The following is a 141,464-nucleotide window of genomic DNA, read 5'->3' on the forward strand; positions in this document are numbered from 1 at the left end:
GAAGTTGGTGGTTTTGTGAAGCTGCCTGGGGAGGAAAACAGAATAATTCAACAGGAAAACAACTGGAAGTGGGTTTTTAAATGAACAGGTATAATCAGTACAAGGCAACGGTTTGACAGTTTTGTGTGACATGCAAAATATTTCAAATACAATCATCTGGTGGTGAAGGTTTCAGTGATGATGAGCTTTTCTTTGCCTGAAATGGGAGACTGAAATGATCACAAGCAGATTGAGCGTCACAGTGGGCACACTGATGAAAACAGCAGAAACACAAGCGGGCTCCTTGACATTTTTGGCTTCCTGCACGACGTGTTGTAGAGCTGTGGAAAGCAGAGTTCTTCTACGTCATACACCTCCATCGCGAAAGACCCTAAAAGACCAGTGTCTCTCTGAACACAGCTGTTTTCTGCATCCTTTTTAATCTCTGTACGCCACACACACACCCACCCACACACACACACACACACACACACACAGCAACTCGCTCTGCCCTCTTCACACATCTCAACTCACACTTAGCAACTACTCTTGTTTTTCACTCAAGTCTCCTTTCGTTTTCCGGTCAAAACTCAATGTTCATTTTCATCTTATTAAGAGCTGAAAAATATTCAGGAAATGTGTCCCTGATTTATACAAACTGCTTTTTTGTGCAAATTTACATGTAAAACTAACTCCAGCTGACTGTCATCCAGGTCCAGCAGTGGAGTCTCTAAAGTACCTGGGAACTGAAGTGAACAGACACACAGACTGCGCCTATAAAAAAGCTCATTATCTCTATCAGCCCAGAAAACTGAGATGTTTTAGTGGTAAGGAGATTTTAACTCTGGGTTACAAACCATTAGGGCTATAAAATCAATCATTAACAATATATATCTCAATGGACATGAGATCAATATGAATAACACATCTGATGGTATGTTCAATACATAGACTATCCACTGATCTCTAGAACTGCACAGCATTCTGGGGGATGCAGCCAGAGGAAAGACTGAAGCTGCTCAACCTCTCGCAACTAGAGAAATAGGTGCTGACCTCGACTGGTCCTCTGTCTTGATACACCGGATAGTGGACAGGATCACGCAGAAGCCATGTGGAAGTCTTTCTCCATGGCCTCTCTGAACTCCTCTCATGCCTGAGTTTCTTCTTCCGCCGCCCATCAGCTGCTTCTGGGGTCCTACAAGCCAAGAAAACCCAATAGAACTCAGAACTCCTCCTTCACTCTGACAGTATCCCTCACCAAAGGAGTCCACCAACGTTTTTGAGGGTTGCTGCCACAATAGGCACAGACAACCTTGCAGCCACAGCTCTGATACTCTGCTTCGACAATGGAGGTGCGGAACACGGTCCTCTCAGGCTCAACGTTCTCCACCTCCCCCAGGATGTGTTTATTTAAAGTTCTCCCGGAAATCAAGCTCTGTCTCACTGGAGAGGCGTCCTGGTGCCAAGTGCACATATGGACACGCTTATCCATGAACGTGGGGTTTGCTATGGACAATCCATGATGAGCACAGAAGTCCAGCAACAGAACATCGCTCAAGCTCAGATGGGGAAGCGGGGCCCGTTACGCCCAACCACAACTCTCAAGGTCTCACTCTCATTGCCCATGTGAGCATTGAACTTCCCCAGCAGAGCAAGGGAGTGTCCAGGAGGGGCACTCTCCAGTACCCCCTCCAAGGAGTCCAAAAAGGGTGGACAATCTGAACTGTTGCTTGGTGCGTAAGCACGGACAGCAGTCAGAACCCGTCCCCTCACTAGTAGATAGAGGGAGACGACTCTCTTCTTATTCGATTGCACCAGCTGGTTGTGTTGTTCACTTTGGCATTTTAAATTTTGTTAAACGTGTGAGATATTGTTATTTTTTTTCTTCTCTTTCCTAGTGCTCATTTTTGCATCTAATGGAACGGTAGTGTAACAGGCACATGTTCACCCATTTGTTATGTTGTTTGTTTTGTGTTTTTGGACAGACTGTACTGAAATGTCACCATCCGCTCTTTAGTAGCCCCCCTCCAGGGTAACACCAGTAACAGTGATAGTAAAGTATTGACAACAAGCAACTTTTGAGCTTTTGAGTCTTCCTGGGAATTTTGCAACAGGCTTTTCACACCTAGATTTTGGGGTCCTCTGCTGTTCTTCCTTCAGATTCTCTCCAGTTTCATCAGGTTGGTGGAGCCATTTTCAGGTCTCTCCGGAGATGCTCAATTGGGTTTCGGTCAGGGCTTTGGCTGGGCCGGTCAAAGCCCTGAAACAACTCATTTGTAATTTCAGCCATGTGCTTCGACTCATTCTCCTGGCTGAAGTTGAACCTTGGACCAAATCCGAGGTCCTGAGCACTCTGGCAAACGTTTTCTTCCAGAATATCTCTGTAGTTGGCCGGATTACTCTTTCCTTCAATTGCCATCAGTCGCCCTGCACCTGCAACCCCACAGCATGATGCTGCCATCACTATGTTTCACTGTTGGGATTGTATTGCGTAGGTAATTAGCAGAGCCTGATGTTCTGCATGCAAACCACTTAGAATTAATGCCAAAAAGTTACATCTTCGTCTCATCAGAGGGTCTGAATGAACTATTACTATTTGTATTCATTCACAACAAACAGTTTGAACATTTTTGGATCATAACAAATGGCTCCAATGACATAAAAAGTGAAAAATTGAAGAAAAAGTTCTGAAAACGTTCCATACCCAGCAAGTTTTCTGGGGGAAGCCATGCAGTAAAATTGGTCAACAAGAATAACAAGAAGAGCCAAAGAAAAACAACAAACACTGTTGACGTGACGTTGACAAGGGGAAGTTGCTATGGATGAGGTCGGCAGGGAGGAGCTGTTTGCTACAAAGGAGTAAAGTGGCATAAAGAGGAGTTACAAAGCTTTCTCAGCTCTGATCTTTCATGGTCTCTGATGATGGAGCTTCACGATGAAGAACTTTGCTTCCCACAACTCAACACCTCCTGCAGAAAGCCAGCAGTTCCATGGTTCAGCGCCGTAGTTCTGCAGTTTCTGGTCTCCTTCAACTGTGTGGTTACTGTTGCTCTAAATCTGCTTGTTATCATTTCAGTCTCCCATTTCAGGCAAGGAAAACTTGTGGTGAAACACTGTCACTATTTCTGCAATGTTGATGACGTTATCAGCAGGAAATGTTCGCAGTAATTTTAACTCAAATTTTACACTGCAGCTACATGCTTGATCTGTGACGTTTCTGTGTTCCAGTTTATTTTTGTTCTGTTTTCCTCCCCAGGCAGCTTCACAAAACCACCAACTTCCTGCTTCTGTCTCTGGCCGTATCAGATTTCATGGTGGGCCTTGTGTTCTTTCCAGGTGCAGCATCCAGATTAATCTATTGCTGGTTCCTCGGTGAAATCATGTGTCTATTTTACACGTACATCGTCAGTCTGATAGTCTGTGCCTCAATCTATAATGTCGTACTGATATCTGTTGACCGCTACGTGGCTATATGTTACCCTCTGCATTATCACAGGAGAGTCACTGTGACAAGGATACGACTGTGTATCAGTGTGTGCTGGCTTTCTTCAGCTTTGTACAGTATTACATTTGTGAAGGATGGTGTGAGTGGAAAGAACATTCCATGCCAAGGAACATGTGTGGTTCTTGACTATGACGCTTTTGTTATCGATCTTATTTTGACCTTTACGGTTCCCGTTACGGTCATCATAGTTCTCTACAGCAGAGTGTTCGTAGTGGCCGTTTTTCAGGCCCGAGCCATCCGCTCCTCTGTTACAGCCGTGTCTCTGCAGCGTTCAGCAAAAGTCCAAAGATCTGAGCTGAAAGCAGCCAGGACTCTCGGCATTTTAGTCGTCGTGTTTCTAATATGTTTCTGTCCGTTTTACTGTGGTGCTCTAGGAGGCGACGTATCGTTTAACACGTCTGCTGCCGTGCTGTGTCTTTTCTGCATTAACTCTTCCCTGAACCCTTTAATCTACACCATATTTTATCCCTGGTTTAGAAAAACCATTAAGCACATTGTGACTCTGAAGATATTCCAGCCTGGCTCCAGTAAGGCTAACATACTGTAGACAAAAAGAAAAGTAATTCCAAGTACAGCTTTTCTTCGCCTGGAATTTTTCAGTGAGCTCCTTGTCTTTAAATAATATTATTAAGGTTTCTTTTTTGTTTAATATGTCAGAAATGATACATTCCTGATGTTAGTCCATGATTCGTAACTGAACCTGAACAATGAATTCATGTGGTGTCAAAATTTGCAAGTTATCCACAGTAAACTGTAACATGACCCAGGTTTTAAATGCCAAGCTTGGAACACAGTGACAAAGCATTTAATATTGCTCACGCACACACACACACACACACACACACACACACACACACACACACACACACACACACACACACGTAACTGACTCAAACTGAGATATTGGAACCACCAGAAAAGTAAGCTGCCAGCGAATCACCACCACATCAGTTCTGCTCTGTATATTATGCATTAATTTTAGCTGTGTGTGATGGAAGACTCCTGTTTAAAAAATGGGCCAAACTCTGTTTGGGTTTAATGATTGTAAAATTAAAACAATTAAAACCTCTTCCTGTAAATGTGCCTGTCGCTTTATTTTCTTCATTAAAACCCACTGAGCACATCAAAATGGTTACATAGCTGAAAGATAATAAGACCATTGAAACAAATTTAAAAGAAAGAATATACAATATATATATATATATATATATATATATATATATATATATATATATATATATATATATATATATATATATATATATATATATCATCAATCTCAGAAATCTGATGTGATTTGAGTCGATCAAAAATATAACATTTTTGTGTGCTGGCTAGCCAAACTAATTCACATACAAAATTTGTCAGTCAACATAGTAATACCTTCTCAATAAAAAAGTTTAGGACCAAACATTAAAACGCATAAAACAAAACAACAACAGAAACTTGGCTTTCTAGGCACGTTAGAACGGCCCAACTTACAAAATCCCTGGAACCTACGACAAACGCCACATAAGGCTGCCTTTGATTAAGGTTGCACCAATATTCGTCAATGCTATAAATTTGCAATATTTAATCAAAATCATCTGAACAAGGGGAAAAGAGTATTTGTGTTCAACCTCCTTCGGAGTCCTATTGAGAGCCGTGTTTGAAAATCACATGTCAAAAATGAGCTAAATGTATCTCAAAAACTGAATTTTACTGGCGTAGCAGTAAATGCAACATTTCAGAGAATATTTCTGACCTGCAGACCTGAGTGTGTTTGCGTATGTTTGTCAGGTGGAATGAGTCAGAGAGCTGCCATCCTAATATGAGAAGCTTGTGGATGGAAACCTAAAAGGTTTGACCCAAGTCAAAAATCACATGTGAATAAGCTTGCCCACGCTATGGGCCTTTAGAAATCAATGAAGCAGTGGACGTCATCTGTTGCATGACATATATTCATATTTCAAACGTCAGAGCTCATCATCTATCAGCTATCAGAGGAGATGTTGTCGGAGTAACAAGCTGCTTGTATGGATACGGCTACGTATGTGGAGTTTTGGGGAAATTGGAGTCGGGGATTTACAGAAGATGTTACTGGTCCCTTACCCAGCAGCCCCAGCCTGTTACTTAGCAACCCCAGCAGAGGTTGAGCATGACTGTTTGTTGTTGACTTAGCCTCCTGAGCCACTTACTGCATTGTTGTCGGCTGTGCCAGAGGCTCATTTTGTGCTCACAAACGCATGCTATGCTAAATCTAGCTCACTTCTTCTGAGGCAGCCGGCAATGCTAAGGCTAGTTAGCATTGCCACCGATGACAATGGAGAAACGGTTTTCCTGTAACGATACGTTGTTTCAGCACATACATGAGGTTAAGTGACCGCGCAAAGCCCCTCCTCCTGGCTCTGATTGGTTGGTTTTGACTGCATGCATTTCTGCCAATGGCAGTAGGACCACATGTAGGAGGGAGAGGAGATCAATCTTTTCACAGATTATCTACATTCTGTCCTTGCGGTTTTAACAAATATGGAACAAAACAACAAAAAAGCATATTTTTGTAAAAGTTACAAGGCCTAAGATCCATTCATCCATTTTCTGTACACCTTTATCCCTACTGGGGTAAAGGCCTAAAATCCTTTGTGAATAATTTTTTTCTTAGTATGGTACAATGTTGGTAAACAATAGAGGAATTCCAGAAATGTTTAAATGACATCATTCGTCTGAGGATTCAGAATAGTTTTCTTCCCAGTAGATGTTTTTTTTTTTTGTCCCTGTATGGTGACCCGATCTTTCCTTTAATGAACACAGATAACATAAAACAGACTAATTCTTGGCTCCTTTCAGGTTGTTGTTTTTTTCAGTTCACTGCAGTAAGACCAGCTTTAATTTGACAGTTTGTAGTTGTGACAGTAAATTCATCTAGAAAACACATGAATGTTTAGAGGTTGCTCCAAATAAAATATAAAAGATGTGTGTTATAAAGAGCATCGCTGTTTTTTCACCAGACTATACAGACTTTATTATATCAGGCAAAGAAATCTGCAATTTATCTGGAGTATTATATATATTTTTTATTCTAAAGGTTCATCAGAGCACTGACATACTAAAAGTGGACAGACATATTTGATAAACTGAAATGCATTGCCAAGATATATGATATGTCAAATTGTTTAAGATTACTCCAGTGTGAAAAAAAACCTTAAATAATTATGTGCTGCATGAAATAAAAAAACAAGGGTACTTCCATTCTTCTGAGCCGGGGGATTATAGAAATCTCACACTGTATTACAAGACGTCTTCGCAGGAGCCGGGCTGCAGTATCTGCAGCGTGACGATATGTCTGATGGCTTTACGGAACCAGGGGTAAAACAGGGCGTAGATCACAGGGTTCAGACAAGAGTTAAAATAGAACAGAAAGACGACAAACGTCGCGTGTGTGCTGGTAAAATTCACCTCGACGAGCGAGTAACAGTAGTACGGGCAGAAACAGACGAGATACGCAACAATGAGGACGCCAAGAGTCCTGGCAGCTTTCAAGTCAGATCTTCTCGTTAAAAATACGGACTGCTGGAGCGAGGCGGCTGTCACGTGAGAGCGCACGGCACGGGCCTGAGACACGGCCACCACGAACACTCTCACGTACAGGACGACGATGACGGTCACCGGAAACACAAAGTTCAAGACGAGGTCGAGAGTTCCGACACCGTAGTCAATGAGAAGCGAGCATTCTCCAGTGCAGGAGTTACTTCTTCCCGGTTGGATCATGTCGTCCTTCATAAAGAACATGCCGTAGAGGCCATTCCACAGCCAGCACACACACACGCAGCATTTGGCTTTCGCCGTGGAGATTCTGGTGGGGTAGTGCAGAGGGTCGCAAATGGCGACGTAGCGGTCGACTGAAATGAGAACAATGTTTCCAATTGAAGCACAGACTATGTGAACGACTAGGTAGCAGTACAAGACACAGACGACGTCACCAAGAAACCAGCAGGCTGTGCTTCTGTAGACCTCGAAGGGAATTAGCAGGAGACCAACAAGAAAGTCTGACACGGCCAGAGAGAGGAGGAGGATGTTAGTGGGTGTGTGAAGCTGCCTGGAAGAAAACACACAAAACATCAACGATCCGTTTACTATGTCATTAAATCTGTCAGAAATGATCACAGAGGTCAAAAACTGAAATATAGGTCTATGCCAGGAAGTTAATATGTGCCTGAAATGGGAGACTGAGATGATGATGAGCAGGTTGAACGCTACGGTGACCAGTGAGATTAAAGACATTACAGAGTTCAGGAGAACGGCTTCAGACCAGTGAAGTGTGGGCTTCTTGCAGGAGCAGTTGAGGAGATGTGGGAAACAGAGATCACTTCTGTCTTGGATCTCCATCCTGAGAGAGATCAAGTGTTGGCCACAGTCCCTGTTATCCACTGATATCTGTTCATTAAGTCCACGTTGTGCATTAGTCTCAGGAGGGGATCTGTTGTCTCTCCACCCTCCTTCTTTGCTCAGAGCATTGCAAACATGTTCACCCCTTGTCGCGGCAAAAACACAAACGTCACTGTTTTTTTATTTGAATTAGTTTGAGACAGAATAACATTGATATGTGTTTGTCTCCAAGCTCCACAGATTTAAGCCAAGCTGTACCAAACTCACTATGATCCATCCTAATCCATCTCCTTAAGGGATTCCAGTTCAATATTTGGTCAATGTGGCCTGATTTCTCCACAGCGCCCCCTAGAATCAAATATATATATATATATATATATATATATATATATATATATATATATATATAGATAGATAGATAGATAGATAGATAGATAGATAGATAGATAGATAGATAGATAGATAGATAGATAGATAGATAGATAGCAGCCTCAAGCCATCCTTTGACTCACATTCTTAGAATTCTTATATATATTATATAAATTATAAAGATGTACAAAAAAGTTTCTTGGATTCATTGTCCAAAACCAACATTTTGGATCAAAGTCAACATTTTGTCTGCCCTAAAGGAGGTGTGCAGGAATGGAGTTATTATTTTTTAGCAAAAGTAATTTGGCTATTTGAAGGCCTAAATATATTCTGAAAGTCACTAAATGTGGCAGAATGGTGAATTCCAAGCCCTGGCTGTTTGAACACGCTCTAAGTCACATATACATAATCCAAATTGCACCAAACTGGATATAAATGACCTTTGTTCATCTCTAGAGAGCCCAATATGTTTATGTTGAATTTTAACTCCAACAGCTAAAAGTCCCTGATACATAAACTGATCAGCGCCAGAGTTTTTGTGGTGCTGATCGGTCATCAGGAAGCACAGCTGCACATGTTGGTGTTTCATAACGTCTCGTAAGCCCCGCCCACTCAAGCAAGAGAGCGAGAAATATTGTACGGCTCTTCCAGCTTTTCCGTGTGTATGATAAAAATTGAAGGCTGTTTGAAAGTTTTACTTATTTCGCCCCCTGGTGGTTGGGTGCATGAACGGTGTGAGACTAATAGGGCGGCGGTGCCAGAGCAACAGGGCCGAGGGCAGCGCAAAGCTGCTGATGGCTTTACATTTTTACTTGTGGTGCTTTTTCTTCTTCTAACTTGTTAAAAGTTTCGTTCTTCTCATTTATTCTCAGCCCACCTTTTAAAAAACATCTGACTCAGTGAAAGTTAGTCTCTCCGTGTTTTTAAAATACACAGTCGCCTTAAATCAGTTTAGCTAAAGCGATTGCTTTCTCATTATGTTAAGGTTTTAGTGACTTCTATATTTGAAAATAAATTATGTTCATCAAAGTTTCTCCAAAATAAAATATGAATAACTATCAGCAGAAACATTTCTTCTCAATACTGCTCACAACTTTGAAATAAAGTCAAAGACCAAAAGTTGCCTGTAGTTTTTTCCCTTAGAGACATTGTAAATTTAATAAAACACACTAATCTGATTAATAGACAAACTCACCAGTAATAAAACTGCCAATGTGACGAAATACATTGAAGCTTCTCATCCATTTGCATTTGAAAAACCTTGATGTGTTTTAATGTATCTATTAAAAGCTGTAGTTTAAAGTGATTTTAAATTTTAATATCAATCTCAAAGTCAGAACAAAGAATTAAAGATACAAAATAATAAATATATAATCAAATGTATGACAATGCTGTGTACAGTTTAGTCATTGAATATTCAAAAAAATATTCAATAAATGAATATTTATTGAATATTCATTTATTGAATATAAATAAATATTTATATTTATTTATATAATATAATAAATAAATAGTTATATTTATTTATTATACTATATAAATAAATATAAATATATATTTATTATATTTTAATAAATAAATATTATAATATCTTTCTTCATTGATCAGAAGAAAGATCAAAGATAATATTTTGTATATTTGCTCCCCTAAGCAACATCTACTTTGTGTTGATTTATGACACAAAACAGTTCATTTAAATGTGCAGACCATTCATTCTAAATGTTTAATGACGAATCTCTCTTGTTCTGATTTCAGTCAGTCAGCAGAGTGTTCACAGTAGCTTGGCCTCATGTGATCCAGGCTGCAGTATCTGGAGAGTAACAATGACTTTAACAGCTTTTCTGAACCAGGGATAGAACAGGGCGTAAATCACAGGGTTCAGACAAGAGTTGGCATAAAAGAGGAAACACAAAATCGATGCATCTAAGGCACTAGTTAGATTAATATCAACTAATGAGTAGCAGTAATACGGACAGAAACACGCTAGATATACAACAACTAGAACCCCCAGAGTCCTGGCTGCTTTTAACTCTGATTTCTTTGTTGCTGATGTCGCCGAATGAAAGATGACGACTGTGATGTGAGAGCGCATGGCACGAGCCTGAGACACAGCCACCACAAACACTCTCAGATACAGAACTATGATGGTCGTCACTGGAAGAATGAAATTAAAAATGAGGTCAAATGTTCCTAGAAAGTTGCTGATGATAAATTTACATTCTCCAATGCAGGATTTACCAGAATGAATCATCACATCCTTTGAATAGAAAAGGCTGCAGGAAGAAGCACAGAACCAACACAGACAAACACAATATTTGACTCTCGTCGAGGAGATTCTGGTGGGGTAATGCAGAGGGTAACATATAGCAATATAGCGGTCAACTGATATCAAAACAATGTTCCAAATTGAAGCACTGATGAGGTTAGAAATCAAAAAACAAAAGAAAACACACATAACATCCCCAAGACCCCAGCAGAATGTAATTTTGTAGATTTCTAAAGGCATCAGCAGCAGACCAACAAAAAAGTCTGAAACACCCAGAGAGAGGAGGATGTTTGTAGGAGTGTGGAGCTGCCTGGAAGGAGACAAAATATCAATTATGCATCAATTATCAAATAAATATGGCCTAGCATTCTTAAAACTTAATCTGTAGATTCAGCTGAGAAGCTGCTGTTTGCCTGAAGTGAGAGACTGAGATGATGATGAGGAGGTTGAGCACTACAGTGATCAGTGAGATGAAGAGCAGCACAGAGTTCAGGAGAACGGCTTCAGACCAGTGAAGTGTGGGCTTCCTGCAGGAGCTGTTGAGGAGATGTGGGAAACAGAGATCACTTGTGTCTTGGATCTCCATCCTCAGACGGCTGCAGCTCTCTGACCTGATCCTGTCCTGCTGCACATGTTTATCTGTCCTCCCTCCTCTCTGCTGCTTTGTCTCTCTGGGGAGTTTCTGCTTCCTCCTCCTCTTTAGACTTTTTTTAGGATTCGTTTTAACTTTGGGACTCAGTGACATTGCATTTTGTTTCATTCCCAGTCACTCACTGTTGGCCTCTGCTTTTGATTTCACTATGGCTGTGTGAAGGCTTATTGTAATCACGTTCCCATGTCTTTACTTGGGAATGTAAAATTCCCCGAAATTTACCAAAATGTACCCCAAATTTTTCCTCGTAGGAAATGTTTAAATTTCAATAAAAATAAAATTTCATCCATCCATCTTCTGCTGCTTATCCGAGGTCGGGTTGCGGGGGTAGCAGCCTAAGAAGGGAGACCCAGACTTCCCTCTCCCCAGCCACTTCCTCCAGCTCCTCCGGGGGAATCCCGAGGCGTTCCCTGGCCAGCCGAGAGACGTAGTCTCTCCAGCGTTTCCTGGGTCTTCCCCGGGGCCTCCTCCCGGTGGGACGTGCCCGAAACACCTCTCCAGTGAGGTGTCCAGGGGGCACCCTGACCAGATGCCTGAGCCACCTCAACTGGCTCCTCTTGATGTGGAGGAGCAGCAGCTCTACTCTGAGTCCCTCCCGGATGACCGAGCTTCTCACCCTATCTCTAAGGGAGAGCCCAGCCGCCCTACGGAGAAAACTCATTTCGGCCGCTTGTATCCGAGATCTCATTCTTTCGGTCGTGACCCAAAGCTCATGACCATAGATGAGGGAAGGAACGTAGATCGACTGGTAAATAGAGAGCTTTGCTTCTTGACTCAGCTCTCTCTTCACCACGATGGACCGGTACAACGCCCGCTTCACGGCGGATGCCGCACCAATCCGCCTGTTGACCTCCCGCTCCCTTCTTCCCTCATTTGTGAACAAGATCCCGAGATACTTAAACTCCTCCACTTGAGGCAGGACATCCCCTTCGACCCAGAGGAGGCACTCTACCTTTTTCTGGCTCAAGACCATGGTCTCGGACTTGGATCCATGGTGCAAACCCAACAGGAAGTCGGTTATTTTGGATTAAAATGAACATTTTTTCCGCCCTACTGGAGGTTTGCAGGAATGAAGTTATTTTGAGCAAAAATAAAATTGGCTGTTCAGAGCAGTAAATATATTGTAAAAGTCACCAAACTTTGCACATACATCAGTGGTTCATAAAGTGACCCACAGAGTCAGAATAAAAGCGTCGGCCCAAAACTATCAGTCCACACATTAACTGTCTACGGCTCACAACTTTAAAATGATGTCACTGAAGTTGCCTGTAGTTTGTTCCCCTGCAAACAAACTACAGAAGCACAGATGATGGTACTAATCAAATAAAAAGCAAAACACACATAACATCTGCGAGAAAGCCAGCAGAATGTAATTCTGTAGATTTCAAAAGGCATCAGCAGCAGACCGTCAAGACTTTGTGAATTAATTTAATAAAAAATATGTGTATCAGATGGAAAACAGCAAATAAATTGAAGTTTCTCCTTATCATTCATTTTAAAAAAACCTTAATATGTTTCCGTATCAATTTAAAACTGTAGCTTAAAGTGATTTTAAATGTTAGCATCAATCTCAAAGTCAGAATGAACAATTACATAACATAATAAATGTACAGTGAGATGTATCATAATGCTATGTACAGTTTAAAGAGTCATTTATTGAATATTTTAAATAATCTTAAAACAGAAGAAAGATCAAAGATAATATTTTGTGCATTTGTTCCCCTAAGCAACATCTACTTTGTGTTGATTTATGACACAAAACAGTTCATTTAAATGTGCAGACCATTCATTCTAAATGTTTAATGACGAATCTCTCTTGTTCTGATTTCAGTCAGTCAGCAGAGTGTTCACAGTAGCTTGGCCTCATGTGATCCAGGCTGCAGTATCTGGAGAGTAACAATGACTTTAACAGCTTTTCTGAACCAGGGATAGAACAGGGCGTAAATCACAGGGTTCAGACAAGAGTTGGCATAAAAGAGGAAAAACAAAATCGATGCATATGAGGTACTAATTAGATTAATATCAATTAACGAGTAGCAGTAATACGGACAGTAACACGTTAGATATACAACAACTAGAACCCCCAGAGTCCTGGCTGCTTTTAACTCTGATTTCTTTGTTGCTGATGTCGCCGAATGAAAGATGACGACTGTGATGTGAGAGCGCATGGCACGAGCCTGAGACACAGCCACCACAAACACTCTCAGATACAGAACTATGATGGTCGTCACTGGAAGAATGAAATTAAAAATGAGGTCAAATATTCCTGGAAAGTAGCTGATGATAAATCTACATTCTCCAATGCAGGATTTACCAGAATGAACCATCACATCCTTTGAATAGAAAAAGCTGCAGAAAGAAGCACAGAACCAACACAGACAAACACAATATTTGACTCTCGTCGAGGAGATTCTGGTGGGGTAATGCAGAGGGTAACATATAGCAATATAGCGGTCAACTGATATCAAAACAATGTTCCAAATTGAAGCACTGATGAGGTTAGACATCAAAAAACAAAAGAAAACACAAATAACATCTCCAAGAAACCAGCAGAATGTAATTTTGTAGATTTCTAAAGGCATCAGCAGCAGACCAACAAAAAAGTCTGAAACACCCAGAGAGAGGAGGAGGATGTTTGTAGGAGTGTGGAGCTGCCTGGAAGGAGACAAAATATCAATTATGCATCAATTATCAAATAAATATGGCCTAGCATTCTTAAAACTTAATCTGTAGATTCAGCTGAGAAGCTGCTGTTTGCCTGAAGTGAGAGACTGAGATGATGATGAGGAGGTTGAGCACTACAGTGATCAGTGAGATGAAGAGCAGCACAGAGTTCAGGAGAACGGCTTCAGACCAGTGAAGTGTGGGCTTCCTGCAGGAGCTGTTGAGGAGATGTGGGAAACAGAGATCACTTGTGTCTTGGATCTCCATCCTCAGATGGCTGCAGCTCTCTGACCTGATCCTGTCCTGCTGCACATGTTTATCTGTCCTCCCTCCTCTCTGCTGCTTTGTCTCTCTGGGGAGTTTCTGCTTCCTCCTCCTCCTCTTTAGACTTTTTTTAGGATTCATCTTAACTTTAGGACTCAGTGACATTGCATTTTGTTTCATTCCCAGTCACTCACTGTTGGCCTCTGCTTTTGATTTCACTATGGCTGAGTAAAGGCTTATTGTAATCACGTCCCCATGTCTTTACTTCCCATGTCCAGACTTCCCTCTCCCCAGCCACTTCCTCCAGCTCCTCTGGGGGAATCCCGAGGCGTTCCCTGGCCAGCCGAGAGACGTAGTCTCTCCAGCGTTTCCTGGGTCTTCCCCGGGGCCTCCTCCCTGTGGGACGTGCCCGAAACACCTCACCAGGGAGGTGTCCAGGAGGCATCTTAACCAGATCCCCGAGCCACCTCAACTGGCACCTCTCGATGTGGGGGAGCAGCGGCTCTACTCTGAGTCCCTCCCGGATGACCGAGCTTCTCACCCTATCTCTAAGGGAGAGCCCAGCCGCCCTACGGAGAAAACTCATTTCAGCCGCTTGTATCCGAGATCTCGTTCTTTCGGTCATGACCCAAAGCTCATGACCATAGATGAGGGAAGGAACGTAGATCGACTGGTAAATAGAGAGCTTCGCTTCTTGACTCAGCTGTCTCTTCACCACGATGGACCGGTACAACGCCCGCTTCACGGCGGATGCCGCACCGATCCGCCTGTTGATATCCCGCTCCCTTCTTCCCTCATTTGTGAACAAGATCCCGAGATACTTAAACTCCTCCTGTTAGAGATTTTTTGATATTATCATTTTGTTAAAGTGTTCTCTTCCTTACGTGTGTATGGGCTGACCTGGAGGTTACGATTGTCTTCATGCGAGATAGTAAAGCTTTATGGTTCTCAGACCTTCTTTGGTGTTTATCTAGTCTTAGGTGACAGTTTGACCTAGAGCTGAACTGGGCTCAGATTGTAAATTAGATATCACACCTGGAACTGAGTTGTTGGTCTGTTTGTGTTAAATGTTTTACGACCTGCACCATGTGACTGTTTTCTTTGACAATAAAGAGGGAGCTCAAGTGAAAGCAGATCAGAACTCTCTATTGAACAGCTTGGAGGAGCTGTTGATTGGAGATTTCTCCTTCTGCAGAAGCCTGACCATATTTAATTCATATACGTTGTCTGTGGTTATTTTATTGTAGGTTCGAGGAAAATACCTAACACCTCCACTTGAGGCAGGACATCCCCTTCGACCGGGAGGAGGCACCCTACCCTTTTCTGGCCCAAGACCATGGTCTCGGACTTGGATCCATGGTGCAAACCCAACAGGAAGTCGGTTATTTTGGATTGAAATGAACATTTTTTTCCGCCCTAGTGGAGGTTTGCAGGAATAAAGTTATTTTGAGCAAAAATAAAATTGGCTGTTCAGAGCAGTAAATATATTGTAAAAGTCACCAAACTTTGCACATACATCAGTGGTTCATAAAGTGACCCACAGAGTCAGAATAAAAGCGTCGGCCCAAAACTATCAGTCCACACATTAACTGTCTACTGCTCACAACTTTAAAATGATGTCACTGAAGTTGCCTGTAGTTTGTTCCCCTGCAAACAAACTACAGAAGCACAGATGATGGTACTAATCAAATAAAAAAGCAAAACACACATAACATCTGCGAGAAAGCCAGCAGAATGTAATTCTGTAGATTTCAAAAGGCATCAGCAGCAGACCGTCAAGACTTTGTGAATTAATTTAATAAAAAAATACGTGTATCAGATGGAAAACAGCGAATAAATTGAAGTTTCTCATTATCATTCATTTAAAAAAAAAATTTATATGTTTTAATGTAACAGTTAAAAGCTGTAACTTAAAGTGATTTTAAATGTTAGCATCAATCTCAAAGTCAGAATGAACAATTACATAAAATAATAAATGTACAGTGAGATGTATCATAATGCTGTGTACAGTTTAAAGAGTCATTTATTGAATATTTTAAATAATCTTAAAACAGAAGAAAGATCAAAGATAATATTTTGTGCATTTGCTCCCCTAAGCAACATCTACTTTGTGTTGATTTATGACACAAAACAGTTCATTTAAATGTGCAGACCATTCATTCTAAATGTTTAATGACGAATCTCTCTTGTTCTGATTTCAGTCAGTCAGCAGAGTGTTCACAGTAGCTTGGCCTCATGTGATCCAGGCTGCAGTATCTGGAGAGTAACAATGACTTTAACAGCTTTTCTGAACCAGGGATAGAACAGAGCGTAAATCACAGGGTTCAGACAAGAGTTGGCATAAAAGAGGAAAAACAAAATCGATGCATATGAGGTACTAATTAGATTAATATCAACTAATGAGTAGCAGTAATAAGGACAGTAACACGTTAGATATACAACAACTAGAACCCCCAGAGTCCTGGCTGCTTTTAACTCTGATTTCTTTGTTGCTGATGTCGCCGAATGAAACGTGGCGACTGTGATGTGAGAGCGCATGGCACGAGCCTGAGACACAGCCACCACAGACACTCTCAGATACAGAACTATGATGGTCGTCACTGGAAGAATGAAATTAAAAATGAGGTCAAATATTCCTAGAAAGTAGCTGATGATAAATTTACATTCTCCAATGCAGGATCTACCAGAATGAATCATCACATCCTTTGAATAGAAAAAGCTGCAGAAAGAAGCACAGAACCAACACAGACAAACACAATATTTGACTCTCGTCGAGGAGATTCTGGTGGGGTAATGCAGAGGGTAACATATAGCAATATAGCGGTCAACTGATATCAAAACAATGTTCCAAATTGAAGCACTGATAATGTTAGAAATCAAAAAACAAAAGAAAACACAAACAACATCTCCAAGAAACCAGCAGAATGTGAATCTGTAGATTTCAAAAGGCATCAGCAGCAGACCAACAAAAAAGTCTGAAACACCCAGAGAGAGGAGGAGGATGTTTGTAGGAGTGTGGAGCTGCCTGGAAGGAGACAAAATAACAATTATGCATCAATTATCAAATAAATATGGCCTAGCATTCTTAAAACTTAATCTGTAGATTCAGCTGAGAAGCTGCTGTTTGCCTGAAGTGAGAGACTGAGATGATGATGAGGAGGTTGAGCACTACAGTGATCAGTGAGATGAAGAGCAGCACAGAGTTCAGGAGAACGGCTTCAGACCAGTGAAGTGTGGGCTTCCTGCAGGAGCTGTTGAGGAGATGTGGGAAACAGAGATCACTTGTGTCTTGGATCTCCATCCTCAGACGGCTGCAGCTCTCTGACCTGATCCTGTCCTGCTGCACATGTTTATCTGTCCTCCCTCCTCTCTGCTGCTTTGTCTCTCTGGGGTTTCTGCTTCCTTCTCCTCCTCTTTAGACTTTTTTTAGGATTCATTTTAACGTTAGGACTCAGTGACATTGCATTTGTTTCATTCCCAGTCACTCACTATTGGTCTCTGCTTTTGATTTCACTATGGCTGTGTGAAGGCTTATTGTAATCACGTCCCCATGTCTTTACTAGGGAATGTAAAATTCCCCGAAATTCACCAAAATTTACCCCAAATTTTTCCTCGCAGGAAATTTTTAAATTTCAATAAAATTTCATTTCATTTCATTTCAATTTCAATGTGACAAAATTTCCCTACAGTTCTCCTAACATGAGATAGGCTAAACTGCACGTTGTAGACATTTAAAACCTGGTACTTAGGTAGATACGACCTAAATCACGGAAAAAAGTCTTTTGGATGTCTGTCCTAAAAAGTACAGGAATGCAGCCATTTTGGGTCAAAAGGCAAATTTGGCCATTTTTGATGTTTATCCTCCTTGATCTTTAACAAACTCCTCTTTGGGATTTAGAACAATCAGCTTCATTTTTGCTCAGTATTCAGGTAAGAGATGGGTAATTAAAAGTTATCAAAATCTTGAGCTTTGAAACAAGTTTAAGGGGTATGACCAAGTGACAAACTTGGCATTATGACGTTTTTAGTTTTTTTTTTGTGAAAGCGCTAATAAAAACGTCAATTGGCACCAAACATTGTGTTAGTCACCAAGGTCAGATTCCCCAATATTGAATGTGGTCGATTGCTAACATTATCTAAAGTTATTTTTTCTGTGTGAAGTTCCATTTCGGACTCCCTTCATCCAATCAAAATGTTTATGTTTCAGAAGACAGACAACAAGTTAGTCTCACTTGTTTTAGAGCACAATGAGCTGTCATTGGAAGGCATGGCCATGACAGCGTGACGAAATCAGACGTCACGGTGCTGACACACGTTCGGCTCTGACTTCCACAGATTAAAGCTGAGCTCAACCAAAGTCACTATGATCTGTCCTAGTACAGCTCCCTGCAGGACTCCAGACCAATATTTTGTCGACATCTAGAGTTTTAAAAGAAATTCTAACGTAAAAACTAAAATCTATAATAAACATCACTATCCTTTATATTGATTATGTATTTCAGTAAAGCAAAATATTAACTGCTCATGAAAACAACTGATTTCCATCCACAAGTAGATGGAAATTATGGATCCAAGAGACATAAAAGTCTCTTGGATCCATGGTGCAAACCCAACAGGAAGTCAGTTATTTTGGATTGAAATGAACATTTTTTCCGCCCTACTGGAGGTTTGCAGGAATGAAGTTATTTTGAGCAAAAATAAAATTGGCTGTTCAGAGCAGTAAATATATTGTAAAAACTTTGCACATACATCAGTGGTTCATAAAGTGACCCACAGAGACAGAATAAAAGCATCGGCCCAAAACTATCAGTCCACACATTAACTGTCTACTGCTCACAACTTTAAAATGATGTCACTGAAGTTGCCTGTAGTTTGTTCCCCTGCAAACAAACTACAGAAGCACAGATGATGGTACTAATCAAATAAAAAAGCAAAACACACATAACATCTGCGAGAAAGCCAGCAGAATGTAATTCTGTAGATTTCAAAAGGCATCAACAGCAGACCGTCAAGACTCTGTGAATTAATTTAATAAAAAATACGTGTATCAGATGGAAAACAGCAAATAAATTGAAGTTTCTCCTTATCATTCATTTAAAAAAAAACCTTAATATGTTTTACCGTATCAATTTAAAACTGTAGCTTAAAGTGATTTTAAATGTTAGCATCAATCTCAAAGTCAGAATGAACAATTACATAACATAATAAATGTACAATCAAATGTATTATAATGCTGTGTAAAGTTTAAAGAATCATTTTTGAATATTTTAAATAATCTTAAAACAGAAGAAAGATCAAAGATAATATTTTGTACATTTGTTCCCCTAAGCAACATCTACTTTGTGTTGATTTATGACACAAAACAGTTCATTTAAATGTGCAGACCATTCATTCTAAATGTTTAATGACGAATCTCTCTTGTTCTGATTTCAGTCAGTCAGCAGAGTGTTCACAGTAGCTTGGCCTCATGTGATCCAGGCTGCAGTATCTGGAGAGTAACAATGACTTTAACAGCTTTTCTGAACCAGGGATAGAACAGAGCGTAAATCACAGGGTTCAGACAAGAGTTGGCATAAAAGAGGAAAAACAAAGAAAATGAATAAGGGGTATTAGTTAAACTAATCCCAACTAATGAGTAGCAGTAATACGGACAGAAACACGCTAGATATACAACAACTAGAACCCCCAGAGTCCTGGCTGCTTTTAACTCTGATTTCTTTGTTGCTGATGTCGCCGAATGAAACGTGGCGACTGTGATGTGAGAGCGCATGGCACGAGCCTGAGACACAGCCACCACAAACACTCTCAGATACAGAACTATGATGGTCGTCACTGGAAGAATGAAATTAAAAATGAGGTCAAATGTTCCTAGATTGTAGCTTATAAAAAATGTGCATTCTCCAATGCAGGTATTCTTCCAGCCAGGCTGAATCAGTTCATCCTTTGAATACAAAAGGCTGCAGGAAGAAACACAGAACCAACACAGAGAAACACAATATTTAACTCTCGTCAAAGAGATTCTGGTGGGGTAATGCAGAGGGTAACAAATGGCTACGTAGCGATCGATAGATATCAGCACAATGTTCCAGATCGAAGTGCCAAGGATGGTATTTATCAAAAAATAAAAGAAAATACACATAACATCCCCAAGACCCCAGCAGAATGTAAATCTGTAGATTTCTAAAGGCATCAGCAGCAGACCAACAAAAAAGTCTGAAACACCCAGAGAGAGGAGGAGGATGTTTGTAGGAGTGTGGAGCTGCCTGGAAGGAGACAAAATAACAATTATGCATCAATTTTAGAAGAAATATCTAAATTTCAATTCCTTTTCCTTTTAGCATGGCATTTCCAAATGCTAAATTTGGAAGTAGATTCAGCTGAGAAGCTGCTGTTTGCCTGAAGTGAGAGACTGAGATGATGATGAGGAGGTTGAGCACTACAGTGATCAGTGAGATGAAGAGCAGCACAGAGTTCAGGAGAACGGCTTCAGACCAGTGAAGTGTGGGCTTCCTGCAGGAGCTGTTGAGGAGATGTGGGAAACAGAGATCACTTGTGTCTTGGATCTCCATCCTCAGACGGCTGCAGCTCTCTGACCTGATCCTGTCCTGCTGCACATGTTTATCTGTCCTCCCTCCTCTCTGCTGCTTTGTCTCTCTGGGGAGTTTCTGCTTCCTCCTCCCCCTGTGATTACATGCATTTCTTTTTTTTTATTAGGTCATTATTTACATCTTTTGTTCATGCTACAATTTTAAAAAGTCATAAGGCTGGTGAAAGATTAGGTGGAATTGTCCTTAAGCCATTTCCTGAATCTCCAATCAGAAGTCAAACAGAGCAGGAGCTTCTTGACCAGATGGTTCATGTATTTCCAAATGTATTTTTATTGATTATTAGCAATATGTTGATAAATATTATACAAAGAGATTCATAGAAATACAATTATAAAAGGTTTTAAGCCACAAAAAGATGCCTGAACAGCAGACATTCCCAGACTAATGTAAAATAAATAGCATTTGCACAAAGTATAATGAAGACACCACAAATAAGAAAAAATAACCTTTGAGATAACCCTGACAGTGAAATACAATATCCACAAATAACAAGTGAATAAAGATAAATAAATGAAACAAAATAAAGGCAGTGTAGTTGGTGGTACTCAGACCAAGAGCAGAAAGACTTCTCCTAGACTTTTAAAAATGTTTCTTTTCAGAGCCTCAGGGTGTAAACGTCCTCCTTTCAAAGTCAAGAACAAAAAAGAAAAAGTTACGTTTTTGTTGAAGTCTTCGTGACATTACATTATCAGATCATGCATGAAACTAAGTAAATAATCCTAATTCCTATGCCTTCTCCTAGTGCTCTAGAAACAACCAATCACAGTCATTTTACATTTTACATTTACATTTTGCGAAAGAGGAAGTTGCGCTCGGCGTATTCTGAAGTTTGGTGCAGAAACAGCCTCAGGCGAGGAAAAGGGTTTTCAATTGTTTGATACAGCAGCTGAAAATGAAAAAAAAAACTGATGCAATTTTGGTCCCCCAGTAGAACCAGGGCAAGCTGATATTCAGGTGTGAAAGTCTGCAGTCATCTCATTACGTTCACAGATCATCTACAGTATGTTGGCCTCTCGTGAGCCGGGCTGCAGTATCTGCAGAGTGACGATGAGCTTCACGGCTTTCCTGAACCAGCGATAGAACAGGGCGTAAATCACAGGGTTCAAACAGGAGTTGAAGTAGAACAAAAAGATCAAATACGACGCATACGACGTGCTGGTCACGTTGACCTCAGCGAGGGAGTAACAGAAGTAAGGGCAGAAGCACGTGAGGTAGACGACGACGAGAATACCGAGAGTCCTGGCAGCTTTCAGCTCTGATTTCTTGACGGTTGAAAAGTGATGCGAGCCGGTCGTGACGCGAGAGCGCATGGCCCGGGCCTGAGACACGGCCACCGCAAACACCCTCCCGTACAGAACCACAATGACTGTGACCGGGACAATGAAGAACAAGGTCAGCTCGACGAGCCACGCAACGGGCTGGGCAACGTACGCACACTGTCCAACGCAGGACTTGCTCCCGCCCGGCTGAAACAGCTCGTCCTTCAGGAAGACAAGCCTGTAGACGGCGTTGCTGATCCAACACAGGCAAACGCAGCATTTCACTCTCCCCATAGTGATTTTGGTGGGGTACCGCAGAGGATCGCAAACGGCCACATAGCGGTCAGCCGCTATGAGGACGATGGTTCCGATTGAAGCGGAGACGACGTGCGCAATCAGAAACCCGTACAGAGAACACAGAGCGTTCTCCCAGCAGGCGACTTTTCTGTGGAGTTCCAGAGGCATCAGCAGGAGGCCCACCAGGAAGTCCGAGACGCTCAAAGACAGGAGGAGCACGTTTGTTGGCGTGTGAAGCTTCCTGCGAGAAAAGACAAAGACACTTTTTGAGTCACACCTGGTTTTCATCGATGAGCTTAGCGTTTGAGATGCGGCTGAAGTCTCTGCCTGAAGTGGGAGACCGAGATGATTACGAGGAGGTTTAGGGTCGCCGTGGTCGCAGAGATGAGAGCGAGGACTACGCTCAAGAGCACGCCGTCAGTCCCAGGGAGTGTCGGTTTCCTGCACGACTTGTTGCGCAGCTGAGGGAAACAGAGATCTTTATGATCCGCCTCCATCGTCCTCCAGTAGCAGCTATGGAAGACCTCTGAGCCGGACTGGGGCTTTATCTTGTTCCGCCCTCTGGCCCCCTTCCCCTCTTCAGCATCGCTTCACGTAGAACCTGGAAGTTGCTCCTCCTTCCCGACAGGCAGAGATGAATTTCTGTTCGAACCATGACATGAATATAATGAAAAAAGGTTAAAAGTAGAAGCTTCCACAGCGGTTATTCTATAAAACGACCAGCGCAATGTGGCACATCAAGAACTCTTCAAAGTGTCGGGGAGCTGAGGTGGTGCAGGGCTTGAGCACAACCCACATATGGAGGCCTTAGTCCTTGATGGGCTGTCACAGGTTCGATTCCCGGCCCGGTGACCTTTGCTCCATGTCTTCCTCCTCCTCTAATTACCCACTTTACTGTCAAATGAAGGCCACTAGAGCTTTTAAAAAACTCTTTAAAGTGCACTCACCACAACAGACGACTTCAGTTTGTCCATCTTGAATATTTCGGACTCGAAGGCCAAACTTCAATCAGTTGTGTTGCAACACGACTCGCTCTTGTTGAACCTCATTCAACAAACCTTGGATCATGTTTGATATGTAGCCAAAACGTTTCAGCTGAAGTCATCATTGGTCTGTTTGCTTGGCGGGCAACGGCGTTACCTGTCATTACGTTCTCAAAGTATAATAACGTCTCACGGTGTGTCACTACAGGATCTCACCGTCAGCTCATCTCTCTGATGTTACCCTTAAAGTATGACTGTCTTCGAACTCTGTACAGCTCGAGTCCGATGAGAACATTTAGAGGGATGCTTGAAACCATGGCCAAACTGCTCCAGGCGAACCAGGGCCGCAGTTGGAAATGCGACGCCTGCAGGTTGTTTACCACGGCTGACGCGGCTCACAGTGGGTGTGGTGTAGCAATAACAGCTGAGGATGAACATTTTATGTGTTCCGAACTGAATCCAAACAGAGCAGGCATGCATGCTTTATTCTGACTGTTAAAACTTTTTCCAGGGAATGTTTGACAGACCAGACAGTCAGGTTTATCTGATCTCTTTTATGGGTATTTTTCCATTGTTTAATGCCATTAGGTCACATCACACAGTCCCAGAAAGCTAAATGTGGCTACAAACTACACAAAGTTTCCCAGCGGAAAGTTTGAGGCTACTTGACTTCAGTTCAGTTCAAAAATACCTTATTAATCCCAAAGGGAAATGAAATGTTTTTGGGTTATTGATTTGTAGTTCAGTCAGAAAAAATTAAAGCATCATTTCCTGGAGATAAGGTTTTATTATTAGACATTTCTGGTGCTGTATGAAGAATAAATGGCACATTTTGGTAAAAACAAACAAACAAACTTGAATTAGCTAACACTAACAACACAGTTCCTAACGATGTCAATATTCACTATTCATACTGAACTATGACATCACTTTGATGGTTCTATTTTTATCTATTTTAACTTCTGGCAGTTTTAGTTTCGTCGTTTGACGTTTCTCTCAGAAGTTTTAGTTGTGTTTTGCCACCTTAGTGAGTTGGTTGAATAAAATGTCCCAGGTCTCAAGTTCATTTCATTTTGTTAATAAATTCTTATATATTTGTTTATTCCATACACATGTAGCGACCGACTGGCGTAGCAGGCTAGTGCTGAACTTTTCTGTCAATTATTATTTTTAAGATATTGGTTTCATCAGGCTGGTATGATAAATAACTGAGACTGAACTCTTTTGTAATATATATTGCAAAAGATATATGTATCTTTTGCAATATATATATATATATATATATATATATATATATATATATATATATTCTTTTTTCATAATGAGCTGATGCTCTGATATTTGCATAAAAACATCCAGTAACACTTTATTTGAAGCGGTGCATCAGACTGACATAATCATGACTTTTATGATTATGAACTGTTATGAACATGAAGGAGTCTTCATGACCGTCTATGACTATTGCCATGACGTGTCCTTTGACAAATAATGACACTTTTAATACAAAGTTGCTTTGAAAGTGTCATCAATAGTGTCAACTTTACATTAAAGTGTCATTTATGAGATAAATTAAAAGTTGCAACTTTTAATAGACTTTCAATGCAACGTTTAAAACAACGTTGCATTAAAAGTGTCACTATTTACCGGATGACGCTTCATGAAGATATTCATAAAGACTTCATGTTCATAGAAGGTGTTTATGAAAGTGTAATGTTCAGCCCTTGAAATAAAGTGTCACCAAATGTCTCTATTGACATCAGTGTTCTATATTTCATAAAACTATGAAAGTTTCTCACTTTCATATCTGCTTTTGAAATGATGACACATACACATTTTCTCTGGTAATTAAGGGCAATTTTTCCCCCTCCCTGTCCAGCCCTGCACATTACAGCACATCAGGTGTTTTTTTTCGTTCTCCTTTCACTCGGGCCTCTGCAGTATGTTGGTCTCACTGGAGCCCTGCTGCAGAATCTGCAAAGTGACGATGTGTCTGACTGCTTTTCTAAACCAGGGATAAAACAGGGCGTAAAGCAAAGGGTTCAGACAGGAGTTAAAATAAAACAAAAAGACGAAAAAAGTCATAAGTGTGTTGTTGGCGACGTTCCTAAGTATGCGGGAGTAGCAGTAATAAGGACAGAAGCAGCACAGATACACGACGATGAGCACACCGAGAGTCCTGGCGGCTTTCAGCTCCGACTTCCTGGTCACGACCTTCACCGAGAGCCGCAGCGTGACGGCCGCGTCGCGAGAGCGAGCGGCGCGCGCCTGAGACACGGCCGCCACGAACACCTTGGTGTAGAGCGCCACGATGACCGTAACTGGAGCAATAAAATTCAGGATGAGGTCAAAAGGTCCTGCAATGGAGTTGGGAGAGAACATGCATTCTCCAACACAGGACCTGTTCCTGCCCGGCTGAATCAGTTCGTCCTTCAGGTAGAGCAGCCGGTAGGAGGCTCCCAGGAGCCAGCAGAGGCCCACACAGCACTTGACCCGGGTCAGGGTCATCCTGGTGGGATACTGCAGCGGGTCACAGATGGCTATGTAGCGGTCGATCGATATGAGGACGATGTTCCCGATAGAAACAGAGATGATCAGAGCAATCACGTAAATATAAAGCAAGCACAAGACGTCCCCCAACATCCAACAGGTGTTTTTCCTGAAGAGATTCCCCGGCATCAGCAGGAGGCCGACGAGGAAATCAGACATGGCCAGAGAGAGGAGGAGGATGTTGGTGGGGGTGTGGAGCTGCCTGGAAGGAAGACAGAGAGCAACAGTTGTCATTCAAAGTTTCGACGACACAAAGTCACGTTCAGAGAATCAGTTTTTCAGAATGTTTCAAAGACTTCAAGTCTAGGTTCTCCTGAGAGGTTTGATCTCTGCCTGAAGTGGGAGACTGAGATGATGATGAGCAGGTTGAGCACCGCGGTGAGCAGAGAGGCCAAGGACAAGGCGATGCCCCCGAGGACCGTCACCGTCTCCGACCCTTGGAGCTTCGGCATCCTGCAGGAATCGTTGACAAGTTGTGGGAAACAGAGCTGAGCTTCGTCCTGCGCCTCCATCGTTGCGAGGCCTGAGCTTCACCCCGCAGTCTGAGCAGGATGCTGATCCGCAGCATATTTTTGTTTCCATGTTGTGCTCCTCCTCCCGTAATGCATCACACGTTGAATGACGTTAACCCCACACCCTAGTGCCATTCATATTGCTTCTTGATGCTTTTCATTTTTTAAAACAATATTACAAATTTTATTGATCTTAGGAACTTCATCACTAGGCAAAACTCACAGATTACCTACACACAAATGAGATGTAGAAAGCTTTTATTTCTGTTGATTATGATGCTTTTAACACTTACAGCTATTGGAAACATGACATTTAAATTTACAATATTACATTGGACCAATAAAAACCTACTTTGAAAAACAGAAATGTGAGCTCAGTGCTTAAAAGTTATATTCAAAATAATTCACTAAACACAACTGCACATGCATACAAACATACTCTCATAGATATATGTATATGAAATGGAATTAAAAATTGATGTGATCATTGAAGCATGTTGTTTGACTCATACAGGATTACCGATGTACATGTTCTTTGTCATAGTGTTAATGACTGAATTCCTAGTTTAGTGTCTTTTGTGAGCATCAGGTGTATTTCCAGGGAAGCGTGGCTTACAGTATGTTGGCGTCACAGGAGCCAGGCTGCAGCGTCTGCATGGTGACAATGAGCCTGATGGCCTTCCTGAACCAGGGATAGAACAGGGCGTAGATCACCGGGTTCACACAGGAGTTCAAATAAAAGAGAAAGATCAAAAACGATGCGTACGCAGTGCTGGTCACATTAACCTCAACAATGAAGTAATTGTAATACGGACAGCAGCACATTAGGTAGTACACAACGATGAGAACGCTCAGACCCGGGTCAGGGTCTGCTTTCAACTCTGACCTTTTGGTTGGCGCGTTAGCCGAGCGCTGCGGCGTGCCGGCCTGGACATGGGAGCGCACGGCGTGGGCCTGAGACACGGCCACCACGAACACTCTCACGTACAAGAACGAGATGATCGAAACTGGACATATGAAATTCAGAGCGAGGTCAACGGTCCCGGTCACGTAGCTTTATCGTGAACGTGCACTCTCCGAGGCAGGACCTGCTCCTGCCTGGTTGAAGCAGCTCATCCCTCATGTAAAACACGCTGTAAAAACCTGCACCAAGCCAACACAGGCCGATACAACGCTTGACTCTTCCCAAAGTGATCCTGGTGGCGTAATGGAGAGGGTGACAAATGGCTACATAGCGGTCAAACGATATCAGAACGATGCTTCCGATGGAACCAGAGACAATCTGACAGACCAGGTAACAATACAGAGAGCATATGATATCCCCAAGAAACCAGCAGGCTGTGCTTCGAAAGATTTCTCCAGGCATCAGCAGGAGACCCACAAGGAAATCTGAGACCGCCAGTGAGAGGAGCAGCAGGTTAGTGGTGGTGTGAAGCTTCCTGGAGTGAGACAGAAAGAAAGAAAGGCAAACGCCCTGTGAAAACAGAATCACACTAAAGTGACGGCTCTGCACGTTTCTATCCAGCTGTTTTCGTCTTTGCCTGAAGTGGGAGATTGAGATGATGATGAGCAGGTTGAGAAGTACGGTGGACAGAGAGAAGAACGACAGGACAGTGTTCAGGAACACGGCCTTAGACCAATGAAGCGTCGGCTTCCTGCAGCTGTTGGCGAGTTGCGGGAAACAGAGTTCCTCCTCGTCCTCCGTGGCCATGCCGAGGCGTCCGTCTCTCTGACCGCATCTTTCTGTGGCTGGTTGATAAAAGTTTTTGCTTCTCCATCGTCTCCCCTCCTCTGCTCTCTACAGATCACGTTAACACTCCTCCATGGCGCATTGTCAAGTTTTCATTGGTGGTCATGTTCACATTTGAAAAACTTCATTGACCCCAAAGGAAAACTGAACATAAATCCTATTTTGTTTTTATGCTATACATTGCTAGAGGTACACTGATTCAATACTGATATCTGTAGCGGCCTCGATATTAAAAAATATTCTAGATTTTTGTGTGGATAAAGGCATATCTATTCAGTCTAATTCTATTTTTGGTGCTCTGAGTGATAATCATGCTTTATTATTTATTTTCCATTCTGTTTAGAATTCCTAATTGCACTTTCTGAATCATTTGAAGATTTGTTACAGTTTTTACACGTCCAAAGTAGTCAAACTACTTTTGTTGGTTTTTTTACGTCGGGAGTTGTGTTGCACTGACACAGCAAATTCAATTTGTGTCGTCTCTGCATGTTTGGCCAAGATGGTGAAGCTATCGGTGTACTTAGAAAAAAGAAACATTTTAAGTCAATTCAGCACCGGTTTGCTGTATTGGATCGATATCGACCGATATTAAACCTCAGATATTTGTATCGCTATCGGAAGTCTATCCAAATGTTAATGGAAAGTTGCGTGACGATAAAGCACCATTTAAATAAGATGATTTTTGGTGTTGCTGCCACTTGGAAGCTTGAAAAATGTTACATTTTCTAATCGGTGAACACTACAGGATGGGCAAACAAACATCTTTTTATGTGGAGATGGATACTAAGTATGGAAAAAAAGTAAGTTGGCTATCGTCAGAATCACTGAGGTGTTTCACATGAAGTCAGAGGAAGTATAATGCAGTGCAACTCAAGAAATTGAAATACTAAGTTATAATGCTGCTTGACATGCTATTGGCCGGCTGTTGTAAAGCAACCAATCCAGAAGCGGAGTTGATTGACTGAACCCCAAACAGCAGAGCTAAGCGCCTCATGGAACGGGTCGAGTCATATTGAATGTGACCTATGTGCCAGTAAGCTAATGCAAGAAAATGGACTGAACTTCAGAAAGTGCTGGTCTACTAAATATTTTACGTTACTACCTGGCATTGAGAAATTCTCTCTCACACACACACTAATATGTTTGGTGAGCAAAGAAATGACTAAAGACAGAGTTTCTAACTTTTGATGTGATTATTTAATTGTTTTGGGGGATTTCTTAGAAATTTGTGCTCTTTATTCGCATCGATAGTTGTTATATTGGTGAATAGACACACACCTTTACAACGTTTTATTCAAGAACATGTAATTTAATGTACATTTAACATTTCGAGACATGAAGAAAAAAAAATATTGTTCTTTTTTTTATATTTCCAGCTCTGACCCTGTTTTTTTTTTTACTGGTTTAACAGCAAGAGTCGTACCAGTGGCCTAAAACAAGGGGCTGAGCACTGAAATATCACAACTTTTTCAGAGACAAATGTTAAATGATGATTTTCTGGCTTATCACTTGTAAAAAGAATTGTTCATGTTGTTCATGTTTAATTGATGCCAGAAGTCAGAAAACTTCCAAGTCATAACATAGAGCTTGGTGAAGAGATTGCATCATCTGCATCATGCTATGTATCCTGAAACATGTTGACACCTTTGATTGCAGCGATGCCTTGGAGGTCTAGTGACTAATGCATAGAGGTGTGAACAAACCCGTCAAATGAGGCTCAGCGAGAAGCCATTAGGAACAAAAGGTGTTTACAGAGAAACATTGTTAATCTCACTGGAGTTGTGTGTGTGTGTGTGTGTGTGTGTGTGTGTGTGTGTGTGTGTGTGTGTGTGTGTGTGTGTGTGTGTGGGTGTGTGTGTGTGGGGTGTGTGTGTGTGTGTGTCTGTGTGTGTGTGTGTGTGTGTGTGTGTGTGTGTGTGTGTGTGTGTGTGTGTGTTATGGAGTTGTTAATGGACAAAGGATCATTTTTATATGTTTTTAAAGTTATTTCCATTGATGGACATGGACCCATGGCAATGAAAGCACAACTAATAACCACAATTCAAGGTGGTTGTTCTGAAGCGTTTGTATAAAATTAAAGTTTTTAGCCGTCATGTAATATATGTGTGCTACGATACAAGATTATCCTATGTGTTTTTTCTACTTTGACCTAATTATTCATCATTTACAATCTTTGATTTTTGGAGTGAACCTCCATTTCAAAAATGAATTTGTTACAGTTCCCTGACGAAGACACTGCTGTGTTTGGGAGACTTCGCAAAACTTTCCTCTGTCTGATTCAAAATGGTTGGTTGAGTTCAGTGTTTTGTATCATTTCATAGTGAGATTCCCTCATGGAAAACAAACCTGGACTTTGCTTTGATTCTTTCATGCAAACCAAAATGCCAAAAGCTCCACAACCTGTAGACCTGCCAATCATTTTGCGAGGTAATCATTGCATAATCATGGCCCATAATTCTGGGCCAGCAGAATACGCCTTAGTCTTAGATTTTGTGATTGCAATATGACAATCTATGACAACATGACAATTTGTGAAAGGTCAGAAAAAAGCAAGTAACTGGATGTGTGTTTGTTGATGGTTTTGTTGAGCCGCAGTGTGGTGGCACTGACTGCCTGGCTATTGGGAAGTGGAGATGTTCCACAGACTCCCACCGAAGGCAGCAAGATGGGACGTCTTGTCTGCACTGTGAGGCCAGGCATTGTGCTACAATGTAGCCCAGCAAGGCTCACAACTAACTTTTGTAAATCCTCAGCTTACTTGTCATGTATAGCCAAGCCCGTCCTCTGATGCTGCTGATTGCAGATGGCCTTTTGCTACTGTGTGGAGAGATGGGGAGGCTGAGTGGGTAAGTCGTCACAATGAGCAGGACTGTTCATTTAGATGCCTCAAGGACACCTGTGCTGGCCAAGCTGGACAGCGATGCCTCATTATATTTACCTCACTTAGTTTGCGCTTAACCCAAATTCTGCAGTCTAACTATCTGCAGTTCCGACTCAATCTGTCGTTTCAGATTGAGTGCAGTCATTGTTCTCTGTGCCTGTGTGGCATTCCCATCCACTGAGGGGGAAATCCTCTGCCAGGCCTTCAAAATACAACAATGGTTTGCCACAGAAATGTCAAAGTATTCAATTTTTCTGTTTCTGTAGGCTTGTTATGTCTTGAAACCCCAGTCGTTTATGACAGACAGTCACTGGCACCGGTTCAAGTTCAAGGTGACTTTTTCCAGGAGGGTGTGAGGAACCTTAACCTTAATTCACAACAAAACTTTTTGTACTTCAATCAGTAATGAACAAAGTTTTTTTTTTTGTTTGTTTTGCTTTCAATTTCTGTGAATAATCTCATTAAACTTTTCAATAACATTTCAAAAGAACTTAATGGAGATTCTGTTTAGTCAATTTATAAAAGTTTAAGCAGAGACAGACAAAGGCCATATAGACGGATTACACAATGAAAGAACTTAGAAAATGGTCGAGACATTTTTTCTTTTTTGTGAACGTTTTAAAGGCCTCATCATTTACCGTCATTCAATTCAGCCGTATTGAGCCAGAAATATGCAGGATGGCAGCATCCAACGCCAGTGGTGCTTAATGCAACAACAAGAGCCACGCATGGGACTTTTTTCTCTATGTGAGAAAAATATGAAGGTTGTCGGTGCAACAAAAAGCTTTTCTGCAAAGGATTCAACACATTTTACCCTACAACTTTATGGGAGGACTAATTTTCTTTGACTCCTTTGTGTTCGATTCTTACATGTATGTGATGTGAATATTGTGACAACAGTACACACACATACACACACGCTTATAAGGAAACCTTCAGCCTTAAAATTGTGCAGCAGTATTGAAAGGTTAATGACATGCATGTTGCTTATTGTCGCTTTAAAAAACAGCCATGAGACGATACATTTTCTTAAGAACCACATTAAACAAAGCATGTAATTATCAGTTGTTTGGTGGTTATCAAACGTGTTTCAGCATTTTATTTTATTTTATTTTTTTAGCACGAGTCACTGCAGCACATTGGCCTGACAGGATCCAGGCTGCAGGATTTGCAGCGTGACAATGAGCCTGATCGCTTTCCTGAACCAGGAGTAGAACAAGGCGTAGATCACAGGGTTGAGACAGGAGTTAAAGTAGAAGAGGAAGAACAGAAAAGGCACAGACGGCACGTTGGGTAGGTTCACCACAACAAGAACGTAACCATAAAACGGACAGTAGCACATTAGATACACAAAGACCACTACTCCGAGGGTCCTTGCTGCTTTCAGCTCTGATTTCCTCGACTTCAGGCCCACCGACAGCACAGGGTCACGGCCGCCACGTTGGAGCGCATGGCACGAGCCTGGGACACGGCCACCACGAACACTAATAATAATAATAATTGGACCAAATTATCAAAGATTTCATTTGCAGTCTGCAGAAATTTTACTCTCTAAAAACAAGTTTTTGCCTGAAATGGGAGACAGAGATGATGATGAGCAAGTTGAGCATCACAGTTAGCAGAGAGATGAATAAAGTGACGTTCAGGAGGACGCCCTCAGACCAGCTGGGTCTGGGCCGTCTGCAGGAGCTGTTGGGATGTTGTGGGAAGCAGAGCTCACCTCCCTCCTTGCTCTCCATCTTCGCACGTCCACAGCTCCTCCGATCTGCTGATTTAATCTTTTCTTAACCATCCCAACCCCTTTAGGTAACCTTAGCAGCAAATGTTTGACTCCCTCCGCCCCCCTCACTTTGCACAACTTCTTGCTCTCCAAGTCAAATGAAAGTTTTGGGGAACAAACTGAAAGCAGGATTGTCCACTTTTTGTGGCACAGAAGACGCAGTTGAATCTTTGATCAGCCTTCATTTCAAATAAAACACACATTGTACAGACATTTGGAAAATAACTTTAACCAAACTTGTACAAAACATGAATTAAATTGAAATTACTTTAAGAAACATTTTCAATTCACTTGTTTGTCGTGTAGAACAAATTTTCAACCCTTTCATCGTTTGTTTTGCTCTTCAGTTATCATCTGCTTCCTGTTCGCCAGAGACACTTCCTGTCAAAGTTGTTGGCCAGGATTTCCTCTCACCTTTGAGCAAGTCGAATTCAATCCCTCTGTGGTTCTACCTTTGATTTCAGGTCAAACCTTTGGATTTGAATGTTTTTATCACAACCTTACACATGTTCGATGGGTCTCCTCATGGCAGGTGTAATGGAGGGTGTCTTTGGAGTGATACTGGCAGATTGCAGAGAGAAAGGCCTGGCATCAATACCTGCTGAAGGTCTCTGAGAAACAGGGGTGACAATGTCATCAGGATTGGGACCTTTTGTTGTTTCATTCACCACTAGCAAGGTCACTTCTTCGTTCACGTTCTGCCCTCCTCCGCTTGGTGTTCCAAATTTGATCTGGCCCAGGTGGACGCTACGTTCGCTACGTTCAGCTGGTCTTTTCGGATGAGGCTGAACGGTTGTAATTCAGAAAGAGCAGGACCCTGGTGCCCACTTGCTTTGTGTAAGATCCGAACCTTCAACTTTGTGGACAGATATATAGGTTAAACTAACATTAATGATCTTATTCGAGTGTGAAGTCATTGAAACACAAGATGATGTTGAAAGGGAATCGCGCGAAAGCGTGCACCTGGACATGCTTTCGCGTTATTTGTCGAAGATGCTAATAAAAGTCAGTTTTCTCATTTTACACACAAAAACCGAATTTTCTCAGAGCTCCATTGTGGTTGAAGCTTTTATTAATAATCGTTTTTAGTGATATTACATGTATAAAACAAACTAAACGAGACCAAAAGTTCTTGATCTGTAGCTCTACTTGGACTGATATGTGTGTTCAGTCCGCTGTTTAAGCAGCATGATAAAAACTGATGCAGGAACGACACACAACCCCAGGTATTTTTTATTTTTTTTGTGTGTGTGCCTTAGCCATTTATCTTGTCCGTGCCGTAGTTCTGTTAATTTTGTAGTTAACTGAGCTCTAAAAAAACCCCAATAAAACCAAAACAAAACACAAAAAATCAAACTGGCCGTGAAATTTCAGAGTAAAAGCAGAAGATTCTCTGTGGAGCCACTGAGATCAACTCTTTACTGAAAGTGTAGCTCCTTATCCGGACGATGAACCCGTTTAAAGTCAAGAGACATTTTCAACTCGGGTGAAAAATCTTGGCAGCAGTTGCATCACGCCGATGCTTGTCTGCATCCTGTCATTGCTGGCATGTTTTCTTCACACCTTTAATTGCAACGACACCTCAGAGGCCGAGTCGACGTCGTCTGACGGTAATCGGTGAAAGTGTGAACAGAACTTCTGTCAGGAGAGTTTCACCGGCCAGCTTTCAGAGGCTAAACAACAGGTAGAGAGGTACTTTTAAGCCCTAGGGGCCTGTGTGTTTGTTTCTGTCTGTAAACAGATGGATTATGCACATTATATCCAGCTAAATCTTTAGAGAGATTAATGTTTACACCCAATTTTAATTGGGTTAGGTAAGCAAGACACAAAATGAACTCTGATGCTTAAGTAAGCTTTTTAGTTTGTATGTCTATCAAAAGAAAAAAACAACAACAACTACGCTACAATATCATTTTTACAGTTACAGAATGTCTTGTTTTGTGTCATTCAATGATTTGTATGCGAGTTGTCAAATACTTCCTGTTTCAGTACTGGTGAGTTTTTGACACCCATCCTGACATGATGCCCAGAGGACTTCAGAGTTTTTGTTCTCCGACAAAACGTCAACCTCAGAGAAGATCCGAGTTCGTTCCCACCAATTGATCTGCGTTTGACTTTACATTTGTCATTTCTCGCAGAGGTGCTGATGCCTGTTAGGAGGAAACTATTGGATGCTACAAGTACCATCTGCTTTCCGTCAGGGATGAAACGCTGAAAACAAGAATGACAAGATTGTCTCAAACGTTTAATACTAAATGACAAAAAAAAAAAAAAATGTGACAACAGTTTAGAAGAAGGAACTCGTTCGTTTTAGGGTAAATAAATAAACATTAGTATTTCAAAAGAGAACAAATTGTAGCTGTAAAAACATTTTTAAATGCAATGTTTCAAAGTGTAACACTGATAAAGGCGACAGCACCGGATTAGGGCAACATTCCAGGGAATCTCAGGGTTTTTTTCTCCACACATCTTCAGTCAGTTACTGTAAATAAAAAAAAATCCAACCTAAACCTACTTTAATGAACTGTGAAGGCATTTCATTTCCTGATGATGAACCTGCTGATGTCATGACATCATGACTTGGAGGATGTGGCGCTCTTCTTCATCAGACAAATGATACCCCGGGGGCGAAAAACCAAAGGCTATCGGGACACAGTCGGACCACAATCCAACGCTGCAGACGTTCCACTGCACTCTGTTAAAGGGACCAGCTTCGCTTTGTAGCAAGTCTTGGGATAAATTGGCTCTTTTATAGAGCAGCCAGAAAACATTAAACTCAACATTCCAGGGAGGTGTAGTGGTTCTGTTCGTGTCACACTTCATGACTTCATCTGGACTTTTGTTCGGGACTGGATCCGTGTGCATTTCGGACACCTTTTCCCCAGGAAACAGTCTTTGTGAAAGCAGGCCTTGCACACTGTGAAGACAGAAAACATGTTGCATGTGAATGCACAATCGGGAGTGATTTTAATAAGTAGTTATGGCTTAGACACATCTCAATGAATTGCAAAGCACTGGTAATTAAAATGCGCTGACTGTGTGGTACTAATAAATCCCATGAGCATTCCTTAGAGAATGTACCTTTACCTTAACTTTCAAATTTCCAAGGGAAGGATAAGGCTGATAAATCAAGTGATATTTCTCCGCTCCTTGAGAAATTCAACAGAACAAGTTTCCCTGCAATCCTCATAGCTTTTTGTTTTTCAATGACAGTATTGCTCTCTCACTTTCTTGCAGTCCGAATGAATTTCAGGCATGTCTCAACATGTTGTAGAAAACACAATTTTCCTAGAATTGTTTGTGGATTGTTGCCGAAGACTAAAGAGAAAACCTACAACATTTCAAATCTGACATTTTGTCTATCATTCTTCTACATTTCATGAAGAAGAAAGTTGTACTCATGTCTTCTTCAGAGGTCTGTGTGCTGCTTCCTTCAGCAGTTCTTGTTGCAGCGCCACCGCAGGCGAGGGGGAAAAACATGTTTGACACAACGCAGTGTGAGAGTGAACCACACCGGCTGAAAGTGAAACAAACGTTGCAATTTTGGCCCACAGTCAAACAGTCTACTGGACTTTCAGGCCAGAAAACACCCTTTTATAGTCTACTCCACTCACAGTGAACATCCACATTAAACTTTGACCTCATAGGGGTTAGCTTTAGTGTGTAGATTAGAAAAAGATCCTAACTGCCCTGTCATGCTTCAGGATCAATGTTTTTTTAGGTTATGTCTATCACGTGTCCTTGCTTACCTGGACATCGCTGGCATTTGTCTTTCTGAAAAGGAAAGATGATGTCCTTCGCTCGACAGAACTCGCAGATGAAGCCTCGGCCCCTGCACAGCTGCGGGGAAGAGGTTAGAGAAACTATCAGAGGGACCAGCTTCCACACAGCGCTTGACTTGAACCCGACTCTGCAATCATCATTTCATTCTTCACACTGAAGCCAAGAGCAACAGCACTGGTATCCAATTGAACTGGCTGATTGAACAGTCTTCCAGAGTGCCGGTCGGTGGGACCAACCTCACAGTTGTCGACATGCTCCAGAGCGGAGTTGAGCAGCGCTCGGGCCTGCGCCACCAGCTGACCCTTCTTCGCTCTATAGAGGTCCTCCATGGAGAAGAGCAGAGGCTCGTCCAGCAGGTGAGCAGGAAGTGGATCAAACTCGGCCAACGCCCTGCCGTCGAAACAGCATCGCATCAAAAACTGCTTTGGTTTCGGGCAGCCGAGGCTTCGGCTGCCCGAAACCTCGGGCAGCTCAGTATCACACATGTGAGATTTGAATCATTTTGGTTTGAATTTTGATCAAGCGATTCTACTTTACGTCACTTTGGCCCACCTGATTGCTTCTTCAAAATACAAAATAGCAATATGCCAGGAAGTGCAGACACATTTCTGTTAATTTCATGTTAAAATAAAGTTTTAACAGAGATTGTAGAACTGGTGCCTTTTTCACTTTCATGTAACACTTAACATAGCCTCTCACCAACACACATATATGCTGTTGTAGTACTTTATATCTGTTCAGATCAGGTCTGTTTTAAATGAAAGCTGTTGTCTCACAGAGTTTACCTTTGTAGAAGCCCAAAATAAGAACAAACTAAAAGTCTTTATAACAAAATTATCATTCTTCAATCACTGCATTCTTTCCAAAAATATAAATATCTGTCAAAAAAGAAAATGTATTATTGTACATTCCTTTGAATTTACAATAATGATAATTGTATTTCTTAGTTTAGTTTATGATTCTGAATAAGTTTGTGTGCTGAAGATTTGGAATAGAGATGTTTAAAAAAAAGAGTCCTCTAAACTTAAAAAAACCAAACTGTTGTGTGTCTCATGAGCCCTTAATTACTCAAAAACGAAAGTAAAAGTTTTATTCATTGTGCAAAGAAACCCAAGAAATGAGTAGAAACTCAAAAGTTTGCAATTGAGTTGACTTGAGGGAAACACACACCATTTTATACATGTGATGAAAAAATATTTGAAATATCAAAATTACAGCATCTATAGACACTTTTTAGGGTTATATTTTTGAGAGAGGAGAGAAAAAGGTCATCTGAACATGAGACACCAACATCAAACAGAGTTGGTTCCCTCAACTCTTCACTCGTCTCTGTCCCACAATCATTCTTCAGCCGCTCACACCCTCAGTCATGAAAATCACAGATTGCATTACGTATGTTCAGTATCGTACCTTTCAGATAATCTGCAGGCTCTCAGCAGCTTCCTGATTCCGACCAGCTGCTCCCTCAGCTCCTGAGGGGACAGACATTTTTTCATGTTTTGCAGCGTTTTTGCAATACATAAAATATGCATATATGTTTACCAACGCTGAAAAGACTCACCCTGAACCTGTCCAGGTCTTTCACTTTGCTCCACAGAGCCTTTCCCACAGAGCTGAGGTCAAACAGAGGCTGAGACCAGACCGAGTCCAGCAGCTGCTTGGAGAAGTCGCTCACAGAGTACCTGCAACGTCAGACCAACACGATACGCCATGGTTTTAAAACCACTCTGTTCTCGAATCCAGGAAACGTCATAGAAATTTGTTCTTGGAGTTCTTTGCCAACTGGGTTTTCACAAGCAACCAAAACTACACGTATTTTTAAAACGCTGATCATTCAACCACTTCTTCATATCAGACCAAACGAAATACACAAAATGATGTTCGTGTAATTTCATGTTTTCATTTTAATAGTAAAGTGTCTGCCTGCATTTGGGATGTTTAGAAACATCAGTCTAAAAAATTAAAAATAAGAGCTAATCAACTCAAACAGATGAGAGCCAGTCATTAGGAAAATGCTTTAATACAAAACATTCACAACATAATTTGTATTCAGATATATTAAAATAATAGATCAGCAGTTTTAGTCTCTATTTTGTTGTGCTTTCTACCAAAGCCGTCGACTGAAAAGGTTACGAAACTGGAGAGTAGTAGGAAAATGTAACAGAGTGACATAACTAAAGTTTATGGGGGAAAAAATTTACAGAGTTTTTTTTGTAGCAATATTAAAATATAATGCTTCAGGTGTAACAAAATGTATTTATTTTTTTGATTAGATAAAATTCAGTAATACATTCAGGCTCCACCGCTCCAACAATATTAATAAATGCTTCTTCTAGAATCACATTGAAACAATAAAGCAAATGTCAGACATATCATCAGCAAAAGCAGTCAGTCATTTTAGTATTTTGGCTGTGATGCATTGTTTTTATCATTAATTTGTGTTTTGTTTTTTTACCTGCTAAAGTCCCAGTTGGACAGAACTCGACCCGGAATAATTGCCTCTGACCCACTGTGGCAGCAGTCACAGAAATATCTGTCAAAAAAAAAAAAAAAAAAAAAAAAAAAATCAGAAATAATTAACAATGACATCATCATAATAATGATAATAAAATATTTTAATAACATCTTTTGCGCACCTCCCCAGATATTCACAGTGCCGCAGCTTCTTGATGTATCCTGGAAGCAGAAGAAAAACTGACTCAGTTTTCAATCGATCAACTTGAACATTCGTTTCTCATCCAGCACTAAGTCGGGATTTGATTTTAGCTCACTGATGCTACTGAATCTGAATTGGTGCCACACGTAAAAAGCTACATACTGATAACCATAACGGTCCAGTCCTCTAGTTTCTGTCATGATTTTTATTTTTATTTTTTTTGGAGTTTAATGTAAACTTGTTGAATGAGATTTTGCAGAAAACAAGAAACACATTAGCATTAGCTTAACACCTGCAAGATACGATCTAATCTAAGCTGGAATTAATTATTCCTCACATTTTTTTTGTGGACTGGTGAAACGTCTGTTCTATTTGTAAAAACAAAAAAAGAAAAAATCTCAAAATTGCTAGGATCTTGTTCTTGTTCACCCGGGGGCGGTGTCATCAATTACACACGTCTGCTGAGCTTGACGCCTTTTTTCACTCCTACAACGTGGGCATATCAGTTAATTGTTCCCTCATTCTGTCCCTCAAACATAAATAACCCCCTCCCAAAAAAATAAAATAAATCTGAATTCGTTGTCGTTGACACTCACTGGGCTCCACCTCTGTCCCACAGCCCGCACACAGGTAGTGTTGTGAGGCTACCACCTCACTCCGTCTACAACAGGGAGTAAAAAGGTTATTTAACATCTGATCACATTTCCTAGATGTTTTTTTTTTTTTTTTTGACATTTTGTGTCTGCTCAGAAGGGATCGTGACCTGTGTGGTGGCTGGACAGAGAAAATGATCTGGAAACTCGGTGGTGCCCAGTTAAGGGATCCTCTCATCCTGGTCCTGAGTCGGATCTCCTCCGTTAAACTCCGAGTCTTCACCTCCACTCCCCCAGTACCAGGTAACTAGTGGTGACCAATGGAAGAGTGTTCATGGTTCTATTCATACTCCCATTACAACAATTAAGATTTTCAAGCACATCAGAAACTCATGGGCTATGAAAATGTAACACAAACCGGAAATGAAATAACTAAACACAAATCAATAGTGACTTTAAGCATAGTTGATGGAACTCAGAAAGTGATGGACGCTTCATGGTTCCGTAGACTCAGTTCCATTGGGGACCAAAATTGCAACATTTGTTACATTTTCTGCTGCTGTGGTTCGCTTTCACACTGCATTGCATCAAACCAACCAAACTAATTGAAAAACCTGTTCCCTTCCTCGTCTTTGGTGGAACCACTGAAGGAGATGACACTCACAACTTCCTTCTTCACGAAATGTAAACAAAAATGGAGTAGCAATACATTTTAGCGGTTGTACAATTTCTCTTTTGTCTTTGGTAAAAAAAAAAAGGAGAAAAAAAAAAGCTGTTTCTGGCAGCAGACGTTTTTAGGCGGACCAGAGTTTGATTCACACCTCTGCAAGCGAACCAGACTTTCTAGACAAACGAACTAGAGTTTGATAAAAGCGAACTAAACAGCGCTGGTGTGTAAATCTTTACTTACTCAAATTTTGATGCCCATGGTCAGTTTGCAAGAAACAAAAACCCAAACTTTTTGGCTCTATAACTGCTAAATTTTCACCTCTTGCAGTGAACTACGGAGACTTTGCCGTCCTCGCCGATGCACGTGGGAAGGAAGCCACTTCCTTTTGAACTCCAGCACCAGCTGCTGGGCCAGGCACTCTGCACTGCTGGTGAAACACCATATAAAACACATTCAGATTCAATGGGTCAAATGTATGCTGTGGATTGAGCTGAAGATAAAGAAAATGTCTCACTTTCTGACCAAATCTGGTGGCATTGTGCCGACCCCACAGTCTGAAATTGAAGCACATGTTTCCTTATTAATAGAACAACACTTAAAAATGAAGCGACATGTAATACAGGAAGTCATGTTGGTTCTCTATGCTTGGTTTTATGTTCAACATGTCTGCATGTTGGTTCCCTTTGAAAACAGATCATCAGATCAGATTAATTTATTGCAAATTTACAGCCTACTGCGGTTCCTGTTTCTGCTCAGAAACACGGCCGCGGTCTTCATAAATCTGTTAAGGAAGTGAGAGCAACGACATCTGATTATTTTATATGATGGGGAACTGCGTTGTGCAGCAGCCTGCGACGTGAGCCGTCATTTAGAAGTGAAAACATAGAATACTTAGAAACTGTTTGTCACGGCCTTTGGGTGGTTTGTTTCTGGAGCACACTTCTGACTTGATTAATACACAAAGTTTACTTTTTTGGCACAAAGTACAAACAAAACAACAACTAAATCTGTCTTACAACCTGCATGTAAACGAAAGTTTCTTTTTTTTTTTTTTTTCAAAACCTTTTGTTGTCACACCACCAGACACTTGACAAACAAAATAATCTCCACCACGCCGGTTGGTGTGTTTTTAATTTCTTAAATTAATTGGAAGGTCTAAAAGTTATCAATTAGTTCCAAGCTAAAATAAGTATATTCTAGCTGTCTAAAAAAATAAATAAATAAATAACTAAATTGATGGCATTTATGATTTACAAAATAAATAAATAAATAAATCAACATAAATGGCCTCGGCTCTGCTTATTGAAGGGAGACATGAATATTTCCTGCAAAATTGAGCAATCAAAACCAGTTCTGCCACGCTGAGGTCTCCCCCTGCTGGTTAATAAGCAGAATACACATTCACCCTGTGAGTGGATTCCTGATGGCTTCATCAAGTCTGAGGAGAATTTTGATTTAATACGAGTAACAACTACATTTAATTTCCCTTCGGGATAAATGAAATATATTTGAATTACATCTTTGTTTATTAGAACGCCTCTTTTCTCAGGAATTTTTTTAAATAATCTGTTTCTAACACTGGGATAAAACACTGTAAGGTAAACAGGTTTTTACCTTCAAACCCGCTGTCAGTAGAAAGGATTGACGGACTCTTAGTTTGGTGTTCACTGTGACCAGCCTGTGGTTCCTGTGGTTCTGCGCCCCAGTCAGTCCTCGCGTCGCACCGTAGAATCCTGCGGTTCCAGCCGCTGGACCCGTCGGAACCGTGTGCGCGCGCCGGTTCGCGCCCCTCGTAGCCCGGCTGCCCGGTCGCGCACGCGGTGCAGTGTTTGTACGTCATGGAGTCGAAGCTCAGGGTCCATTTGACGCCTTCCAGGACCTCCAGCGTCATGTCCACCACGACAAAGTGAGCGTTCTCCTGCACAACCATCAGAGACAGCCGCGTAAAAGGCAAACTCTAACTTCTGCTTGCCTATATCACCAAACTGGTTCTTCGAAAAATATTTTTTGCTTTTTAATATTTGTGACTTTTTCCAAGGAATTTGCTGCCTTGTTCCACAGACCTAGCAAAACATTATGCAGCGTTTGGTTTTGACATACAGCGAATGTTCGCTGAACATTTAATAGTTCTTTTTTTTGGCATCAAAATGTCAATACAATGTATAGAAAGGGGAGAAGTGAAAAAAAAAGAAAAAAAATGGTACTTCATTTTGGAAAAACGTCGGCGGACGTTGACGATGTCAATCAGAGGAATACGTCTGAACGTTCAATGCTTGATGAGTCATTTAAAATCTAATGTATTTAAAAGTGATACTCTGGGCGAAAAGGAGGAGGCAGAGCAGGGGGAGGGACAAAATGCCATTATGGGATTAAAACATAAAGTATTATTATTATTATTATTATTATTATTATTATTATTATTATTATGTTATGTGAAAGCATTGCCACAAGGTGGCGACGTTGGTTAAGGATCCTACAGAACTCTTCCAGTGGTGAAGACATGTTTTAAAAGAAGGTTTTGGTCATTTTAAGAGTGTTTTAGGCTTTAAAGATCTACAAATGTAGATGAATGATTGCAAAAGCCGTGAAATCATAATGGCAGACCTTTTCCAGCTCACAGCTAGCCTTAAAGATGTCCGGAGGTAAATCCAGGAGTTCAGAGCAGCTTCTGTCTTTGTTGTGAGACGTTGAGGAGGAATGGCCTGACAAAAAACAGATAAACACACATTAAAGTTCTGCACTCTCACTAATATTGGTAAGTTTTTATGTTAACCGTGAAAATGTCTCAGGTTTTCTTAAGCTACACTTATTTCTCAGATGTATGACGGGTGGGTGACATGGACTTAACTTTTTACCACTATTGTTTTGTGGTAAAATTATTACAATAAGACCTGTTTCTGACGTCATAACATTTCAAACACAGAAAAAAAAAATCTCATTTTGATTGGTCCTTGTTTAGGACACCGATCACATGAACAAACAGTGGGAAAAAAATATTAAACTTTAAAAATCTCTACAATGAAAGCCGTTATTTTTTCCCCAAACGTAATTAGTTGGAATTCATTGTGACAATGATAAATTTAAATTCTCATGTAAAGAAATGTATCACAATAACTGATCCGATAAAAGCCAATTTCCCTATAATTTGAATGAAATGTTTTTATGTTTCACTATTATGCTAATAGTTAATTATTTTCACTGTTAATACACACATTTTCTCGCAGTTATAAGGTGTGTTTACACAGAAGTTAAACTTCAAGTTAAACTTCAACTCAATACGCATGACACTAAAAAGAAAAAAAAAAGGTAAATGAAATCCAAAACTCTCATGTCAAGTTTTGCTGGATGATAAATTGTCCCAGAAGTTATCGTGATACACAATAATATTGCTGTTTTGAGGTGATTTTAAGATAATACTATGCACGTATACTTTCTCAAAGATCAAAACACTTTAATTTTTAATTATTTGCTCTGCGTGACATCCTTCATGCCTACAGCTATCACTTTCTACAGCAACTCTTTGAAGAGTCTTGAATAACTTGAGCTTAATTTGAGTTTTAATTTTCCTTTGAGATCAACAAATATTTTTTTTGAATTTAAATTTAATTTCTAACATGCATTTAACTCTGGAAGTGGAAGACATTTTAAATATCCAAATTACAACCAAAACAACAAATGCAGTGAATACTGAACTCTCTGTGAACTTAACTGGCCTTCATAAAACAGGCTAGTTGATGCAAATGCATCAGACTGAAACCTTTTGTCATCCAACCTTTGGTAGAAGAAGACACTCAAGACAGACTAACTAGCACACAAACAGAAATTAGCAATCTTGTTTTAATTTATCACGCGGTGAACTGATTTATTGCTCATTATGGTACCTGTCCTTTTGGGGGTGCTCCAGCTGTTTAGGCTCCATCCTCTGTGCTCCTTCTCAGATCGCTGAGGGCTTCTGCTGGATCGGTCCTGGCTCTGCAGGATGCTGATGGAGCTCGACGATAGAGGAACACGCGGCTTCTTATCCTCCACCATGGTTTCGAACGATTGGTGACAGGAAGTCAGCCGGGGCTCCACGTCCTCCTTACCGGTAGATGTCACACACTCATGCTGGTCACATGAACTGGGAGAACAAGGGGAGGAGTCCATGCTAGGAGGAGCACATTTTAAGAATTATTATAAAAATATGATAGTTTCAACTACAATTGTCCTGAATGCAGGTTTGTGTAGTAACTGAATTAGGTATTACATTAAGAAACTCAGAGAACAAAACAGATATAAATGTCTACCCAAGGGGAACCCAATCAAGCTAGCATGTATGTTTTTGTTCTCGGGGAGGAAGTTGGGATTACCCAGGGATAACCAATCCTGCATCGCTTATTTCTGTTCACTGATGCAGAGATACGCGATATTTTGTAAGTTAAATGCTCATAAAATCATATCAAAACTAAAAAGGAGACATGCTGGCATTACAATAGCATAGCAACACATGGAACATGCCAGGCAACAACTATCTCACCATGTTGTCTTTGCTGAATGCAGGTTTTCATCTGAGGAACATGAAAAATTGATTCTGTTTGGCAGTAAAAACACACAACTGACACATCTTCAGCTCTGTTTTTTTGCATATTTTAGTTTTAGTTTGTCTTCTGTCTTTCATTTCTTGTTGCAGTTTTAGGCGGTTTCTGAACTTTAAGTTTAGTCTCCTGCCACATTCTTTTTATCTTCACACGGGAAACATACAACTACTTTTCTGAATACCAATTATAGTACTCAAGTTTTTAGAAGTTTTCCATTTGCTTTGCCGTTCGGGGGATTTACCCAGCTGTAGAGGAACTGAAGCTTGACTTAGAACATATTCATCAAAGATAAAGTAAGAGCCAAAAACATTTGATTCTTGGGGCGAGATAAATAAGAGAAGAGACAGAACAAGCTGTACTTCTTGTGGAAGTTTTTGTACTTCGGTGTTTGCAGCAAAAAGCCCTGAGACTGCTTCACAACAACAGCTTCTTTAGTCAGAGGCTCAATCAGAACCGAATCGAATTGAAATATAATAATGTTAGCTGTGTTGATTTTTAAGTGATGATCAGAAATAAAGCTAACAATGTTAACCATCTATCATTGCACTGCAGACAGGGACAACAGTAAGTTAGAAAAGTTGCATTTGACTAACTTCAAAAGTAAAGGAAGTATGTTAAAACATGCTTTATTGTTAATAATAATATTTCAAATTGTTTGTTGGCTTATGGGAAACTAATTAGGCAGATCTATATTAGTTATAGATCAGAAGTGTCAAACTCATGAGTCATATCTTGTCTTATAGTGTAATTTATCATTGTGTGGGTAAATGAGCCTACATGTACCAATGTGTGCTCGTGAGAAATTGACTTTGACATTTTTAGGTTATCCAAATGGCATCAAAATCCTTTATGACCCAAGAGAAAGAGTTTTATGCATGCACTAATTGACAATAATTGAGCATTTTTCACCTTTAGCATGTAATTTAAAGTTAGAGATAAAACAAGAACTGTTTCTAAGTGACACACACAGAGTTTGTCTTGATTCTAACGCGACCCTTTAACCATTTTGGACAAGTACTGCTTAAAACTTCAGATACATACATATGAGCTGGTACTTTATGTTGTTCTGCAAAATAACAAATTATTTAAAAGAAAAAAAAAAGAAAATATTTGAGAAAATGCTTAGAAAATGTCTCGCCACAAAAAAATATCAAGAAAACATATGTTATATAGCCTATGTTGTCCAAAACTAAGATCAGCCAGTTTAAAGGTTGCATTGCAGATCATTTCACAGGTGGAGTTTCACCAGAACATGAAAGTCTCTCTTCCTCCTCTCAATACTCAGGAATAACGTCGACCTCGTTTGTTTGCTATCCCAGTTCCTGTTTCTTGACCGACTGTGGGCAGACACAAAACTTTCAGGACTGCCGATTAATCCAAAGCATCAGAATCAGTGTTTATGATTGCTCGCTAAGCTAGCAAGTATGAATAGCTTATTGTCATAGCTATTGTCATAGCTGTGAGCAGCTAAGCTAGCTCCAGTTCATCCGAGTAACTTTCACCTTTGCCTGTTCAGATGTTCTCTGCTTATTGGTTTTTATGCATTTCCATTTATTAGTTTTCACTTACAAAACAGATGTCCAGGCCTGAAATAATCATTTAGTTTACCCTTTAGAATATTTGTAAAACTCACCTGGCTAGGCTACATTTGGTTAAGTGTTGAAAAATGTAATTTTACTGAAATAATATTAAGATGTGATTGAAAGGTGAAACAATTTACATTAAGACAACAATAAATGTCTAAATGGGATTAGTGTCTAAAATCTCTTGGAAACCCATAGACACTATCTTCTTTCTAACTGATGCTATACTCTGTAATCATTTTGTTTTTCCTTTTAAATTTGGGTAAAATCTTGATTCATAGTCTTTTCACAGAAGACTTGAAAAGAATTTCAGTGCTGTTCTTATATTGTCTTGGGAGATCCCTAAGGAAACATAAGTCTTCTGAAATTGGCATTGCTTTGTGTGTTTGGACAGAAGTTGCGTACAGTACCTTAATGAATTAGACGGACTGGCTGCCTTTTTCTGCCAGGAGATGGGCTTGCTGCGCCTGGAGATGACTGGACTGCTCCTGTGTAGGGGAACTTTTTCATCCTTGCAATGGGAAGGTTCCTCCTTGTTTGCCATAGCGTCTTGTAGAAGTTTGGAGTTCCTATCGTGGTCTCTGAGTTTGCTGTTCTCTGGGATTTGTCTGGAATTTTTGGAGATTTTGGTGCATTTCCTCCTTGTGAGTTGTTTTCGTGGATACGGAAGATCAAACACAGTATTTGTTTCTTCTCCACTGGGTTCTTGTGTTGACCGAACCAGAGATGCGACGCGAACTGAACTGGTCGGCTCCTGGCTCTGGTTAGAAAAGGCCTCTTTTTCTCCTAACAGGAAGCCAAAGCGGAAACAAAAGGACAAATATTTATCTCAAACTTGAGCAAAACACAAAAACTTAAGCTCCTTTGTTTTTTTCAAAGGTCTTCAAATGAAAATGCTAATCCTTGCATAGCACTCTACTGTCATTTCGGTTTTAGTCTACTACAGGAAGTCTGAGTTTAGTGTGAGTTTTGCCCAATGAATCCTCTCTGATTCTGTCTTAAGAGTATGCGGACGCTCACCTGTGCCTGGTGCAGGTCCAGTTGAAGGTCGCCAGGACTCTCCAGAGTCCATGCTCCAGCTGACATAGCCAGCTCTGTTTGGAGACGATGACAGGTCGTCGCAGTTTCCCATCTGTGTGGAGGACAGAGACAGTTTCCTAATCACAGCAGCTTTGCCGCAAGCGTCCTTTTGAAACTCTTACGTTACAACAGCCATCTTTAAATGTCCCCACTGCCTCAGAAGCATGAAATCCTCCACTTATGTACAACCTGTTGGTGTGACAACTTTCCTACTTCTTGCTTCCTGCTTGCCAGGAGATTTATGGGCCTGGCGGCAGCAGCTGTTTCTCGATAATGCAACAAACACCCTTTTGTCTCTCAACACTCTGAGTCCCAAGTCTAAAGGTTGCAATATTGATGTCAACTTCAATTTTTATGGAGGTCATAGCTTCCACGGGAGATTTTGAATGCAATTTAGCCTCCGTAAATCTAATACCAGAACTCCCTGAATGGAGCAACAGATTACTTTCTGTCATTTAGCAACAAGCATGGACATCAGCAGTGACTTGCTGATGTCCTGACATTTTGGCAAGTCAAAATGTCAGCTACATAGTTCACAAGTGATGCTATTTACACATCTAATTTGTTGGGTACTGGGTTTTTTATTTTTTTTTGAGCTTGTGTTTTAAGTTCTCACATGAAAAACATTCTTAAAGTTCAGATTGATCTGTTCATGTGACAAACAAGAGAACATCATTTTTTTTTATTTTAAAGAAAACGATTTAGTTACAAACACCAACATGAGTCTTGTTTAACTCATCAAAAGAATGTGTGTGGTTACTGACGAAACAGAACACCACAAACCCACGTAGCTCGTCTTCATTTTGCCCTTCGTTTGAAATAACTTCAATGAGTCGCTACTTGTGGACGTTTTATAAATCTCCAACGCTAGCCGGAAGAAAGCTTGCCCCACTCCTCACTTTTACTTGTGAGAAGTTTGAGGGGTTTCTGACTCATTCACCCCATTTCAAGTCACCCACAGTTACAGACTCGGAGCACAAAACTATTCCTGTCACATTCCAGTAACTGGGATGTTTTGAGTAATTTTTATGTCTCGGGGTAATATTTTTGTAGATTATAGTAAACTTCTCCTCTGGCATCCAGATAATTACATTTTAAACTCATTTGTCCTCCATGGAATATTTTTGAAAGATATTTTTTCTGAAGCTCTTTCTGGTTTCACGTGTCTTTCTTGATGAGCTGAAGTTTCCGTTTTGCTCACCTTCAGTGAAAGCTACTCTTGTCAGCTGCTTTCTGATTGTCCACGCATTAATTGACATTTCAAAGATTCTGTGTTGGAGACATCTTTTAGCATCTTGTGGTCTGCTCTGGGAGTAAACTTTCTTGAACGCACAGATCTGGATATGTTGTGGACTGGGTTCAGTGAAATTGCTGATTTTCAATCGTTTTGAGACTTCCCTAATTTTTATGCCCCACCTTCATAAGCTGGTACAATCTTCTTCCGGGTGGTCTCACCCAACTCCTTAGGCCCTACCATGCTCTTTAGTCTCACTTCAACCGTCAGGAGCACACCAAGAGCAAACAGAGCTGCTTTAAAATAAGTTTTAGTAATGTAATTTTTATTGATAACAAAGCTGTTTGTTCAGCACAATTCTTTCTTTTATACAATACGGTATTTTAGAAAAGCTAAATTTATAGATATCAGTAACAACAGATTGACGCCCTCTATGCCGGTGATGTTTACTGTAATTTTATGTAACCATTTCTTACCATTAGTGAACATTTAGAAACTAAGCTTACCAGCAGATTCAGTTTTCATGCAGATGTGGTTTGTCTGTTTCTCGTCTTCATGAAGCTTGTTACTCTTTCTACAGGAAGTGAATGTGAATGGGAGGAAGGCTGATCAACTTCACATACTTAACGTCCATAACACCACGCTACTATATATAGATATATCTATATATAGATATATCTATCTATATATATCTATATATATCTATATCTATCTATCTATCTATCTATCTATCTATCTATCTATCTATCTATCTATCTATCTATATCTATCTATATATCTATCTATCTATCTATCTATCTATCTATATCTATCTATCTATATCTATCTATATCTATCTATCTATATCTATCTATCTATCTATATCTATATCTATCTATCTATCTATCTATCTATCTATCTATATATATATATATATATATAGATAGATATATATATATATATCTATCTATATATATATAATATATATAGATATATATATCTATATCTATCTATCTATATATATATATATATATATATATTAGATAGATAGATATAGATAGATATATATATAGATAGATAGATAGATAGATATAGATATATATAGATAGATATAGATATAGATAGATAGATAGATATATATCTATCTATCTATCTATCTATATATATATATATATATATTATATATATATATATATATATAGATATAGATAGATAGATAGATAGATAGATAGATATAGATAGATAGATAGATAGATATATAGATAGATAGATAGATATAGATAGATAGATAGATAGATAGATATATCTATCTATCTATCTATATATAATGTATATATATATATAGATAGATAGATAGATATATAGATATATAGATAGATAGATATATAGATATATAGATATATATATATAAAATGCATGAGCGCTTTTTGAGCTCAGCTAATTAAACATGGCCTCCATCTTCCAGAGTCCACTAAATCTGATGTTTTTACCTGGAACAAATGTCCACAATCAAATTCTGCGTGAGGCCCCATCCAACCTTAACATGGCCCTGGTAGTGTTTTTGAGTCAGTCTGACTGTAACTCTCTACTCAAAAACAAAAACTGTTTTTTTTTCTTTTTCAAGCCACATATGTGGCAACAGCACATCAGTTTGTCCAAAAAAAGAGAGAAGAAGGTGCCGTTTTTATGTCCTTGTTGTTTTCCTGAGACAGAAAATAATCTCACATGGATAGCACTTATCTTCTTCAAACTTGTCCATCAGCTGGAGATATGACTCCGTCCTCTCTGAGTGACCTTTGAGTCCATCTTGATACAGGACCCCACTCTGTCCTTTTGACTGTTAGCATAAGTAGTTATAACTAAGGTATTTAGGAAGCTGTCGTTCATACAGTCAAAAATATTGCCTGATACTTTCAGTTGCAATTCCTGTTGTAATATTCAGACATTAGAGACAGAACGAGGTGTGAACAATATGAAGGACCGGATCCATCCTGTCATGTCTCAGCGTTTAGAGGTTTTGTTCCCGGTGGTGTAATGGAGTGAGGAATATTTTTTGGCACACGTTAGAATCATTAGTACAAATAGAACCGCACAGACTACCTAAATATTCCTGCTGACCAACTCTATGGCTTTATGACCACATTGTACCCATCTCTTGAAAGTTAGAATGATGCACTAAACCAATCTCCAAATCATCTCATATTAATTTCTTGAACACAATAATGGGTTCTCTGTACTCCACTGTCCTCCAAAGTCACCAGACCTCAGTCCAGTTGAACTCCCTTTGGATGTGTTGCAATGGGGGCTCGCATCATGAACGTGTAGCAAGTGCATGATGCTGTCACATCAACTTGTTGAATCTAAGCCACAAAGAATTAAAGGGGTTCTGGAAGGAAACAATGGATCCGACTCTGCAGATATAATGAGCACATGTTGTTGACTTTCCTGCACCAAATGCTGACATGGCATTTCAAGCTTTAAAACTTTAAAAGTTCATTGGCGAAAATTCAGGCTTTATGTCAAACAACAGAATGTAGAGAAAATCTAAACTTTCTGTGGTAGAGTCACCGTTTGACTTAACAGATGTGACATTTAGTCTCTTTTCAGTAGCAGAAGCCGCACTTCACGGCTTCCTGTACGATTTCAGAAGTCAACTGCGATTGTGAAGTCAACTGCGATTGTGAATGATAAGATCTTTAAAAATATCCTTTTTCTGTTTAAAAACCAAAAAAAGGAGGAGAAAAAAACCTGTACGTCCATCCCAGCAGAGGGCAGCTGCTGCCCAGCACCCAACACGTCGTCCCCGGATTACTCACCGTGCCGCGGACTCCTGACGTATGGCTATGAAGAAACCCCGCTAGGGTCCAGCGAGACAAACCCGCGACGCTGCTTATCCACCAAAAGCTGCTGAAAGGAAGGCAGGCGGTTGATTAGCACTTCCTGTATTCAACACTGCTTGTGTGCCTTCTGTGGTTGAACACTTAGTAATGTCTTCCCTGACAGGAGAGAGGCCAGAAAGCCTTGTACTCTGCTTTCTGTTGGGGTAATGACACTCGCTACAAATATTCCAACAGGTACGTGGGCTGATTAGAAAAAAAAAAATCACCTCTTTAAGATGACGTTATCTGACTCATCTTGAATGTAAATGTTAAAATGACAGGAAACAGCCTCGGTGACATCGAGACAGGGTTCTACTTTAGAGGTTAAGATTTCTTTGAAAACCTCAGATCAAGTGACGGTCTTTGTTCAGCAGAAATGCCAGTCAGTACTCAGTGGGCATGGCGAGCCTGGCAGCCTCATCTGCTGTCAGCAGTTAGGAAGGAGGAAGCTCTGTTTATGCCAAGCATCGATGGTTTTCGATTGCATGAATTTTTTTTTTTTTTCCAGATTCAATTTCTATGAGAGGAACTGCATCTCGGTAGTCCCACAGAGGGTTTCCATGGAGACCGTCGTGTGAGTTTGTGTAGATCCTCAGTAAATCTGCACACTTACGGTCAATTTTAAGAATAATGAGGTCACCGTTGTGATGGAAATTTAGACATTTTTAAAAAGGAGAAGATGACAAGATGAAAATGTTCCCTGCAAAGGCAGGATGGTTTTGGGAAGTGAGAAAATGATCAGTGAAAAGGGAACATCCAGATCAATAGACGATTGTTTTGGGAAATAGTTTGAGAAGGTGTTCACAAGATGGAGGCCAACATTTTAGAAGAGAACCTTTCCGGATCTTAGATATTGTTTTTAGTCGTGTTATGTGTTTTCAGAAATTGTAGGTCTAAGAAAATGTTCTTGGGGATATTTTAAGAAAAGGAATGGCAACATGCAAGACTATTATTACTTCATTAGTTTTGAAAAAATCTGTTATAATCTGTTACATCTTCAGGAAATGTTTTATGAAAAAGGGAGAGCGAATACTGAATTTCAAAATATGGCCTCCGAACAACTATAATAAAGTTCTGCATCGCTGTAGCTGGAGTCAAACAGTGGAACAAACTGAATATGGAACTAAAACAATGTCCAAGCATCAATAAATACAAAGACATGACATTTGTTTTGTGCAGAAATATAAGTTTTTTTTTCCCTTCCTTTCTTCTGTGTTACTATTATTACTGTTGGTAGCTTATTGCTATCTTATTATATTTGTTATTATTAGTTTTTTCTCTGTGTGTTAGTTTTGCACTTTATTGTGGCATAACACAGATTAAGAAGAATATATAGTTGTTCATTGGGAAGAAGTTGGTAATTATTCTGATGCTGTAACTCCAGTTGATATTTACAATTGTCATTATTACTGTTATTATTGTCCATAGATTTTCTTGTCTGATGAGAGTTACTTTGTTACCATTTTGTCTATGTAGTGTAATATATGTGGTGGTTCTTTAGCCCAGTGTATCGAACAGGCACATGAGTATTATGACATGATTTCAATTGCAAATTTTTTTAGCATTATTGATTTGGTGAGTGATATAGTTCATTAAATAGAAATGAGGAGTAGGACTAAATAAGTGTTCACTTCTTCCTACTCTTTTTCAAACAGAAAAGAATCGGTGAGCTAATTGTTTTGTTCTTGGTTACGTTTCCTCTGTCCTACTGATCGCTTGTTTTCTTGTTTTTAAAAGCCTGTTTGAAACAAATAAACCAAAAATAACAGATCTCGACATTTTGAAATAAAAGTACATATAAAATGTACTTTTAACTTGAAGAAAGTTTCCATTAATGTCCAACAGATTTTTATTTATTTGTTTGGAAAATTCAGCCTGATCTGAAAAGCAGGTCAACATCAGAGTTATTGTGCAGTGCATAATGTCAGTGAACATCGTCACAGCTGCGGTGGTGGAGAACTCGGTGATCAGCAGTGGTAACATGCTGACCCGTGCTTGTCATGGAATCAGCTGACTCAGCTCTAACACACAGACACACTGCTAGCAAATAAAGGCTTTTTACTCACAAACCAGTTACATTTATTTTCTCTATAGAAATGCTCTTCACCTACTTCTACACTTTTAAGTCCATCTGAAAATCTTACTGTTTTATTCTGAAATGCAGGTATTTTTTTTTTCTATTATTTCACTGAGGAGATGGAAATGTAAATGAGATTTTTGCCTTTCAGTTTGTCACCTACACTCAACTCTCCCACACTACCTCTCGCAGCTTGTCATATTTCTGATAAAAACGGGCGATTAGAGAGCGAATGACACTTTGTTAGTGTCATTTTGCTCCTTTTTTTTAATGCATAGTATTTCTTTCCCGTGACATCACGGTTTTGAGTTTCCTACATTAAGGCCATTACAGTGGAAGAAAAAAAAACAACCCTAAATTCAAGTGAGTTTGGAGATTCAATGTGGGTTTTATCTGATTAATTTGAATATTTATCAGAGCTATAAATGTGCTTTAGACATTTAGGGATAAAACTACCAGTGCATTAACTTGTATTGCCTATGCCCTGAGGCAGGAGGAAGGCATTAGTGGTACAAAGACAAACATTAATACTAACACAGTGATGAGAAACTGAAATATGGTGAGAAAAGCCATTTCATAATATATACATGTAATTTAAAAGCATTTAAATAATTAGAGTACATTTATCCTTAAGCTGAATGGGCTACAGTAAAGTTTTTGGAACTGGATCACTGGTAATTTGGATGTGATTTAATTTAAAGATATGGTGACCTTCAGCTTTTTAACATAAAGTGACTGACACTGAATGATCACGATATCTTAGAGTTGAATAAATAGCTCTCTAATCAAAATCTATTGTATTCATACATGCTTGACAGCTACTATGTTCATAAGTTTCAAAGTTTCACTTTGACTCCTCCAAACTTACAGCCAAATGGTTCAATCATTGTCTGCCATATCCATAAACATTTATTATGCCCTTTCATTTTATTGTGGGACTTTCATGGTGTTGTCTCGGCCAGAACTCTCTCAAGTAAAATTTGGCATCTCAAAAGGTACTATCCACGTCAAATTAAAATGAGATAAAATGTAACAGGAGTTGAAAATTCACATTTTCCACTTACATGGTAAATTTGACCACTTGCAATATTGTGAGCCAAATCTTTCAGAAATGAATTTACTAAATCTGGAGCTAAAAAAAAGAAGCTATGAGTCAATACTTTTTCCCAAGTATTCTTGGTAATACTTTGGTAATCGAGCTAAAAGTCATGTGGGATTAATAATTGTTACCACTGAAACTCAAGAACCCAGTTTTGTTTAGATAACTTACAATTGTTTACTCAGTGTTGTTCTCCTTTCTTGTCGAGATTTATAGCACTGTTTCTGGTCAAGTTTTAGACATTTTTGTCCCAAGTTAAATATTATTAATTAATTTGTGTTATTGACTAATTAATTTGTTACGGTACTTCTTTATTTTTTTGTACACATTTACTTTAGATTGTTATTATTTTTTATTATAATAGTAATAATATAATTAGTGGTGGTGGTGGTTTTGAGACCACACTTTTTTGTATATTTTCATTTATTTTTTTCTATCACATCGTCTGTCGCTGTCCGAGAAGCTTCATACTTTTTCACCAGCAGAGGTCGTTGTTTACCAAGTAACTCGATTTGGAGCTTTAACGGTCCTGCTTTTGAGGCGATGAAAGGTCAACTGCGCAACCGTAATGAGTAAAATCAATATAATTCCAATTTAAATCTAAAAAGTAGTTTGTCTTCTAAATAGAACCTGTTGTGTGAGTAAATAAATATTTGGTCTGACGTTTTTCCACCTTTAAAAGACACAAGAGGAATACCGGAACGTGTCTAAATTATGAGAAATATCAATTCTCTGACATAGTGCTGAACTTGTATGAAACAAGTCATTTGTCAAATGTCTTGCTTTTACATTGTTGAAACACATTATTTTAAAACAGTTGGCCACAAATTAGCAGCGTGACAGTAGAGTCTTATTTTGAAGGTCGGAACCGGATGTCGCTCTCTTCTTGTATCCGCTACACTTGACGTAACGGCACCCTGAGAGGAAGACGCGGCGCCGTTTGTTGGGAATCTCACCGCGCGACAGGGCACGGCACGGCAGGCTTTGGGGAAGTCGGTGTCCCGCGGAACCCGCGCCTCCCACCTGGATATAACCGGACGCACGCGTGGCGGAGAAGCGGAAAATTATGGCGACGTTGGGACCGGAGTCGGCTCGCCCTCCCCTCGCCCAGCTCGGATCTCCCCCGTCTAACCAGCCTCACGTCGGCTGCGCGAACCTGCCTCCCAACCGGGGCTTGGAGCGCGCGCTGGAGGAGGCGGCGGCCAGCGGTGTGCTGAACCTCAGCTGCCGCAAGCTGAAGGAGTTTCCCCGGACCGCCGCCAACCACGACCTGAGCGATACGGTGGAGGCAGGTACGGTGCTCTCCGGGTTGTTGTTTTCTGAAGTGACAGGGTCCTGAGAGGCGCCGCTAGTAGCAGGACTGCAGCGTTGGAGAAACTGTTCACTGCTTTACTTGACGGCGGTGACGTTTCCGTTATTCATAATGAATCTCGACATGTTTACACCTGAAGCTCCAAGGAGAGATCGAAGGCGTGTGTGTTTTGGGTCCTACGGGCATTTGCAACTTTTGCAGTTGTGCAGTGAGTCAACACGCCGATTTAAGCCTCGTAATTAATGACCTGGTGGAGAAACGACTGAAGGTCCTGCAGGTTTATGCAAAACAGCAGTGGAAGTGGGCACTGGTTGCTAACAGTGGGCCTTGAGTGGAAATCCCCTCCACTTCCTTCCTTTTTTTTTGTCCATGTCCAGTTGTAAACAGGCACGAAAGGCATCAGGGACCCACACAGCGTCAGATTGTTCTGAAAACAGCTACTTGCTCCTGTTGATCCTGAAAATCTGTCTCCAGCTCCACATTCGGATCTACATATTTGTAGAGATGCACCGATCCACTTTTTTTCATTTCCAATATCGATATCTGAGGCTTAGCGGCTGATACTGATCTGGTGCGGGGGAAAAAATCGGTTCTACACTAAAATGTTTTGGACGTTTTTATCTACAGACACGCATGTGTTGAATTACACATTTGTTCGATACCTCTGCACCAGAAAAGCATACTTAAATCCACCCATTATTTCACAGGCTTGTCCAACATCCAACGTAAAACAAATGATAAGGAAACTGACTAAAACAATAGGTTGTCTACTTTGGTCAAAAGTGTAAAAAAAAATAAACTGCAACAAACCTTTCACATGGTTTGCTGCATTTTAAGCAAATCATTTGTTTCAAATTGGGCACATTGTCACCCATATCTAATCTAGAATTATTTTCTCCCGATACAGATATTAATATCGCATTTCTACATATTTAGCCTTGTAAAAGATATTTACACCTTTTTGAACTCATGCATGTTATTTTTCTCATCTAAGTTTAAAAATATGATTAAATGTGGTTACTCTGTGCAGGTTAGTGTCACAAATCAGACTTCTTTTTTATGTGACTAAAGTATTGCACATGGAAATGTTTTCCTGGAGCAGTGTTTATGTTAAAGGGGTTATAATTGGTGTGACACGCAGTCGTAGCCAGACTGTTGCCAAAAAAAGGGAGTAATAAATAATTGTTGTCACTTTTAGCATTTTTGCAACATGTTGCAATAAAACTTCAAATCCATGTTACCCGATCTTATGTGTTGAATCAGTTGATCGCATGATAAATGAAAACAAATTCATTCATGTCCATTTGCATGGTTTATTGTTGATACTTTTTTTCTCTTACTCCTGAAAACTGGATGACAAAAGCCTCAACGAGAGCACTATTTGTATTGAAGGACAGTTTTATTTATAACGACTCCATAATTCATTTTATTTGTTGTTTCTATTGATTTATTTTGGATATTTAAAATATGTCCCAGATTCAGTGGTAAGCATTCAATAGAATTTAAAGTTCATTGACTATTGAGACTCTCTTATTGAATTATTATGCTTTTACCTTCATATTACTTGAAAATTATCCGAAAATAACAATATTATTGTTTATCGCAATAACTTGTGGGCAATTTATTGTCCAGCAGAATTCGTGATTGTGACAGGCCTATGTGTTGCTCAGCAGGGATTGAGTGCAAAGAAGAATTTTTCATAAAGTCAAGAAAATTATCAATCTCGAGTTAGAGGTTTCTGCAGATGACACTGTGATACGGACTGCTACAGAAAATCCTCCTGACACTGCCATGAGCATCAGTGATTTATTTATTTAATTGAATTTAGCTTTGCCTAGTAACTAGCAAGAAAAAACAAACTTTTCTCAAGATTAACTTAATGATGCTTCCTCATTCTTTTTCTGCAAAGCAGAGCCCGTAAAGAATGGGGGAAGGAAAAAAAAAAACCTGCAACAGCTCAGTCACAACATTGCTCTTTAAAAATTTCAGCTGCTTCAACATTTCCCGCGTGTCCCAAAATGCCGATTTGTTGCAATCCAGGTCAAAAACTCCTCACAGGAATAAAAAAACAAACAAAACAAAAAACATTCTAGTTGAATTTAATAACAGATGTTGCTTTTCCAAGAAGCAAAACAAAATGAAATTCCTCTCCTCCCCTGGATGCGGTCCCCTCCTCTCAGAGCTGGGCAGACCGCGCCGTCATCAGCTGTGGAGCTGCTCCGACTTTATCTCAGGGCTCTGAAATGAAGCGCGGCTTACGTAAGACCATCACAGCTAATAACAGAAACAGGATGGAGACTTGGGGAGTTGAAGTAAAAGCGGGTGAGAACGCGACAACAGTGTTTTTATAGCTTAACCGGGAAGAACGTATCGGCTTTGTACAGCAGATTTTCATCTGGTATTTGCTTGTTTTCAGCTGCAGCAAAGAATGCATTGTTGTTGTTTTTTTTTTTAATTATGGAGTCTTTAATCCGGATCAGACCGCATTGTAATTACTGACCTCAGTGCTAAGATTTGCTTGCAGGAAGCTTCCCTGCAGTGAGGCCTGATCCGGATTCACCCGCCGACCAGCATCTTGTGATGCCTCATTTCTCACAAACTGATGAGAAAGCTGAGCAGGGAAACGTATCGCCAAGCAGACTTCTGCAGCCTCCAGGGCGCAGATTCTCGCTGTTTAGGTGTAACTCACACCTAAACAGGAAAGAAAAGGTGTGCGACTTGAAGCGAGGCCTGAGAAAAACGAGTGAAAATCTCTGATCACGTGGTAACTGAGACCAACCCCCCTTTTATCACCCCACACGCCCGCCGACGAAACAAAATTAGCAGAGAAAGAGCAGAGTGAGTCACCGTGACCGACGGACACGTGGGTTGAAGGGGACTCTTACTCGCAGACCTACATGTACAGAGTTCAACTTTAGTGCACAGAGAAGAAGATGCAGCTCATGCATGCAACTCTCAGCAGCAACACAAGCCTTGGCTTGTCTGGAAACACGAAATAGAGCTGGCAACTTTATGCGCTCCTCCCTCTGGGTCCTTCTGATTAGCTGAAGGTGTGTTTTTACTCTGAACAAGCTTTATATGAACTGTAGACAAAAGAATATAACCTCTTTGTTCAGCTCCTGTTTGGCCTATTTCTTTATATCAATTATAATTATTAGGAATGCACCATATAAAAACTTGGTATCATTTTCCAGTATTGTTGTTACAGCCGATAACTGATTTACCCATACGGTAAATCGATTATTGGGTAAAAATTGTGTTAAAGGCTAAAATGTTGTATTTTACATTTTCACACAGTTACTGTTTCTAATATCAGTTCAGTTTTTAAAACATGACTGACAATGGCTGATGCGAGAGGGGAGGAAAAAAACGTAACTCTATAAAGATTTAAAATTCCTAATCATGGGAATACTGAATCGATTCAGAATGCTCAAAAGTCAGTTTTAAAATGCATTTTAGACATACGTCGTATTTGAGTGTACCGCACATCACATTGCACGTCCACTTGCCCACCGTGTGTATCTTGAGTAATTCTTTGATTATTATTATTTTTTTAATTATTATTTTAAGAAAAAACATCAAAGAATTACCAGTTTGGTAGTGCATGCGACCCATTTTCTCAGCTGTGCAAACGAAAAAAAAAAAAAGAGTTCATTCGAGAAAACGTTTGAAAGTTAAGTGTCCAACACTGAAAGTCTCCTTGTGGTTCCAGGACAGTCGCACACGAGGCCAAACAGACTGAGCTACGCTAGGCTGGGTTAGGCTTTTCAGAGAATGAAGCAAGGCTTAGGATAGCGCGCTGGTAGCTAGGCATTGTCCTCTTAGGTTCTTTGCAGTCATGACTGTCACATCTTTTCTAGTCAGATGGTCGAACGTCCTTATATTTCCCACAGTTTTGCTCATAAATTAAACGCCCCGTCTGGTTACACTGATGATATTTAAGGGGTTATATTTGTGCCTCCAAACTGAGCGCTGTGAGACTGATGTGAACATCTGAGAAAAAAAACAAGAAATCACTCTGCTTCTCCTGCTGACACTCGGCCCAATGCCTGCATTCACTTCTTAACCAAACAAAAATGGACCACTTGTGAACTGCTCCCTGGTTCTGATGCATTTCGAGTTGAAACACTGAAAAAAAAACAGCACATCCATAAAATACATTACATGCTGACATGAATACACTGCTCAACTGTTTCCTGTCAAAACTACTGTTCAAAAAAGTAAAAGAAAAATATCTGTAAAAAGCTAAATTTGGCTCATTAAATTACTTTAAGCACTTTTTCAGTAAGCTACCTGTCAAGTACAGTTAAAATAAAAAACTGTGTGTTTACTAGACTTAATTATATACAGGTCAGTACCGTTTTAAGGGACAGTGGTTTACAAAAAAGCGAAACTGTAAAACTGTAACATTGAATGCGATGTCTTGTCAAATTTGGCTGAACCTTGCTTTTCTGCTAGTGCACCGAAGAAGAAAAAAAGAGAAACACTCAGTGCAACTACTACAAAACATTAGTCTAGAGCTGTAAAAAAAATCTTGAAAACATTAATTCGAGACATTTTCAGATGTGATTTCCATACTGTACAGCTTGACAAAGCTTTCCTAGTGTAATTTCTTGTCGAAGTGGTCCTTGCAGCAGTGTTGGTTGCTGTGCCATTAGAGGGTTCAGAGAGTGCAGAAAGGCTTGCTCTCTTGCCCTAAATGCACTGGACTTTCATCATGAAAAATTGAGGTCTTGAGATGGAGAAAACATGGAAACCCCTTCATATCTGTTGGAGAAGCATTGCTTGTACTTAGAAAGCGGACATTCTGCTCCCAACCATACCACCCGACTATATTTGGGACCTAAATGATCAAACCTCTTCAAAAACACAGTTTTTGTAAACTTCAAATTGCTTGTTTTTTTATGTCACGAAATGGGTTGCGTGTGGGAATGCTAGGCCTTTTTCCCACCTGATAGTCTGGTAGACTTAGTTCAATTGCGGAGCTGCTGTGGTTCACTTTCACACTGCGCTATGTCAAACAAATAAAATCCTTTCAAAAATCTGTTCACCTCCTCATCTGTGGAGGTGCTGCACCAAGAACCACTGAAGGAAATGACACAAAAACCCCAGAAGAAGACACTGAGCACAACTTCCTTCTTGTAGGGAGGTGATTCCCAAAAGCTACCCGACCAGTCGGTCAGCATGTGGTGTTATCGGCGCAGGAGCAACTGCCAAGCTGCTCAGGTTATCATGTAAACAGGAGAGTTCTGGGGAAATCCAGTGATTCAGCCTGCTGGATAACCATCTGCAGGAACGCACCACTTTATGAATTGGTTTTAGTCTTGTCTATTTCTGCTAAACATTCTTACACTTTTAATAGTTTTGGGAACACACAAAGCCCAGAGCTGAAAATAATCTAGACTTCAAAGCTAGTTATTCATTCTAACAAATCAGCTGCCGTAGGTTCCCTGGAGCTCAGTTTGACTCGTTTTACATTCCATTTGGGAGGCGGTGAACTCAGATCAGATCGGCTGTTTGTTCCGACAAAGATTACCGTCATCTCTGCATTTCCCACCAGATTACACAAATTCAGCAGACTAGTTTGCAGATGTCTTGTTCGACCTGTCGCTTCTCTGAAATCCACTACTCATCCACTTCACCTTCAAATCAGTCCTTCCCAGAGCTGCTGCAGAGGAATGGAGACAGAAACTACCAGATGAGTTTCAGTTAACAGAGTCGCTTGCTGTTCAGTCATATGTACAGCTATTACTGTCAGTTCCTCTGAGCAGTCAGTAGTTATTTACAGTGTTACAGTGTGTTTGTTTTTGTGTCCTTTTGGAGACCATGTGAGTGCATATGTGTGTGTGTGTGTGTGTGTGTGTGTGTGTGTGTGTGTGTGTGTGTGGTGTGTGTGTGTGTGTGTGTGTGTGTGTGTGTGTGTGTTCCCATTAGTACAGCCGGCAGTCTGTTTCCCACCACATTCTCTGCCCCAGACAATACAGTACACATTTCTGCAGTGTTTGGCAGTTTTTCATTGGACACATTCTCATTACAGTGTGTGTATGTGTTGATAGAGGCAGTATCTGTTTTGTCTGTCTGTGGGACAGCTCAGTAGAGTTCATAGGCACCCAAAACACTTGGAAGATTCTCGAGTCCAGTTAAAGATTTTCTGGTCTTCTCATGCTTCCGTAATGTGTTGTGTTTATTTGTGTTGTACCACTTGTCATGCTGATGCACAGAAATTACCCCACTGAGGAACAAATTAAGGATTATTCCACTGTAAAAATGCTTGTTTTTAGGGGTGCACCAATTGTCTGGCTGGTTACAGACCCTGACTTGCCAATACCGATATTTAAAAAAAAAAAAATTATGACAAAGTTGCTATTTTGGCAACAGTGGAGTGACTATTGTTAACGCCATACTAGCAGACATTACCTTGATGGGTGCGTCTTTTCTGACAGAGCAAAATGGGCAGTGATTGATTTGTAGACCTTTGAAGAGGGTGGAAAAATCGGTGGATGAATTTGGTTTGGCTGATATCGGCCAGTCATCAATCAAACAAAATTAAGAAAATCGGGACCCATTTATCGGTGCACCATTTGGTATTTTTAGTGTGAGCTTATCTGTGGCTCATACAAAAAGATCTTACAATGTAGATGACAGTCTGATCCATTCAGAATGCATTCAGAAAAGAGACAAAAATGCTCTGGTTTATATTGATTATAAGTATATTTGAGTTCTGTTTTTTTTTTCTTCTTTTGATTTTGGTGTCCTTTTCATCTGAACATTGATTATATCAACTACCCTGCTAGGAAAAGGTATTTAAAGATTCATCTTTATTGGTTGAAAGTATATTAAAAATATTGAAGGGTGAGACGAAATAAAAAAGTGTTAAGAGTTCTCACTGGTAACAATCCAGTGACAGAATTGATTCAGTAGCATTCTGGTCCTGTTCAGTCATACGGCATCATAAACCTACAACCAGCAGTCAGTGGTGTTGGACAGGAGCAGTAAGATGTCAACACTGTGTGCTTTTCATCTGTATGGACAGACGCCCAATGTGCGCCTGAGGCGGATAATCCTCCCATGAGTTCACCACCCTCACTTCTTCTGCCACACCGCTCTTCCTTCCCTTCCTTTTCCCTGCACACAGACGTGCGCGGACACAGGAAGCGGTGGGGTTTAAGGAATGCGTTGGATAGAGGAGGGGCTATCTGCTTCAGAGTTCCCGCCACACCTGAATGTAATGACAGCTGGCACGGAAATGAGCACCCTTGGAAACTCACATCCTTGTACAGCTCCGGTGAAAAGGTTAGACCCTCATTTGGAACCTGTAAGGTTGGATTTGAGCTGTTGTTTTTCCAAGTCACCAACCTCTATTATTGGAAGAATTAAGTGCACAAGACAAAGTTCATGTAGATTTTTTGAAGTCATCTGAGATTAAAATGACATTTATAGGGCCAAAATCAATCCATCAATTGATTAATCAATTGATCAAGTTTATTTGTAAGGCAGTTGTTTCTTTACATCATAAAATCACTAAAATGCAAAGTTATAGAAAACACAGTCAACAATTGAATTGGTAGATTTTGTCAAGTGCTATTGTTTCACATTAGAATGTTTATTAATGTTTCACTGGTTATGTTTCAGAAGCAACTCGATCTTGTTGTCGGGGAGCCCTTGTTGGATATTGGTAGGGCGAATTTTGAGGGTGCAGGTGGTGTGACAAAACACTTTTGAAAATGTAAAACAATGTAGAGCCAAAGCTCCTAGGCGTTTAGACTTTGTACGTGTATCTAAGCGTTTCACCAGCCCTTTAGCTGCGCAGTAACCCAACTGCTTTGTTCTGCTTGTGGGTACAATTTATAGTCAGTAAGGAAATACCGACTGCTGCAGCTTTTCCCTTAGCGTGCAGTGTGAGTTGGGACGTGTTGCCTGACCTTGACCTGTGACCTCATAATGATGATTTGTAGCGGTCCCTGTTGATTTCATCGTCACCTTAAACCTCCTCCTATTGATTTGTGCTCCCAGGGCCTGTAAAGGGGGGAGGGTTGGTGGTTCATGCATAGCGAATGAAGCCGCTGAAGGAGCGGCTAATGGAGCAGGTAATGGCTTTCCCTCAGAGGAGAGAACCGCTACATAGACACCAGACAGATGTGATCTCATCTGGATGAAGCAGTGATGAAACCTGAGAAGTCCTGTCAGACCGAACAATGCTGAACTCGTCTAAGACATTACACCAAATGATGATGGAAAATTATTTCGTCGGATAGCTGAAAGTGTTTTTCCTATCTTTGCGATTCGTCTTTCCAGTCAAAATTACAAAAGGAATTTGATTAAAACCAAGAGTGTTTATCTTGGATCAACTCTAATGGCACTCCTAGTCATTTGGAGTGTCATAAATATGCCCTTGTCCTATTTATCACAGATGAGTAGAAAAAAAATTAGGTGAAGGCCAAGATTCTGGCCCACTCCCCCCTGTCAAGTGACAGGAAATGGCCGCTCCCCATCTCATTGTTTTCAGGAGTCTGCAGCTCAGATGTCTTCCTGTCAGACACACCAAAGATCTGCAGCTCAGGCCAGCCAAACATGCTTTTCATCGAGCAGGTCCAGCATCGGGATCACTCCAGCCTCGTCGTCATTTATGCACATCGACGATGGGAACTGAAGGAGCCTCTATGTTAATGTGCTTTTAAATTTAACTGTAGCTATGCAGCTTTCGTTAAATTGTATATTTAGCATGCCATGATTAGTCACAGTGGTAATCATTTTCTGCAGGAGTAATGTTATCCTTTGGGCCTGGGAGGTACTAAACAGTTCATGTTCTGACTTTCCCACGAGAGGATATTTCTCCAGTTGGACCTAAAGGAGTTATTTTTATGTGAGGTGAAAGATGTTTAAAAAAACTAACAGACAGAGTGCTCTTGTGAACTTAAATGAACCCAGATTTGGATGGCTGTGATTTAAAAGCCACAGTTTCACACCCAAAACTCAAAAAACACTTGGCTTGAACTAGCCTCTTCTGCTGCCTGAATTCAACTAGTTAGGTGGATGTCTTTAAGCTGAGGCACTCAAAGTGTGGTCCTGAATTACTAATGCCAAATATATTTTTGCCACCTCAGACACTTTATGGAGATGCACGGTAAAACGGTGAGGCCTTTCAAAGATGTTGTAAATTAAAATCTTCTTGAAATGAATAGAGCATTAACACGCTGTCAGCTATGTTTGCTTTTAATTTAATAACATGTAGTGATATCCAGTGATGTTTATGAGAAAGCCAACTTTGGCAAGCCCATTTATTAAACTTGACAAAAATAAAAGGTTAAGCAGTATCATGCTCTAGTTGTCAAAAACAATCGGTAGAGATAATCAAGTACCTCCAATTAGACATTTTTGGCCCCTGTCATTAAAGCTCTGAATAATTTTGATTTTGCGCAAATTACGCTTGGGTGTAACAACACACCCAGCTCACATGTTGTTGGGTTTGAAAAAAATAAATAAAACAAGATGGAATCTTGGTATTTTGTGGAAATTTGTGTGCTTTTAGAAATATAATAAAGTTTTTCAATCTGCAGTCGGTGCAGAAACATTTGGCCCCGTTGTGTTTTTCATGCTTGCCTCAGTCTACGACAGTCTTGACTCTGTAGTGAGCCGTGGGAGCTGGAGGAGCAGCTTTAGGGCAAAACAAAGGAGATTACTGTATATTTAAAAAAAAACATGGTTATGTCAGACACCATTTATATCACAGGAGAAGTGGAGATGGTTGAGGAGTACAAACACCTCAGTGTTCACCTGGATGAGATGCTAAACAACTCAATACCTGATAGCAGCTCTATTCTTCAGTCTTCACACATTCACACCATGACAATGATGCCCTACGTAACATTACATTTTTAGAACTTTTCCGTCATATTCGGCCTATGTTTACGTGTGTCATTATGGCAGCTGCAGTGATGTGGTGAAGTCAAGTCTTTTTTGTTTGAGCTTAAATTAGGTCTTGCTCTTTGCAAAGATCAGCCAGTCTCTCTCTAGTTGCTCTATGGAGCAGAAATACTGATGAACCAAGCACACATCAGACTTCTTCACATGTACTGCTGCATTATTGGAGACAACCCACTGATGTAAAGACTGAGCTACAGTTCACACCTGGCACAGGATCCTGTAGATTAATAATCATCTGGATTGATCAGATTCAATATTTTACTTGAAAATGGTCACAAAACAACAATATCGTTTATCGTGATAAGCACTGGGACAGTTTTATAGTCCAGCCAGATTTCTTATCTGGTGCAGTTCGAATACATATCTAAATGCCAAACTGACGGAAGTGGAGTACAGTGCTAGGCATTATGGGTAAATGCAAACTGAACAAAAGTTTGTTTTGCGCTACTGGAGAAATGACTTGTGATCTTTTGCCAATGACAAAAAAGACATCCTACCACCACTAAAATCTGCCGTCACTTTATTCTTGCTTACATTTTGTGAAAAAGGAAGTGGTTCTTGGTACAGTGCCCCCACAGGCTGGGAGGGGAACAGATTTCTTAAAGTGATTTTGTTTGACATAGTGCAGTATGAAAGCAAAAATGTAAGAAATGACACAATTCAGGCCCCCAGTTGGATGGAGTTTAGACTGTCAGGTGTAATAAACATAATCCACATACTTCTCACTTGTCTAGTTCTAACTTATAGGATTACTTTTACTGGGAAAACAAATCAACACTTTATTTCACTTTCTTCATGATTCAGTGCAACACGGGGACTGTTGGAATGTTGTGGCTTTCCTGTTGCAGCTCTTCGCCGGTGCATGCAGACAGATTTTTTTAGGTATTTAAAGAGACAACGGGTCATGAAATGGAAAAAAAAAAGGTGTTGATGTGTTTGTAGTCCACATTTGTGACAAAACAGTAAAACAGGACGATATTCCAAAATGTAGAAGTGTGCCCTCATAGAAGCTGCATCCCCTTCAATAAATAAACACAGACTGTCTCCAATCCCACCAAAGTAGGCCAGACTCCCTGCCAAAACACACACACACACACGCACACACACATCTTTCTGTCCTCACTTCCATGCTTTTGGCACCATGTTAGCAACCAGATACACAACCGCATCCTTAACTGGTTCACTGTGATAAACACACATGCTCTCAATATCCCAGTGCTTCAAGCTTACCCTAATTCACCATGAAGCACATGCCAGCATGCATAAATAGGTGCACACACACACACATGACGGGATAAATCCATGTACAGATTGATCAAAGCTGCTGCTTTAATCCTTATATGAGCATAATGTGCCCCTCTATAAACTCATCACCTTCACCCACCCACTGAGGCTGAATCCCACTGTGAGGGCGTTTTTTGAGTGTGATGGAACTGAGCAGGAATATGAAGACGTTCGTTTCTGAGTGGGAGGCTGCTGCCGTGGGTTTCAGCTCACTTGTTGAGGGTGTGTTTCGTGTTGTCATACCCGGCTTGCAGATATTATGGCTGTTGGGTTGGCGCTTCTGGGTGGAAACAGCAGCTGCTGCTGCTGTTGATGATCTCAGGGCAAACAATTCAAATAAGCAAAGCAGGAGTTAAGTATACTTATTTGACTGGTACAGTCCAAAGTATGGATAGGAGTTAAGTAGAAGGAATTATTTTATGTAAAATGAACAATAAATTGTTTATTTATATTTATTTATATTTACAGTTACATTTGCAAGTTTTTAGATCTGAAATCTTTACCTTTTCAAGTTGCTAAGCCAGTCACAATAAGCAATAAATACATTAATCCCATGATCACGTCAGCCAGTTAAATCGAGCTGGATAATTTGTTGATTTAAAAAAAAAACGTTTTTTTTTTTTTTTTTTCTTTTCTCTTGCTCCTTCTACCAAAGACTGAATCACAAAAGACTTCAGTCTGGTGTTTTGGTCTCAACCAGACCCTTTTATTTTGAAAGAAAACTTTACAGAGACTTCATAATTCATTGTATTTGTTTTTTTTTTTTCGTCTTTGTCTATTTAAAGTATTTTCCAGGTTTAAATGACAACACACTGATCTTTGTAAATAGAAATAAATGCTAGTTTACTTTTGTTAGCTTTCACAATAAGAGTTTATGTTGTACGCTTTTAGAAAATCGTTTGTTGTGGTTCTCAATGAGTTTCATTTTGTAGCAGCGAGGCAAAAAGTGGCTCTTTGAACTGAAAAAACTGCTGACCTCTGGACTAGGCCATTCTAACCTCAAACTTCTTAGTTTTCCTCCCTCTAACAATTCCCTTTTTTTCTTCTAGCAACATTTTTACAGCAACAGTTGCTCTGGGTTTTCTCTTCTTCTCTGAGTGATGCTGTGGTTGCATTAAGGAAACACATCTCCACATATAAATCACTCTTCTTATCGTGCTTGCCTTCCAGTTTCCTGTTTTTTTTTGTCATATTTTTCCTCCTCTGAGGAAATATGCTGAATTTTAAAGACGACATACATAAGATTTACTGCAGAGCCACATTTATGTTTGTGACTCCCTGTGGCAGGGCTCTGACATGTGTGTGTGTGTGTGTTGTGTTTAATAGGAATAGGGTGGTGGTTAGTTGGCATGCCATCCCCCGCAGCCATGCCAGCGACCACACACACACGCACACACACCATTGCAGTGAATTGCTGACAGCAGAGAGAGATGTGGGTCAGCGGTGGGGGTTTGTTGTTGCATTTGATGATGATAGTGTGTGTGAGTGTGTGTGTGTGCCATCAGTATGCCTGGTGGGTTGCCAGTTTGAGGAAACTACCCCCCTCTAATCCTGTTAATGTCACTGCCAACCGACTTCCTTTTTTCCATCAGTGTTTTTTTTTCATTATCTGTTCATCATCACATCTTTTTAGTTTGATTGAAGGTTTGTCTTCTTTTTTTTCTTGGAAAAAATAAAACTTTCTCCAAATTGCTGTACCACAACCATCTGTATTACATTCACACATTTTTTGTCTGTTTTAAGTTTTTGATTAGATTGCATTTGCTTAAAATCTTTCTTGTTTAATTAGATTACATCTGGTTAAAATATTACTTAAAAAAAAAAATTAATGCCATTTCACATTATAGGGGTATTTAATGAATATGCAGTGGAGCCTCTGCATAGTCCTGGATTCTTCTGTGAACAGATTTTACATGGAAACTTAACTGCTAATTAATTGCATAAAGTTACTGACCTTTTCATAATGTGTCTGTAAAATAGTGACTACAGTGCTGGGCATTCTGGGTAAATACAACCATAACAGGCTGGAAAGATTACCAGTGACAACAGAAATCCTGCACCACTCCATTTGTGTTTATATTTCATAAAGAAGGAAGTTGAGCTCTGGTGTTGCTTCCTTCAGTGGTTCTTGGTGCAGCGCCACCATGGGCCAGGAGGGGAACAGGTTTCTCCCAAGATTTGGTTCATTGGACACAGTGCAGTGTGAAAGAGAACCACAGCAGCTGAAACTAAAACAAATGTCGCAAGTTTTGGTCTCTACTCAGTCCTTGTCTACCAGACTATCAGACTTTGAAGTTTATCTTGATGTTTGGACCTACAGTAATTGTTCAGGATGCCATATTTACTGATGTGCATCATTTTTGGAGCTTGTACGCTCCCCTGTTAGCATTGTCAACATTTCTAGTCCAGAGTACAGATAGGGGTTAAGCGGAAGAAATGTTTTGGAGCTTTTTCCTTCTACGGGGTGCTAATCCTTCCGGCCCCATTCCTCGGAAGTTGGACCCTCCAAAGACATCACATCAAATTCAGTTGTTATAGCTGCAAATTGAAAAACTATTAGGATTTTCTCACTGCTGTGCTTTTTGACCAGATTTATTTTCCAAAGTGATGTTAACAACAAACTTGGGTTTTGTTTTCCTCTGCTATAACTCTGGTAGCATCAATATCACTTTTATTATGTCATTTCACTTCCTGAGAAGTGTTAACGCAGAATCAAAATTGAAAGTGTATTGACTGCAAGGAGAGAAGGTCAGGTTACAATCTTGGAGAAGTAAAAATATATAAATATAGTAATATAGATGTATTTTTCTCTGGATGTCCAGCTTTGATTTTTGTTGCAGTTTTGATCTGTAGATCAGGTTTTTATCTGTATTTCTATGCCCCCAGCAGTCATCACCCCCCAACTCTGCAAATCCACTGTACTGCTAATCCGTGACTGTCTGCTGGTCACTGGGTCAGACAGGCAGTGACACCCCCACTCTTCCCTTCCATAGAGTATTATGCCCTTACACACACATGCACACACACGGATACGCCACAGCTTTTTGTTGATATGTCAGAGCAAATGAAAAACACCTGAGATTCTTACGAGCACACTATTTCAAATCCCATCAGATTATAGGGATTTTAGACTTTGCTACATAGCAAAGCAAAAAAGCATTTCTCTAAGCTAAAATGAAAAGATGAGTGTATAAAGTCTTTCAATTAATTACAGATACATGTAATAATATAAGGATTTTGGCTCCGTCTTACTGATTTTTCAAGAAACAGATCAGGACAAGATCGGAAATTCCAGTTGCAGTTACAGGTCAAGCTCAAGGTCATCCAGTTCCAGTCATTAGACTGTTTGTCGGTTCATCTATAGATTATAAACTGGAGCCTCATAATGTCATCAATTCATGCAATGGTGAAATTATCAGCAAAGACTTTGCTGATGGTATCACAGTTAGCTCGAGCATATTTCAGATTTGGTCTCGTGTAAAATTGGGCTGATATGAACATGTTTATTTTAATCTTGTCATCATGTTTTATGGTGCGGTCTGTTTATTTTTTTATTTTTTTAAATAATATGTGTAGATATTAGTTACTATTGAATAGCGATACCAGTCCAAATTTTCCTATTGGTACAACCTTAATTCGTAAGATATTGAACAGGCCTGATAATAGTTATACACACATTTGCTAATGATGTGGAGGATGACTGAGGAGTTTTGGTTGAAACATATTCGCAGACAAAAGGTGGTTTTACCGTAAATGCAGAATGTATGTATTTTTAGCACAGTTTTGACTTAATTATTGCTGTAAATATACAGTTCTGCTTCCAGCAAATGGCCTTTTTTGGCTCTGTATTTAGCGATTAATGGATTACTAAATTAGTTGATGATTAATTCAACAATTATGATTAATCCAGTTAATCACAATTAATAGAATTAATCACAACTATTTGGAATTACAATTGGGGTCACGATTAGCCACGGTTAATTGTTTCAACCATGGATTACCTTTCTTGTTTGCTGCGACCGGAATCATTTATTGCCCAACATAATCATTTCTGGTTTATCTAAGCAATAATTCCATTACGTAACCTTATTGAGCCACAGCACATTGTGTGTGAGTGAGTACTTGCACGTTTGTTTTTTTCTGCACACACAAGTCTCAGACTGATCTTCCTGTGTTCTCCTCTCGTCCCACTTTTTTCCTCCCACGCAGGCAGAATAGTGGGACACGTCGGCCAGTGGAGAGGCATCCCTTCCCACTGCGTCTCATGTAAATGAAAGAACAACAAAACAAAAATCATTTCTGTTTTGTGGCGGACGGAGAGGGAAATATTTGCTCGTGTGTGTCCGTTAGTTGTTTTGCACGCGGCTCTTTGTTGGTCTCTGGGTGAAGCTGATGTGGGTGGATGTTCACTTCACTCCAACCACCGTTACATAAGAGGCGGTCCTCGCCGGTTGTCCTGGAGAACAAAACCCAGATATCCAGAGAGAAGGAGACAGGATGGAGGGGGCAAACCTAAACACAAACTATTACCACGCTTTAGAATTTGACGAGGACTTTTGTGGTTGTTGATGATGGAGTTTTATTACATGATGGTTCGTTTTAATCTTCATCCAAACATGAAGAAAAGGAAGACTGCTTTAAAGGGTATTTTATATTTCTTCTTTACTTAATGCATAAATTTAGAACCATGATTGTTGTATTTGTTTTCCCAGCAAACTTTGATTGGGATTAGTGGTAAAACACTTAAGGTCCAAGGTTTGGTTTGATAGTGATTTTTATTTTTTTATTTATTTATTTATGGATATAGTTCACAACACAAAATCTGTTGCTCTGACAACGACACAGTTCTGTGGAAAGGAGACACAACATTATGTATTTTCATCATTAGTAGGGCGTTTAAAGTGAAGTCAGAGGAAGAATGTTTGCTTTTCTTTGGTAGCTTGACTCGTGCACGACCAAACTCCACTCTTGCTTACGTCCCATAGCAACCAGCAGAGCCTATCTTGGGTGCAATTTGGAGGTGTGTCCTTCTCCCTGTTTCTGAGCTCTGCTTATTGGATTACTGATGGATGGAAACACAAATTGTAGCAACACTGATGCTTCTTTGAACTTAGTTAATTTACTATTTTAGATAGTAAATTTTAGAAAAAAACAGAAACAAAAAAAGCTTTACATATTCTGGTCATTTCTGATTAATGGCTGCCATCCTATTTATTTTTGCTTCAGAAAGCCATTCTGTAAGATTTTTGAAGATAGAGAAAAAACTGAAATTACTTTTGCTTATGACAGATTTCTGAGAAATCAGAAATCTGTATTTTGTTCTCATAACCAGACCAATATGAGGAGCTTTAACTTGACTCATATTTTTAGCAATGCGGTTGCAGGCTTTTGGCAGATGGGCACGAATTGAGAAATGGGTCGCGTAGAATTCCTGTGGGGGGGACCGGGCCATTCCAACATAACACACACTCGCAGACATGCATAATAAACACACACTGCATCTATTTTTAGAACTGGAAACAAACTAAAGCCACCGTTTTCTCAGTCCGACAGCAAAATGAAAAACACACACATTTGGCCACATACTTGTGCAGCCGCCGAAGCATGCACAATCACACTCTGCATCCATGCAGAAAGTCTCACACGGTTGTCACGGCAACTTCAGCCTTTGCCATCATGCCTGCTTTACTTTAGGTTTTTTTCGGGTTGTTTACTTCTGATCAGTCTTTTCTGCCATTGCTTTTCCTTCCTTCCTGTTATAATAGTTTTAAACAGGCAGCAGTTATAAATTGGTTTGAACATTTTTTGTTTTTACATTTATCCAATTTATTTATGGAAAATAATATTTAAGCTACTTTAAAATGTTTGTAAAATAAGAGCTTTAACGTGGGATTTATTTGTGCAATATTTAACATTTTGCTCAAATTTCTTCTTTTGTTTGTTTTTGGGGGTGAATTCAATTGAACCTGGGTTTGTACTTGAATGAGATGCATAGTGGGTTGGTTTGGTGTGTGTGTGTGTGTGTGTGTGTGTGTGTGTGTGTGTGTGTGTGTGTGTGTGTGTGTGTGTGTGTGTGTGTGTGTGTGTGTGTGCGCGTGTGCGTGTGCGCGCGCGCGCAGCGGTTACACAGTTGGTTTAAATCATCATCCTCATCAGCAGAAAGTCTGAGTCGGCAACTTATTATTTTTTTCTCCTCAAGGCTTCTTCAGCATCCTGGAGCTACTGTGTGTGTCTGAGAGCTGTTTTCTGTAGAAAATAATAGAAAACCCTACTCCGCTAAACACACATTCAGGGTTCCGTCTTGAACCCTACTCCAAGACAGGGTAGGGCTCCTACTCCGTCTTGGAGTCAGGAAAGTTTGGAACTTTGATTCTGGTTATTCAGGATTTGCTGCCCCTCCCCTCTCTCCCTACCCACTTTCCCAATGCCAACATGCATAAGTTTATGAATTATCAAAAACAAGCAGCTCTGGTCAATCACTGTGCTGTCTGATGGCTCAAAGAATTCATCCAGCCATCCGTTTTTCCATCCTTTGTCCATCCATCCATCCATCTTTCTTTTATCCATAGATCCTTTTATCTATCTGTCCCTTCAATCATCTCTCTGCCCATCCATACATCCTTTTGGCCTATCCGTCTGTCCATCAAGACATCCATCTATCCTCCAATCCCAACATCTAGCCATCCGTCCAATCGTTCACCTGACTCCATCTATCATCTCTCATTGATGATCGATGGATCCAAGTAATAAGTGCATTATAGTTTCTATCTGCTGTTTGTGTCTAGAACGTCCATCTCCCTCCCCTGAAAATGCCTGCCTGAAAATGTTAGCATCCAAATGAACTCAGGGTTGACCACAAAGCTACCTTTTTAATCCCTTATTCTCTGGTATAAGGGATTGGAATTTTTCTTTCCAGATTTCTCTCACCTCATCCAGATGTTGGGTTCAATGAGTGCTCTGATTCTTTACGGCTATTGCTCATTAAAACATTGTTACGTGTGTGTGTGGGGTGTGTGTGTGTGTGTGTGTGTGTGTGTGTGTGTGTGTGTGTGTGTGTGTGTGTGTGTGTGTGTGTGTGTGTGTGTGTGTGTGTGTGTGTGTGGTGTAAAAGCAGTCGTTACTGTAATGCTGGGAGGAGGCCTTCCTGCCCAATCAGAGGATGCAGCTGCAGCACTCTCTCTCAGTGAGGGTATGTGTACGATTAGCTTCAAGGTCTGGTCTTTAGGCAGAGGTAGCTTGACTTTGCCGAATTGACAGGAAAAAAAGACCAAGGTTGAATATGGAAGACATCAGTGTGTATGTGAAAAATGTGCATTAGTTGAACTTTTTGTCACAGGGCCTGGCAGTGATTTACTGGTGCCTTTTGCTTACAGTTTGCTATCGAAAACTACTGACGTCTCAAAGTCAGACAGTTTTAATGTCAAAATCAAGTTGCTGAGTTCAACAAAGTATGACATATTGACATTAACATCGGTATCACCTGATGTTAGCCAGTTTTAAACATTTAAACATATGGTATTGACATGGTATTGCAGAGTAACTGGCAGTCCTCGCTACAGAGACTTTTAAGATTGTCTTTTTGTTTAAGAGAGCTGCAATTTAGTTGTCTATTCTTCCTCACCAAGACTACAGTAAAATCATACTTTTACAAATATTACAAAAAAGACATAATGGAATAGATAATAATCTTCACTGGAAGTCCGAATTCATCCATTCCAGCAAATCAATATTATTTCTTGATCTTTTATAGGACTATGTTTTAAGGTTCTTTTGAAGTTAAAAGAGAAAACATCATGATAATATGATATTCAATTATGGATAATGAATAAATTTATACTTTAAGTGAAGATTGTTGTTTGCTTTTGATCTATATTTGAAATAGTTTAAATTGAGTTTTGTGTGCGTGTTTTTTCAGGTATTTCATAATAATTTTGTTAATGTTGATAAAATATTAAAACTGTTTAGGCAGTTGATTTGAAATTTGTATTGTATTTCTCTATCTGTAGAGAAAGAGTGCGCGTTTTGGTTTAGTTACTGCTCTGAATATGTTGTTTTTTAGCTGTAATTAGAATCTTTTGACTCCAGTTAATCAATTACTCAATTAGTTGACAAATATTTTAATAATTGATTCAATAAATCAAATATATTTGTACAGCACATTTCAGCACCAAGGCTGTTCAAAATGCTTTTCATCATAAAAACACAAAAATGCAAAGTTGTAGATTCATTGTGATTAATCAGATTAGTTGTTTTGCAGAGAGAATTACAACTGGTTTAGATTTGATTACATTTGACTCCAAATGTGCAGACCAGCGTATTAATAACAGTAAAAGGCCAGCAGCGTTATAATCAGTCTTCCATCCAGTCTGTGCTCTCCTTGTCCTGCCGCGGTCTTGTTAGATGACTGAGTGTTAATCAGTGGGCAGGAAGGCGTTCTTGCGTCTGAGCAGCTCTGCCTCCACATTCCAGTGTCCTTTGTACACCAAGCACCCACTAAGTGTGGTTTCACCGAGGTCACGAGGTGATCTGCAGGAAGACAGAGTTACTACTTCATCTCCCAACAAACCACAGATATGCTGCCGTTTCCCGTCAGCCTGCAGGCCGCAACATGCCTGGTTGAAATATCTTGTACAACTAACACCGGAACGTGGATGAGTTGGAACATCTAACCTGGAGAGGAAAGGAAAACGCATCTGCTAATCTTTACATCAGTTGCTGCACATTTCTTGTTGAGCCCGTCTGTTTTATTTAAGAACAAGGAGAAAGATTTGTTCTCTTATTTTTTTTTTTTGGAAGTCAATGTCATAATTTTCAATCTTTTATGTGATTTTGACTAATGAGAAAATGTTCCAAGATTCATAGAGTGAAATCTGTTGCATTATGTCTCATATGTGCAGATACTAAATGTAAAAACAGAGGCATACGGCACAAACAGTGGTGTGCGATGGAGTTTTCTCAATCATCTCTTTCTGCTTTTACTGAGTCTTTTCCCAAAAGTCTTAGTGGACAGATCCACCAGTCATAAATTCTGCGGATGATTTTCAATTTTTTTCTACTCTTGATTTCTCTTTAGGGACAAAATTCCCATTAAACTTTGTGTCGGTTGACAATTGAACTCAAAGTTTATGTAAACCAATTTTCTCCACAGGTCAAGGTCTCAGAGCTTTTTTCTCTTTATCAATAAATTCTGTATGAAATTTTGAAAGTCCTTCCACCTAATCGCAAAGGAAGAAAGTAAAAAAAAAAAAAAATACAGAAAATCTTTTTTAGATGATGAATGAACTAAGATTATGCAGCACTTACAGACATCAACCAGGAAGTTGAAGCTCAGTCACAGATTGATCTTCCAAATGGACAATAACCCTAAGTGCACAAAGTGTTTACAAAGTGTCTCCAGGTCAAAGAAAGTTAAAGTCTTGATCTCAGTCCAGTTTGTGAGCAGATCGGAAAAGGCGTCATTTCCAAGAGATGCATGTTCCACACTGTACTTGCTGCTCCCTTTTCCAGCTTCATCTCCTTCAGCTTCAAGTGGTCTTAAGCGTTCACCTTGACAGCAAAACGCTGACGTTTCATTACCACAATAAGGTTCTTTCCTGTTTCACAGACGAGGGGAGAGTCCTGTTAATAACACAGGAAGTCCCACGCCTTACCTCATAAAGCGAGGCCCTGTTTGTTTTCATCATCAATCTAATTTCAATAAAAAAAATATAAGTTTAACTGTCCTTTATTTTCATAATTTTGGCAAAAACTGGCTGGATAAACCTACAGTTTGATGTAGGCACTCGCAAACCCACTGGAGTTGCCAAGCTGGCCTCACTTTGCTCTAGAAAACGTTGTTCCTCAATCAGTTCAAAGTCTATTGAATGAGGCAACAAAACACTGGGCCTGGAAATTGGTTTGAGAGTTTTGTGCTGATGTGCTTTGAATGGATGTCGCCTAATATGTTGGTGCCATTGTGGCCGAACATCTCTACTTTGGTCTCAGATGGTGAGTAGAGAGGCATTTCCAGTGCGAGAAAAATGTGCTGCTGCCAAGAGCCACATGGAGACACCTATGCTTGATTGCAATAAAGCCACATCTTCATTTTTTAAAACGGTCTTAAAATGTTCTAAAGTGGACTGGCTGAAACCTGAAGATATCTGCAAAATGTTAAGTGTACATTTCTTTTCAGAATTCAGTCGATATTTGTTGGTATACAACCTGAATGTCTAAAGGAACCACAGAGCAACGACGGATTCGAGGCTGGCATTAGATTATGTCAAGGAGAGAGATGTAGCTTCAACAATCACTGTTTCTAAGCTGCTGGCACAAAAACCAGATTGCTTGGCTGGGAATTTACATGTCTGAGCGCTGTGGGAACTGGAGGACCTGGGCTCTGTGTATCTCCAGGAAGGTGTTCATTCTGTTTTTTTTTTAATTTTTTATCTCTGCTGCCATCTCACGCTGCAAGTTTAAACAGAATGCCTCAGCCGTTTTGTCTACAGCCAGTTGCAGCAGTGAATAGGGCCCTGATGGGTATCTGACCCGAGGGCGGCCAACCTCCTCATGCCGCGTGCAACGAAGGTTTTCCGACAGAAGTGTGTCTGGGAGATGGAAGGTCCTTAATTCGCCTGCTCTCCAGGTCACTGCAGCGTTTGCAGACACACACTCCGACAGCGATAGCTGCACGCCGGTGTGTGTTTTACAGCAGCTTGAATGAAAACAGATCTGACACGCTCTTTGTTCCTCATTCATCTCGTTTTAAATAGCACTTCCTGTCCCTGCACCAGCAGCCTCGCCGTTGTTGCCATAGTGTTAATTTTGTAAAAGAGCTCCACACGCTTGTCTTCAGAGTCAGACGACTTGCAGAGAGTTTTCTTGATGTTTTTCTTTCCTCCTACATGACAACATCCAGGGGCAATTGTGGCTCCCCACCCCACTGCCGGTCGGGGCAGCACCCTGCAGCACCGATGCCCTTTCTCGTTTTCTCCTGACTCTGCAACGCCAGAACGAATAACAATCATGCCTGGACAAAAAAAATAATTCATGCACGGCTCAGTCTTTGTCTCAAAGGTCACGCACGATTGCACTCGGACACTCTCCTAAGTCCCACCGCATCTATGACGGCTGCCTCCAGAGGACACAAGCTCTCGTCCCTCTCTCTCTTTCTCAGTCTGGGAAGAAGAAAACAAAATGGGTTTGCGGAGAGGCCGAGCGCTGAACCTCGGCAGAACAATACCGACTGACATTTCTCTGCCTTATTTGGTGCCCGCTGATAAGTAAAGTCGATACTGTCGATGCCGAGCTGCGCAGGACGTGATGTCACTGGTCCTGGCTTGGAGCAGCCGGCTCCTGCAATACTGACTTCCACGAGTCATAGATCACAGATTTGCTCTCGCTGGGGTACCGATGGAAAACTCTGAACTGCTGAATTTGATCCGATTCTTGCTTGAATTCATGAACAGTATTCATAAAGATCTTAGAGCAGCTTTCTTGCTTTTCTTCTGGGAGCAGCCATTAATTATTTATATTGTGAACAGGCAAAAAGTCCCATGAGAAGGACATGGCTGCAGCCAACAGAAAGGGTCGGGGACAGACCACAGTCAGCCTCATAACCTTATTTGGAAATGGGACCATTGCACTCCGGAAGTGAAGGGGGTGCTATTTTTTATATTATCCGCAGTCTCCTGTTTTTATTTTCTTTTGATATCTGTGATATATCTTCATGTTTAAGAAGGAGTTCCACTCTCAGCATGTTTTTTAATTTGTGCATTTTATTTATGTCAGCGCCTCTCACAGTTTTTAACAAATTCTGTTAAATATGCTCCATAATCGCATCTTTTCGGGCCTGATACTGCCTCTAGTGGCATGGGGGTGGTATCAAAACTAATGTAATTACATTACTAAATCAAGAACACCACAAAGTCTTTATTATTTGCTATTAATTCAGGCATTACTGGCCCCTTAAAAGATAAATTCTCGAATAAAACACCTTACTTTTTCATTTTTTAAGGACGTAGAGCAAATCAAAAGATATAAACAAAACCTTTACACATCATAGATGATATCTATACATTTCCATTAACTGTAGGAGGGATAAGAGAAATACAGGGACATGAAAACCAGCTATAATAAAAATACCATTTACAATGTGCACATAAGAAACTTAATCGAGTGAAAGTCCATAAAAAAATAAATGAATTAGAGTATTCCTTGCTGTATTCCATGTTCTTTCAGCAAACAGTTGAGATAAAGTTGTTTTTGGTTTGGTTGCTACTTTACATACCATTGAAAGTTTGTTATTCTGCAGCTCATGTAACCAAACCAGCTCAGGAGATGAAAAGTTAAAACACTCAACATTTTGTCTTGTACACAATCTTTAGTTGGGTAACCCCGAGGTCACTGGGTCTTCTTAAAGGTCTTCTGAGAACAGTTCTTAAAAATATAACCAGTGTTTTCAGCAAAGTTGAGCTGACTGTCCAGGAAACAGTCCTTTCCTTTCTCTTCCTTTCCGTTCCTTTCCTTTGCACTGATTGGCTGTTCCCTCACTTTAGCACGTCTACAGTAGAGCTAAGACTGTATCCACTGTGTGTATTAAGTCATATTACTGTACATTTTGTGTTTGAAGTATTAAAATTAGCAGTTATAAGCATTGTTAGAGATAGTTTGCTCTTTTGTTTAGTATTTAATCCCATATTCTCCTTTTCTTCAAACTTCCTAATCTTTTTCTTTTATTTCTCTTTCCCTCACCCTTCCGCTGATATTTATTGTTGTTGTAAAATCAGCACGACATATCTGGAAATGTGTGTAATTGTTCCCATAACATTTCGTAAGAACCCTTTTACTATCATGTCGGACTCAGTCTGTCCCACCACATACTGTGTTTACATCACTTAAAAAAATGTTCTTTTGCAGAACCCAGATTTCAGATTTTCTGGTTTATATTTGTAAAAGCGGTCATAAAATAACTTTATTAGAGGCTGATGCCGGCTGCCTTCCCTGCAGCCGACTTGTGTCATGCTGCAGAGCGACGCGACAAGCCGACAAGGGGCAAGTTTAGAAAGAGGCAATCGATTCTGCTAACATATAGCTAACCTAGATGTCAGGACAAAGTCCTTCAAACATCCACACCCTGTAATTACCGACAGCAAATAGCTGGTCGTTGTTAAAGTGAGGAGGGGTTCACTTCCCAGACTCAGCAGCTGGAGGCTCATACAGTAGCTGTCTGTCACTAAAAAGATGCTGTTTATGGTGTTGAATCCTGATACACTAGAGGCATTGTTGCTATGGAAACAGGTTTGTGCGTAGGGTATAAAAAATAAGAATTTGCTTTTGAGTTATTCTTAAATGGTTTTCCTGCTTTATTTTGAATTTTCTTTGGCGCACTAAATTAATAATATCTGCATCTCCAGGTTTCATTTTGTCAAAGGGATTGCTCTCCCGTGACAGCGCGACTGTAAGGGACGTAGCCTTTTTACCCTCCAGCATTGTTTACATCTGTGAAATTTCCGGATGTAAACAATAACATGCAACGTATCTATTGTAGCAAAATTTCTAGATATCTAAATAAAACCCATCCTCTCTTGCTTTTGTTTTTACTCTTTCCTTTACTTAAATGTCTCCATTTTAAATTTTTTTTATTTTTGCAGACCTCTCAAAGAACCGGCTCAGCGACGTCCCCTCAGAGGTCTGCCACCTAGTCGCCTTGGAGACACTAAACTTGTATCACAACTGCATCAGGACCATCCCGGACAGCATCATCACCCTACAGTCGCTCACGTCGTTGAACCTCAGGTACGCACGGCCATGTTTAAGCAGAAGCGACGCTGTTACCTGGTTGCACCGGGCTCTTGGCTCGCCTCTCTACTCAGAGTCAGCCATGGTGAAAAAAAAACGCTCTGAAACACCAACATCTTCCCAAGAAAACTCCTGAAGCCTAGTACAAGTTTTAGACAGGAGTAAACTTGGTTTATTGGAGGAGCAACAACGATATGATGGCTACTCAGAAACGTACAGACTCTACCTCGCTAGCTGCAGCTAAACACGTCTGCTAACTCTTAAACATTTAAATGAATCAGTATTCTTTGGTCTTTTCTTTCTTCATGTGAAAAGTGTTTTGGTGTGGAGTTCAATTCTTCATTTTTTTTTCTTTTACGTCAAAAATGACATTCTTAGTTTTCCTCATATTTAAGCTCTTTACAAACATGAGAGAGAAACACATTTTAACACCTTTCAAAACCAAAGTTCCGCTCAACCACTGCAGTCGGTTCCATTTGTGGTACAGAATAACAGGAAATGTTGACCTCTGGTTATTGATTTGTTAAATTGTTTTCATTCGCATCGTAATTGTGAACTTTTCGGGTTAGTAAGTATGATTAAAATAGTATTCAGAGAAATTGAAATTGAAAAAGTGGAATTTGGAGGGGGGGGGGAACAAAGGGGATTTTGTGCGGCCCTGGCAGACATTAGAATTGTCTATGTCCGAAACACTGACAGGAAGGCTGTGTTTGACTCACCACACATGAGCACACATAGACACACAAAAATAAAACCTACTTTGATCATTTTTTTTTCCTTTTGAGAAATCAGTATTTTTAACATCTTTGGCTAGCAGCGCTTTACATCAGATTAATTCAGCTCGGTCTAATATCACTCACTTGATAGAACAATCTGAAATTAGAAAGGTCAGTGTTAAAAACGTTAAAGTGAGTGCGCTGTTGTGGACGACTGGTTTCCAAAGGGCTATTTTCTGTTGTCTTTTTTTTAAAGCTGACTCATTTGAGGTTTCAGTGTGTGATGAAGGTGTGTGTGGGTGTGCATGTGTGTGTGTGTGTCAGTATCTGCATCTCTGTGTGTGCTATTGTGCAGATGTGGTTTTGTTTTATTTTTTGACTCGTAGAAACTGCTCCACGCGGCTCTTTTACTACTGGGTATATATATTCCTGGAGGATTGTTAAAGTACTTCACATGTGGAAACTATAGAAGAAAATGTGAAACACTTCCTCTGCTTGACTAACAGTGTAAGAAGAACAGAAGTGATGGTGTGTACTTGAACCTGTTATTATCTATGCGTAAAACTCTTATTTTGAAGCGTGAAAGGAAGTAGTTCTTAAATCGCCCTATTTTGTTCTGTTGGTTGAAGAAGTCTTTAATTAGATGGATTTTGTGGCTGAATACTGGGTGCTGGGTAGAAAATTGATAGAGCTAAATAAATAGTTGAAGGAGCAGTAACTGGTTACAAAAAATAAAGTTTCTCATTTTAAGAAGATTTTAAAATTGCTCAGTTTCCCCAAGATGACCTGCTAAGCTAGGTCATCTTGCTTAGCAAGATGGTTGACAATGAGCCGCAGTCAACCAGCGGCTCATTGTGTTTTTGGGCTAAAAAACATCAAATGGTCCAAAATCTGAAGTTGTACGAGCATCATAATTTGGAATTAACAGTATTTGAAGCTAGTTGGCAGGTGAAGGGATGGTGCAGCCCCTGACATCCACTTCAATGAGTCAATTATTGGCCAAGACCCTATTTGAGAAAAACAAACTACTCCTGGGCGAACATCAGAAATACAATCGAACAGAAACTTCTTCGCTGAGCTGCCATAGAAAACTGCAAAATACTTGAAAACCAGGACTTGCTATCTGTTCGCAATGCTAATGTTTACGTCTGATTTGGGATTCCCCACGCACAATAAACTACACAGTGTAGTTTATAACTACACACATTTAACCCACTGATTAAGTGGTTAATCAGTGGGTACGGAAAGGAACTCCTTAAGAAAAGTTTTATCATTTGTGAAAAACTTTTCTGTACGTCTGAAAATGAAACAAAAAAGTTATTCTAAGTTGTCCCCAAAATATTGTCAAAACTTTGTATCTTTGTATTGTGAGCTGCATCTATCATCACATCCCCAATAATTTAGCTGTTCTTTTTATTGTTAGTTTTTTTCTACAAAATATTTAAATTTCCTTCATGATTGTTATTCAAGATTAATGATTTTTGATAGTCTTCCTCCATGTCAGTGATATGTGCACGCGTCTGTATGTATGTGTGTGTGTGTGTGTGTGTGTGTGTGTGTGTGTGTGTGTGTGTGTGTGTGTGTGTGTGTGTGTGGTGTGTGTGTGTGTGTGTGTGTGTGTGTGTGTGTGTATTTGGGTTGCAGTCGGAACCAGCTGGGCTCTCTGCCGTCGTGCCTCTGCGGTCTACCTCTGAGGGTCCTCAACGCCAGCAACAACAAACTGGTGAGCCTGCCGGAGACCATCGGGCAGCTGCACAGCCTCATGGAGCTGGTGAGACTCACTCAGCCTCGTACCGATTTCACTTCAGTCCTGAGATTGTTTGACACTAGAGGTGCACTGATTAGGCCTTTCCTGGTCGATACAGAGGTCAGCATGTTTCCAAGTTCTGACACATTCAGACGTTGATCAGTTCTGACTGGACACAACGACGCATAAAAGGAAAACCGGTCTATTGGTTGACATCTATATGAAAAAAAGAATCGATTGAAATTTCATGTTCTGATGCTAATTTTATTCAAATGAATGAGGTGAAGTACATGCTAATTAGACATAATAAATCAAAGTCATGTTTAAATGAGGAGCTTTTTAGAATAATGTACATTTAGCAGTATTTCTTACGTCGCTGTACTTTTTACTTTTACTTGAGTGATTTTATTATGAAGTATGACTCAAGTCACTGTGAGTAACTTCACTAAACCTGAATAAGTAATTGATTAACCAACTGATTGTAATCACAACATTTTTGGTTGTAAAAATAAAACCAAAAACAATAAATAAAAGTGCAAAATATGTAAAATTTTTTGGATATTTAAAATATCTTCCAGTGCCAAAGCGGTATGTCCTGTACAAAATTAAAGGTTTTGAGAGGGCGACCTGGTGTTATTATTATACGATAGCCAATCTATTACGTATGCGATACAATACAATAGTATTGTTTATCGGAGTATGGGAACATTTACCATCCGGAAAAATTGTTATTATGACAGTCCTAAGTAAGTTTGTTTTAACCAAAAATGCACCAGACAAAAACACACACACACATGCACACACACACACACACACACGCACACACATCTGCAGTTTCTGTTAATGTTATAAGTTTTATACTTGAAAGGAACCGATTTGGAAAATATTTTTTATTATTATCATTTGCATTTAAGTTTTTTTTTTAACACTTGTATTCAATTTGGTCTTTAAAATACCATTTCCACGTAACTTTATAGTTTGGTAAGTCTGAAGTAAATATTAAATGATTAATTTTTTTGGTTCTTAGCACCTGAGTTACCTTTTTACCAAATACTTCTTTTTACTCTCACTTGAGAATTTACTTGGATGTTTAAAGTTTCTTTAGTCAGATCAATATGAAAATAAAACTTGTGTTATTATCTGGTATTTTAAGGTATTCCACTTAAAAAAACACAAAAACATTTGTCATCCTGGAGAATGTTGTAAATTTAATGCTGTTGTATGTGCCGCAGGACATCAGCTGTAACGAGATCACGGCCCTCCCCCGGCACATCGGCAGACTCAAAGCGCTGCGGGAACTTAACGTGCGGCGAAATCTCCTCTGTGTCCTGCCAGAAGGTGAGTCTGTTCCCTATCTGTGCGAGGTTATGTTTTCCTGTTACTCCGTCTTTCTCCCTGTGTGTGTTTAAACTGCGGCCGTAACGTCGGAGGCGACGGGCTCTTTTTAGACCACAGAGTCCTCCGTATGCTCTGCCACACCCGTCTTAGCCTCCTAAAATATACCGAACCCCCAGCGTGACCTCGGATCACCCTCTGGTTTTCAAAAGTCTCAATCTGCTTGGTGACACAGAGAGAACCACACCTCTCCAGAAATCATCTGAGGAAACTCAGATTAGCAGTCTGGTTGTCGAGTCTTTGGCTTTCACTTAAAATGTCCCGAATTTGAGCAAACTAAAGCAGCTGACCGTCAGACAGGAGAAAACCAAAACAACTCTATTGTTTCTAATAAACTGCATAAAGAAGGATCCTTTATGATGCTTTTCCCCCATCAAAGACACACCTGAAGTGTTGCCTTGATTCTCCCATGTTTGAGAAATCCTTTAATCTCTGTTCAAAACGCCTGCGTGGCCCTAGTTCCGCCTTCAAGGACAAAGCTCTTCCTCAGGCCTGCAATTTCAGCTCCTTCAGACTAGCTGGCATCAATTAGCAAACACCTGGTGGAACTTCACATCGGCTGAGCTCATTACAGGAGCTTATAGCATTTGCTCCATTATGTTGTTAAAAATTGTTGTTAAAGTTCATAGAGGAGCCATGTTGTGATAATTTCAGAAAGAGCAGGAGCTTCTTAAAGAGACAGAGATCCAATTTCAAGACATTAAATTAGAAAGTCGAATTTTTTTAAAATCATATTTGATATGTATACAATAACAATTTTTACTGGACAATAAGTTGTTCCAGAGATTATTGCGATTCATATTGTTGTTTTGAGACCATTTATTAATATAATGGTGATGTCAAAATAATAATGTGACAGAACATCCTAAGAGATCAGTAAACTTTAAATTCTAATAAGCATTTAACACTGGAACCAGAAGATATTTTAAATATCCCAAAAAAATCAATAAAGAAGAAATAAAATGCATTTTGAAGTCATTGTAAACAAAAGTGTCCTTGGAAAAAGGGTCCAGTTGAGATCAAAGCACCAAACTGAAGACTTTTATCATCCAGTTTTTGGTAGAAAGAGACAGAAAAAAGATAAACAATAAACCATGCCAACTCAAATAAATTGAGTTTGTTTGATTATGTGATTAATTGATTTCTTGATTACTGTGACAGACCTATATAGAGCCTTTCTGTAACAACTAAAGGTAAGATAGTTACTTGATTCTGCCATGGAATGTCACTAATGTGTCTGGAAAACACATAATAATTCCCCTTTTAAGTGTAGCTTACAAGCCCAGATACATGAAAGAACTTTTAAATTTCTACTTCTGAATGCATTTTGTTTCCCATGCCAGCTTTGCTGGTTGTTTTACTTCATGGAATATTTCATTGTAGCAAGCAGAAAACTGAAAGACGTCTCAGAAGCGAAGGTCTCATTCGAGTCTTTACTAGGCACAGAAACATGAGGACGTCTTGTTCCCCGTCTGTGTTGTGGTTCCTTTACAGACAGACTGCAGATAGTCGATCAGAATGATGAATGACTCCGGCCTGTTTGCTGGATGATTCACTCTGCTCTATCTCCCTCCCCCCTCTTCTGTTTGGATTTCCCGCTCTGGTTTCCAAACCGGGCACATGTGTGCTCGCCTCGGTGTTACGACCTGAACTCCTTCAGCAGCCCCCCTGCGCCGCTGCCATCCTCATCCATCGCAGACCAGACGGGACGTTGTTCTGGGTTTAATATCCCGCCGAGATGCGAGACCACCAGCACTGTTCAGAACCCGGCCAAGCTCTGGGCGGCAAAAGCACAACGTTTGGGAGTGAGGCTCCCAAAGTGAAGATTAAACTGCAGTAGCGGTGGAAAAATCCTCCTCCTCACGGCTGGAATCTTCATCATGACACTGAGATTGTTTTGATTAGTGGCACTAGCGCTTACCGCTCTTCTCTCCGCCTTCCACTGAACCGCTTTACACATCCTGACTGACCTCACCGCGACATGGTTGTTTATGTTGTGTGAATTCCATCATTTATGGAGTATCTTTACATCTTTACTGCAACAATCATTTCATCAGCTACTTGGCTGACATTTGGACCACCTGCATGAGGTTGAAATAAAGAGAACCTGTCAACTGGAGTCTGGAATACAAATCACGGTTTCCCCCAGTGGATTATAAGACTGGCAGGCTGCCAGGCTTTAATAGCTCCCCACTAGGCTAAATCATATTTGTCTATTTTAAATAAAGTTTTATTGTATGCCCTATAGTGTGATCAACAGATGGACAGGATAGATGATGTTTCTTGCTTTAAACTGCTCGTGTGTTGCTCCGTCCAGGTTATAAATAGTTTTCATGACATCATTGACTTTGTTAATTCCACTTTTTCTTTTTTCCTCTAAACTCCCAACATGAGTCGAGCACAATTTGTAGGTTTGGGGGCTTTTACGAGCAATGGGAAGCTCTGCTACAGTGATTACAAGCCTCTTTGGAAATGAACAACAGCTTTATTGTTCTCACTGGTGGGAAACATGTTGGTGATTTGAGCTAAAATTCAGCAGAACATGTTCAGCTCTCAGTAAATGTGTTATTTTATTGGTCTGGTAAATGTTTTTTATGCCGGAGCCGCCTACAAGAAATTTTATAGGTGCAACTGATGTTTCCGATTTGCACCCTTCCACCAGGGTTAACGCGCTCGGATTAAAGCAAATGATTTCGGCGTCGCTTTAGGAGCTAAGGGTGGTCGCAGGTTTCCTCCGACAAACCGTTGTTTGCTTAACGCTTGGTGTTCACGGCTTGTGAGGGAAAATTGAACCAAGAAATAAAATAATCTTGTTTCTCTGAGCGCTGAAGAGTTCCCAGGCTTTAGCGTTTCTCTGTGTGTCCAATCAGACCTGGCCGACCTCCCGCTGGTGAAGTTCGACTTCTCGTGTAACAAGGTGTCCACCATCCCGGTGTGCTACAGGAAGATGAGGCAGCTGCAGTCGCTGCAGTTAGAGAACAACCCGCTACAGAGTCCTCCTGCACAGGTACGTTCACAGAGCACTGCAACAGGTTAACTGTGCTTTTTCCTAGCAGCTTGGCCAGACACGACGGTAGGTCCTTTAGCGCCAGAGGTAAATCTGATATAATTTCTTTAATCTTTATTGGATTAGTGGCAATTTGGACAGGTCACCATAATATTTAGGAGACAAAAATGGCAAGGAGAGAGAGAAAAAAAACGAAGGAAATTTCAGAAAAACACAATCATCGCAAAGCATGAGATTTGAGCCAGCATTAAAATGTATTCCATGAAAAACAAGAGTACAAAAGACAGTCAGTTGCAAAAATACCTCCTCCAATTGATTCGCCTAGGAAAGAGACAAAGTTAAATACAGAAAGATGGAAACATGAAGGTCTGGATCCTTAGAAAAAAGTTACAGCTAAACGTACAAGATGTAGCTTTTCTGAAAAAATGAAAAAAAAAACAGGAAAAGAGTTTAAAGTTTGAAGCTAAAATGACAGCAAATGCTGAATCGGAGAGTAGTAGGAGAATGTAGCAGAGTGAGGAAAAGTGATTTCTGCTTGTTTTCCAGCCTGCAGGCCTTTAGCAGCAAAGCTACAGAGAACGCTCAGAATAACTTAAGGCTGTCACTGTAAGACTCGCTGTCAATCACTCTTGTTTAGGTGCTGCTCAAGGTCGACGGTTTGTTGTAGATGTGCTAATGGCAGAGAAAAAACTTTCTGTACTAGAAGAACTGTTTATCCTCCGTCATAGATGGTCATGTTAACCAGCCATAGCATTCATGGCAGGCTCAGCTGTGGGGAAATAGCCATAGCATATCAGAGAGGAAAGGGAAGGGTGTGAGAAGCACATACACATGTTTAATTGAAAGCCTAAGACCCTCCTCCTGGCTCTGATTGTTTGTTTCCAATCAATTTCTGCAAATGGCAGTAGGACACCAGGGAGGAGGAGGCGCTTGATTTTTTTCAATTTTTTTCTGATTGATCTCATATTCTATTGTCAGGACATAGTGGCAGTTTTGACAGATATAAAAACCTAAAATTAATATTCTCCTCTATTAATAATAAAAAATATTGTTTGGAAAAGGATCTTTTTATGTAATAATAGAGATTTTTTTGGATTTGCCCATTTTACTCCAATTTCCTAGAGGTATGTTGAATTTTTGTAAAGGAGAGCGGAAAAACAACGTGACAAAATAAAACAACAAAAACAGAGCTCTAACAAAGGTTTGTTGCCGTTATCAGTTCAGTGAAAACACTGTATCTGATTTTGATCTTGTTGTACATCAAAGAATGAAGAAAGGTGAAAGCTACTTGAAGCTTGACTAACCTTCGGCTTGGACCGGTTGTCCTTCGGCTCATCCTGATCAGACTCTCTGTTTCTGCAGATCTGCATCAAGGGTAAAGTCCACATATTCAAGTATCTGAGCATCGAGGCGTGTCGCAGCGAGAAGATGCCCGACTCGCTGTACCTCCCTGTCATGGAGCGACTCAGTTTCACTCGTCCCTCCACTGGCAGGTACGTCGCACAGGAGAATGTTTCTGCAGTTGCAAGGTGCTTCTCACGTTTGTTGTTGTTTTTTTTTGCTGCGTGGCTGTACAGTTTTTCTTCCAGACTTAATTTCTACTGTTGACAAACCATCAGAAATCGGCCTTCAGTAACAGCAGTAGAAAAACATCTGTCTTGCAGTCACGATTAGTCATACTTAAAGAGAAACAAAATGTCAAATATGCGTATGACATTTTTTATCATAGTGAAACTTTCTAAACCTGCTTTCTCTTTCATGTATTCAGTGTCAAATTGGAACCAAAACCAAACCTGTTAAAATCATTTTTTTATTGTTCTAGAAATCTGTTTGACTTAATCCTAAACGTTTCTCTGGCTTTTACATTGCTTCTGACTTGGCGTGCAATCGCCCTCAAAGGGAAAAAAGTCTGCTCTTCATCTTAGTTGCTGTGGTTGCAAGATATTGTCTTAAAGTTTGTTCACCCAACCAACTCCCGACATCCAGTGGGTGGCGCAGGTTGCTACAATTGATAGTTGCCAGAAAGGCACACCCAGTACAACACTTTCTTTCTATTGGCTGAGAGTTTACCTGGCGACTGTGCCAAAAGGCGGTTCCAAAAGCAAGTAGAAAGCTTTGAGTACAAACATTACAAGTTTTGAGAAGAAAGACATAAAATCCTGCTTTCAGACTGAAAATGTGTGCTCTCAAACAGTGAATCAAAAATGTCTGCCTGGCTTGTCGTTCAATTCTTTTAAAAAAGAATTTCCAATCTAGCTAGCATGGTGAATGCTTGTCTTTTAGGTCTGCGTAGAAGACGCTAATCAAGAATGCTAATGCTGAAGCAATGTAAATTAAAATATAGCATATTCTTTTCGATATACATAAATTTAATGAATTTCTTTCACTGATGACAGTTTCCAAAGGTTTTTTTTCCAGAAGTAAAGCTGTCTATTGGATCAGAACAGCTTTCTGAGACCTGAACTTCCCCAGGTTGTGGCCAAACTCTCCATTAGTCATCTGAAACTGATTTGTCCTGCCAAATAAAAGCAAAAACCTAAATGACATTACGTTACCAGATTCAGAATCGTATCTTCATGCAGTGACAATGAAGGAAGTCTAATAGTTTACTTGTTCAAAGAAACAGGAAACAGATTTTATTACATTCCAATTAGTTACAAATGATCTGCTTATTTCGCTTTTGTGCATTAAAAACCGTCTCGATTTAACGGTGGCCCTCAGGACTCGGTTCTTTATTGCAAACTTGATGGAATCAAGAATAAAATGGAAGTTGTAAGGTCTGATGAAAGGTCAGGAAGAAATGAAGGGAGAAGCAAAACTAAACAGAGGGATGAAAAGCCTGTGTTGGCTTTCTGGCCTCTCAGCTGAAAGTGAGCCCAGCTCTCAGAGGACATTGAAGTGTCCAGCTTCACCAAGCACTTGGCCAAAACAGAAAATGTTTCTATTCCCATGTAGAAAAGTGCCGTTACGCTCAGTGGAGCAAACACATTCTGTTTCTGTTTTCCTGTCTTTTGTTTTTGTTGTTTTATTTTCCTTTGTTCATTTAGGATTAGGAGAGTTTAAAAGTGGTGGTAATCTTAGATATATTCTGTCGCTGAAGATAGAGAAAAGAAGAAGTGTGTGAGGGACTGACCCAGAAACGGTCCACATCCAGTTCTAATATAGAGCAGAGAAAAAAAAGAACCCTAATGTCTCAGCATATACTGCATTTTCATTCAACTTTTTAACCTTGAGACGGGAAGGAACGAAAGCTAAAGCTAAAACTCGTTGCCCCTCACCTTGTTGCCTCTTGCAGACCTGTCACTGTAACACATTTTGGTGGAAAATAAATTGGACTAAATAGCAAAACATAATTGAAGGTAATATTCCTAGAGGAATTGTAATGATCCGGGTAATTGAATCATTCGATGAACCGTTATAGCAAAACTTGAGAGTCATGTAATGAACAGGAGATTTGTTTAACCACAGTTTGGAGTTACTTATAATTCTGTTTGTGAAGACGCAAAGAAAGAGTAACCTCAATGCTTTCTGTGATTCCAGTGCAGCATATCACTGTAAAAATCTTTCAAGTCTGGATACAAGCATAAAAATTAGCACTCTCACTGTTCAGTTTGTATATTATTTATATTTCCCACTGTCATTTTTCAAGATGGCCATATTATTTCATATATGTCAAAAAAGGAAGGCTCTAAGACCATCTGTGTTGAGTTTTACTCTTTTATCCACATGCAAAAGATTTAGCTGCTTTTTACTGGTCTTCAGTGATGTACATTGATTCCAGTGTCTTTAAACTGTTTGGGACGTGTGAAACCTTCACTAAACAGTAATCTAATCTAATCATGTCTTATGAATGTGTCGTTATATCCCGAACATAAAGTACAATAAAAAAGGAAACAAGTTGAGTGTTTATTTCCTAAGCTGTGTGAAAAAGGAATCCTGTAGGAGAGAGAGGAGGAAGCGAGAGAGGGAGGGGTTGGTATCTTCCTCTGCTTCAGTGTGTCGCTCTCATTCAGTGTGCACACACACACACACTCCTGTGTGTGCGTGTGTGTGTCAGGTGTGTAACCTGTGTAATTTGTGTGCAGTGTGGAGGACATGGAGCAACAGAAGAAGCAGGACAGCGACTCAGGAGTCGGCAGTGACAACGGAGACAAGAGGCTGTCTGCCACCGAGGTATGTGATGCATCTGTGTCGCCGTGGTTTCATCCTCACGTCTGTCCAGACTTCTGCTTTAATCAGGCTGCACCTGCTGTTCCATGCTGAGGATTTAGCCACATTTCGTATTTTACATCTTTTCATGTTTTCTGTTTGTGTAACGTCAGTTTTAGGGAAAAACTGATGTTTAATAATTGAAAAACTGAAATCTGTTGATGAAATATTCGATAATGCTATCTTAATCCATATGGGGGGAAAAAAAATCTGATTTCAGACATAGAAAGAGAAGGACGTGTGTTGTAATTTGTGGAAATAATATTTTTCACGATCGTTTTGCTTCCTGCAGCCTTCAGACGAAGACAGTCTGAGTCTCAACGTGCCGATGAGCAACATTACAGAAGAGGAGGGAATCAGCAAAGACGACTCCAGTGAACACATCAGCTCCCTGACAGGTAGGAGTTAAAGTGACTCCAATGAAGTGGAAATAAAGATTTTTTTATTTTTTTGACAATTTTCTGATGCCTTTAGTTGAAGCTGTAGAGAGGGCAGAAGGTTTTTACTGTACAAAGGTATCAGTCAGGAGAGTGGCACAGAAAACAGTAAGGTTGTGAGACCATTCAGTTCTGACTAAAGTCTGCCAAAATCTTATATGGATGTTTTTTGCATGTGAATTTTGAGCATTTCAAATATCAGTTTTGCTCCAAGACCTTCAGACCTGCTGCTAAAGAATATATATTTTTAAGCAGTAACAGTGAGTCAAAGTTTAAATCCAATTCCTCGCACCTTCTTTGCCAAAAAAATTGAATTAATCTAGCCAAAGTACAAAACTAAATCAATCCAAATTTATTTAAGAACAACTGTCATTGGCAAAAGTGCTGCACCCGAAAAAAAGAAGCAGTAATGCTAACATAAAAACCAAAAACAGGGTTCGTACGGATGAAGTTCTTGAAAATGCTTGATTTTCAATACGGCTGTTTTCACAATTATTGTGTGGCGTATAGTTAGTTCAACGATAGTCTACTAACTGGGAACCGCGTTTAATCTGTTTTTACTGTCACTGTTACGTAAAAAAACCTACTTTAATCAAACAAACAACACTTAGCCTGGTGGGGAAGCAGGTAAAGCCTGGCGGGTCGCCAGGCTTATAATGCACTTGGGGAAACCCTGAGCTGCTGATGTACTCCCAACAAAGATAACTGAATCTTGAAATGAAAACAAACACATCATATTAGTTTAAGGGTGTCCAAACTTAAATGCAAAATAAAATTTTTGAGTAAGCTCTCGAAATGCGCTGGAATAATTCTGGGCAGCAGTTTCCATCAAAGGTTTTTGCGTATTCTGAATTCTGGCATGCTTCTCATTGACGTTTTGGAGGGTTTTCAAGCATGAACACCCTGTTTATAGTCCCCACTGCAGCATCTGGATTAAGTCTAGATTTTGACTAGGCCACTCCTTCTCTTTTTTTTTAATGGAAGTCAGTCAGATCAATAGCAAGTTTGCTTGAACGCAAGACCCCAAAGTGCTTATTGCATAACTTCATGAAAGCTGCTATTTGGCTAAATGACAGCCACAATATGAACGAGCAGTTGGGTCAGAGGATGAACTTCATCACTTGTCTGCCTCATTGTGTCTGGACCGCAGTGAGCTGTAGTTCATCAAGAGGCTCTTAACTGTGCAGAATCGGGTGAGAGTCCAGAGTCTCCCCATTAGTCAGCCAAAGATTCGGTGCCAACTTTGTCTTCTCTCTGAGTTGAAGTGATTGTGTGTGTATGTGTGTGTGTTTAGAGCTTGTTGAGTTGGTTTGAAGTCATAGAAAGACCATCCGTTTCTCCGCCGACCCTGCCACTGGTCCAGCTGGTAGCATGGGTATGTGATGGGTGTGTGTGGCTCGCATCGTAGGGACGGTCCGAGCCCTAATGGAGAACAGCAGCAGCTCCCAGGACACACAGTTTAAATAGACTTCAATCAGCCTTAATTAGGTTAAGCTGATGGAGTGTCACATTCCCTGAGCCGACGAGAGGAAGAAGTGGGCTCTCTGGGTAATTTATGTTTGCTAACAGTTTGCTAACAGAGATTTATTGAATCACAGCACTAATTGGCTGAACTAATTAGATGGATTCAAATGATTCCCAACGTTTAAAGATTTTTATTTCCGTCTGTCATAAAATAACGCAAGACTACTTTGTGTTGGTCTGTTCCATAAAATTCCAGTAAAACATTCAAACCTGGACATGTGAAAGATGTGAAAGATTTTGAGAGAAATAAACTGTAAAAAGCAAAAAAACCACAAAATCTTACCAAGTACTTTTTTTGTCTAGTCGCTCCTGCAAATATCTTAGTTTTGCCTCATTTCTAGTGTATTAACTTGAGAGTAATTTTTCAGCAAGATATAGGAGCTTGTTTTAAGTCAGTCATTTCTTAATATTAATTCCAAAAAAAGTAAAAGCAGATTTTCAAAGTTCTAATATGGGAAAAATGTTTTGGTATAAGAGAAAAACCTCTTAATTAAAATAGTTTTTTTGTTAATATTGAGAAATTATTCACCTAAACAAGATCCTATATCTTGCTGAAAAGTTACAAAAAGTTGGTTTTGTCTCATTTCAAGTGTATCTGGTGATATCAGTGTTTCTGGTCGGTCAAAACCAGCTCTCTATGTCTCACTCAGTGAAGATTCTTAATGCTAAGCTGGTCACTTCCTGCTGTATATTTAGCACCTCTGAAAATCATAAAACCCTTTTCTAAAACATCGATCCGTCGGTTCCGAACTCTGACATTCGTTTCATTACAGCCGACCCGAACTCTGACTCGGTGCGCCTGATAGAAGAGAGTCCTACGGAAGCCCTGAATGACCCGCTGACCTACAGAGACTCGTCTCTCAGCAGCCGCTTCATCGGCTACATCAAGGCAAGGCGTCCCGCCGCAGCGCTGATGCTTCTGCTGCAGCAACGGTGCAGGAAATGACCTCCACCAGTACTGCTGTTCTCTGGGGGGAGCTATGTCGAGCTGTCGTGGTGACTGAATGGATTTCCTCTCAGAAGACGTGAAATGAATTAATATTTTATCGCAGCAGTATAATGTCACACTAGACAGTTTGAAAGATCCAAGTACTTTTATTCAGTGGTGAAATAAAAGTACTTGGATAGCAAACAGCTGTGCTAGAGATGCACAGCTGTTTGCATCTAGCAATCCTTTTAAAAAATAGGTAACTGAAGCACTTTTCAACGTACATTTTACTTTTTAAGTTGATCAACTGACTATTAGTAATCTATAACTTCTGACTCAGTTGTGATCTTGAGTCAATTTTGTTGAACAGCAATTGTGCTTCTGTTCCAGCTTTTACTGCTTCAGATCAGATTTTTCAGTGAATTAACAAAAAAAGAAGCTAAATTTCATAATTATGGCTCATAAAATAAGTATAAAATTTATCTCATCAACACATCCCTTAATGATTTATTTTATTTTATTTCATTTTATCTTTGTTAAATCTTCTCCCAGTTGTCCAAAGCCTTTGCATTAAATGACACCATATCAATCAAGTATCTTAAAGAGCAGATGAAGAAAACAGACAGCTTATTGTAGGGGAGAGATGGCGCTGGCGTCTCTGAATTCTGAGGAAACTGTGTGTCATGTGACGGGTGCAGCTGGCGCTGACCTCTGTGTGTGTGGGTGTGTGTGTGTGTGTGTGTGTGTGTGTGTGTGCGCGCGCAGGGCCGAACGGCAGCGGACTTCGAAGAGCCCCTCAGGATAGAGGAAGACTCACACTGGCAGACAGAGCAGAGGCAGGTTCTTCAGGGGAGATTCACCTGTTTTATTTATTCTGCCCCGCAGATATGTTCTGCTTATGTGTCCGGTTTGTCTTTTTGGACAGGTCAAAGGTCTCGAGGGGCACAGAGCTCCATATTGACATGATTAACCAGCTACAGGAGGCGGTGGAGCTGCTGCAGAACCCCAGCAGGTGAGACGACGGGAATTATAAACGTCCAACTCAGACTCTGAGATTATTTCAGTTCACTAGCAAAAGTAAATCAAGTTCAAACTAATCGCCAGTTGGCTAGAGGATGTGAGCCATTAGCTCACTTCTGCTACCAAGTCGTGCATCTTTGTATATTTCTGTTCCCTGGTTTCAGCAATAAAGGTCCTAAATTCCATTCATAGTGGTCTTAGAAAGTCTTCAATTTGAGTTGCTGAAACCTGCAGTCTTCTTACAGAATTTGATTCCAGGTTTCATTTTGTCAACAGCAGCAGCTACAGCAGGCAGGTGTAAAACGGCAGGTGTTTAACCTTTACGTTTCAGAGTGAGCGCAGAGCAGGATGATCTGTCTGAAGTCCAGCTGTACCCGGTGGAGATGGTCACCGTGGAGGAGTCCTTCAAGTACGTTTCCACAATGTAAACAGACCAGGAATGCTGAAGTTATATTTTAAGTATTTAGAAACACTTGTCATTTCTAAATACAAGTTTAGAAATGACAAGTTGCTAAACTTGTCATTTTGTCATTTGTGAACTTATTATTTTGTTTACCCCAGAACATCCAGATGTTTTCTTGTCTTATGTCTGTTGCTTTGTTTTTCTCAGCGGACAAGACAACGATGAGGGAAGCACAACACCAAAGGTACGGTTTGCCAAAACGTTTCTATCTTAGAGTCAGACAGGCTTTGGTACTCTACTGTCCTTCACTATCTGACACCATAACATGAGCCCACGTAATAACACTAAAGCTTAGTGACAGATGATGTTTTTTAATGTCGAGTTTTCCAAGTGTAAACTTATTTATCAAATTGCTCATTTACATAGTTGTAGAAAACATTTTCAGTTTGACTCTTTTTAGAAATCTGTTTTAGGAGTTTATATTTCGAAATAAAACAGTAATGCCTCAATCAGTCGCCTCCAGTAGTAAATATTCATAATATCGCTGCTGTTTTTCTTAATAAAAGTCATTTCCATGACACAAATATTTGAGTTATTACCCTGGTTTTAGTGTTCCAGTAGCCTGGAATGGACAAACCAAGTGCTGACTCTAAAGGACTCAACATGTTTGTTTTCTCCAACTTCCCTGCCAGGGACACACATGGTCAGACTTTTTTTTGTATTCTGCAGTTTTACCACTAGATGTCACCAAAGATGCCATTACACCTGCATGTTGGAACAGATCTCATGTGTTGGTTCTGATTTGTTCTTTTTGTAGACATTTGTTTGTGATTTCTTTGGTTGAATCGAAGAACAGAGAAAGAATCAAAACAAGTCATATCTATGACTCCAAAGTCTCTCTGCCCCGATTTCCAACTATACGACCAGACAGAAATTTACAGAGCAGTGGCAAAAGCAAAGGAGGTGGGTTAGCAGAGCTTGCTAACATTTGAATGCCATTCAGGATATTTTACTGTGGCATATCATCTCTGAGCTGTTAGCATGTCATAACGGTCATGACTCACACAGTCCTCGGTAAGAAGGTACAGTACTTCACGTTTGTTGGAAGAATGACTATGACTGGTTACTACGTCTTGTCAACGGAGATGTTTTGCATCTCTGTTGACAAAACAATTGCGCTAATTGGAATTATGAAAATGAATTGGCTTCATGGAAACACGACAATTTGGAAGAAATAAAAAAAGGCAAAAAAATTTGACGCAAGAATGATGCGCGTTTTCGGCCGCATCAAAATTTGTGTTTTTCGCAAACGCTGTAACAGAAACACTTTTTGGGTATTAAATGAGTCACGTAATCAACAATCGGACATTAGTACTGGCAGAAATGACAGTAAAGACAACAGGAAGTGGGAGTAGGATGATATTTTTAAGGACTTATTTACAAACTTATTTACTTGTGATTATAATTGTTTCATTTGTTTTTTTCTGCATTGGGGAAATATGGATAAAGTTTTTCCTCACATTTGTAACCTGAAACACAGCTAGTGACAGTAATATCTTATATTGTTTCCAAGTTAACCGAACCTTATTACGTTGTGATTATATAAATCCTTAGAACAATAGTTTTTAAACTTTAAAGTAGTCAAAGCTGAATATTCTTCCGACTTAGAGACGTTACCATTCTCCATTCTACGGTTATTCTCATTATCAAACTGCAGCCTCTGTTTCTTTTTATCCTGAAAAACCCAACTTTCTGTTCAGAATGTAACTTTGTTGTTGGTGAAGAGTAAAGCCCATAAGAATATAAGAAACGTTAACGAGTTGTCGCCTGAACGTTTGGGTGCGTCCTGTGGCAGCGCATGGAGGAGGGAGGCTATGAGTTCCAGAAGAAGAGGCGGATGATTCTAGAAAAGGCCCGCTTTGAGGCCCAGCTTGCGTGCCGGGACTATGAGTGGCATATGTCCCTGAAGGTAACCGTGGCAGCAGAGTCCGTTAGCTGTGTTGTGTTCGACGGCTGAGCTTCCCCCACTCCCCCTCTCTTCATATGTGTCGCATTTCATTGTTGCACATGTGAGGACTAGAAACGTGTCTGTCTCGCTGCACATCGCCACCGGTCATTCACTTCAGGAGGAATGAAGCTCTTTATCGACCGTGGAGAAACCGACACCCTGACAAATGAATAGGACTTGAATGAACTCCTATTCTGCTGACGGAATTTTGTTTTTCCCCACTCCTTGCAAAATAATGTCAGCCTGACTGGACATTTATGTAACAATCTGTTCAGCACATGGGAAAGAACGATACAATATTAGGTTGATGAGATTGAGACGAAGTCTGGGAAACAAAGTTTTCTCAGTGAAGCCCATAAGTCACATATTCGTGGAGTTTTCTGTGAAATGCAACTCCACATTATTCCCGGACTTATTTTACTTAATGTGCTAATGCGATTTCCACTATGTATATTAATACATGACGTGACGCTATATTTGGTGTGTAAACTATTATTATAGGCAGTTAGTAATCATTTTAGACAAATTAAAGTATTTACTGATTTTAAGTATTTGCAGGCGAGTTTGGTCTCTTATCAGTACTGGGATCTTCTATATAGCATTAGCTTAGCACGCTATTTCATTTTTACCTTTTGAGATGTTTTTACAACAAAGTGTTGTGGTCACACTAAAAATAGAAAATTATGAAAATAAAGTAGTAGTTTTGACCAGTGAAATTCTGTTGATAAAGCTTCATCGCACAACTGTATGTGTTTCTGTGTTTTGTTTTGTTTTTAGTTCATCTCTGCTGAGTCATTTAGGAGTTTATGCAAACTGCTCCCATGTGCTGGATGACTTTATGTGTCGATTCTGTTAATTTACTGATGGTGAACTATTTAAAACAATGATGTCATTTCTGTTGTTTCAGCAAGAACATCGATCTCCAACCATGGGATCTTCGTCTCTCTCCAGTCCGCCGTTTGGGCTGAAACCTCGCTCGGGTGAGCTGGAAAAAAAAGAAAAAAAAAAAGAAGTGTTTCAGGCCAAAAATGTGGCTGAGTAGTGCTAGGATTGGACTGATTAGTGTGGGCGAGTCAATTCCAGCCTTGTGGTTCGGTCCGTCTGCTTTTATCTGTACCATCAGGATGAATTTTGCGCTTTGCGCTGCCTTTTTTTTTTTTTTTTTTTTTTTGACAGTTTAGTTTGCTAGCTTATGTCAGTGTGCTAGCTTATGTCAGTGTGCTGCTAACTGCTAATGAAGCTAACATGATGCTAACAGCATGTCAGAGTGATGTGTATTGTGAAATGCCACTAATCTTTATTTTTGTTTTGTGCTCTTTGTGTTTTGTGTGTCTTTTATTTTTATTTTTGTTCCTCCTTTTTATGCTCCTCCCGCATGTCTTTGGTGTTAAACTCCCCAAAACTCCCCGTCTCTGACCTGCCTGAACTTCTGAATCAATAACGCTGTCATTGATTCGTAACTGATTTTCTCTTTGACCTTTTTTTCCCCCCTGAACTTGGTGATTTATATTTTTATTTTTATTTTTTTCGGGTGTTTTTTTGACGTGGAATGAACTTGCTGTGCTCATCTTTGGCACCTCTCTCACTGCACACGGTCCTGCCATCACTTCCTGTTATCACTTCCCACTTCGTGGTTGTAGCCCCGCCCTCACTGCCGTGCTCACCCCCTCCTTCCTGTCTAGACCCCTCCCTCCTCTCACAGGCCTCACCCCTACATCGTAGACAAGGCGACGGAGGCATGCTCAGCGCGGGTGAGACACTTTTTTTCTGTTTACTGGTCAGTTCACACACACCTAGACTGACGGGTCCAATGTGCTCTTCTTCACTTAATTCAGATTCACACCTGGATTTCCACACTTTAGGACAACAAAGGTTAATCTGTTCTATTCTAATAGCTGATATGTGGGTAGACGACTCTTATTACTAATGTAAAAACGTGCTTGATGTTCAGTTTTTCATAACTTCACTTTTTCAGTGAATATCTCAGTGGATTTCAGATATGCCTGAAAAATAAAATTTCCATTTATTTTAAACAAAATCCGATTTACGATGCTGGTCATTTTTGGCAATATAGCATAATGAAGAGCTCCAGTATATGCTGTATTACAAGTCGCTGTTTTTTTCATAGATTGGCCGGGGGTGCGACTTACTGACTCTAGAGCGACTTATGTGTGGAAATTAACACATCATATCATTTCACATGTTATTTTCACACTAAACCACAAGAGGGCGCTCTAGGCTTGTGTTATTCTACCTTCGGAGTTGGCGGAGTTGTTTACAAGTGACACTGAGGACGAAGATTTTATTGCTTTTAGTGATTTGGAGAGACACGGATGGTTTGGTAAACTTGCCAGCATGTTATTTATGCTATATCTCTCAATATGTTATGCTAACTTACCAGGCATGTTCTCAGTTCGTTGTTTGTCATGTAACATTAGCATACCGTACAATTATTGCAATTATTGTTGCCTCTATTCTATTTTTATTACCTTTCAAGATGACATGTCTGTTCTTGCTGTTGGATTTTATCAAATAAATTTCTCTGAAAAATGCGACTAATACTCCGGTGCGACTTACAGACTTATAGTCTGGAAAATACGGTACTTTAAATACGGTTGAAATACGTATCGTGATCTAAGTGTTTCATATCAGTCGATATTGGCAATTACTGATTGGTTTTGTTGTTGTTGCTGTTTTAAATGCCCAAAATACTTCCAACTAATGATGTGACTGTTCATCGTTTATCCTCAATTTCCTCTTGAGGTGATTTGCTCATTCTCTCTACCCTGATTTTTTATAATTATTATTATTTTTAAGTAGTTATGAGTCATGGTGGAAAAACATGAAACTGCTCCCTCTTACTCAGGTGTCCTGTGAAAACGTTCGATGGACATCAGTAGCCTACATTCTGCAGACTGCTGAGATTTCATAGTCAAGCGTACAGATTGCCCACGTTTCTCTACATTCCTTAATTTACCACAATCTGAATGGATATTAGCAAGTTTAATGATCTAGTTGGGTTCCAGTTTAACATATTGAAATGTTTGAGCTCCACGTAATTTTTCTTGTGATAATTGTTTGGAGATGCACTTAAAAATGCTTCTTTGACTAAATTCTGGATTTTAAAGTCTCCCAAAAACAAACAAACAAAAAAACCTACAAAATGAATCTTGTGAATCTTATGTTGTGTGAAACTGCATTTGATTTTGCCATTCTCTGTCCCCGTCCCGCCCGGCAAGCTGTTTCACATTAGATGCCTCGGTGCGTGTGCGTGTACGCGTGTGTGTGTACGCGTGTGTGTGTACGCGTGTGTATACGAAGCCATCTCTGATCAAAGAGCAGGTTTGCCACATCTGCTTTCATCTCCAGCTGTTCATGTTCTGCGGTAGCTGCTGACTAGTGGAGACATGTGGTAAATGTTAGGTTTGCTCTCTGTGTGTGTGTGTGTGTGTGTGTGTGTGGGGGGGGGGGGGGGGGGGGGTGTGTGTGGGTGGTGTGTGTGTGTGTGTGGTGCGTGTGTGTGTTAGAAACTCATGTGGTCACACACATGTTGAGCTGAGACTTGGCTCATTAAGTGATGACAGTGAGAGTTTGTTCAGATGATGGAGAAGAAGAAACACAGATTTCTTTTTATTGCTGTAATAAAACGTCTGAACTTTTTATTTCTTGGTGGTAAATGAAACTACAAGGCAAAGACATCCTATTTATTTTACGTATTTATGTTGTATTGTGTGTTTTATTGAAGTAAATAAAATCAAAAGCAAACTGATATTTAAGTTTGACAAAGGGGTAAAACGCTGCTGTAAATTATAAACCACAGTTGAGCATTTGCAGATTTTTCCTTTGGAACATTCCTCTAGCAAACAGGAAGATATGCAGACTTTTTGGTGCAGCATGTCTAGAATACGTGAAGGAAAACACGGTTTGATAGCTAAAATGCCTATTTAAGGCGCCATTGACTGGTATTTGCAAAGCAGCCAATCCAGGAGCATCCTTTAAATTTCCTTGCTGCTGATTGAAAATATGGAAGACTGTAGATATCAGCTTCTGCTGTAGCACAAACACTGGTTCCACTTTTTTTTTTCTCTACTTTTATATTTTTATTGCTTTTAATATTAATAATTACGCCTGAAATCAGGTTTCCAAAAGTTATTTATTATTGATTTATATTTTATTCATTTAAAGATTTAAAGTGTAAATAGTTCTTGTGTGACATTATGGTCACCACGAGACCTGTAGCAGTATGCCTCCTTTATCTAATGCTTATGTCTTCCCCTGACTGATACCTTTGTGCAGTGGGATCCTTTGCTGCCACTCTTCAAACTGTTTTACTACAACAAAGAATTCAAATCAGCGCTGAAAGTCAAAAAAACCCAGCTAAAACCATCTGAGCTTCATTTCAGCCTATTCGTGTTTACTGTGAGTAAAGAATTATTGCAAGTAGGCTCCTGCAGCTTTTGAAATGCTATTTCAAGGGTTCATTTTCTATACACCACAAAACAATTAGCATTTTAAAGGAGAACTGCTGGACGTACTGTATAATTTTACACAAATTTTACTAAGCTGTTTTATGACAATCTGAAAGCATCGTTGCACCTCAGAATACAATCCTCTGTTGGCTTTAGAAACTTTTTAAACTGACAGAACAAGATATTATGTTCACTTTGAGCTTCGTTTAAAAAAAAAGAAACTTTTTTTATTTCCTTTTTTTTATTTCCAGTACATACCAATGCAACAGAAGGAGCAGTTTTTTTTAAATTAAAGCCTTAAACATAGCAATCATACACAAAAACAGTGAGACATTGAAGGCCATATTAGGAAACTGTGACACTCCTTTAATCTTGTGTGTGCGTGTGTGTAACATCTGCACCATGAATGAGTGGTGTGTTTTTGTGCGTCTGTCTATTTTTAGCTGCTATATTTGAAGTGTTGGATAATGGTCCCGGAAGGAGCATCCTACTTCCACTGGAACGGGGTCTCAACATTTCAGATGGATCACAGCCGCGGTAAAGTGACTGCTCGTGTTTTCTGTCTTTGTGAGGGCCGCTCAGAAGCTACAAGAAAAAATCAGCTGATTTGATTAAAGTCTCGAAACTTCTGCGCATGTTCTGCCCGGATTAAATTTGGGATCCGCATTGAAAATCATCTAATACTATCATCAGAATTGTTGACACCTTTTAGTGCTTTGTGGATTAATATGCCAACTTGTAGGGGAAAAACAACCCAGCTTGTGTTAGCAGCTAAGAGGTTAGCTGCACGTTGCTCTGCTGGTCCTTAAAAGGCTCTAATATGTGGCAGCAGCTCTGAGTTGTGGAGGAGGTTGCTCACTCTCTTTTGTTGCTTCTCTCACAAACAGGCCTGAATCTATTCTGAAATGTTCACAGGCTAATCTGCCAATAACATTTTCTAGCTGCAGATTATGAGTTTTCATCATGTACTGTTTTATACTCAGGGATAAACTAACAGATAACTATTAAAAGAGGTTTTGTGTTTTCTTGTCACATAGTGCCATTTTATGGCACAATCAAGTAACTATATTACCTTCAATTCTTGATGATGAGTACATAAAACATGACTTCTTCCTGGCTCAACACTTTGAAATTGGGCCTTTGTCCCTTTCAGAAGTGCATGCTCTTTGTGAAACTCCGCCTTCAGGAAGTCATCACAACATGGCTCCTCTACTAACCCTTTGACATCATTTTACCAGCGTTTCACCGAGAAGTAGCTCCTATAATGAGCTCAGCAGATGCATAGTTCTACCAGGTGTTTGCTAATTGTTGCTGGCTAGTCTGAAAGAGCTGAGTGTGGGACTCTCAAGGCTTCCCCACTCATGAGGGAAGGCTGCTCTGAAACTGGAAGCTTGGAGGAGGAGCTGTACCCTTGGAGGCGGGGCTTGGCCCACCCAGGCGTTTTGTACACCTGCATGGTTGCCATGGGAGGAATGTTAATTATTAATATAAATAACTCCTTATTGATAAAGTACCTTTGATCACTCTCTCTATGATCTGTTCAGTGTGGAACTAGAGCTTTCTCCCACTCAAGTGTTGTTTTATAATAAGCAGCTTATCTGTGTGTGTGATACGATTATGACTAACACTCCGTACTTTCTTCCTGCCTCTGGCAGAGTGACATCATTACGCCATCATTGGCGCCTCTGACCTCATTAGTCCTGCATTTGGTTGTGGTATACAGTGACCGGTCCATGTGACCGCTCTGCCATCGGATCTGCATTGAACACGCAGAAAGAAAAAGGGAGAAAGATCAGCAGAACCCGTGACCTTTGGCCCAGGCGGTGCTTTCTCCTACCAGAAGGAAACTGAGATTTCACAGATCTCAGGGTAGAAATAAACACACCCACACTGTTCTCTTAAGGCCAGTTGGGCGGCATTGTGCAGATCCTATCTGTCCGCTGATGTGTGAAGGGAGAGAAAATGAAGGAAAGTTCAGACTTATATTCTGACCTGGAAGCGCACACACCCTTCTCCAAGCGTTTTCTGCATCTCCCGTCGTTCACAGCAAGCTTTTTAAAATTCACAGCGAAACATAAACCGCAGTGATACACGCATTTCAGCTGACGGGGGCTGGATGAAGGCAGGTCAGCAGATTTCCAGAATGCCGAGCAGCACCAGCACTGAGGGGAGAAGCAGCATGTAGCAACAAGAGAGAGCTGATGTCATCCACTCACAATGTTTTTTTTAGTAACTATTGTTACACTCACTATTACAGAGTGTTTTTAACTCCGGTAGTTTTTACTGTAAGAGCTTATCTGGAGCCAATCAGAGTGCTTTCCTGACGCTCTTCCTACTGAAAGCAGAAATGGAGCAAAGTGGAGTTTCATCTTGTTTTGGATGTAAAACTTCACTGGAACTTTCTCCAAAAGTTTGATTTTGTGTCCTGGATTATTTTTTGGGGAATATCAAACCTTCCCATGATGCACTGCAAGGATACCAGGAGGTCATTTCAATGGTCACCACTCTGAGGATATGTTTTTAATCTCAAACCTTTTTCTTTTGTTTTAAAAAACAACGCTGTTGTAGTTTGTTCATTGTCTTTTTTTTTTTTAATGATTTAATACATATTAATAATGGGAGTTGTTTAATCCCAGCAGAAAAATCTTCCTTCTAAAACTCGACTCCACATCCCGGATCCTCCTGCCCTGCAGTGGACCTGCGGCTCCCTGCTGTGGCCGTTCAGGGAACCTGCATGCAGTTAGACTTCCTTCAGTTTCAGCAGTGCAGGGTAGAAAATGGGGACAGCGAGAAGGTGAATCATTCAGAGTGTGTGTGGGTGTTTCGTGTTTGTGGGCGTGTGTTTTGATTCAGCGTCTGTGAAGAGGTTGAACATGTTTCACGCTCAGTTCAGGAACGCTCCCGCCGTTCAAGCCCGTGTTCATCTGTATTTCTCCTTGTTAACCTGAATTCAGTCGCAGTCCGACCCTTTGATCGTTTTAAGTCGTTGCTTTGATCATGTATCAGATTTTTGTTTCTTTCTTAAGCAAGAATTTGGGGGGGAAATCTCTTTAAGAGTTCAGCTCAGTTAGAGGATTTAATTTGGCTTGTTTGTAGTAAGTAAAAAAAAAAGCAACAACCAGCCATCAGATCCTTTCTAATAACGGGAGCCCTATTTGTGAATTCTGTCATGATAACGTGCAGCAGGTGATTGTGAGAAACATTCCCAGATTTCCCAGAGTTCCTCCCATTCCGTTTACAGCGGTCAAGTCACATGAGCACTCTGCGCTCAAAGTCCAAGCTGGCGGCACTCCGAGCTCCGACTGCATGGCTGCATGTGAACGCAACGCTTATATAAGCGCTCTGCATGCTTTATGGCTGGCAGCCATTTTTAATTGTGTCAGTGGGACTGCTGGGAGGAAGTGAAATCGTGTGTGTGTGTGTGTGTGTGTGAGACCACGTTCATGTGGTGAAAGCATTTTTATTGAGTGTTTTAACTCCTCTAGTTGTTGAAAACATTTAGAAAGTTTCATATGAAATGAATCAACCTTTTACCTGAATGTGACTCGAACGTCTTGAAGGAAGCTGATGATGACCGTTCATAGGGTCTGACGTAAAAACCTAGTTCAGGTGAATAATGTGGAAGTAACTGCACACAGTGACGGGCAGCAGCTCGGAGCTTCAGGTCAGAATATTTGATGAACCAGCAGAGGAGCATGGAAACCTGCTTTAATGATCTTCATCAGTGTGTTTTAGAAACTTTCTATCGTCTTCCGTTCCTTCCTTCTCTCCTTCCTATTCTTTCTATTTTGCATCCTTCCTTTTGCCATTCCTCCCTTCATTGCAGCTTTATTTACATTCTTCTTTTCTTCCTCCCTTTGCTTTTTGGATCTCTTTTCCCTTTTTTCTTGTGTCCTTTCTCCCTTCCTTGTATCTGCACTTGTGTTCAAGGATTCTAGGATTTTTTTTTTTTATTGTCATACCAGCTAGTATGTCTGATACAAAATTCAGGATCCCAGCTCCTTTTTGTCCTTGTATTCTTTCTCGCTTTTTTTTCTTCTTTCCTTGCTTCCTAACGCTTCTTCCCCCTGAGTCGTGATTCGGCCAACTCTTCCACAGTTCAGCAAACCGCAGCAGCTCATCGAACTCTACTTTTAGACAGCAGGATTAATCAACATGGATATTTCCATCAACCCCTTAACTTCAGATGTCATCACTGCTTCAGATTTAGGACGGTGTCCTTCCCACCCCTTCCTCAGACTCCTTTATCCCCCTCAGCGTTGTGTCCCTTTAGCCCGGTGCCGTGTGAGCAGCCTCTTTACTGTCTGTGTCCGCTGTCCTGCTGTTGTTGCTGCAGTGTTCCTGCGGAGCCACAAGAGCATGGAGTCAGTGGACCCCCAGTTCACCATGAGGAGGAAGATGGAGCAGCTGAGGGAGGAGCTGGAGCTCATGGAGCAGCTGAGAGAAGTGAGACAACTCTAAACGAACCGCTGCGTTCACATAGCAAAGGGACATGCAGAGGACAAAAGGTTACATTTGTTAGCCCACATGACAGGAGAGTCGTTTCTATTACAAACGTGTGCTAAACTTTGTCAGTGTTCCTGGTAATAAAAAAAAAACAACAACACACACACACAGCTTCCCAATTGAGGTGTTTCCATTAAATGAGAAACCACATATGAATCAGTTTATCATGTTTCCATCCTCTGAAGGATGGCTGGAAATGGCCCCTCGGGCTGCACTTTAAAAAAAAAAGCAGTGAAGCATCTGTTGAATGTTCTAAAACAGTTGGAAATATCCATAAATGTAGGTGTGCAAAAGACTGAAACGTTAAAATAACCAATGAAACTTGACCTTTTCCAGTTCTATCCTTCCAACCTGCCTCCTCAGATCATCGAGAGCCGACTGAAGGTGGCCCTCCCTGAAGACCTGGGCTCGTCTCTGATGGACGGCGTCGTCCTCTGCCATCTGGCCAATCACATTCGCCCTCGCTCCGTCGCCAGCATCCATGTCCCCTCACCCGCCGTGGTACGTGTTACAAACGCCGGGGCGTTTAAATCTGCCGGGAGCCGAGCGGCGTCTCACCCGGATTGTTGTCGCTTGTCGTTCCAGCCCAAGCTCAGCATGGCGAAGTGCCGGCGGAATGTGGAGAACTTCCTGGACGCCTGCAGGAAGATAGGCGTGCCGCAGGTAAGACGGGCTTTTCTGTGAAGAGTTTGTCTGTGAGCTGGGGACGGATTCCATGTTTCCTTCCAAAACGTTGTGACGGGAAGGTTTACGGCTCAGGAGTTATCGATATTCTGTTTAGAGATGCACCGATCCCAGATCCATATCTACATCTGCCCCGATATTAAAACATTTCTGGATCGAGTATTAAACTTTGTGAACCATTGAAAGAAGATTTGTTGCAGTTTATTTTTCTATGGTTGACCAAGGCAGTCAACCTATTGCTTTTGTCAGTTTCAGTTTCTTTATTACCTATTTTAAATTGGCTTTTGCACTCATAATTGCACAGATTGAACAAATTAAAGTTGTTTCTCTGTTTGACCAGGCTTATGAAGCTATTGGTGTGTTGAAGTATGCTAGACTGGTGTTATCAAATAAGTTTGTAATCCAGAACATTTATGTCCATGTTTTTTTTTTTTTTTATAAACTTTTAAAGTCAATTCTGCAATGTTTTTCTGTATTAGATCAGTATACTAATCGTCAGATATCTGTATCGGGATCAGAAGTGAATAAAGTGGATCAGTGCGTCCCTAAGTCTGTTAGTTTGGAGCAGGACATGAAAACATCCTCAGTTCAACAGACTAACGCCCGAAGGCAACATTTTCTATTGAGATACAAAAGAAAATATGAAGGTGTCCTGCAAAAGAGATTTTCCTTGAAAGAAAAGTAATAGACATTTTCCATTTAAAATGCAACACATTTGATAGATCTATCATTCAAATTAGGAGTTTTGCAGGATACTGAACCAGAAGTGGGAGGAAGGCTGATGGTTCCTCGTATGTGAAACCAATGTGTCCTCTCCTGCAATAAAAACTCACGTGGTTTGTGCAACAAGGCCGATGATTTTCTCCAAAATACGTGTTTCTGTAAAAATATAAAAACCTGGGAACCCACTCAGCCGTCTCTCAGCTCTGGTTCCTCCCACCCTCTCCCATTTTCCTCCTCTTTGTCCCGATCGCTTCAAATCGAGTCATTTCACATCAACATGTAACGCTGACATCATCACCGCTGTCATCACTGCCTTCAGCTTCTAGCTTCCTCCATCTTGACAGGATTTGACCCAGACAGTAGTCAACCTGTGCTGACTGTGATATTTGGTTCGGCTTTACTGTGAGTCTCAGTGTAAATGTCTGTGTATGTAGGTGTGTGTGTGTGTGTGTGTGTGTGATTACTCTAGCTGCATTCCCATTGATTTTACAATTGTGCAAATTGAAATTCAGAAAATAAATATGCTTAACAGAAACACAGCACTTAAAAATTAGCATATTTCACAAAAACTGCGATGGAAACACTTTTTACGCACCACACACTCACGTAATCAACAACCAGATGTTACTACTGGTGGAAATAACAAAGAATAGAACCGGAAGTTGCAGGAGAAAGACGTTTTAACTGCGTATCATCCGTGAACAAACTTACTCACATTTGAATTTGATTGCGTTTCTTATTTAATGGAAATGCTGCAGTTGCACTTTTTTTTTTGTTTTCGTCATTGGCAGCAATATTGACAAAAATTTCTGCACATTTGTAATGGAAATGCAGCTACTAACACAAGCACACCTCCTGCAGTATGAAGTGTTCCTATTCATACTCTGATGTGTAACACGTCTTAAAGGAGCAGTTTGAATTTTTTGAGATCAGCTAGAATCCAGCAGCTAGCTGTTAACTCAGCTCATTTTAGAGACAGGATACAAAGAAAGCTACAGGAAAGTTTAGTGAAAGAGATAAACCGTCATTCGATGTGTTTTAATTAATAGATTAGACTGACCACAACCTTAAAGAGGCAGATTCATATTAATATTTAAAAATACTTTATTTACCCCGAAAGTGAACTTAAATGTTGCAACTGATATCGTCCGAGTGTCTTCAAAAGTCATTGTGGATTATGAAGGATGTCCACCAACAGGTCAATTTCCTGACATCAGAGATGATACGTCACAGTGACATTTCCTGGATGACATCATCAATTGTTAGCATGCTCTGCTAATCCAGCCCATTTGCCTTTGCCGCTCCTCTTTAAACGATGTTGGAGTTGGGGATATGATCTTTGCCTGTTATGATTGGTGGAAACCATAGTGTGACTGTTTGGGGTCATAGGTCGGGTATTAGAGCTGTTGAGACGCTAATTAGCATAAATGTATTGATAATGCATAGGTCTCTTCAGTAAGAAACCTCATAGAGTGAAATCCTTTTTACATGAGCAATTACCACAATGTGTATCAAATCCTAATTTTTCCCATTGGTGGCAAAACAATTTTCATATTTTGTTCAAAATCTACTGGAAGTATTGCATCAAGAAAAGTTGTTCAGTTATTGAAATTTTGTCTGTTATTTTTGTTCCTGCTTTCATATCGATGTGCTTATTTTATTGTCATGTTTTTTTCTGTCTCCCTCTACTCAATGACTCTCTTCTATTTGTCAGTTATGTTCTATGTTTTTTCTGTTAAACGAAAAGAAAAACCCTTCTGGTTGTCTCTTGTTTTAACCTGTGTGACCTTTGACCTCCGCCGCTGCTTGCTGACAGCTTGGAGCCTCTTTGCGGATGCCGCTGAATGCTTTTTACTGCCGACGCTTTACTGCGCTCCGTGCTCTGGCCTCCCATCAGCCGCCTCCCCCTCCCCCTTACTGGGCTGCTTACTGGGAGAGAGAGGGCCAACCAGTCACCAGGATTACTTGAGCATCCTCTCAGTAAGCATCCCTGATGGTTGCCGTGGTAACCCCCTGCCTGCCTCTGCTCCCTGCCGGCTCAGACTTGTGACTTTTGAACTCTGCGTCCATTGGTTAATCTCCTGCCTTTTCTTTTTTCTTTCTTTACCTTTCGGCTGGATCACGCCATCTTCCTGTCTTTTCCTCTTTTGTTCTTTGCTTCTTTCTTTCCCTTTTTCTTTTGCTCTTTCTGTTTCACTTTCTTTCGTTTTGTTTTGGTTCTACTCGTTTGTATGTGAACTCCTACTTTCTTTCTGTCTTCATTTAACGTTTTGTCCATTTTCTTTTTTGTACTTTTTTTATATATCTGCACTTCAACCCTCATCTCCTCATTTTTTCAATCTTTACATCCAATTTTCCTTTGTCTTTCACCTTGTCCCTTGCTTTTGTTTCCTTTACCGTTCATCCTGTCTTCCTTCTGCCACTCCATTCCATCTTGTTTTTTTTCTTTCTTTTGTCTGACCCGCCTTCATCGCATTGCCTCTCTCTTCCTGTTGGGGGCGCCAGTCTTCTCTTTGTTCGCCCTACGACATCACGCAGTGCCGTCTGCACCTGGTCCGCACCACCGTAATGGCCCTGGTCGCCTTGGACACGACCCCTCCGGACAGGAAGCACGACAAGACAATCCCAGCCAGAAGCCCCGCCCCCTGCAGGGCCTCAGAGACTCGCTCATTGGTTTCCGTTACCACCCAAACCCCGCCTCCGGCTTGGCAGATCTGGGATGTAATTGGCTCCAGCTTGGTTCACGTCCTCTGCTTGGTTCTCTTGTTCATAGCCTACAGTTGGATCGAGTTGACGTAGCAACGAGCTCCGCCTTCCTCCAGGCCAGGCTCCTCCTCCGCCCTATAGGCCCCTCCCTCTTTTTGTCACCGCACAAATCCGAGCCGTGAGATCATTCCCTTTGTCTTCGATGCCTTTTTGTCACGCGCCTGAGAGTTAGAGTAGGTCTGTTGTGACTGGAATAAACAAAGCCATCCTTCATGACATGAAGAAAACAGAGCAGAATGAGCCACTTCCTCTACGCTTTTCTTTTCTCTTTGCAATAAACTGGAACAGGACAGGACCGACTGTTGCCATAGCGTCTATTTGAAAGAGTACCCTCCACCAAATGCACTTTATTGTGTTACAATAAGCAGATTGTTTTCGAATTTGTACGCTAAAGTTGTGCGTAGTGGACCTTGTTGGTCCGTGGACGTTTCCTTAATCGTTTTGCAATTGAGAATCAAATCTTGAAAGAAGAAAAAAACAAATACTCTATTATTCATTCACGTGCGAAATAAAAAAAACAACAACTTATTAATGTTCTTTGTATTTTTGAGTTTAATCTCACATTGAAAATTAAACATTTATAAAATGCCCCCGTGACCTCATTACACTTTAATTTGTGATTCTCTGTGAAGCTCTGCCCTCTTTCCCGCTCTGGCGTCAGAAGCGATCGCTGAATTTTACAAGTGTTTGATTTTTTATATGAGAATAATGTGAAAAAAATACAAGAAATATCTATGTATCCTTTTTTTCAATCTCATGTGAAAATGAATAATGAATAGGTTGTTTTTTTAGTTTTTCAATTTTCGATTAAAAAAGCCAATTGAACAAAACCGATGTCTATTGAAAATCCAGCGGCCATTTTGAACCGTCATGAAGCTCTGCTAGAGACAGTCACATTTTCTCTAACAGGGTCCGTTTGTTATTTTGGCTTTAGGATCAAACTATATCGGCGTAATATGATGTTTATTAAAATCTGTTGATTTTTAAAAAGTGGACTCAGTGCTGTGACCCCTGGACTTTGTAGTAGTTGGCAACTTTAGGCTTCCTTTTTTTTTTCTTCTTTCTTTTTACTGACCTTTACAACATTATAATTCAGTCAACTATATTTTGTCACCATGAATGTATTTCAGACATTTTTTTGGTTTGGTTAAATCTAGTCTGGGTACCAAGTTGACATTTAATCTTTGAAATATTACTTAATGCAAATTTATTTTAAGTGACGACGTGTTTAATTATAAAACAATGTTCAGGCGCATTTCTGATCAGGAGTCAGACAAGAAGTAGGTATGAGATTCTCACAGTATAATAATCTTAATTAAAATGTTCTACTGTTTTACAGCATGGTGTTTTTGTGTTGACTTTTTTTTTTCTTCTTCTTTTTAAGCTCATAATAAAAAGGTCAATCATGACCTGAATAAAGTAGTAAATCAAATATGCAAAACAGAAGAAGGTTCAGATTTTACTTGCTGTTTAAGGCTCAACTATTTCCTGCTGATTGTATTTTTCCTCTGAATATGAGTGAATATTTTTTTAAAAGCATACATTCTTTGAAAGTAGACGTTTGCATGCAGTTTTTTTGAAAAGTACAGAATTTGTATGAGTAATTTTCCCAGCCTGGATAAAGTTCGGCAAAAAAAAAAAAAGAAAATTGAGAATGAAACTATGTTGGATTTTTATTTTTTATACTTATTCCTCCTCTTGTGTTGTAAAGGCCAAATTTTTTAACATTGCACAATAATTACACTGGTTTTGACAGTGTAATTATTATGAGAATAAAGTCATATTAATATGAGAATAGTGGAAATAATGAGAGAATAGTTTCACACGAATAGTCATTATAAAAATAGTAATACAAGAGTTTTATGAGAATAATCTTTTTCTCTTATCACTCTTTTTCTCAGGCCCAACTAGTTACTATTTTTAGAGGATAATATGATGAAGATACATTGTAAAAAAAATAAATAAAAATTATGATGCGATACGAAACTTTAATTGATAAAAATGCAAAAACATACTTTTTCAAGGTATGACATAAAACGGCAGACCAGACCCTGGAAACTTTCACCCATTCTCCTCAAACGCTTTGTATTTACTAGCATTGTGTCTCTCTCTTTCTGCATCTGCTCCTGCGTTTCTCCCCCCTCCCTGCCTCTTTCTTGCCCCTCTCCGTCCCTCCCAGGACAAGCTGTGTCTGCCTCACCACATCCTGGAGGAGAAAGGCCTGGTGAAGGTGTGCGTCACGGTGCAGGCCCTGGTGGACGAGGCCTCCTCCAAATGCCCCGTGCTGGTGTGAGCGGCGGCGCAGCGGGACCGACGCCGCTCCGCGCGACGTGACGCCGTGGTTCACGTCTCCCGTCGTTCGCAGCATCGCAGCACTTTGAATTTCTCGTCAGCTTGCAGAAAGGGAACCAATTCCGTCTGGAGTGGGTTTACGTACTAACTCAGAAAGAGGAACGTTGAATCGAGCGGCTTGGCTCACTGCAGGTGTTTTTTTTTGTGTTTTTTTTAAACCCTCAAAATCAGGAGTTTGGGATCTTTTTTTGTTTGTTTGTTTTTTTACTGTGATCAGCTAAAATGGCAGATGTAGAGCCCCACATTTTTTATGTTTTAACCTAGATTAAGAAAATCTTCACACTGGCTGGTCCCCATTATTTTTGTAAAATATGAAAAGGAGAAAAGAAATTCACAGAGGACAAACAGAAATCGAGAGGATACAGTGGACCCACGCAGTGTTTGTGGATTTTTCTGTGGATCGTAAATTCCGAGTTATTCGTGGAAAATTTGTCTACTAGCGTTTTTTTGCAGAACATATCTAAAATATTAGATATTATCAAATATTGAAAGGAAAATGCAGCTTGAGAAGCTGGAATATCTTAGTGCAATGCTACTTGACACAATATTGGCTGGTCTTTGCACAGCAGTGTTTTTATGAGGGCACAAATCTTTACACACAAATTTGCAAAACTATCACTTCACGTTTTTCTGTCCCATAACATACAACAAAAGATATTTTTCCAAGGCTGTGTTCAAATACACTTCAGCTTAGAGATGTTTATTAGACATAAGGATTTTGGCCAATCCAGGACAAGCATCATGGATGACGTAATAATTATGAATTACATTTATAGGATATTTGTTTGGACCCTTCCAAAAGTAATAACTAAATATTACTTCCCCCAATGCTGTTTCTGTTGACCCTTTGCAAGTACGTCATCTAATCATGTAAAGCCGCCATGGCCGACGTCAGAAGGGAGGAACGGGAGTATCGAACAGACCGATTGTGATTGTTTTCCCAGGTTTGTTTTTTTACATTTATGTTTCTTCTGGTTCCACAAAGCTAATTTATTTGTGGAAGTAAACCTGGGGTTCATAGGCAGCAGTATTTACATAAGTTGGAAATGGCTAGCTTAGAAACCAACCCATACCTTTGTCTTTCTGATGTATTCGTTGATTTCATCAAGTCAGACTTTGCTTGAATTCACATACCACTTTATAAACAATGGTTTGTCTTACACCATAGAACACCTAAAAGTCTGCAAAAGTCTAAGAAAATAGATAAATATTGTAGAATCAATTTTATTATACAGCTCTACTTACCCATGCAAAAAAAAAATTATGGAAAAACAAAATTGTGCTGTTTCTACTGGGCACATTAATTTTCAAAATGTCAATGAAAATGCAGCTACAGATTACATCTTAATAATCTCACTTCCTTAACAGGTGTATAAACATTAATTTTCTCACCTTGCAAAAAAAAAAGTTTGCTTCAAATCTGTGAGTACATCAAGGGCTGCTAATGGCTACTATCCATCGCTGTCTTCTTTCCTTGTCAAAAGGTTTCCAGACAATAAGTTTGCTGTGGGCTCAGGTCCGTTTTCAGCCGATCTGTGAATATTTTTATTGTGAAATCATCTACATACAAGCAGTATTAGGCTGCCATTGTCTGATTTTTGATCAGCTTTGTAGAAGCTAACGTGTACGTATGTTGATTTGACTTCCATCATGGCGGAGTGGGCTGCTTTATGAACAGCATGACGTCAAGTGCAAAGGGTCAATTGCTTTGTTTAAGAATCGATTCCACTTGATTAATTGGGCAAATTATCATATCGCTAAAACTCCATTCTGGGTTTCCTAATTACCTATGACAATTCACCACCACATGCTCCTAGCATAAATAAAAGTGAAGGCTGGAAGCTAAGACGGTTTTCACTGTTCGTATTAATGTAGATGAAATTATATTGGGTATTTGAACTATTAAAACAGCCAGGATTAATTGTTTTTGTACATTTTTTCACATATTTCTACTTTTTATGGACAGCTGTGGTCTCTAACCCCCATGAATACCAGGGTCCGCTGAGCTGTTATCAACTATGCTATTTTATGAGAAAAGCCATAAAACAAACAAAAAAAAATAGCCAAAAATGTAGTTTTTTTTTTTTTTTTGATGACAAATCCAGAAATTGGTAGTGTTTTTATTGAGATATTTTTGCCAAATGCTTTTGGATGAAATTGCAAATGTATTTTTTTTTTTTCTTTCTTTCTTTTTCCTTGAAAAATCAATGTATTTAAAAAATTTTAACATTTTTTCCTTCCCACCAGTTATTTTTAATCCCTTTTTTGGCTTTAAACGCAAGTTGTTTTAGAAACTTTGAATTTTACTAAGCATTTGTGGATACATTTAGACTGTTTGGCATATTAGTCTGAATATTTTAGTCGCCTCAGTGATCCCTCTGCCTATGCACACATCATTTAAAATGTTTTTGTTTTTTGGGACTTTGTACAGATATATTTAGTTGTTTTTCTACTGAGCTTGTAGCTGAAACATTTTTGCTCTCACTTCTCTGAAGAGATTCAAACCAAAATACTAAAGTCTTATGACAGAGGGAGAAGGCTTTTTATCTACTTCTATTTAAACCTGGAGATTTTTATAATATAAAGAGAAGCTGAAAAAAAGCAACAAAAACAAAACAGAGGTTGTTGTATAGAGTCGGACAGAAATAGGCCAAAGGTATTTTTCTCTAATATATTTTGGGTATAAGTGTGTATATTTTCTAAAGTCTACCTGTGGCTGTCTCTGACGCGGGTGTATATCTGTCACTGTCTCTCTGGAGGACACTAATCTGACTTTCTCTGCGTTGCTTTCTCGTGTGCCAGCTAACCGATTTATCCAGTGGAAATGGAACAGGTGGACTTGTTGATGTGCTTCCGTCAGATGCAGTTGGTTTAATGTGCCAAAACACACAGTGCTACCAAGAAAGAAACGGACAAGAAGTGTAATGACGAGACAAAATGTGGGAAAGTTCCAGCACTGTACGTTTCTGTGTCTGCCCCCTAGGGGCCGCCGCCTGTCATTAATTTCTTAAAACTCGATGATTCATGGATATCTGATATTGGGACACAGGTAGAGGAGTGAGCTAATCATCATGCCTCTCGTTCAGGCCTGGACTGCTGAAGTGTGTTGTTTTTTTTTTTGTTTTTAAGACATTTTGAAATAATTATAATTTTGAGTTTGAAAACGTCTGAGAACAAAAAGTCAGATTCTCACAGCTCTGGAGAGCAAATTTCCAGTTAATGTAGCAAAACATTCCTTTGGCCTACTGACTGCGCTGAAGAAGCTTTTTCTGTGTGTGCGTGAATGTGTGTGTGTGTTTCAGGCTGGAGTTGTTGCTGTGTGAGATTACAGACTGTGTGACTCTGGGTGGGCTTGGTTTACTGCACTGTTGATGCCTCATTACCCAGCGTGCTTCATCAACAGTATTTTATAGTGTGTGTGTGCGTGTGTGTGTGGGGGGGGTGTGCTTGTGTGTGTGTGTGTGGCCTTTGGCATCATTTTGCTCTGCAGACCTGGCAAAAATGGATGCTTTAAAGGGGCAGAAAAAAATGCGTTGCCCTCATTGTAGTAAAAGAACAAGATGTTTCACCTCTTGAACTTTGAACCACATCGTTTTAGGACAGTTTTGTGGTGGACTGAAGATGAACACCTAACTATCTCACCGCAAATACAAAACCACAAAATGTTACCAAGTATTTTTTATTTAGTTTCAAGTACAAATATCTTAGTTCACTTACAATAACTTACTTTTCAGCAAGATAGGAGTCAATTTCTTAATATTAAAAGGAGGACTAGTTTCAGTGGCAGATTATTTCATTTATTGCACTGAGAAAACGTCAGCCAGTGGAACCAGTTATTATGAATATTAATGAATTCTTGAGTTAAAACAAGCCCCTATGTCAGGCTGAAAGTTTTTTTATTTCCATCAAAAATCAGACCAAAAATACTTAGTAAGTTTTTGTGTTTACATTCCTTCGCTTCCAGAACCAACCATCTTCTACTTGCTGTTCAGCTGAAATATTTTATCTTATTCACTTGTTTAAAAATTTTCTTCTCTTGGGGTCTTTTATATTACAACTTGATAGAGTTGTGATATAAAATAATCAAAAAAGGCACAGAAAATGTTTATTTCCAGTCTCTGTGCCATGAGCATTTTTATTTTAAACGGGCTTTCACATCTTGTATTACAGAGGTGTGTGTTCAGCACAGAGTATTTCTACCTGCTCTTCAAAATAAAAGTGTAAAAAAACAAATAATTTAGAGGTTTAGAAGAGTTGAGTTCTGGAGTGGTTCAGTCTTAAAAATGCTTAATATTCAGATTGAGGCTAACTTTTGTATTCAGGTGGAACTATTATGGTGCAGGTTGTTTTCTGTTTGCTCCAGAGGAAGAACAGATGGAGATGAAAGGTCGCCCTCCGCAGGCAGGCAGCCGGTACTGCAGTGGCATTAAAACGTTTGTTAGTAGAAACCGAACATCAGTTAAAAACTAGAGCTGCCCCTTTACAGCATCCACCAGAACATGGTCTGCTTTATGTTTCTAGCTTGTCTGGAGAGCCAGAAAGAAACTTTAACATTCTTGAAGTGCAGTGTTGTTGTTTTGTTTGTTTTTTCCATCTTGGTTTCCAAAGCTTTAGCCACTTCCAGATTCAGCAGTAAAATAAGGAATTTAAATTTTGAAACTAGACAAAAAAAAAAGGCTTCCACTGGATGGATTTAATAGTTGCCAAAACAAACATCCTCTGTCATGTTAAATGTTTTTTTTTATTTGTTGAATAACCTGTACATATTATTTATCACCATGTGCAGAGTTTAGACTTAACGTACTGTATGTTCTGCCTAAAAAAGGCTGTTTTTTTATTTTTTATTTTGTTGTATGAAAATGATCATTTTATCTTTGCGTATTTCAACACTACAGGCAGCTCGGCTGAACAGAAATCAGTATATTCCCATAAATCTGAGAGCTACCAATGGTGTTTCAAACTTCTGATATTTAACATTCCTGGCGTCGAAAACGGTTCACTTCGCCCAAACGGACCATGGCGATGTCATGGCGCCTGCTGCCAGATACAGGAACAAGAAGTCCGGGGTGATAATAAGGGATCTGATCGTCGAGTCTTCGTTTTGGGGTCTTCCTCGGTTCGGTGCACGTCGAGTCTCAGCGGTTCAGGGGGGGAAAGCAATAAAACCAAACTGACTACTTCCCCGAGGGTTTCAGCACTTTAAAGTTGTGTGTTTATAAGTCTTCGTTTTTGGCCCCTGAGAAAAATCTGGGTTGAGTTTGGGTTAGAATAGTGATGCCAGTGAACACAATGTGTGTGCCTGCTGAACGTTGAGCAGTTGTTTGTTTTGTTTTCTTAAAAAGTCTCTTCTTTTTATATTAATGCTCACAGTTTTTGTACTTTTCTTACAGGGAGCAAATGTTTTTTTTTTTTTTTTTTGTGACTTCTCTTCAGGTTTGCTGAACTTTTGATGTAAACGTGCCCTTTTGTAACAGTTTGTGAACTTTTGTCAAATGTACAGCGTGCATGAAATGTCCCTGTAACGTCGCCTTAACTGCTGTGAATACTGTATATACTGTACTGTATTTCTCACCACTTCATCAGTAAAGACCTCACATGTCATAACAAAACGCGTCTTTTGTGAACTGGCTGCGCCTCATAAACACGACGAATTGGGATGAATTGGGAAACGATTCGTCCGGCAAATCGAGATTGGAAAAGTTTGAAGCGGGACAAACATGGTTAAGTAATGTTTGATTATCTAATGTTTGAATCCATTTCTTGGCCAATAAGAGACTCAATTTCTAAAGAATAAAGTAGCCTTTTAGGATTTGATTTCTATTAAAATGTCATTGTTTCGGTCAAATTTGTCACACCACAACTTGACTTTTTTTCTTTTCATCTTTTATGGAGTTTCTGACTGAGTTGTGTAACAACAGTAAGCCTGGGCTTCAGCCTATTTCTTTATGGTAAATTTGTGGTTTGTAAAACAGCATTTTATTTTGTTTCATTCAAAAGTCTGAAAATGACTATTTCACTGTTTTGTGCACCTCAGGGTCACGTTAAGAGTATGGATTGATTGAATGCTAAATAAAGCCAGGAAGCCGCATTTCTTCTGAAATGGAACTGATTGAAGTCGGTTCACACAGCAGAAAAGAAGTGAAATAGCCCTTTATTTTATTGCTGAATAGAAATTTTAACTTCAGAGTTGGAGGTTTTTGAAACATGCAAAAAATCCAACCTGGTTTCTGGGTGAGCATTTTCCTGAGTTCACATAAAATAAATATTTTTTTTCCAGGGATTGCAGACCTTTACGTTCATTTCAAAATGTACAATTGTAAAGTTTACTTGTGATTTATGTCAGATTATCCGACAGTTGAGGGACGGCGTAGGGGAAAAAAGAAAAGAAGAGAAATGAAGGATTCAGGAAATAAAGGAAAGCAGAAAGAAGGAGGGATGGAAGTAACTATATGAGGATGAAAGGAAAGATTAACTCAAGAGGAATTTAATACTTTGAAAATGTGATGAGGGTTGGGGAATATAACATTGGTTTTCCATATGTAACCAGACCTGGAAAACACTGAAGCCAAATTCCAGACTATATGGGAATCCTGTTTTCCAAAGTAAACATTAGGAGTTTGTAGAATTTTGGGTCTAAAACAGAATATTTATGTTCTTTAGTGTACGAAAACAAATTATACCAAATATTTTTGTCTGAATTTTAGAGCAAATATCTTACTACACTTGGAAAAACAAGAAACTTGTGACTTTAGACAGATATAAGGGCTTGTGCTAAGGTATTTCTTAAAGTGGAAGTGCTTTTGGTTAGGAAAAAACATGTAAAGATTTTTAGATGATGCTGCTCCTTTAGCATCAGTAAAAAATAACTAATAGTTACACTGGCAGATTTAATTTGGAACATTTTCAAACATTTCTATTCATTTTCTTCTTTTATTGTAGCACGTGTAAAAAAGTGAAATGTCAACCCTTGGCTGCGGGTTTTATTCGTTACTAATTGGAGGAGACAAAAGAAAAAAATCTTAAAAAAAGCAAAAGAGTAATGAGTTTTTATTCCAAAGAATTCCCATTTGTTCACCGACACTTTCAGCTCTAATGAAGTAAAATTGAAGTAATTCATCACATGGTCACGTCTGAAGGTGCTTTGAACGCAGAAGGCAACATTTCCACACTTTATTCCAGGACATTATTGTAGCTGGGCGTTGAGTCGGTGAACTGATGCTTGCGCGGCGGTGCGGCGGCCGCACCGCGGCCGCCGCGGTGTGGCGGCTCAGGCTTTCAGGTACTTGGCGTGATGCTTGATGTGGTCGTTTATAAACGAGTAGATGAAGAAGTAGCTGTGGTCGTAGCCCTGCAACAGAATTAATTAATTAAACATTTTATGACGCAAGAAATTATTTCATACAAACATGCTCATTGATTAGAGGAAAGCAGGCATTTTGTGATATGTGACAGGATGACTGCTAGTCAAGAAAATCCCTGCTTAAAGAAGGAAGCCTGCTCGCAGTTTGCTGCCAGCCCTGAAGGAGGCGCAGCGAACGAGGAGTACCTACATGGACGACCTGATCCTGGATGTTGCCAGGTTATTTGTGATTTGCGGCACCTTTTTCAAATGGACTAATATTTTAAGCTGTATTTTTGACAGTCTGTTCCAATGTGGAGGGGGTTTATACCTGGCATCAAGCAGCAAGGGGTGTATAACAACAACATTAGTATTCTTGTTGATACACTAACAGATTAACTAATCATCATCAACATGATCTGCAAATGTTAGCATTAAGCGTCATATGCTTTAATTTTGTAGCTTTGGCTTCCAAGAGCCATTGTGAAACAGGAAGTTAAATCAGAAGAGGGTTTAGAGGATTAGTCAACATTTGGCAGAGTTGCAGTGTTTAGTCAGATTTGTAGAAAAGTTGCAACGATTGGGTGAAAATTCCAAAGTCCATACAAAAGCTGACTGAATTTCGCTGAATAGTAGCAACTGAGACGTCTCAACCTCCTAGCCACTGATGGTGCCGGCAGCATTATGCTGTTGGGATTTAGATCAAAATGGAATTGGGAATCTGTGAGAATTGGAAGCGTTGCGACGCTACGGGGACGGACCGGCTGCAGTCTGAAGACGACGGGGATTTTCTTCTCTGAGCAGACGGCGATCAGGTTGTCGGGCAGCAGCTGGCTGGCGGACAGAAACTGATCGTCTCGACCCTGGTCGATGAGGATGTCGAGCTGCGGGCCGGAGTAGGAAGCTGCCAACACGGTGGCGTCATACGCCTGGAAAAACAAACGCAGCGTTTTTTTGTTTTAGAAAACTTGCATTCTCCCGTGAAACGTGCTTTTATTTTGTAGCAGAAGGCCGCAGGGCTCCCACCTCCCACGTGGACCGGTCGTCTCCCAGGTAACCCGTGAAGGCCTTCTGCCCCCAGGGACACTGCATGGGGTTACAGATGGGAGCGAACGCGGACACGGCCTGCGAGGGAAAGAAACGTCAGGAGGATTCAACGTCTAACAGCAAACACAATCCAACTTCCTGTCTGAGCAGAAACAGGAAGTGACCTTGTATTTTCCCGGATTCTTCAGGGCGCAGATGAGCGCGCCGTGGCCCCCCATGGAGTGGCCGCTGACGGACATCCGCTCCGGGTCTGTGGAGAAGTTCGCGTTGATGAGCTTCGGGAGCTGAAACAGAACACGGATGTTGGTTTAGATGACAGGAAGTTGAGGAGGTGAGCGTCTGGTTGGTAGGATGGCGGACGGAATCCGGAGCACCTCCTCTGTGACGTACGAGTACATGCGATAGTTGGTTTTCCAGGGATCCTGGGTGGCGTCGACATAGAAACCAGCTCCTGTCCCAAAGTCCCAGCTCTCGTCTTCGCCTTCGACGTTGCAGCCACCTGAGGCAGGAAGGCGGGAACGTCGTCACTTTGTTCCACAGACTCACGTTCGAACGCACTGCGGTGTTTTTCAGCGTGTGTCATCTCACGTGGGCTGGTGTCCGGCGCCACGATGATGATGCCGTGTTCGGCTGCAGCCAGCTGGCTGCCTGCTTTGGTGATGAAGTTCTGCTCGGTGCACGTCAGGCCTGCAGAGAGACAGCACAACTCACGTCGGGTTTCCATCTACCTGCAGGTACTCCAACGATTGGTAAACGTCCAACAGGACAAACCACTGAGATACAGAACCTTTCAAAAAGTACGACGTTGATGTAATTAAGTCCGACTTACATTATTTAAACGAACTGAAGACATTTTAAGGCCTTAAGTTTAGATACATGAATTTAAGACTTTCTAAGGATACAAGTGAATTTAAGACTTCCACCCTATTTTGGCCTGAGACTCACCAGAAAGCCAGTAGAGTACGGGACATTTGTCTGTTTCAGCCTTGGGGGGAAGATAAATGGCAAACTTCATCTTGCATTTCAGCTCAGTGCTGTGGACAGAAAACAGGCAAGAATTCAACAGACATCTGTGAAGCTCAACTTTGTTTAGTTTTCTGTCTTGCGGTCAAAGGTGAGGACGGTTGTTTGTCTCACCTGTCATGTTCAAACACCTTCTGGAAGCCGCCGGCACACTTGTTGGAGGACACCTGTGTGAGAGCCATGGCTGACCTGCAGACAGGGGGGGGTCACTGCACGTTGTCATTTATAGCACCTCACATCGTCACATAACCTCGACTTGATCACAGATCACGTTTTCCTGATATAATTCAGCTCTAAAATGAACAAACATCTGTACCAGCCGACGTTGGTAAATTTTTTTTAACATGCCAGTCTTGGTCTGAGAACTAAACCTGGGCCGGTATTAATGTCGACTTAAAAACGGCTGGGAAATTTGCGTAATAAAAATAAGCATTCAGAAAATATTGGCTGTTGGCAATAACAGCAAAAACATCGGATATCGATATCGGCCCAAAGTTTCATATCGCCGCATCCCCAATTTAAAACACATACAATTATGTCTTTACCTTTAACTAAACATTTGACTGGGACTCAGTGGTGTTAAATTTCAAATGTCCAATGGTTCTGGGGCAATGAGAAAAAAATCCTAATAAGGCCATCCCTATTAATAACTGAGATTCCTCTGAATGATAATCCAAAAGAATGTGATTCATCGGCAGGAAAATAAAAAATAAAAATGTAAGTACAAAGTGACAGAAAGTGTCACTGGAGCGCAAGAGTCCAATTGTTTGTGAAAAAGAGACAAAGCTTCACACAGATGTTGCCCAGCAAAGAGCATAAACAGTGGTCTGAATGCAGACGTCCATGATCACTTTGTGGCGTTCAGAATTACTGTTATGATAATATTTTAGAAGTTATTGCATGTTGCATGAACATGACTTGCTTGGCTGTCACTGGAGGACTTCCTGGAACAAATAACGAGTCACTCATTAACTTCAGTGACTGCTCATGCATCTCCTGCTGGTGAAGATCAGCTCCCACCTGTCTGCAACACAAGAAGGGGAATCCTCCAGGAACCAGATTTAGCTCAATCACACAGTAATGATGTGTCGACTTCAACAGTTCCACAACCATTCATTCTAAATAAATAGGCGTGAGACGATGCGTGCAATGCCACCAAGTCAAACAATACAAAAATCGGCCACATATTATGTAATTCTCCATTGTTATCTTGTGCTTAACACCACAATTAACCAGACAAGGTTTAATTAGGGAGCGTTTTATTCAAGCCGAATTGCTCAAACTTCGGTCAAAATCTAAGCGTTAATTATTCCCATTAATATATTTAACACAAAGAAATAAAAAGGAGAAAATAGAAAAACTGTTCAAATTTACACGAGAGTTTTGCGTATGGTGTGTGTGTCCGGGGGGGCGTGCAGGAATTAGCAAGTAAAGTTAGCTGCACTTAGTTATTGCTTACCTGTAGCTTCTTTTTATGAATGCCTGCCTGCAGCTAATGCAGTTAGACGCAATAAGTTGACACACTGAACGCATAATTTCTTTAACATACCTGAAGAAGCCACTGGGTTTGCACGGAGAACAGTGCTGGCTGTGCTAACTCCACAACTCAGAGCAGCAGAGGGCGAGAGAGCGTCAATGGTTCAACGTCGTGACGTCACAGAGACCCTCCCCACCCAACCTCAGCTTGAGACGCGATGAACGACTTTATACACCAGGGGGCGCCAAATCACAGGGAAAAAAATACGTCCTGTTATTTTAATTTCCGAAAGTATAATTAACTATAAGATGGAAAGAAAAAAAGACACTGGTCAAACTAGAAAAATACAAATAGAAAACGAATGAATTAAAATAGGTACACAAAATGTTAGATTTAATTTCACTAAAAAGGCACAGGAAAGAAAAAATATAAAAACGCATCTAAAGACAATTCAACAGTGGTTTTCCTTATTTAAAAAAAATAAATAAAATAGATGTACAGCTGGAAGAGAATTGTGCTTTTACAAAATGTTGACTAAATGTAAGATTTAGATGTAAGATTCTTAAATAAAAATGAGGAATTTATATAAAACTCTTGGAAAATTTTCTTTCCTCTTCACCTATGTTTTGATTTGTCAAAAAAAAGAGAAAATCCTAGTAAAATACTTTTAGTTGTAATGTGAGCCAATGTGAAAATGATGAAGGTTTATAAACGCTAATGCAAAACCGTGTTCACGTTTAAAGCAGTTTATTCTCAGGTATGATCGCATGTTGTTACCATAGAAAAACAAACAAACAAACAAACAAAACTGGTCCAGAACGAAAAGCCTAAAATTGAAATGAGTCACCTAGAGGGATGTTGACATCGTGGAGCCTCATTTCACTCACATCAAGCCCAGATTGATTATTTATTCATCTGCTCTCATCTCTCTCTCATGTCTGTTTTCACACATCCTGAGTCTTTTCTCTCATATCCATATCATGTGTTTCCTCTGCGATCTTCGCCCGTCTGATGAGCGCAGTTTGGATTGGAAACGACTTTATTAAATCCCACGCAGCGCGGCGGTGTGACGCTCTCGTCCTGCAGCTGCTTCCTAAATTAGACCGTTTCAAATCGGCCCGCCCACTGGCCTCATAAGACAGATTAAATTCATTCAGCATCCTCACATAAACTCCTTCGTCTCAACATGATTATGTGAGCTGGAGGACGGTTCACGCATTTGTCACCCAATGCGGTGCGTTCCCCCTGGAGTCCACCAGGTGGCAGCAGCCAGTTTAGTTTTCTTTTCCAAAACAGGAGTGCAATTTCAACATATGGATGTGAAAACACTCCCTGTGTTTGGTTCTGCAGGGCCCTCGATAAAAGTGTGGTGGGTGTGGATGTCGGTGTGTGAGCCGGAGCAGGAGTTTTGCGTTTCCACCCCTGTGTCAAAGGTCAGCTCGACTCCCATCCACCGACACCAACTCAACTCACACTCTCAGATTCCTGCTGGTTTTAGGCCTGATGTCTCATGGGAACCAGTCTTCTTTTTCTCATTTTCTCTCCTGGTCACAAACGGGTGGCGGTGCACAATAAATATAGCTTTACCGCTTTACCGATGGTGGCTCCTTATCGCAATCGATCGAAAGGGCCCGAGTATTCTCTGCTGACAGCGCCTTGAAATCGATTTGGGGACAGAGTGCAGTTTATGACGACTACGCCGAGGAAGGAGTTCAAAAATGAAATTTCAAAGTCTGACAATGAATTTGAAGAACATGCTGAGACTGAGGAGGATTATGGAGGACATGCAGAAAGACTCATGGTCACGATTGAAAACCTGCAGCCCTAAAGCGGCTGCAGGGTTAGTTGGTGTGTCCATCTTGTGTTGCGTAAACTGACATACATGGGTTACATTTCTAACAAAATCCAAATTAAGAAAAGTAAGTTATGAAGTCATTTTGCTTCATTTGTAAATGCATTTTTTCTTTTCAATCATATATTTATAAATATAAATTTGTTGGATTTATATTACATTTAATTAAGAACCAGGGTTGACTTCAGTCATTAAATGTGACCTAAGAACAGGTGAATATTAAGCATATATGTTTTTATATTTCTGATAGTTGGAATCAAATAAACATTTTACAGTAAAAATTGATTACACTGAATTAATAACCAAAAGTAAAAATGCTGCGGATCCCGTCCATTTGCAGTATTTTATTTTATTTATTTATTTATTTTTTGTGGAACATGACTCCAAGTCATTTGGATTTTCTCACAGAATGCATCTAAAATATTTAAAACAAAATGCAGCTAAAACGAATGCATTTGAACTTCAGTCTCACGAACCGATAGCCTCGCTCCTTCCCCCAGGAATCTGTCTATATCACTGTCACCAGCTGGGGAGAAACAAGCAAAGTGCACAGTCGTATCTATGTGCAAAGAGCTTGCAGCACATTTTTAATTGGAAAACATGTTGTCTTCATCTCAGCGGGATTACATTAGATTAAACAATTGGAGCGCTGCCACGCTAGTGGCTTCCAGGACGGCCAGTCCTCCTTACAAAGATCGACGACCAAGCGACTTTGTCAGAAGAATCACCGACAGCGATTGTGCAAATTATTCATGAGTGATGTCAGTTATTTTATTTATTTATTTTTTTTATCAATCACCAACAGATGCGTTGATCCTTTAAGTTAGAAGATTCTTTGAAGACAGGGAGTTAAAAAGTTGAATGTTTCCTGTGGGACTGTAGGTCTTAGTTAGAGTCCCGTGGAAAACCACCTTCATGAAACGACTTGTCTTGTTTGGAGCGAGGGGAAAAGCGTGAGGCTCACACCAGTAAATGTTCTCATGTTGAAGACACACCTGTCGATGCCATGTCTCTGACAGATTTCAGTTCATTTGGGAACGCTCAATCAAATTCCAAAAAAGCAAACTGTGGTCTGTCTATAGTCTGTAAGCTGAACTCTGTTGTGGTTCAAATGCAAATGTGAACGCCGAGCGGACGGGAGACTACTTCAAAAGCAGGAAATGGACTGTCGTGCACGGCATTCTGGGAAAATACAACCAAAACAAACGCAAGAGTCAAGCAATACCATGAGAAATGTCTCGCAGTCTTTTGCCAAAGACAAAAGAGGAATCTTACAACCGGTGAAATCTGATGCTATTCCACTTTTGCTTACATTTCATTTATAAGGAAGTTGCGTTTGGTATCTTCAAAGGTTTTTGCATCATTTCCTTCAGTAATTCGTGGTGCAGCACTACCACTGGTGAAGTAGGAAACAGGTTTTTCAGAGAGTATAGTTCATTTGACACACTGCATTGTGAACGCAAACCGCACCATCTGAAAATGGAGAAAATGTTGCAACTTTGGTCCCCCAGTCGAACAGTCTAGTAGAAGTAGAGGGTTTGAAAATGACCTTCGTCTTCTGCATCAACTGAACTCAGGAACTCGCCGACATCGGCCGAATGTTTTCTTCCTGGACGCAATGACCTGTTCATCCTCCACGGGTCTCCAGTTGGGCGTCAGTCCAGCTCGCTGGTGTGAGGCCGGGCAAACACGAGGCCGGGCAAACACGAGGGAAATGACTGAGAGTGGAGAAAGTCATCGATCAAAGAGGATGGATGGTTTCGGTGACATGACAAGCTGCCCTGGGACAGGATGCATTCTGCCGGCGTCTCATCGCAGCCACGAAGCCTTTGAAGCGCCGTGCGGAGCTAAATGGTGAAGGCATTGAGACTCCTGTCTGAGCGCTCAACTCAGCCTGCTAATGACTTGTTCCACTGTGCTAATCGAATAATATGCCGTGATTTTTACAAGCAGGTGCCACAGGGAGACATCGGCTCAGGCCTTCGCAGTCATATCTGAGAAGTTCGTTCTCCCAACTGTCTGCAGAATCGAGGGGAAGCTGAGTTTGCAAACAAAAACAAGGAATTTGACTTTGGTTCAACTCATAAAATTACATGTAAACATATACATTTGGTGAGAGAGAGGAAAAGGATCTTAATATGGAAATTACAAAGAAGAAAAGAAATCTCAGTTGGACTGTTAAGAAGACATTACTAACCCATTCAGAGGGAAGAATCCGAATAGTGCCTCTAAGGTAAAAGTTGAAACTGTTTGTGTCTAGAATCCAGGACGTCATGACACCGAATAATAGAAAATGTACTTTTGTTCTTCCCAATGATTTTCTTATGTGTTCATCTGAAGAAAAGAAAGTTTGTTTTCTAGAGATCACAAAACGCAAGCAAGGATGGAATCAGCCTTAACACACACACCCACACAACCCCACGCACGCATGTACACACACACACACTCACACACACACACACACACCCACACAACCCCACGCACGCATGTACACACACACACACACACACACACACACACACTCACACAGACTATTCAACTCAAACCTGTTAACATTTGCCTCATAAATCAAGAATTTCTAATTTTGGTGGACAGCAATGCAATTTCAGTTCATTGCTACAAGACTGAAAAAATGGTGAGTAGAGAAAACAAAACTGCTCCGAACCAGTTCTCATTGGAAAAAGACACCGTCTGTCTGTCAATGTCAAGGATTTATCAAGTGCAAACGGTTTTGATGAAAAGAAGTCGCATTCTGAGCATTTGCGACAAAACAACAACAAAAAAAAACACTCCTGCGAGAGAGACGAATGGGATTCAGAAACCTTTAGCCTCCAGGTGTGAGTTCCGGCTGTGTCCTCGCAGAAACTCGTCAAACAGCAAATCTCACTCTGACATTTTCTCTTCTCCAGTCGCAAAAGAAAGAACGAAGGGCATTTTCTCTTGGCAATGTGAGTTACATATTGTCATGTTTTCCTGAGTCCTCATCTTGCTCTGCCCTTGCAGCTGAAGCATCTCTGGAAGACGTGCTTACACAAGCTGCTCTCTCCTTACACTTACAAAATCTGTCCATTTTAACTTCCACCTGTATTTATAGTGTAGTTTCATTCTGGTCTGCTCGTCAACATTTAGACAAAAATGACATAATCCACAGATATAATGACACTGCTTACCTCCAAATCTAAAACATAGCATCAATATGACGGTAACTCTTGACTCCCACAACAATAAATTCTATACTTAATTTAATTGAGGTATTACTGAATTGAATCACATCAGAAATCTTCCGTCGTTTTTGATTGGCTAGTAGCGGAGAACTAGCTGCTGTTAGCCTGTTGCACCAATAAAAGACATGTCAGTGATTCCCTCGACCTCTCAAGCACATTGATGAGAACACGGTGACAGTGGGATGGAGCGGGACGGCTTTCCTTTCTATAAACCCGTTTGACTTGCTTCCATTGACGGAAACCATAAATTCTGCTTTCAGCCTGAAAATGCTAAAGCTGGACGTCCCACAACCAGTTTGCGTCCTTAAACTCTCGGACACTTTGGCTATGAACCTCAGCTGCATCCTGTCGGTTACCACAGCAGCAGCTTCTTCTCACAGGCTGTCAGGATGCTGAACAAATTTCAATCCTAAATAACTAACAGATACGCCCCACAGCCCCTTTGTTTTAAACATACCTACTTGTTTCACTAAATAACCTTTTTAATTATATAGTTTTTGGCGTTGTTGATATTTTATTGCTTTTATTTGACTGCATGTTTTCACAGCTTTAGATTCTGAACGTGGTTAAACCCGGCCATGGCCTTCCTACTCATTTCTCATCTCCCATCGGAAATTTCTCCTATTGAAGTGGATTCTCTCCGGTAGTATTTCAACAGAAGAAGTTGTCAACCAACAATGACATCGATCTTTTTGCGGCGTTTAATAATTTCGGTTTGCTTGTAGTTTCAGCAATGGCAGCAGGAGAAAGTGAACGAAGCTTTTTTGACTAGAAAATCAAATCAAAGCTTTTTAACCAATCAATTCCAGAACTGACATGTCGTCTCTGCCCACGAGTTGCACTCTGACATCTCTACGCTACAGCGCCGTGTTTTAATGCGTTTGTTTTAACAAGCATCAAACAGGCAATTGTTTGTGGAGAAATGTGGCTCAACAGCAGCCACGGCACAGTCAGTACTAATCAGCGAAGACGCTCCAGCACTAGAAGCGCTCCATGCTGTCTGAGGTCAGCAGCTGGAAACTATCCGTTGAAACTCATCCGAGCTGATTATAGTTCCGCCAGCCGGCTGACAAACAGGATTACGATGAACGACAGCGGCGTTTGAGCTGCCTCCAGATCATCCGTGGCCCTCAACATTTCTTTACACACAGATTTTCAGATGGCAGTGGGAGTGGATTTACATATTTCCACAGCAATTTATGCTAAGTCAACCTAAGATCTGTTAGGTTGAAGGATTTCTTGTAATGTTCAATTTATTGCATCCAGGTTTTTTTTTTTTGCGAACTTCCTACCATCCAGTGCAGTCAGATCAGCTGCCAAGTCAAAGTAACAGCCACCCTGTACATGTCTGTCTATGAGTGACCTACAGCTACATCATTAAGAGGTAAATGTGTGGCTTGATTAATTTCCAAAACCGTCAATCTGCTTTATTGGGACAAAGTCAGAAGCTGGGTTTGAGTTCTGCTCCCAGGTTTCTAAAGACAGTTTTCATCAGCATAACTGTGTGAGGAATTTGCACCACTTTTGGTACAGATGCTCAAGACCACACCCCACCCCCATAGTTCCAATATGATTATGAAGTGGCTGACCCTCTTCATTATGTGACCTTTGAACTTGGTGAAAACGATAGATTTTGTTTGGGAAATCACAGACCGCATGCAGGACACAGAAAAAGACACGGTCCGGACCGGCAGAGTATTAAAGACCGTTTTGATCAGCGGTGTCGAGTGAAGCTCTGTTAAAAGATGTTTCAGTCCAATGTTCAGCTCTGCCAACGGAAACTATAGCAGAAACTAAATGGAAATGTGGGGATTGTCTTTAAGACTTCAACCCTACATTCATTTCCAGACATCAGCTCAGAAAATGTTCTGCGAAAATTCCCTTCTGTCACTCCCTGTGATGGATTGTGGCTGAACTCCATGAGCCGGAGATGAGAAAACATGCGAACCCGCCGGCCACAGTTTGGAGGAACACTTTCTGGGAAGTATGGAAAGTTCTGTGAAGAAACATTTTCTCCTTCCTCTCTCTTCTCTTTGCTCTGCTCTCATTCATCTCATGTACTCTGATTCATTTCGAACCATAGAAGGGACCAACAGCGTCCTAATGATGTAGAGAGAGAAACCAGCTTCTCCGCTCTACAGGGACTTGTTACAGTTCGCTCCGGCATACCCATCCCGACTCATTACGGTACACATCTGGCTGCTGTCGGGAACCTTTCTGTCCGGTCTTGATTAATGGCCGCTGCTGCGCTACCATTAAGATACATTTGCAGGAGAAATGGTGAGAATAATCTGGCAGTTTATACAAAACCCCCCCCAAAAAAACAGAGTTGTCAAGAGATGGTGTCAGGATGTTTCTTTTGGGTAATAATTGGTGCGTTAGACAAAACTCGAAGTTAACTTTTTAAGTTGTTTTCAGGCTGTTGAAGGAGCGTGGTTTGTGTATTAGCCTACAGAGAAAAAATGTTACAACAGCAGCACAATAAAAGAGAGTTGAGCTTATTAGAAGGTAAAAAAATTTAAATACTCTCTTTTCCAGGCAGACAACATCTTTAGTTGCCCCAATGACAAAATCTCACACAGCATCTGGGGATGATAAAACATCTGGATGAAGTTTGAAAGTCAATCAGTTTCACGGATCACATGTGAGTTAAATAAAAACAAAACACTGCGTTACAAGTCTTTCTATTTTTTGGAAAAAAATATTCTGAATCTCCAGGGTAAAAAAAAAAGAAGTTTGCAACCTCGAAGTCATCACATGAATTTGCGGATGACTTCAACCCTCGACTAAATCAACTCCGCTCTCACATCGCGTCGTCTGCACACCCCAGAACGTCCGATAGGATCGCTGACCTTTCAAGACCTTTTACTCTCCTCCATTTGTATTCAGCTGAACTCTTTCTGGGAGCAGAGAGGATGGCTCCTGATGGTAGCTGTAGCCTCTATAGCGAGCTGGTGCAGATTGCAAATACAGACATTGGTTAAACAGGGCTTGTCTGACATGTGAAAACATGTTGTCTACATTCACGAGTAACTTGTCTCTTACGTTTTAAACACTAGGGTGTTCTTGCAGTTTTAAAACGCTCTAGTATTTGCTCACAAAGTGAGCCGCCTTGGCAAGATCAGGGTACGACTTGCTATGTCGAGAGTTCCAAACTCTCGACTTTATGTATACAAACGAGAGTTATGTATATATTTAAAAACCAACTTTGAAGCCTCACTTTTTTGAGGCTTCAAAATCTCAGTCTTGTGTTGGAACCCTGACAGCGATGCTAAAATCCTTTTCCAGTCCCTGCTGACATGTCTAGTTCCTCTGTACGTGCTTGTCAGTGAGGAAAAGAAGTTCCTCGGCTTTGCCTTTAACTAAACTATTCAAATAAATCTCAGTGTCATCGACGACCCGTTCGATGCGGCTGAGACACAGCAGCAGTTTTACCCGAGTGGAGCAAACGAGATGAGACAGTCCCGACCTTCAGAGCGTCTTCCAGGCTTCGGATCACTTCGTTTTTAGAAATGTTCCCTGATTTAAAAATTTGGGCTTGTAATTTCAGTGGAGACCAGGCACAGATTTACACAAATCGACGACCGACTTCAAACCAGCCCACTGTTATTCACATGGGCTGAAAGTTTCAAATTCCTCACCTCTAACTTAGAATCTAAATCTATTCAAAATCTATCAATCTCTTTCTGTATTTGCAGTCTCCTATTAGAGGTTCTGAGGCTAAGAGTTGCATTTGAGACACTAATGTTTCAAAATGTTATCATTGTCTCACACAGTTAGACAAACCCACGTTCAGTGAGTCAAGTGACCTCTGCAGGTCACTGAGAACAAACTCCAGTTTGCCTTCTTCAGTTTCCATGTTGCATCCTGTTCAGCAGTCAATCTCAGCCCATCAATATCAGTGATGAGTGGAGCAACTCCAGGTTGCTTCCATGACAAGCAAACCAAGACTCTATTGAATGTGTCCGCAGTGGAGCGGCATGAGGACACGTTCCATCGTGCAGACAATCTTATTTACTCTCTCATGCAAACAACACACAGTCTTCCTGACAGTCTCTGGGTACGCTCTGCCTGCCAGAGCCGCAGCAGAGAATGAAAAGACATTTCATTATGTTGGTTTTTCTTATGCTAAATCATGCTTTCATTAAAAACGACCAGCGCAGCTTTGTTGAAGTCGGGCTTTCAAAGCTCGAAAGTGAACGTCTCCACAATGACCTCTCTCTGCGATGGACGTCGTCAGCAAAGGGGAAGATATAACACTAACAAAGGGTGCATTCACACCAGCCCTCTTTAGTACGCTTTAATCCAACTGCGGTCCGTTTGCTGAGAAGGTCTGGTCCGTTTGGGGAGGTGTGAATGCACGGTCAAACTCTGACATGGACCGAGAAACAAACTCTGGCGGGTCTCTATTCGGTTGAAGTTAACTCTGGCGTTAGGGCTGAAACGATTCCTCGAGGGATTCGAGATTCTCGATTATTAAAATTTCTTGAGGAAAATGTACCTACCTCCAAGCTTGGTTAAAATTATATTTTATATTTGGCGCACCGTGTTCCGGATAAGTTGCATTAATTCAGCCAATACACGTGGGAGAAAAGAACGCACCTGTGGCTCTTTTATTCGATTTTCTCCTTTTCGGGGTTTTTATGCAAGCAACACTCAACACGCTTCGTTGTGACTTTAAACGACGCGAAACACTCCTCTGAAAGAAATGTCGCCCCCTTCTTCCAACCTTGAACCGTTGGCTGTAAATCCCTCACAGCAGTGTGGGGAGCTGTCCATCAGATGACAGGTGAGTGGAAAGCTGGCGGCGGCGTGTTCCAGAATTAATAAAGGCTCAAATGGCGACTGCTCGGCATTAACAGTTCCTGTTGCAGGAATTTTGACTCATCCGCTCCCTGTGACTCATTGCACTCGCATATTTCTGCCTGCGTGTGAGGAAATGAATTCCTTTCCACGACTAAGGCCCCCTGCTTATGTTGAGCTTGTACTGCGTGTCAGTCATGAAATCGAACCAAATGACAACCTTTCTTCCTTCTGTTTACTTCTGAATTGCTGTTCTTGTTTATTTTAGCTTAAAAATAAAACCAAAGATTTCAGGGGAGCCTGAAACTACTAGTAAGTGCAGTATCCAGGAAATAGCCCGTGCTTCATAATGTCACGTTAAATTGCTATAGAGTCTGAAAAAAACATCACATGTGGGTTTCCCTTCGGCTGATTAACATTCATCATGGACGTTCCAACCCAAACGAAGAAAATGGAAAAATAAAATGTACTTAAAAAGGTCACAGGAATCATCATTTCAAATGTTTCCTTTTGCGTGTGCATGTCACGCTTCTGACTGCACAGACTTGAGACGTTCACGGTTCATTTTCAGTTTCATTCAAACTCCACCTGTTTGATTGCGTTTTATGCAACTAAAGTGTTTCTGGACACATTTTAAGAAAACCTGTGTCTGATTGTTTGTCCCCCATAAACATTGATTTGACTGGATTCCCAGCCCTCTATTCCAAACTGAGTCAGCGGCTCAATCACATAAAGCAGAGGCAAAATTTGATTTGCTCCCATGTCGCATTATAAGAGGCTCTTTTGCAGCTGTGGTTTTACGGTGTTCTTGCACTCAAAACAATAAGCAGACGCGAACTACGTTTCCGTCAAAAAAGCGCTGAAAAACCTTGTTGACATTCTGTTAATGTCAGGCAAAAATGCAATTTTGCAATAGTGTTGTTTAGTTTAAATAAGAAACAAAATCATCTGCGAATAAGTCGATTCATGCAATAAGTCATTCAAAAAAAACTTCAGAGGACTCCGACCACTTCCTGTTGTCGCCTTTGTCTTTTCCACCAGCAGCAACACCCAACATGTGACTCATGATGTGAAAATGTTTCTGCCGCAGTTTTGTGACATGTGCTAAATTTGATACGCCCCAATAACATGCTTTTTTTTTTTTTTTTACCAAAAAACAGATGCTTTTTTTATGCAATTGTTGTGTTTCTATTAAGTGTATTTATTTCTATAATTCCCATTTGTGCAATTATAAGGTCAATGGAAGTGAACAGCAAACACGGTGGAGTAGTGGCTGTGCAGTCGACAACAGGGAGGGAACAAAGATGGAGAGGAACAAATATGTCGGAGGGATGAAGAAAAGCTTTTCAAAAATATTTAAGACAACAGGTAAGTAATGTCAGCTCACAAAATACAGAATCGTACAAGGTAACGACGGCGGGGTTTGAGTCGGGTCCTGAAGCTGGTAAACGGACCTGGGTGGTGAAGTCACAGCAACACCAAGAGGAGATGTAGTTCACAGCAACTTTGTGTTGTGATGCGGCGCATAATGCACCTCTAGAGGAATGTGATCAGTGTTAACAGCAAAGGTTTATTTTCTCCTTTGCTGCTCAGGAAGAACTCTGCAGTTTCAGCATTTCATATTCAATATTAATTACCTCCACTTTATTCAAAACATTTTCATTTCAATCGCCAAACAATTGAAACACTTGCAATTTTCCCATCAAGATTTCACTTCTTGAAGCGTAGACAGTTTACAAGAGGAATAAAATGTCCATGTTTTGGATTGATCTGGCCGGAGCGACTGCCTCACACACGCTGCAAAGCCACGGTGCAGAAATCCTTCTTCTAAAAGTGGCGCTTATGTAAGAAGCATGCGACTGTGGGAAGTCGTCCCCACTTCCCCTTCAGGATCACCCGCAGGTGAAGAACATCTTTCTCGCGTTTTCCTCTGACCCTGATTTAAGTCGACGTCCATCACATATTCTTTGATGCCTCTCCGTCACTTGTCGGGTTTCCATCGGTGTGATGGATTATACATCAGCCACTTAAATATGTGGTAATGCCATCGGTTTAGTGGAATGTTTGGTGTATTTTTGTTTTCTTCTCCCACATACATAAATTTGTTTAATTTTAGATCATAAAAAACCCACACATTTTACAAAAGCAAAACAATTTAAGGTTTTTAACTTGTTACATTCTTCTTTTTTTTCCTGCTTTTTGTGTTTTACCTGCTTTGTGAAAGAATGAAGGTTTTGTGAAACACAGAGCAGCAGAGAGGCAACAAACACACTGGAGGAGGAACCGAGGTCCACGAACAGAACCGACCTCCAGATCATCGTCTGTCAGAATCCAGCCACAGGAACAACAAAACACTGCCAACAAATTCAATATAATTTGACCAGGATATGAGTTAAAAGGGGAATCTCCTTATTTGCTGACAGGCTGCTCCATCCAAGGTGTTAAAAGTGAGAAAATGCAAATATTTACTAAACTGAACGATATTAAATTTATGAAAAATATTTGTGTGAAATTGTAGTCAATTTAAACATGACTAAATAGAGACTAAATAAATTAAATAATAAGAGCGTTAATCGGTAAATATATTTATTTGTAACGGTCAAAAAGAAATCGATGGCAAACGCAGCAACCTGCATACACGTTGGCACATGCACCCTCCTTTTTTTTAAATGACAAAAATTAAATAAATACGCAAATGAAACTTTTTTAGTTCCAATATGATCATAAATGTATAATTTTCTCTTTATGATATACGAATCTGGATGATTGGTGTGAGATTAGCCTGATGTTGTTCAGGTACAAGAGTAAATATCAACTTTTCACAAATCTCCTAAGAATGCATAATATGTGTTAGAAAAATTCAGCAACATTTGCTCATAAACTATTTTATTACTGAGTTGTGTTGTAGCTGAACGCCAGTTGAGAAAAATCATATTCAGCCAGTTTATGATATTAGAAATAGCTTCTACATAAGATTTTGATTGATTCTGCATTCGCTGCATCATGGCTCAGACTGAACGTAAAGACACATCAAAGCAATTCACAACATTTTATTCCCAATATATCATGCATGACATCATCTGAGGGTCCCAACTCTGCTTCCTGCTGAAAAACTTGCACTAATTGGCTGTGGGAATCGAAGGTAACATTTTGAGCTCATTTCAACATTTCTAATACTGGTGCTTTTAAAACTGATTAAAAGAAATCTTAAAAACACAAATTGAAGTGTCAGGATGCTTCTGCCTGTCTTTGTTGTTGTTGTTGTTTTGGTCTCTTTCTGAAGAGTTAATGAAAGGAACATTTTGTTGTTATGGTTTGGAGCCGCGCCATGTTTGATTTTATCCCTATGAATCAGAGATTCCGGTCAAATTTGAACTATTTCTGTTTGTCCCGAGTCCCGGTGGCATTCCACACATTTCAGATGGCAGAATCTGCATGGATATCTGGTCCATAAAGCCTTCATAAAAAGATTATCAGCTCAAATTGATCTGTCAAGCAGATTACAAGAACACAAGCTGGATTTCCATGAGCCATAAAATTGCGCAAATTGAAGCTATGAGGATAAATTTGCTGAACGGAGACGCTCCAATTTTGGAAAAACTTTTTTTGTTGTTGTTTTTTGACGCTGTACTCGTTCTTAGCTTCACCAGAAGTAACAGCTTCACGCAGTTCATATGACTCAATATGATGGCGCCCGATACGTCACATCATGTCCAATTCAGTAATGTTTACCTCCATTCATTTCTTTTAGGTTTACAAGTCAGACTTTAGCAAATTGTTAGATGTTTATAAAAATATTAATGAATATGTAAAATGTTACAAATTGACATGGTCTGTGTCTCAAACGTGTCTTTTCTTTCCAGACGCTTGTTAGCGTTGTGGCAGGTGTTGTTTATGGAGGTTGAGAGGCTGAATTCACGTTGCGACTGACATCCAGTCACTTTGGTCAGCCAGTCTGTCCTCTTTTCCTTATCGCGTCCTTCCACTCTCCGGGTTTTCCTCAGATCTCGGCTGCAGTCTGTCTCGTCTCTTCTCTGTCCCACTTTTCTCGGCGCTCACTGTCTTTGCTTTGGAAAGTTGTCAGGCCGTTTTCTTTCCTCGTCTGTGTGGGGGCCAGATTAGGCAGAATTAGTTTCTGGTGGGCCTAAGGCCTTATGTCTGAATCATTCTGGATTTTTTTTTAGTTTTTTTTTTTTTTTTACTTTTGCTAGTCACAACTGTGTCTTTTTTTTGTTTCTGTTCCAAATGCAATACTTCTATTATTGTAATGCCTTCTTTTGTCTATCGTCATTTATGTTCTCAAATCGGGTCACGATTCAAAATTCAAGACCACTTTTGCAGATTCCTGGAACAATCCAGGTAGATTATATGTACACTATTTTTACAAAGTGTTTTAAAGGCGTATGTGGTGAGGATCTTTTCTAACAAGTTATTGCAATAAAAGTTTTATAAATGTCATTGCTGGAGTTTTGTGTGATGACATTTTAGGGTCATTATAGATGGGAGAAGAAAGGAAGAGGAAATTCCCACCGGAAAACTCAGAGCTTGAAAAGTTCACTGTTTTCAAGCTGGACAATACTTACATTTTGAGATGAATCTTACCAAAGTCGAAATATTTCAAGCTCTGTAACTCAAAGTCTCCTATTTCTTTCTGTTTTCTTTTTTAAATAAAAATTTGATCTCAAAGCCCATCCATTTTTTTCCTCACAACTTTTTCACTTTCGAAGCTCAGAAAATTCCTCGTTTTTCTACAACTTCTGAGATTAATCTAAAAGTGTTTGACTTTACTCCTCTTCTTTCCTGTATGAAATGGCCCGGATGCGCCAAGGTGGTTTTGTCCCTTTTAGATTCAGCAAACATGTCCTTTGGTTGATGAACTCCAGCTGGACTCAAACCTGCCAATTGAAGATGCAACCCAATGAAATGGAGAATTTGACTTGACAATAGACAATAGGTGTCTTCAGCCATTTGACTGACTGTTGTATCGAACAGCAAATTATCCACATATTCAAGTTGGTTAATCAGATTAACAAGCAGTGAGATGAGGGGTTAAGTTGAGCCTTATCCGATCTGCTCACACTCCGATGGTGCTAAGCGCTTTCCCGATTGGGCTCCCCCTCGGCGTTGTCAATTAGTGCTGCATATTAAAAAGTTTGCTCCATTTTCTTAATTAAACCATCGCGAAGAAGGCGCCAGCCTCAGACGGACTTGCCGCCACTTCAATAAAAACCCTGCAAATTAGCATGCACTCAGACATGCTTAGTCACACTCGTGCTGTCCTCGTGTGAAGCCTTCAATTAGCTTGCAGAAAAGCGTCTCGTTAGGGCGCTGGCGGTAAAAGCGTGGAGCTAAAATGTTGCTAATCGTCGACTTATTAAACATGAGCATTAGCGTGCCGCCATGTGTGTCTGCGTCAGGGTTGTTGACGGCGTGTGTTTTGTGATTCATCGCCTGCCGTCCTTTACTGTGACCACTGCGCGTGTCCTCCCCCCCGCTGACCCCTCTGGGTGGCCCTTCCAAATGCCATCCGTCAGTCAAGCTGTATTACATGGTGCCCTTCAGGTGGCTCAGCGGGGGGCCTTTCCCACACACGCCTGTGTTGTGTAAACATGCGACGGTGAGAGGAGGGTTATTAGCCTCTTCCCTTCAGCGCCAGCGGTAATGATCCCGCAAGACGCGAGCCGAAAGGCTCGCCGGGGGGTCAGGCGGTCCAGACGCCGAGTTAAAGCGCTGACTGTGTCGACCACCTGGTGCCGCAGGGAAATGTCAGCAGTGTCGTGTCATTTTTTTGGGTTTGCTCAGAACATCAGCTGGAGGTAAGGTGACTGTCTTTGTGTTCATTTCTGGCACAAAATGAAAAGATAAAAAAGGACCAAAAAAAAAAAGAAGCAAAATTAGGACACAATCCACACAAATGTGTTTTAGGCAACAGGGGAAATAAATGTTGATCCTTTTTAGGTTTTCTCCCTTTTCTCTGGTTAATGTGCAATTACGCTAAGAGATGAAAAATGAAGATGATTACCTTTGAAAACACAAAGGAAGTTAAAACTAGCCTAACGCTGGAGAATGAACTAAAATACACCAGTGTGACTATGGAGCGGTTTGATGCAAATTTGTGACAACAGTCCAAAAGAGATTAAATCTGTTTTATTAAACCTAACATCAATGTAGAGGGAAAAAAAAATCTGTCAATTCAAATCCACTAAGGTTTTCTGTTACACATTTAACTTGAAGTTAAAAACACCAATTGAAGTTCCTTTATCGTATTCCTAAATTCCTTTGACGAAGGTTCCACTAACGACAACGTCAAAAAAACTCACAACTTATGACTTTGTTTTTTGGGACACTCACTCAGCATGTCCCAAAAAACAGAAATCTGAGAATACTGTAGATGCAGAACAAAGCCTCCGACATGTGAAACGTTGCAAAACCCAAAACCTTTGGGAACCAGATGAATCGTCGGGGCTGTTTTCCACGAAAGCAGAAAGCGTCGAAAGATCTGAACCTTCCCAGAAGTCGCCATCCTATAAGAATCACTCCAAGAGTCTAATAGTTTACAGTTTGCACAATTATACACTCAATGGAAAAGCATCTACCAACGCCTTGACGTTTTGCTGC

General features: G+C 40.3%; 11 protein-coding genes and 2 pseudogenes across 16 annotated transcripts; 2 read left to right on the forward strand and 11 right to left on the reverse strand.

Annotated features, from left to right (window-relative positions):
* Positions 1-1,133, reverse strand: part of LOC129379270 (trace amine-associated receptor 13c-like) — a 1,899-nt pseudogene extending 766 nt beyond the window's left edge.
* Positions 1,134-2,898: 1,765 nt separating this feature from the next.
* LOC129379271 (trace amine-associated receptor 13c-like) lies at positions 2,899-4,031 on the forward strand. Its single transcript, XM_055059969.1, has 2 exons — positions 2,899-3,068; positions 3,236-4,031. The coding sequence occupies exons 1-2, from the start codon at positions 2,899-2,901 to the stop codon at positions 4,029-4,031; spliced, it is 966 nt and encodes a 321-aa protein (XP_054915944.1).
* A 2,720-nt stretch (positions 4,032-6,751) lies between these two features.
* LOC129379274 (trace amine-associated receptor 13c-like) lies at positions 6,752-7,849 on the reverse strand. Its single transcript, XM_055059972.1, has 2 exons — positions 7,677-7,849; positions 6,752-7,559 (listed from the first exon to the last, which is right to left on the reverse strand). Exons 1-2 carry the CDS (start codon positions 7,847-7,849, stop codon positions 6,752-6,754), a joined length of 981 nt encoding a protein of 326 aa, XP_054915947.1.
* A 2,140-nt stretch (positions 7,850-9,989) lies between these two features.
* Positions 9,990-11,070, reverse strand: LOC129379257 (trace amine-associated receptor 13c-like). Its single transcript, XM_055059953.1, has 2 exons — positions 10,898-11,070; positions 9,990-10,794 (listed from the first exon to the last, which is right to left on the reverse strand). The coding sequence occupies exons 1-2, from the start codon at positions 11,068-11,070 to the stop codon at positions 9,990-9,992; spliced, it is 978 nt and encodes a 325-aa protein (XP_054915928.1).
* Positions 11,071-12,983: 1,913 nt separating this feature from the next.
* Positions 12,984-14,067, reverse strand: LOC129379256 (trace amine-associated receptor 13c-like). Its single transcript, XM_055059952.1, has 2 exons — positions 13,895-14,067; positions 12,984-13,791 (listed from the first exon to the last, which is right to left on the reverse strand). Exons 1-2 carry the CDS (start codon positions 14,065-14,067, stop codon positions 12,984-12,986), a joined length of 981 nt encoding a protein of 326 aa, XP_054915927.1.
* Positions 14,068-16,281: 2,214 nt separating this feature from the next.
* Positions 16,282-17,365, reverse strand: LOC129379258 (trace amine-associated receptor 13c-like). Its single transcript, XM_055059954.1, has 2 exons — positions 17,193-17,365; positions 16,282-17,089 (listed from the first exon to the last, which is right to left on the reverse strand). Exons 1-2 carry the CDS (start codon positions 17,363-17,365, stop codon positions 16,282-16,284), a joined length of 981 nt encoding a protein of 326 aa, XP_054915929.1.
* A 2,148-nt stretch (positions 17,366-19,513) lies between these two features.
* On the reverse strand, positions 19,514-20,633 carry LOC129379259 (trace amine-associated receptor 13c-like). Its single transcript, XM_055059955.1, has 2 exons — positions 20,461-20,633; positions 19,514-20,327 (listed from the first exon to the last, which is right to left on the reverse strand). Exons 1-2 carry the CDS (start codon positions 20,631-20,633, stop codon positions 19,514-19,516), a joined length of 987 nt encoding a protein of 328 aa, XP_054915930.1.
* A 1,034-nt stretch (positions 20,634-21,667) lies between these two features.
* LOC129379263 (trace amine-associated receptor 13c-like) lies at positions 21,668-22,725 on the reverse strand. The gene is made up of 2 exons (XM_055059962.1): positions 22,556-22,725; positions 21,668-22,469 (listed from the first exon to the last, which is right to left on the reverse strand). Exons 1-2 carry the CDS (start codon positions 22,723-22,725, stop codon positions 21,668-21,670), a joined length of 972 nt encoding a protein of 323 aa, XP_054915937.1.
* Positions 22,726-25,131: 2,406 nt separating this feature from the next.
* On the reverse strand, positions 25,132-26,270 carry LOC129379183 (trace amine-associated receptor 13c-like). Its single transcript, XM_055059832.1, has 2 exons — positions 26,092-26,270; positions 25,132-25,960 (listed from the first exon to the last, which is right to left on the reverse strand). Exons 1-2 carry the CDS (start codon positions 26,268-26,270, stop codon positions 25,132-25,134), a joined length of 1,008 nt encoding a protein of 335 aa, XP_054915807.1.
* A 612-nt stretch (positions 26,271-26,882) lies between these two features.
* LOC129379275 (trace amine-associated receptor 13c-like) lies at positions 26,883-27,981 on the reverse strand (annotated as a pseudogene).
* Positions 27,982-34,965: 6,984 nt separating this feature from the next.
* rubcnl (rubicon like autophagy enhancer) lies at positions 34,966-51,748 on the reverse strand. 2 transcript variants are annotated; one of them, XM_055059945.1, is made up of 17 exons: positions 51,653-51,748; positions 47,564-47,675; positions 46,954-47,329; positions 44,265-44,503; positions 42,988-43,085; positions 41,998-42,301; positions 40,898-40,937; positions 40,702-40,810; positions 39,884-40,020; positions 39,717-39,781; positions 39,101-39,140; positions 38,920-38,997; positions 38,026-38,146; positions 37,875-37,936; positions 36,701-36,854; positions 36,431-36,521; positions 34,966-35,598 (listed from the first exon to the last, which is right to left on the reverse strand). In XM_055059945.1, exons 2-17 carry the CDS (start codon positions 47,673-47,675, stop codon positions 35,501-35,503), a joined length of 2,124 nt encoding a protein of 707 aa, XP_054915920.1. In that variant the 5' UTR covers positions 51,653-51,748; the 3' UTR covers positions 34,966-35,500. The 2 variants fall into 2 exon arrangements, with proteins under 2 accessions (XP_054915920.1, XP_054915921.1); XM_055059946.1 differs by having other exon boundaries at positions 44,265-44,530.
* A 4,059-nt stretch (positions 51,749-55,807) lies between these two features.
* Positions 55,808-118,782, forward strand: lrch1 (leucine-rich repeats and calponin homology (CH) domain containing 1). Of its 5 annotated transcripts, none has more exons than XM_055059785.1 (20): positions 55,808-56,183; positions 81,040-81,184; positions 83,548-83,674; positions 84,883-84,988; positions 87,916-88,052; positions 89,415-89,545; positions 92,138-92,225; positions 92,554-92,659; positions 94,996-95,111; positions 95,916-95,986; positions 96,076-96,162; positions 96,502-96,579; positions 96,781-96,817; positions 98,429-98,542; positions 99,489-99,561; positions 100,222-100,332; positions 107,387-107,496; positions 107,920-108,057; positions 108,142-108,219; positions 113,909-118,782. In XM_055059785.1, exons 1-20 carry the CDS (start codon positions 55,958-55,960, stop codon positions 114,020-114,022), a joined length of 2,193 nt encoding a protein of 730 aa, XP_054915760.1. In that variant the 5' UTR covers positions 55,808-55,957; the 3' UTR covers positions 114,023-118,782. The 5 variants fall into 5 exon arrangements, with proteins under 5 accessions (XP_054915760.1, XP_054915756.1, XP_054915757.1 ...); XM_055059781.1 differs by lacking the exon at positions 113,909-118,782 and adding an exon at positions 111,469-113,067; XM_055059782.1 differs by lacking the exons at positions 98,429-98,542; positions 113,909-118,782 and adding an exon at positions 111,469-113,067.
* Positions 118,783-121,111: 2,329 nt separating this feature from the next.
* On the reverse strand, positions 121,112-125,138 carry esd (esterase D/formylglutathione hydrolase). Its single transcript, XM_055060014.1, has 9 exons — positions 125,040-125,138; positions 123,605-123,679; positions 123,413-123,501; positions 123,056-123,154; positions 122,842-122,966; positions 122,632-122,751; positions 122,447-122,545; positions 122,182-122,349; positions 121,112-121,429 (listed from the first exon to the last, which is right to left on the reverse strand). The coding sequence occupies exons 2-9, from the start codon at positions 123,670-123,672 to the stop codon at positions 121,349-121,351; spliced, it is 849 nt and encodes a 282-aa protein (XP_054915989.1). The 5' UTR covers positions 123,673-123,679; positions 125,040-125,138; the 3' UTR covers positions 121,112-121,348.
* Between the last annotated feature and the right edge of the window lie 16,326 nt (positions 125,139-141,464).

The sequence above is a fragment of the Poeciliopsis prolifica genome, unplaced genomic scaffold (assembly GCF_027474105.1).
Source record: "Poeciliopsis prolifica strain line A6 unplaced genomic scaffold, Auburn_PproV2 SCAFFOLD056, whole genome shotgun sequence".
NCBI classification, from domain to species: domain Eukaryota; kingdom Metazoa; phylum Chordata; class Actinopteri; order Cyprinodontiformes; family Poeciliidae; genus Poeciliopsis; species Poeciliopsis prolifica.

Bases quoted from the DNA above. Each gene is read 5' to 3' on its own strand.
- LOC129379258 (XM_055059954.1), bottom strand. From the start codon at position 17,365: ATGGAGATCCAAGACACAAGTGATCTCTGTTTCCCACATCTCCTCAAC. The intron at 17,090-17,192 runs GCAAACAGCAGC...GTCTCCTTCCAG, and splicing joins ATCTCAGTCTCTCACTTCAG to GCAGCTCCACACTCCTACAA.
- LOC129379274 (XM_055059972.1), bottom strand. From the start codon at position 7,849: ATGGAGATCCAAGACAGAAGTGATCTCTGTTTCCCACATCTCCTCAAC. The intron at 7,560-7,676 runs GCACATATTAAC...GTTTTCTTCCAG, and splicing joins ATCTCAGTCTCCCATTTCAG to GCAGCTTCACACACCCACTA.
- LOC129379263 (XM_055059962.1), bottom strand. From the start codon at position 22,725: ATGGAGGCGGATCATAAAGATCTCTGTTTCCCTCAGCTGCGCAACAAG. The intron at 22,470-22,555 runs GCAGAGACTTCA...CTTTTCTCGCAG, and splicing joins ATCTCGGTCTCCCACTTCAG to GAAGCTTCACACGCCAACAA.
- LOC129379183 (XM_055059832.1), bottom strand. From the start codon at position 26,270: ATGGAGGCGCAGGACGAAGCTCAGCTCTGTTTCCCACAACTTGTCAAC. The intron at 25,961-26,091 runs GCAGAGATCAAA...TCTTCCTTCCAG, and splicing joins ATCTCAGTCTCCCACTTCAG to GCAGCTCCACACCCCCACCA.
- rubcnl (XM_055059946.1), bottom strand. From the start codon at position 47,675: ATGGGAAACTGCGACGACCTGTCATCGTCTCCAAACAGAGCTGGCTAT. The intron at 47,330-47,563 runs GTGAGCGTCCGC...GCTTCCTGTTAG, and splicing joins TGGACCTGCACCAGGCACAG to GAGAAAAAGAGGCCTTTTCT. The intron at 40,021-40,701 runs GTGAAAATTTAG...GGTCACCACTAG, and splicing joins TCCGTAGTTCACTGCAAGAG to TTACCTGGTACTGGGGGAGT.
- LOC129379257 (XM_055059953.1), bottom strand. From the start codon at position 11,070: ATGGAGATCCAAGACACAAGTGATCTCTGTTTCCCACATCTCCTCAAC. The intron at 10,795-10,897 runs GCAAACAGCAGC...GTCTCCTTCCAG, and splicing joins ATCTCAGTCTCTCACTTCAG to GCAGCTCCACACTCCTACAA.
- esd (XM_055060014.1), bottom strand. From the start codon at position 123,672: ATGGCTCTCACACAGGTGTCCTCCAACAAGTGTGCCGGCGGCTTCCAG. The intron at 122,752-122,841 runs GTGCTCCGGATT...GTTCTGTTTCAG, and splicing joins ACTCGTACGTCACAGAGGAG to CTCCCGAAGCTCATCAACGC. The intron at 122,546-122,631 runs GTCACTTCCTGT...TTTCCCTCGCAG, and splicing joins AGAATCCGGGAAAATACAAG to GCCGTGTCCGCGTTCGCTCC.
- LOC129379259 (XM_055059955.1), bottom strand. From the start codon at position 20,633: ATGGAGATCCAAGACACAAGTGATCTCTGTTTCCCACATCTCCTCAAC. The intron at 20,328-20,460 runs GCAAACAGCAGC...GTCTCCTTCCAG, and splicing joins ATCTCAGTCTCTCACTTCAG to GCAGCTCCACACTCCTACAA.
- LOC129379256 (XM_055059952.1), bottom strand. From the start codon at position 14,067: ATGGAGATCCAAGACACAAGTGATCTCTGTTTCCCACATCTCCTCAAC. The intron at 13,792-13,894 runs GCAAACAGCAGC...GTCTCCTTCCAG, and splicing joins ATCTCAGTCTCTCACTTCAG to GCAGCTCCACACTCCTACAA.
- lrch1 (XM_055059781.1), top strand. From the start codon at position 55,958: ATGGCGACGTTGGGACCGGAGTCGGCTCGCCCTCCCCTCGCCCAGCTC. The intron at 92,226-92,553 runs GTATGTGATGCA...TGCTTCCTGCAG, and splicing joins AGAGGCTGTCTGCCACCGAG to CCTTCAGACGAAGACAGTCT. The intron at 96,163-96,501 runs GTGAGACGACGG...TTTACGTTTCAG, and splicing joins CTGCTGCAGAACCCCAGCAG to AGTGAGCGCAGAGCAGGATG.
- LOC129379271 (XM_055059969.1), top strand. From the start codon at position 2,899: ATGATGGAGCTTCACGATGAAGAACTTTGCTTCCCACAACTCAACACC. The intron at 3,069-3,235 runs GCAAGGAAAACT...TTTCCTCCCCAG, and splicing joins ATTTCAGTCTCCCATTTCAG to GCAGCTTCACAAAACCACCA.